At 37.6% G+C, this 103,185-nt stretch overlaps 6 protein-coding genes and 1 pseudogene across 9 annotated transcripts; 6 read left to right on the top strand and 1 right to left on the bottom strand.

Moving 5' to 3' along the window:
• The first annotated feature begins 19,488 nt into the window (after positions 1–19,488).
• On the top strand, positions 19,489–32,142 carry LOC126787577 (disease resistance protein Roq1-like). The gene is made up of 6 exons (XM_050513431.1): positions 19,489–20,052; positions 20,226–21,324; positions 21,457–21,741; positions 29,593–30,912; positions 31,733–31,783; positions 31,894–32,142. Exons 1-6 carry the CDS (start codon positions 19,559–19,561, stop codon positions 32,140–32,142), a joined length of 3,498 nt encoding a protein of 1,165 aa, XP_050369388.1. The 5' UTR covers positions 19,489–19,558.
• A 473-nt stretch (positions 32,143–32,615) lies between these two features.
• On the top strand, positions 32,616–33,377 carry LOC126787576 (disease resistance protein RPV1-like). Its single transcript, XM_050513430.1, has 2 exons — positions 32,616–33,054; positions 33,307–33,377. The coding sequence occupies exons 1-2, from the start codon at positions 32,616–32,618 to the stop codon at positions 33,375–33,377; spliced, it is 510 nt and encodes a 169-aa protein (XP_050369387.1).
• A 44-nt stretch (positions 33,378–33,421) lies between these two features.
• LOC126787575 (disease resistance protein Roq1-like) lies at positions 33,422–34,203 on the top strand (annotated as a pseudogene).
• A 5,619-nt stretch (positions 34,204–39,822) lies between these two features.
• Positions 39,823–85,418, top strand: LOC126789332 (disease resistance protein Roq1-like). 4 transcript variants are annotated; one of them, XM_050515471.1, is made up of 6 exons: positions 39,823–40,316; positions 40,517–41,612; positions 41,759–42,043; positions 42,152–42,247; positions 42,342–42,880; positions 84,130–85,418. In XM_050515471.1, exons 1-6 carry the CDS (start codon positions 39,823–39,825, stop codon positions 84,941–84,943), a joined length of 3,324 nt encoding a protein of 1,107 aa, XP_050371428.1. In that variant the 3' UTR covers positions 84,944–85,418. The 4 variants fall into 4 exon arrangements, with proteins under 4 accessions (XP_050371428.1, XP_050371427.1, XP_050371430.1 ...); XM_050515470.1 differs by having other exon boundaries at positions 42,342–42,930; positions 84,180–85,418; XM_050515473.1 differs by lacking the exon at positions 42,342–42,880 and having other exon boundaries at positions 83,600–85,418.
• Positions 42,939–44,994, top strand: LOC126789345 (uncharacterized). The gene is made up of 3 exons (XM_050515486.1): positions 42,939–43,676; positions 44,528–44,608; positions 44,688–44,994. The coding sequence occupies exon 1, from the start codon at positions 42,957–42,959 to the stop codon at positions 43,620–43,622; it is 666 nt and encodes a 221-aa protein (XP_050371443.1). The 5' UTR covers positions 42,939–42,956; the 3' UTR covers positions 43,623–43,676; positions 44,528–44,608; positions 44,688–44,994.
• A 5,322-nt stretch (positions 85,419–90,740) lies between the features above and the next one.
• LOC126789346 (uncharacterized) lies at positions 90,741–92,089 on the top strand. Its single transcript, XM_050515487.1, has 2 exons — positions 90,741–91,619; positions 92,010–92,089. Exon 1 carries the CDS (start codon positions 90,856–90,858, stop codon positions 91,516–91,518), a length of 663 nt encoding a protein of 220 aa, XP_050371444.1. The 5' UTR covers positions 90,741–90,855; the 3' UTR covers positions 91,519–91,619; positions 92,010–92,089.
• A 4,604-nt stretch (positions 92,090–96,693) lies between these two features.
• LOC126789340 (lignin-forming anionic peroxidase-like) lies at positions 96,694–98,350 on the bottom strand. The gene is made up of 4 exons (XM_050515482.1): positions 98,141–98,350; positions 97,712–97,900; positions 97,277–97,439; positions 96,694–97,149 (listed from the first exon to the last, which is right to left on the bottom strand). Exons 1-4 carry the CDS (start codon positions 98,348–98,350, stop codon positions 96,737–96,739), a joined length of 975 nt encoding a protein of 324 aa, XP_050371439.1. The 3' UTR covers positions 96,694–96,736.
• Between the last annotated feature and the right edge of the window lie 4,835 nt (positions 98,351–103,185).

Here is a 103,185-nt window from a genome sequence, read left to right as displayed (position 1 = left end):
ACTCATGCACAATTTTCCGTCACCGAAATGACTATTTTTAATGAATTAATAACAGTACGTAATTTAATGAACTATATATATATATGTACTTATTACCATTATACTGTATATATGTAGTCCACTAAATTATATACATGTTGTAATTCATCTGATAAACACACTTGCAAAAATGTTGAATCACCACGAGGGTAGATTCGTAATTCAGTGAGATTTTACTCACCTTAATGACTCGAGCGTAATTCCACAATTCCCGATGATAATTCCTTTCCTCGATTTAACGGTCACCTTGAAAAGATAAGAAAAGAATTTAGAATCGTTTCGTAAACCTTTAAATGCCGAAACAGTAATAATCGGTTACTGTTCAGCAATATTCGGTTTTACGAAATTACTGTTCAGTGTTACTGTTCACTGGTACTATTCACGGTTACTGTGCAAATATACGATTAATACGTATTTCTGTACGTATAAATATTATATACGTATTTCTGTGCGTATAAATATTAATACGTATTTCTGTACGTATAAATACTATATATGTATTTCTGTACGTATAAATATTAATACGTATTTCTGTACGTATAAATATTAATACGTATTTCTGTACGTATAAATATTAATACGTATTTCTGTACGTATAAATATTAATACGTATTTTTGTACGTATACGTACTATTTAAATGTAAATACAAATTCAGTAAATAAAATTTACTAAATTACCCTTTTACAAAATTACTTTTTACATTTACTGAAAGTAATTTATAATTACATTTACCGAAGGTAAAATTTAATTACATTTACCGTAGTAAATAAAATTTACATTTACATTTAAGTAAATTACCAAAATACCCCTATCGGAAAACATTTTCACACCGCCGCACGTGGCGGCGCGTGGGGTACACGCGCCACCTCCGGCCGGCAGCGCGTGGGGCCCACGCGCCGAGCCCAAAACCGGCGCGTGTGACGTCACCACCGTGCCCAAACTCTCCTCCTTTCTCCCCTCTTCCTCCCTCCGATCCTAGGCAGCCCCTACGCCACCCTACACCTCCACACGCGCCGCTTAATGCGGCGGTGGTCCACCCTCACCTCCCACCCCCGATTCATCCCCACAATTCATCAAATCGATCCCCAAATTTCAACAATCAATTATCACAACCAATTAAACGTAAATCCTCACCTAATCAATCTCTCGGAAGCATCGAAGCTAGTCGGATCGATCGTGCTCGGCTCGGGGCGAGGGGCGGTGTGGCGAGCTTGGGGTGTTGGTGAGATGGACCTCGCGATGTCGTAGGGAGGAGCGGTGTAGCGTACGACTGTCGGAGTAAGGCGATCGTCGGCGATGGAGTTTTCGAAGGGGGAGGCTCGGTGCGGCGAACGGCGACGAGAGAGAGGACGCGATCTTCTCGGGGTCTGGCAAGGAGGACCGTGCGAAGCTTTCCCTAGGGGCGGTGAGTGACACGGCCACGGATTCGGCGAGATCGCCGGCGTGGGAGGGAGATCGGGAAGAGAGCGAGAGAGAAGAGAGAGAGAGAGAGATGGAGGCGCGGGATAAGAGAGAGAAGAGGGTTTCCGAAAATGGAAACCCTACTTCTGTTCAGTTTCCTTATATACCCTTTTTTTAATCGGACACTAACTTGTATCGTTAATAACTTTCATATACATCGTCTGATTATAACGCGTCACATGCTCACGAACTCGTATCGACGAGCTCTACAACTTCCGTGAAGGAAGTTTTCACAACCGATCGACGGAATAAAAGTCGATATATACGTTGCGGAAACGTAACGTTTTTCAATTTAAACGTTCCGAGAACGTATCCGTCGCTCGTTTTATAACATCGCAACCAATCACATTCATTCATATTAAAAATCCAAATTTTATAGAATTCAAATCAAACTTAAAATTGTTTGAAATTTAGGGTTATTACAATCTACCCCCCTTAAAGGAATTTCGTCCCGAAATTCAAGCTCACTCAACAAACAACTGTGGATACCTGGTCCTCATGTCTGACTCTAGCTCCCAAGATGCATCACCCTCATCATGGTGACTCCACAGCACCTTGACTAGCTCAACTTCTCTCCTCCGAAGCTTCTTTGTGGATCTATCCAGGATACGAACCGGCTCGACCACGAATGTGGCATTTTGTTTCACTTCAATGGTGCTATGATCGATCACATGTGACTCATCTGGTACATACTTCCTCAACATGGAAATGTGGAAGACGTTGTGAACGCCCGACATGCTAGTAGGCAAGGCTAGTCGATAAGCTAGTTCGCCCACCTTCTCAAGTATCTCAAAGGCCCAACATACCTCGGCCAACTTTTCTTTCTTGTCAAATCTCACTATACCCAACTTTGGTCCAACATATAGGTGATCGACATGGACCACCTTAAGTGCCTCATAGGGTACCATGCCGATGCTGGAATGGTAACTGTCGTTGTAGGCGAACTCAATCAATCTCAAATGATTTCACAGCTACCTTACAATCCAGCATACGAGCTCTCAACCTATCTGCTGTTACCTCAAACTTCCTCCATTAGACAATTTGTCACATGTCCTAACAATAATAGTTGCAAGTGAGCTACTCAAAATATAATCATCCTCTCGAAACATAATGATGTTTTCAGCATGGAGGCGTTGACGCCCTATTTTGTCTAGTTCACCCCTCTCTTGCGATTTGACAGACTATCCTCACGTCAAGAGGTAGCTCCTACCACTGAGCATGGTCAAAACTCTCAACATCTAACATGAGTCAAATCAATGGTTAACACATGCCTCCTACTTACATTACACATAGTGATTTTCAAATAAACATGCTTTATCACGACAATAACTTCATGACTTCACCACAATGCATCGCTAGAATAACGAATATACCAATCCTTCCAATCAACAAAATAATCTCATTTCAAGATCATCTTATTATAACCATAAAAGTTGTCGTGCATGATACCCACCCAAGTACCCTATTTGTATCGGTATCACTATAAGGAAATCTTAACTCATCGAGTTCACAACCATCACAGAACACCATCTTGGACTATGAATTACTCTCAAACAGTTCACCAGAGAATCGACTAATATACGCAAAAGGCTGTAGAAAATTCTACCACCACCACAAGAGAGATGCATCACGCATCCTACCCCTCTCATCAAAACTTACCGTCGAAAATTAATTTCAGCTTCTTGCTTCCCTGAGTGGTGTGCCACAATTTACAAGTTAGACCAAGGTGGTATTTATCCCACAACGGTGAAACATGCAAATTAAGCGAATTTACAGCGCAAAATCCTACAAGACCGCGACCGAGATATACTTTACCCTCTGGTTCATACATGCCTCAAATTCATGACATACGGTCCCACACAAACGCCCCAGTGGCATCATCTAACATATTGATTTCCCCCACCGTCGTAGTACTAATAAGTTCTGCAATTAATTCAACAACAGAAGCTGGTTATTGGGTCTATTGTCTCCTCAAAATCAACCCAAAAATGGTTGCTACACCACCACTCTAAACAGTTGTTTCTTTACTTTCATTAAGAACTCTCATGGCCGACACATTCGGCCAACATAACTTCTCTGCGAACAGCAATATAATTGATTACTCTTTATCGTAGAATTATCCCTTGTTGAACACTTCAGTCAACTTCACCTTATCCGACAATAAAAATCTGATGCATAGAGGGAAGAAGAGCATCTAAGTCTTCCCATACTAACACCACTTGCACTTGAAAAGAAAATTTGATTTTCAACCATTTCTTTATCGGTTGGAAGGTGCTTGTCACGAAAATTCGTCAAAACACCATTAAGCTAAGGTCATCTCATACCTTATCTTCAATAGAGTTACTTCACCGCCATTGCGTCTCATTTGGACCTGTAGCATTGTGAAGTTCAAATCCCCAACACCAAAATAATTAAATCCTGAAAGATCAGCGTTCTCAATTAAATGCTCATCTAGCAAAATAATTAATTCGTGACGTCAAAATGAAATTTCTCTAACACATTAGATTTCTTGCTCAGCCAAGAACAATGTGTAACTTCAATTGTCAATGTCCGAAACAAAACGAGTTGAAACGCAACAACGACGTATGTGAATCTTAGTTTAATAATTGTATCACCACCTTAAGGACGTATCACACACATCATCAATCCTAGGTAAATGATACATAGTCTTGATGGTCACCTTAATCATTCCCCTATAATTCACACTCAACCGCATGAGACTTCTTTTTATTCACGAATAACACCGGCACCACTCAAGCTGAGACACTAGGTTTGATGCACCCTAGGTCTAATATGTCATCTATCTGCTCTTTCAATTCTTTAAACTCGTTCTTTCCCAATCCCATAAGGCGCCTTTGATACAGATGTTATACCAAGCACATCATCAATAAAGAAATCACCAACTCTCGAAGAAGGTAACTCAGCATCTCCTGAAACACCTCACTATACTCGAATAGTAGAACAATGTCTGTGATAGTCACTTCTAGATCCACAAACTCCACATTTTCCAAGACTCTAGCTATCATGGCATTATCCGACTCGAGGCACAGATACGAAACTCTGGTTTCCTGGGTCTATGAAAGAACTCATCATGTCAACACAATCAATCACTGCGTACTGCGGCCTCAACCAATCAATTCCTCAGACATCATAGTGTGGTCCGGAATCACTATCAAATAAGCTGAGAACTCTCTACTTCCAATCACAATAGGACAAGCCGTTCATTGTCCCCAATTTCGAGGAACACTCCAAAAGCGAAGTGACACATAAAGAGTTTCCCATCGGCGTAGGAATCAATCCTAACCCCTCCACTGCCAACTATCAATAAGTGAATGTGGCTATCATCCTCTTCTCTAACTCAGAGTACTCAATCATCACCAAGTAAGTCCCAATACTCCGATCCAATGGTCCGCTACCATATGATCCAAGCGTCATGAAATGACAGCCCTAGCAGCTCACTCATGTCCGTGATCAACCTCAACACACGACTATCGTTTCTAATGATAGCAACAAGATCAACTTGTCTTTCCAGTGGAGCAGCCTCCTTATAAAGGTTCTATACATTGCGGACTCGGCCTGCAGCCCTAACTCGGCCTCGACCTCTCGTCCGTCCTCGGCCCTGTCCACGGCCATTTTCCAAATTCATCACCATTCAACAATCAACACTCAGTCATACATGTGAAGTCTCGAATTCGACAAAATAGATCCAACCAATATCAATCATGAAATTTCAGAAGAAGGTGAATCATCGGAGTATCGTCACAATACTCTCTACAGGACCAAACCATAAGGTATGGCTCCTAACACTCTCGCGTACCCGACAACATATCTATACCGAGGAGCATGTGATGGGAGCCCGCCTGCAGTCGGATCATCGCTCCTGGATGGTATTGATAATCGCCAAATACGCACTTAGGCTCTGATACCAACTGTAACGACCCCAAAATTTCGAGCTTAAAAACTCAAAATTCTAAAGTCGTTAAACACAGAATAATCTCAATAAAATCGAAATCATTTAAGTGCACAGCGGATCATCACTGAGTTATCAATACAACTCAGAAAAACCAATTATTACAACCCAAATTTATAATTTACATTACGTAAGTTGGAATGTAATAATCATCACAATCTCTCACAAAATAGTCACACAAAATCTTCACACAAGCTGGAGGTAAATCACTTCAAGTCCTCTGAGCGGTCCGTCAATTCCTGCTAATCTACACCTGCGGAGTCATCCACTACACCATCGAATTGGTGCACCGGGATTGTAAACACAAACCCGGTAAGCTTTACAGCTCGTATGAGTAAAATAAAAACATATAACTCGCATATCAAAATATACGAAAAATCACAAAACAACAAATATAAATGCCCTCATGAGCCAATGGTCAGCCCATCTGGTTGACCCAAAGAAATATGAAATGAAACGCTCATGAGGAAATTAAGTAACCATTCTGGTTACCCAATGCATTTATAATACGGGTACCAAGAACGCTGGTACACATCTGTTACCCCTCTCGTAATACACCGTTGATATTGGATAGCCACCCGCTACCCAACATCCAAAATACACCGAGTACCCATGAGCAGATAACCACCCGTTACCTCACATGCAGTACTAAGGCAGACAGACTAGAGCTCTAACTGTATCGTAACTTTCGCCCGGCCAAAGGCTAGGTTCCGACTTGCCAAACACGTACAATAATCTCACATCATATTGTACCAAAAATCAGGTCCGAAGACAATTCACATTTTAACAAACTCAATGTTAAAAATCACGTACAATAATCACACATCATATTGTACCACACATCTCGTCCGAAGACAAATCACCATTTTTAACATTCTCCGTAATAAAATCATATACAATAATCACTCATCATATTGTACGTTTTAAAACTTTCACGATATCACCACAATAAAAATCATAACAGTATATTATATAGCAAACTATATATATTCGTATTTATTACCATTCATACAATATATACATAGTTCACTATATCCTATACATGTCATATTTCATAAACACCTGAAGAATTACGTACGATATTCTCACATCATATTGTACCATTTAAATCACATACTCATGCACAATTTTCCGTCACCGAAATGACTATTTTTAATGAATTAATAACAGTACGTAATTTAATGAACTATATATATATATATATGTACTTATTACCATTATACTGTATATATGTAGTCCACTAAATTATATACATGTTGTAATTCATCTGATAAACACACTTGCAAAAATGTTGAATCACCACGAGGGTAGATTCGTAATTCAGTGAGATTTTACTCACCTTAATGACTCGAGCGTAATTCCACAATTCCCGATGATAATTCCTTTCCTCGATTTAACGGTCACCTTGAAAAGATAAGAAAAGAATTTAGAATCGTTTCGTAAACCTTTAAATGCCGAAACAGTAATAATCGGTTACTGTTCAGCAATATTCGGTTTTACGAAATTACTGTTCAGTGTTACTGTTCACTGGTACTATTCACGGTTACTGTGCAAATATACGATTAATACGTATTTCTGTACGTATAAATATTATATACGTATTTCTGTGCGTATAAATATTAATACGTATTTCTGTACGTATAAATACTATATATGTATTTCTGTACGTATAAATATTAATACGTATTTCTGTACGTATAAATATTAATACGTATTTCTGTACGTATAAATATTAATACGTATTTTTGTACGTATACGTACTATTTAAATGTAAATACAAATTCAGTAAATAAAATTTACTAAATTACCCTTTTACAAAATTACTTTTTACATTTACTGAAAGTAATTTATAATTACATTTACCGAAGGTAAAATTTAATTACATTTACCGTAGTAAATAAAATTTACATTTACATTTAAGTAAATTACCAAAATACCCCTATCGGAAAACATTTTCACACCGCCGCACGTGGCGGCGCGTGGGGTACACGCGCCACCTCCGGCCGGCAGCGCGTGGGGCCCACGCGCCGAGCCCAAAACCGGCGCGTGTGACGTCACCACCGTGCCCAAACTCTCCTCCTTTCTCCCCTCTTCCTCCCTCCGATCCTAGGCAGCCCCTACGCCACCCTACACCTCCACACGCGCCGCTTAATGCGGCGGTGGTCCACCCTCACCTCCCACCCCCGATTCATCCCCACAATTCATCAAATCGATCCCCAAATTTCAACAATCAATTATCACAACCAATTGAACGTAAATCCTCACCTAATCAATCTCTCGGAAGCATCGAAGCTAGTCGGATCGATCGTGCTCGGCTCGGGGCGAGGGGCGGTGTGGCGAGCTTGGGGTGTTGGTGAGATGGACCTCGCGATGTCGTAGGGAGGAGCGGTGTAGCGTACGACTGTCGGAGTAAGGCGATCGTCGGCGATGGAGTTTTCGAAAGGGGAGGCTCGGTGCGGCGAACGGCGACGAGAGAGAGGACGCGATCTTCTCGGGGTCTGGCAAGGAGGACCGTGCGAAGCTTTCCCTAGGGGCGGTGAGTGACACGGCCACGGATTCGGCGAGATCGCCGGCGTGGGAGGGAGATCGGGAAGAGAGCGAGAGAGAAGAGAGAGAGAGAGAGATGGAGGCGCGGGATAAGAGAGAGAAGAGGGTTTCCGAAAATGGAAACCCTACTTCTGTTCAGTTTCCTTATATACCCCTTTTTAAATCGGACACTAACTTGTATCGTTAATAACTTTCATATACATCGTCCGATTATAACGCGTCACATGCTCACGAACTCGTATCGACGAGCTCTACAACTTCCGTGAAGGAAGTTTTCGCAACCGATCGACGGAATAAAAGTCGATATATACGTTGCGGAAACGTAACGTTTTTCAATTTAAACGTTCCGAGAACGTATCCGTCACTCGTTTTATAACATCGCAACCAATCACATTCATTCATATTAAAAATCCAAATTTTATAGAATTCAAATCAAACTTAAAATTGTTGGAAATTTAGGGTTATTACATGGTCTAATTTCAAAATACGAGGGTGAAAACAAAAGCGTCCGGGCGATTAATTGCTCGTAAACATTCAATTTAAAAGGTTTAAGCGTTAATTTTTTATTCGTTGGGAATCTCGGAAAACTTTTTTTGTGAAAGCCGTAAACCTTGTTGATACGAGTTTGTAGACATCCAGCACGCGTGATTTGGAGATTGTATAATTAACATAAGATTCAGGCTCCGAAAATTTTAAATATAAATACAGAAAATTCATTTAGGGTTTCATTTTCATGCGCTAATAGAGCGTTTTAAGACGTTACACAATTAACCCTCTAAAATGTCATGGTTAATATAGAATAAGCAGGGATCGTTCAGTCCGGGGAATTGAATGAAACTCTAAACTTTTAGTGTTAACAAATAATGGGGGGTTTGAGATTGATTATTAACTGCTACAATAAAACCTAAATTACTATTTACATGATCGACTTCTCTTTACCAAACTAAACCAAATTCACCAATGCACCACATAATTACAAGTTTGGTTCTATCATGCATTTTAATTCATCGGATTACATACTTTTAGACACCAATACAATTAGAGCCTTAGGGGAACATCTAATCATGCAAGATTTATATTGACATTTAGATTGACTTAGGGCCTCACTTAAATTGCATGCAATCAAGTTTAACAACACTTAGGGTAGAAATCAAACAAGATTACATTTAAGCATCAAATCTTTGTTGGAGACCTACTTCACTGTGGCATCATTCACCACGGGGTACATGTAAATTTCCAGAATTTTCTACTTTAATTTACACAAACCGAACCTACTTAGGGCATGATTCGATTTGTGTCAATATGGATGATGAAGATAACACTCAAATACAATCTTAGGTATACATTCAAGCACTAAATTCATATGCACATATCTGAAAATTATCTAAGAGTAAGTAAAAGAAGAGTAGAACACAACAATAGAAATATAAACTTCAATAATAATAGTCTCAAAAAACATATCAAATACAATTTGAAAATTCTGAAACAAATACAAAATTAGTACTTCCACATAAACAACAATTTACAATCTTCATAGACAAAGAATTCTAGATTAACACAAATAAACGAAATCATAGAGATGAGTTGCGAGAATCAGAATCACACGTTGTAGGAACCTTAGAGGTACGGGTGCAATAGGTGAAACTCGGTGGAGATGATGATGGTTTTAGGGTGGACAGCTTGGCTGATTTGTGAGGGAAGTTTATAGTGGTGTTTTGGTAGAGTTTTGGCTCTTGAATGCTAAGGAGACGTGATGATTGTTTCTTTGTGAATGATGTGCTATTTATATAAGAGTTTTGGCTCTTTGAATAGTATAGCTTGAACTTTTTCTCCTCAATTTCTTTCACTTATTTTTGTCATTGGTGGGTGTAATCTCATTTGATCAATTCATTCTTCCCCTTTTTAGATGTCTTCTTCTTTCTCTCTTGCATTTTCTCTTTTTATTTACTTAATCCCTCCTTTTTCTCTTCCTTTTTCTTTCTCTCTTTTTATTTCACAAATTTTTGTCATTGGTGGGTGCAGTTTCCTTTGATAAATTCATTCTTTTTTCCTTTATAGGTGTCTCCTTCTTTCTTTATTTTTTCTTCATTCTAGCTACATAATCGCATCTTTAAAATCTGAAAATAATAAAAGACAAGAATAAATACAAGTAAGTTACGGAGTAAGAAAGTACGATTATGAAAGTTACATAATAAGCGTTTCGGTTCAAGTAAGACTTTCCTAACTAGTACGTTTCCTAGTCCAAAAAGGACTTCTAAAGCAAATAGGATTCTCAGCTTATCACAAATGTTATAGAAAATGCCGATTAATGAAGACTCCTAATTTAATTAGGTTTCCTAGTAATATGACTCTCGACAATTTATGTGTTTTCAACCTATTTTAGCACCAAAATGCAACCAATACCACCATAGACTTCTAACTCGACTAAATGAGTCAATACTATAATAATAAGAGTAAGCAAATTACAACTGGAGGTAAAAACATGCGCAACACTCTCCCTCTCTTCTCTTACCGTCTCGCGAGCCTCATTCAGAATCAAAGAAACCTGACTGACTCGACTCGACTTTTCTGGCGAACTCCGACGGCCCCAGGCGCCGGCACGGTCGAAAATTGTTCACCTCCTCCTTGCACCTCGTTCTATGGTGGTGGTTTGCACCATTTCGTAGCGGTATGTGCGCATCGAAGCTTGCAAGTGACGGCTGCGACCCGGTTTCATTTTTCTGGTGATTTAAGGCATCGGCAGCAGCCATGTTCTTTCCTCCTCCTCCTTGTGGTGTTCCCGATGGTAATGGACTGACTCGTTGTGAACCGGAAACCACATTTCAAAGGGCAAGGGCTGACGGAAGAGGCCCAACTCTTTGTTGTTCTGTTTCGATGGCAGCAGCAACCTAGATAGCTTAACCTCCTTCATCTGGCCCTCCACAGAAGAGGCTTCGACCTCACTTCGAGCTCATGAGCTTAATTTGAAGCAGTGAGGTAAGGACAGTGATGCCGACGATTGTTTTTTGTATTTTGATGATATGGAACTCGAATGTTTTGGTTAGTTTATGTAGCTTGAGTTCTTCCTATTTTAACCCTTCTAATTCTCTTGGTTAATTCGAGGTTGGAACTTTGGTTTTGGATTCGGCGAGATCTGAGCTTGTAGCAGCTCCTAGAATGCGGTTTTGGGTTGTGTTGGCTTGATTGGTAGGTAAAGGTCTGCCTATGTTGTCTTATTTTCATGTTAGGAATTGTGAATTCATATTGGATATGATGAAATTGTTGATTATTGGAGGGTTTTGGGCAATGTGTTAGACTTGTACACAGTCGACCGTATCGATGGTTGTTAGTTGCTTCGTTGACTCATACTCATATGTACAAGTATCTTACTACCTATTTTGTGGATTGGGTTAACTGTTGAGCATGTTAGTCTCTCGTAGTAGACTTTAGTTTTATTGACTTGTCGTTGCCGTATTGATTTAGAGATCTTAAGAGGTCTAGGGCCTCAAATTGACTTAATTGCTAGATTTTAATTACAAGGGCTTTAGTTTTGTGATTCATATACTAAGTTAATACTCCATTCTTTAGTAGGGGCTTGGTTACGTGTGTGACGTGCAATGACACGTGTTGTGAGAAGACATAACAACATGTTAAGGTGAGTAAACATCACTTGTTACAAATTTAATTTGAGTTATTAATATAGTTCATGTATCATTAACTTATAAACATTGTTCTAAATATATGTTTTGGTTTTAAATTACATGAACTTAATCGTCTCTGGTTCATGGGTAGTAAAATGATATTCTTAATAAAATGATTTTAAAGGTTTTGGTGATTATGTACTATTTTAATGTTGAGAATAACATTGAATTATGCATGTTGTCATAGATATATCATGGTCTATTTGTATATGTATATTTAATGGTTATACAATATACTTATACACGTTGCTATAATATATTATATATTTTTATTGTTGTGTAATGTGTTAATGTTGGCGGACGAGATCAGAATGGAAGAAAATGTACCTTCCGAAAATTTAGGTTATTGAGTGTGGTTGTTTATTAATGTTGGTGGAAGAGACCGGAAAAGAATAAAATGTACCTTCCGGTAAATTGGTTTATTGACATGGTTTTGTTTATATTGGCGATGAGCATATGGAAGTTGTTACGACTTACGAGAACTAGTTGTATTTGCATGTTGGAAGTGAGTTGTTATTAAATTAATTTTTATCTTGTTAGTAATGATATATATATATATATATATATATATAGTTGAGAAAGATATGGGGTTGTAAAAGTCAAGTAACAATATATGCGTTGGTTTGGTAATCAACGTTTAAGTGTCGGTTTAGATCTCTCCTATGTGGTGAAGGATATCTATGATGTGAGTTGTGTATGTTCTCTCCTAAGTGGCGAAACAGACATTTGATCCATCCTTAGTGGTGAATGGGATCTTTAGGCATTAAGTGACTCACACCTTGGTTGGGTGAGTGGGTACGAATAAAGCTCTAGTCCTATTGCCTAAGTGTTGTGTTGGCAGTGACATTGATCATTACACCCGAGTGTGTGTTTAGGAAGTAGGGTAAAGAGATACCTCCTACTTGCCTATGAGTCGTCAAATGTTATTGAAAACTTGTGTTCGTGTTTCGGGAGGATACCTCCTACTTGTGTTTGTTGGAATTGTTACAGATCACTTTGTGGGAAGTTAGTTGTGTTTTGTTATCTTAATTAAATGAAATTTTATAAGATTTTATGCGGCTATTTATTAGTTTACTCATACAAGCTTTATAGCTTGCTGAGTTTGTTGTTACAACCCGGTGCACCAATCCATGATGTAGGGTTTTGGTTGCAGGTGAGGATCTTCGAGTTGCAGTGAAGGAGATGAGAGAAGTCTTATTGGAGTATAATCTTTGAGTAAATTTTAAAACTATCTTGTAGTGAATGTGAGCGTTAGCATTTTACTTGTTTAAGTTGTGTAATAATGTAATGTAATCATTAAATTTGATTCCGAGTGTTAACGTCCTCAAATTCTTAAATTTTGTATTACAAAAATTTAGGACGTGACAGTGCACACGGACACGATTGAATCTCCTCAACTTGGAATAACTAATCAGGGGAATGAAGACTACAATATGCTATCTGAAGTTCTGAACATTATAGATCCACCTGGTTTTTGTATGGATTTACGGTCATCCTTCAATTTTTGTACGCTGGAGTTGGCCTATGGTCTGTGGAGAACCTAGGAAGTTTTTAGATGTTGCAATTGCAGGCATTGCTAGTGTTAACGATACGTCCTATAAAGGATTAAACATTGTAATTGCTCGCCACTTTAGGTACCAATTGGTTCAAAAGCTCATTACATACGTCATTAGCCCCACGAGCAACTCCACCATTTTTCTGGAAATTGTTCTTTTCTGGGTTTCACCCCCGATAGAAAATTTGAAGAGAGAGAAACTAGATCTAAGTTTCATCTCTCCTCCTCCACCTAGCTCACATTCTCACACCTCTCCCAGCCTTGACGTCACAACATCCAAAATCAAGGCATGTTCGCTGCTGGGTCTTTTAATTTGCAGAGTTTGAGGAGAGAGAAAGTAGATATGAGCTTCTCTCTCCTCCTTCACCACTGTTTGACAAGCATCACTGTGCTACACCTCCACCACCAAGAAACTGACGAGTCAACCACGACCTCTGCGTTGTCCTCCAACGCTGGAAAGCAGCCTAGGACGCCGGTACAGCCGTGCCCGAATTTTCTTTGGACACCCACCCCGAATTTCCTCTCTGTTTATATGGCAGATTCTGGTTTATAATCGCGTTTGAGATTTATAATTGCAAATATAGATGACTTTCACCTTATCTCAACGGTGCACCACTGGCTTAATCAACATTCAACACTTAATCAATGTTCCATAACATCCAAATTACAACAAACAAGCTACTGACTTCGTCAATTCGCAAAAATCAGATATCAAGGATAGAGAAACTGGATCTGGTTCCTATCTCAATTCTCCAATCCGGTGGTCCAATGCACAGCAAGGCTTGCAGCAGGTGGGGATGGAGGAAGAGATTATCCCCGTCTACATTGTCATCAAATTCCTTGCTGCTCTCCCAGTCGACATATATCTACTTCTGTATACTATTGTTATTGTTATGCGAATTGCATATTACATGCATTACTGTATTTACGTATTGCACATAACTAAAATTTAGATTAAACACTTAATTATGACACACTATATAGTTTACCTCTAAAATTTGTATCTTGATTTTCAGATTTAATTGATACATTCTCATTTATCGACAATTTTGTCAATTCCGTTAGCAACCTCATTACGTCGGGAAACTAGAAATGGAGGTCAGCTTGCGTGAAATTGTATCTAAATAAGAAAGGGGATGCGTATGCGTATGGCGAAATTTGAGGCTTTGTTGAAATAGGATATGGCCAGCAGCAGGGCAATTCCTTGCCAATCAAAATAGCCTGGTGGAGCTCTTCTTCAATGATAAGAGTCATCAGACTCATAAATAGTGTGAATATGTAGCATTAATTCACGACTCATGAGAAGTTAAACTTATCTTCAACATTACTCGCCTACCTACAACAGGTGTACGTAGCATATCCTGGAAATTGAAAGTTTAGCTTCAAACACTCAGCAGGAGCCATTCACTGCAATCATTACATTGATGCACTATCATTGTATCGTCGAGGGATACATATGTGTTTGAACCTGTCAAGCTGAAGTGCACACATAAACAATCTAATCTCATCATCTGGGAATCACTAATCAAGGGAATGAAGACTACAATAGTACAATCTTCTATCTCAACATGATCATGGATTCACTGGTTTCTGAATGGATCGTCATTTTTCAATTTTTGAATGCTCGATCGGAGTGCACCTAGCAGAACAATGACCACATCTTTTTATCGAAAGCATATCTTTTACTAAATTCATTATTATTATTTTTTGAGAAAAAAATAGCAAAAACATAAAGTTATAATTGCCCTATATGGGCTTAATTCTTGGATCAGGCTAGAGCCTACAAAGTGAACCTAGGCCCAAACCAAAGTAGTTTATCCCCATTTAAACACATCCTTATGCATCTGACATAAACAACTGGGTTCATCTAACACGGCAGCGAAGACTGAGAGGTCCATGACTTCCGGTCTGAAACATGGTACGTTCTGGAATAGGCCCGACCTCCGAGAGCCCAAATCTTTTTTGTGGACGGCGTCAATGTGTTAGTTAGCAACAGTAACTGTGGTGAAACCTTATCACTTACTTTTTTGAACTGTTAAAAGAAGCACGCGCTGCGCACGTTATTTTCCCGCACGTGGAATCGTCGAAGGAAACCCTAACCCGCACTTTCTATCCCCATTTCAATAGAGCCACTTCTAGACAAACTTCATCCGTGTCTAACCCACATCTAGATCGCAAAGCGATGTGGAAAATAAACGCGTTTTAGATATTTCGTTTCCAGATACAAAAGGAAAGAGAGCGCGCCGTGAAAGCTCTTATGAAAGGTAGGGTAGAGGGGGAAGTGGCTGGTAAGTCGGAATTTGCAATTCCCAATTTCTAACAATAACCAAATTTATAACGGGTTGGAGTTTGGATAAGAAAGATGAATTGAGTTTGGGATCTGGGGTTCTCTGTTTGCTGTTTGGTTTCCAGAATCAGTCCAACGAGCTTAGCGGCAGAGCCGCTGTTGGCAGAGGAGAAGGATGTTTGTACACTGTCATGAGAAGATCGAAACATAAATCATTTAAATCTATTACATACAAGAAATATGAAGAGAGCAATCAAATGTCCTTGTGTCTCGAGGTGGAAGAAAACATAAATCTATTTTTGATTTTTGAAAATTTGAGGGATACCCAGGTTCTTTTGTGTCCAGAGGTTGAAGAAAAACCAGGAAAAGTATCGGTGCAGTTAAAATTATGTCATTTGAAAATGTCTATTATTTTAGATGAGATGGACAACCAACCAGGCATAGTAGTTGAAATGGCTTAGGTGGTACTTCTGTTGAATTGTAATCCGGGTTCGAGCCAGCCTCTCCCCACCTTTTTTTCTTCAACTTAGTAAATACATATATGCTTTTATTTCCGCTTGATAATCCAATAAAAAGAAATGAAAAAACTTCTTTTATCAAATTAATTATAGTTGATAGTAATTTGGTTCCCCTTAGTTTTATTTTAAAATTAAATATTTTTTTTGGACATGAGTTCTTTTTCTTTAAATATGAATAAATATAATATCTTAGAAATTACATAGGAAGTTAAAAGAAACGTTACAAAATAAATAGGAATAAAACAAATAAGAACTATCAATTTTCCTGGAAAAAAATTAAATAATTAAAAAAATTGTGTTTATCTTTACTCTAACAACTAGAATTGCATAACAGCCTTTGTCGTCAAAACGCACATGAAAATACGACTTAATCTTTACACCTGTTGAAATAGATTTAAATAAATAAAGGACAAATGAGTGATAAAAATAAATTTGTATTCCCATTAAATCTTTCTTTAACTTCCTCAACTCCTACTTTTTTTTTCTCCGCACCTACCCACGTTTTCTCCAGTAAATATTAAAAAAAAACAATTAATTGCACACACTGTGTGTGCTTTGTTGGTAGTAATTATTATAAATATATCTATTAATTAGAACAACAACAAATATTTAAAGATTTCGTGATAGGAGCTAACGCCTATGCAATTCGAACCCATGGTCCTATTTATGAAGGACACAGTCAATGCAGTTTTGTGTTTGATAAACACCTATTTTTTGTGTTGACGGGACGGTCAAACTTTCTATAGGGTGCTTGAATGTATTTACATAACACATCTGATGGTGTGAGTGATGTCTAGACGTTGCCTCCATATATTTGTTTCATAATGAGGCACCTTTATATCTAAGTTAATATAATTGTTATGATACTTTAGTGGATAATTTGGTGATTAATTAACAATCCCATTTCATTGTATGCACAATCAAACAACTAGATGTGACCGGTACATATTTCAAGGCACTGTGTAAAAATTTCATTCAATTTGGATCTCATTTGATGATTCGAACATCCAGTCAACCCAAAAATGTGTGTATTCCCATCACAAAACCGCATTGATCGGGCCCCTCGTAAATAGATCTATGGGTTCTTACCGCAGAAAGTGACTCTCGATAATTATGTGGTTTGAGAGATGTAAAAGAGTTAAGGCCTTCACATCCCATGTGTATGTCCACCATTAGTGCATAGTAGTGGTGTTTAATATTATTACAACGTGTCATGGTCAAACGCGGTCCAAATTATACTGAATTTTAATAGAGTGCCTAAAAATATGAACTTATTACATTTAACATTCTGATTGTGCACACTTTGAACTTGGGTTGTTGATCATTGAATTATCCACTAAAGTATTGTAATATTTTTGTTAGGTTAGATATAAAGGTGTCACATTATGAACCATCTATATGGAGGCAATAACTAGACATCAATTGGACCGTCGGATGTGATCGATACATATTTTAAAACACTATGTAAAAATTTAGTCCAATTTAGACCTCATTTGAACATCTGCAAGTCGTAAAAACCTAAAACGCCACTGATATGCGTTAATGATGGACCTATACTTGGGATGTGAAGGGCTAAACTTATTTACATCTCTTCGCCTACATAATTATCGAGAGCCACTGTGTGAAGTCAGAACCCGCAGTCATAATTAAGAGGGGCCCAATCAATGCGGTTTTGTGATGGATAAATGCTTATTTTTGGGTTGACCGAATGTTCGGATGGTCAGATAAAATTCAAATTGAACGATATTTTTACAGGGTGCTAAAAACTATGTACCGATCAAATCTGATGGTTTGATTGTGCATATATTGAACTTTGGGTTGTTTATCATAATTGTCCACTAAGTATAATTACATTGATATTATGTTAATTATAAAGATGCCACATTATGAATCAAATATATGGAAGGATGTATCCGACACTTAAGGGTTAGACATCAACTTCAAAATATCGAGTTAGTAGTTTGACACTTCAATATTGAATTACGCGTCGCCATGAGTGAGGAAGCATTCTTGGAATAGTTTTTCGATGACTAGTTTTAATGTTTACAAATTTACTACGTTTTAAAAAATGTTTTTTTAGATTGTACTAAAATTGTTTTTACAACTTAATTCCTCATCCATTGGATCTTTTTTTCTTAGAAAATCTTGGTTGTTGATTATTATTTTAAAAGCACAAGCCCCTTGGCCCATTTCTATTTTCTCTCCTGTCACAACGACACCACACCTCTTTTTCTTACAGAGACCACTGAACATAAACATTGAGCTTCTACGGGTTTACATGCCATCAAGCTTCACCGCCACCTCCTGCCGCCGTCAAGCACAATCAGAGCACATCTCTCCTATCATCATCTTTCTCGTCTCCTCCTCAACCTCTCCATGATAGAAAACCATACATGCATCCTCATTCTCCAACAAATTGAAATTGAAGCAGTGGACCATCGAAAGGCATAGATTTTCAAACAAAATCTCCGAATTAAGGAGTTCTTTAGCTAATTTGGGCCCGGATTCTTCCAACTCTTTCGGGTCATCACACCTGACTTATTTTTCATGATGGGCATCTTTGGTCCGTTTCCCTCCCTCGTCTCCAAAACATAATCGCTATCTTCATTACTTATGCTTCCCTCGTATCCGGTACAATGAGCTTCTTTCCTCAACCACATTTCCACAATCATTGTCCTCATTGTTGGAGAACAGTGGACTGAAGTATCCCTCTTCGTTAAACGAAGACTTCCATCACCAGCCTCTTCCATCACCTCGTACAAAACTATAACCATTTCCAAAAACACAAATTAACATTTAATAACTCTAAAATCAATAACTACGAAATCCAAACAACTGCAAAATTATCTATTTAGGATTAATTTGCAGAACTACAGTCAAATTTCGGAAGCAGACTGGAAATTTAGATCATACTAACGTGTCTCGTCCATGGGGGATAGACGGAAACCAATCAATTTTTCACGCACTAATTAAACCAGATAATGCTGGGGAAATCAAGACAATTCGATCCCATAAATGAAGGAGAAATGTAAGAAAGGATCGGAGCATTTTGAGTAGATTCAATCACAGTAGAATGAGTAGATGGCGTTTTGCGGCTGCCTTAAAAAAACCTCATAACCTATGCATAAATAACAAAGTTAGCATGTGTGGACAGTTGACAAAGTCAAAGTCAAATATATTCATTGTGGTCAAAATCAAAGTCAAACTAACCCTAGAATTACCCCCTTTCATTTACTCAGATCACGTGCCTGCCACCCGCCCTTATTAACATCTGTAAGTTAACGACGTAGGTCCCACCATGATTTCTTTCTCCACTGACTGTTTGCCACGTATACAAAATTGGTTTGGGCTCTCGGAATTAGGGCGCATAACAGAATGTTCCCTGAAACATTAGCTGGAACCCATTATCTATTACTATATAGAATAGACGGGTCTTTCAGATCATATGAATCAGACTCCCCATCATTTCGATATCCAGCTGATTTGCACTGATCAAACACATGGATTCAATCGCCTCTTCCTCTTCAACTACGACTCATCAGTCATGGACTTATGATGTCTTTCTGAGTTTCCGAGGTGATGATACCCGCAACAACTTCGTAGGCCATTTGCACAGCAATCTCGTCCGGAAGGGATTCAAAACCTTCTTGGACGATGATGGGCTCAGAAGAGGATTGGATATATCATCCGAGCTGTACGAAGCAATTGAAGACTCCAAAGTTTCAATCGTTGTATTCTCTCATAACTATGCTTTCTCCAAGTGGTGCTTGGATGAACTGGTTGCCATTCTCCGGTGTAAAGAATCAAAGCAGCAAACGGTGTACCCTATATTTTATAAGGTGGATCCATCCGATGTACGACACCAGACTGGTAGTTTCGGTAAGGCACTGGCTCGTCATGAATGCAAATTCAAGGATCGGTTGGATAAAGTTGTGAGATGGAGGGAAGCTCTTACAAAAGCTGCAAATCTTTCTGGGCTGCATTTCTCGGACGGGTACATACTCTTAACTCTGTTATATATACTTTGCATACTAGTTGTAGTTGTGTTCGTCTTTTATGCAATTGTTACTTGTTAGAACCAGTCTGATATATCTTAAACTTAAGGGTATCAAAATTTATAAGATGCTAAAATATGTGATTGATCAGGAAATTTTTTTTTAATGGCAGTAATGAATCTAAATTCATTGATGCAATCCTGGAAGAAGTGTCAGGACAACTATTAAATCGCACATGTTTAAATGTGGCAAAGTATCCGGTTGGGATAGAATCTCGTGCAGAAGATGTGCTTAAACTTCAAGGTATTGGGGGAAATGGTGTTCAAATGGTAGGAATATGGGGAGTTGGAGGAATAGGCAAAACTACACTTGCTAAAGCAGTTTATAATTCAGTTGCTTATCAATTCGAAGGTAGTTTCTTTTTGGCGAATGTAAGAGAAGAGTCAATGAAATCTGGAGGCTTTGTCCATCTACAAAAGCTTATCTTTACTGAGGTTCTAGGTTGGAAACCTACTTATTCTAGTGTTGATCGAGGAATCGCATTGATGAAACTATTCATGAGCAATAGAAGAGTTCTGTTAATTCTTGATGATGTGAATCATTTGAGCCAATTAGACCATTTAGTGGGAAATCCTACTTGGTTTGGTTCAGGCAGTAGAATAATCATAACAACGAGAGATAAACATTGCTTAACTGGTTTTGATGCCAATGAAATATACAAGGTGGAGGAGTTAAGTCATCATGAAGCATTAGAGCTATTCAACTTTAATGCCTTCCAAGATCATAGACACGGGGAAGATTATGTTGAACTTGTCAAGAATGTCCTACATTATGCTCAAGGACTTCCATTAGCTTTAGAAGTTTTGGCTGTAAACTTACGTGGTAGGGATGCAAATCAATGGAAATATGCATTGGACAGTTATAGGAGTCTTCCCAAGCAAGAGATTGGAGAAGTTCTGAAAATAAGTTATCACGCACTAGAACATTCGATGAAAGAAGTTTTTCTTCACATTGCTTGTTTCTTCAAAGGCAAAAGCAAGCACTATGTAACAGATGTACTAAAAGCCTGCAATCTCAACCCTGACTATGCCATTGATTTACTTGAGGAAAAGGCCCTCATTGTTGTTACTGAAGAAGATAGAATTCAAATGCATGACCTGCTAGAAGAAATGGGTCGAGAAATAGTTTTCCAAGAGTCACCAAAGGAGCCTGGTCAACGTAGCAGATTGTGGCGGTTTGAAGACGTGTATGACTTGTTTGTGAAAAACACAGTAAGTGATATATATATATATCAAATATTTTGTTGTATAGTATGTTTAAAAACAATTCATTGTGTGCCATCCTACGTTAATCTGAAAAACATAATCAACTTATTGTGTTAACATATTTTTTTTATGTATTAGGGATCAGATAAAGTCCAAGGCATCGTGGTTACTAACTGGAATGACAGCGGAGAAAAGATACGCTTGAGTAGTGAAAGCTTCTCAACATTGAAAAATCTTCAAGTCTTCATAATATGTGGTAATATATTCACCGGAGATCATGTGAATTATCTGTCCAATGACTTGAGGGTCCTTGATTGGTTCTATTGTCCATTATTGTCTTTTCCATATGATTTTAATCCGAAGAAGCTAGTATTACTCAATTTGCCATCCAGCCAAACGTCACCTGTAGGAGAGTTAGCAAAGGTATTTTGAAATAATAATTTGTTATATTATAAAGAGCCTAGTTTCATTTCTAAATGATTAAATTATGCTTATCCTTCCTTCTATTTTATTTTGTTTCAAACATTATATTTTAACAGAAAGAGCCCTGGAGCAGCACGTCACCTGTGTTTTTCTATTTATGAATATAAAAAGATAAAAAAAAATAAACAAAACAGTTATTTTGTGTATTTTGCTACGAAACAATAGTTATTGAGAGTGATAATGGGCGAGAAATGTGTGATGTTGGATAATTACAATTAAACCTTCATTATAATCTTTTCTGGTCTCGACTCGGAACCGATGTATATTACTTGGAACCTCGCTAAATGTATAAGATAATAATTTTTTTAAACATCTATTAGGTCCCGTTGAATATTAAAAGCAATAATTAATCAAATAAATAGTAGAAAATATCAAAAAGTGCTTTGAAATTGAAAACTTGAAAATAAATAGTAAATAAAGTGTATAATACCAATTAAGGAAATCTAAACCAAACTAAACTTGATCCTCACATGTAATATAAAAAAAAAGATATGGTATATTTTTTCTCATTTTCTAGCAAGTTACCATTTTTGAAGTATCTTAATTACATATATTCATCGCATCGTACCAGAATTGGAAATTAAATAAATCTAATACGTAGCTAAACTAGACTAGGTTATGTGATTCAACTACAAATGACAACAAAACTCTCTATAACGCAATATATATTCATGTATCACTACTATAATTATCTCTCTAAAGTTATAGTTTTCTATGGTCCTGACATTATTTATTTATAGAGGTTTTTCGTAGGTTTTTAATTTATTAGAAAAATGTATTTTATAGAGTTTAGATTTAATATAATACCGATTTCCAATATATTTTAATCTTCTAGGGCTATTTCTTTCAAAAGTTTAGATTTTGGCTAACAACCCCTCTTTACTTAATAATAGTATATATATATATATATATATATATATATATATATATATATATATATATATAAATAGGGTGATGTTATTAACACACCCTCTTTTACTAATAACACATCATTCCTCACCTGATTTTTTTAAAAGATGATGTCATGATATACCATTTCATGTGAAAGAGGTGTGTTAATAACAAAAATTGGTGTTAATAACATCACCTTATAAATATATATTTGTTCCGGGAGAATTACTATTCTACCCTTGTGTGTGTCTTAACCTAATAGATTTCTTGTTAGGAGATAGATTAGCATCTCCGTAATAGATTAGGACTCTGAATCCTACGAGATTGTGGTTTTGTAATGCCTATATATATGCCCCCATATCATTCAATAATACACAATTATTTCATCCTGAAACACGTTATCAGCACGTTGCTCTAAAACCCTGAACTTTTAGAGCCCTAGAAATTTTTTCTCTTCTCCACCGCCGGCCACCGTCGTCTCTGGCCTCCGCCATCTTCCCGTCGGCGCAGCCCCTGCTCGCCGTCGCTGCAGCCCCCCTGCTGCTACCTCTGCAGCCCCGCTGCCTCTGCACGCAGCCCCGCTGCCCCTGCAACACCTCTGCATGCTGCTCTGCGACCCCCTGCAGCCCCGCACACTGCCCTGCACTGCAGCCCCCGCATCGCAGCCCCTGCACGCATGCACGCAGCCAGCCCCGCACGCAGATTCTGTCATGCAGCCCCTGCGACCCCCCCTGCTGCCCTGCAGCCCCGCAGGGTCTCTTCCGCATTCGCTCCGCAAAAATATCTTTTTGCCCCGCATCAGAGGATTCAAAATTGCTCCTCCCGCATATATACGCAAGGAACGCGAACTGCACAAGCAAACTCTTTGCTCAAGATAAGCTACTCCCGTCTTCTCTACCCTTTTGGGCCTATGGCCTGACGAGCCCGATAGCTTTTTGGGCCTTTAAACTATTTCTCTTTTTTTCCTTTTTCTTTTCCTATTGCTTATTAAATCGTTTATTTGCACGTTTTCGTTTTCTAACTATGTTTCACGTGCTTCCATAGGAAAAGTGATTACTCGTCGTACTATGGTGATGACATTCATGCCGAGATGGACGATACTTTTGTCATCTACATATGATTTTGATCGTATCCTCCCAAGATTTTTATGTCATCAGACGAAGATCGAAAAGGAATTCAACAAGCAACTTCATGCATGACGATCGATTTGCAGAGCAATTTACTTATATGCGGTCTATTTGGCAGACCAACAAGTATGTTTTTTCTTAAAGTTGCTGCTTTTGAAGATATATATATATAAATTATCGAGCGCTATTAGCCTTTTTTTTCATGTCTTCTTTTCCGGCCTTTCTTATAACGCCGATGAGACCAAAGAGGGATATGATTCCCCTCTTGGTCGACGTTTTTCGTGTGACGATCCTGGGGGAGTCACGTTATTATTTAAAAAGGAAGATATCGATTTCGTGTGGTCGCCTGAGTGCACCGCTGTTTTGGGTGCGATCATGAGAATCGCCGATATGCATCGATTATTTTGTGACCATATACATCACAACCCTTCTAATTCCGGTTACATACTTGAATAGTTTCGATTATTCGAAACCTATACAACCCTCGTTTCTTATGGATGCGTCGCCATCGCGACTGTTATTTGAATGTTTGAGTTTTCTTAAACTCATGTCTATAAACGATAATCCCAAGGTCTACGTACTCATTTATTTGAGTTGATTCATTACTCTGATGCAGCACTCTTTGCTGAAAAAAGATCCCAAAAATAAAGAATTCTATGGAACACACTTAAAGTGATTTAATGAACGTCTATGACTTTGTATTATCAGAGTTGACCTTGATGCATACTCCATATCCAAGAAACGCATGCCATTTTTGGCACCTGTATCTATTTCTTGAGGGAATTTTGGAGATGGAAAAGTAACATTCTTCCATTCTCAAGTAAGCAAACATTTTTGAGCCTCAGGCTAAGGCTCCGCCCGATCCGATATGCAAGATTTTGTTGCTACGGACTTTTGATTAGTCAATCTATTTTGACTATGTTTTCTGCTTACTATTTTTCAAGTATGACGTTGGCATTGCCATGTTTCTTGTTCGACTTTAGCTTAAGTCGTTTATTGGAATTGGAAGTTTGGTTGTGTTGTATTAAATATTGGCATATTCTATAAAATTTCTCGTCTTTCTTAGACTCGTGAGAATTTTATTTGCCTTGGCTTAGCATGCATGGTCAACGTTTGCAACTCACGTGGTTTTTAAATTGGCCGCTTTTGGGTTACATGGGACCCCAATAGCACTACATTGTGATTTTAGACTTTGAAATTTGGAAAACGGACATCGGAACGTCAAAATTGACGTCGTTTTTCCCGGTTACTGTTCCGGCGTTTCCGGAACGTTTTTTGACGTTTTACCGGCCATTCCGTCCATATTCCGGCGTTTCCGGCACCGGCATCCGGTTTCGGACGGCTTTCCCTGTCGGACCTGAAGTTATGGCCTCCATCCCGGCCAGGTCTGGCCACTGCCGGCCGGATTTCCGGCAATCGGTGCCGCCGGCTTCCGACGAGTTTTTCTGACGTTTTTTTTTCGTCGTTTCTCGTCATTTTTCCGGCATATCTCAGTAGTTCTTGCTGCCATGTTTTCCTAGTCCAAAATTCACCTGGTTTTGAGTTAATTTGACATGGTTTTCCGGTTAATTTTCCGGTTTTCTCCAAGTCGTTTCATAGCTCAAATGATTTTATTATTATTGGTGACCACCCGCACCAATTGGATGGTTTTTACCACCCAAATTGTTTGGTATTCAACTGCTCCAATACCATGTTTTTCAAACTCTTGAGTTGAAAAATGTAGTTCTATTGCCATGTGATACATTCAATGGGATTGCCATTTGTTTCAATCCCCTCTCTTACAATATCCTACGGCGTATTGTGTAGAGAAGTTCACCGCGTCGTTGACTCTCTTAATCTTCATTTTGAGAATGTCCCGCCGTGAAATCGAGTGTCTTGCTAATTGCGTAACCACCCACACTGTCCTACGGCGCAGGTAGTTGTTTTACGGATGTCGTGCGGAGATTGTGTTCTATATCTTCGTGCCTTGCTAAGTTTTAAAGGCCATACATGCCAATGATGGATTTTCATCTTGATATTTGTGTTAAGAATTGAGAGGAATAAATCTGTCAGATTTCATTGACAGTATCTTTTTCAAGCTTCGACAGTAGCTTTGTTAGCCTGCAGACATCGTTTTGCTTGCCTGCAGCAGTAGCTTTATGTAACTCAAGATTCTTTGAATCATGGGTTCGGTTTTACTGTCTTCTCGGTTTTGACATGAACGTTTTTTGGTCGTTTTGAACAAGATATGATGATTCGAGTTCTTTGAAATTCACATTATCATCTATTTTTCATGTTCACGAAGCGATTGGAGGACCACCTCACCCATGCTCCACACGGTGAGGCCGAGCCTGCCTATTTCGGCGGCTCCATGGCATTAAGGCCGTCGGTGGCGGTATCCCTTCCTTCACAGGAGCTTGTGATGCCTCCCGTGTTTTCTAATGCCTCCATAGTAATCTCTGATGCTCATCGCACATTTTACAAAGCTTGTTTTTTTGCTAGATTTCAAGGAAGTCCTTATTTGCTAATGCTCCAACCGAGAACATTCTATTCTTACGAAGTATTTAAGGTGACATTAGTGGACCCTATCCAACCGAATGCGGACATTTTTCGGTATTTTTATGGTATAGGTTAAGAGCATCGACGCGTTGGTCACACGTCGCTTTGCTTTCCACAAGAAACGTTGCATTCGCTAAAGTTTTTAGCTATGATCATCATCCTAAGGGCTCACCACCCTTTCTATCCTCTCAAATCTATTTGATTGGATACTGTTAGAGAGTTCACCTCCACAATTTTTGATGATTTCGTTTTGCATGTCTACTGGGATCGTCGTTGAACATATTATTCCTCATGTTCATTAACTATACGATCTAGCAGAGCTCGGACTTGGTTATGGGTACTAACCTGCCGATTTTTGCATGGGGATATGTAATGATGTTGCATGTAGCGACACTTATTCGTTTCAGACCCACAACTTGCCAAGCGTTTAGTGCGTACCAGATGGTCACTGGATACGGTCCCAACGTTCCTTTCACTAACGCATATTTGGTTAAAGTTGTTTATGTGCCTCTATTGTAGTTATCTCAATGGGTCTACTTGAAACGATTAAGTATTCTGGTTGGTTATGATTTATGAATCACCAACACTTGTCCGCTATTTCCAATCTACAACCGTTGATCTCTATCCTGCGATATTAGCAGACGGTCACTTTGATGAGACATACTTCCCGTCGTTAGGGGGAGATATGGAATGCTCTCATTCTGGTTTTAACGCCAGGAATTGACGTGGTGTGGCACTATGTCTCATTAAGATCCCGCACTACTCAAAGTGAGTAAATGTGCAACGCATTATCGACCTCCAGAAAGTCAAAAATTCGATGCTCAATGACTTTACCGATATTGCGAAAGTGACGAGATCGCACATAAATGCTGTGCTGTGCCGGTAAGGTTGGGACTCTCAGAATATGGGAGAATTTCATATGACCTGGTCCTAGCACCGTTGGCATCATCCCTGACAGTGGGAAGGAAGCCGGCGATGGCACCATCGTACGCTGTGGTGTTGTCGGCGCCCGTGGTATTGTACCACAAAACAAGGGCGGCAAACGCAAAGATGGACTAGTAAGGGTCATAGCTTCGGTCTTGGCTCCTGCCTAGATGAGGGGGAGACCATTATTCTCTGGAATCAAAACCAGAAAGAAGCGAAGTGCGTATGCACAAGTATTTTTCCCATCATCAAGAGATATTCTCTAAACATGTGTATCAACTAAGTTTCTGTGGGACACTACAGACTCCTTTTTGTTGATGTTAGAGAAGAATATAAATCCCATAAATTGATTGTATACAGCGCGCGCGCGTGTTTAATGGATTGATCTCCCATGATTGATGATGTATTCGCTTATGCTCTTATTCCGTTGTAAAGCATCAACGATGAGCAACTTGACCGAAGTGGAAAGAATCAATACAGGTTGAACTAGACTTGTTATGTTGGTCGTTGTTCGTAAGTGTAATGAGAAAGATGAATTCATGCGACATATCCAGGACTTATGGCGCATAGATTGTCTCATTATCCTAGTATTGACTACGATGAGTTATATTCTCTCGTTATGGACATAGTTTCTTTCCGCTACTTGATCAGTAGTAGTGTCCATGAAAACTGATTTGCAGCATATGATAGTGGTCATAGAATATCTGTAAAGGGATCTTGACGCAGATATGAGACTGCCCGAGGGACTTTAAATGCCTCTAGACCACGGAGAGATTATGTAATCAGATTGCGACGTTCGAGAGAACGTAGTACAATCGGTTGCAAGAACTCATACCCATATGTGTTCATATGAAGCTAATTCTTGATTCTCTATTCCGTCTATGTATAGATGATGAAGAGATTCAATGAGCTATACATTCATACATGTTAGTGTTGTTGGGACACTATTGCTTTCATTATGACGTGATTAACTATGCGCCTATACATTGTCATTGGACTTGCATTGCTTCTTTGACATGGGTTTAGTTCTACACTTAGTGAACCAACACAAATCCTATCCACACCAACACCGCCAGCAGCTCCAGCAATATCAACGTACGCCTTGGTGTAGCAGTCGACACTGGTAGCGTAGAGGATGCGTACGGTTCCCTCTTGGACAATAATCAGTCTTTCATTGGTCTATTCCCCCATTCTTTTTGCAAAAGACACATTAAATGTGACAAATCAGAATCTGTCCAGTTTCGTAGGTCGACTTCAATGAGACCTACAAGACAGCTCGCTCGATGAAATATGGTGAAATTGGTACCGTTAGAAAGGCCTATGTGTCTACTTTCCAGTGACATCAACCTTTCGTTCATAGCTATCATATTGAGTGAGTTATGACCGTTTTAGCAAAGTAGGACAGTTCTGTCCGGAAATTTGCAAGTCAGTCAACTTCGACAGAGCATTGTGAACTGCTCCGATCGGATGAGGTTGTGAACCTTATGTCACTGGAAAGCCACGGGTGTCTACTTTTCATAACATTTTACGGTTCGCTGATACCTATTTTGAAGAAGAAGTTATGACCGTTTAAGTTAGTGAAGGTCATTCTATTCGAGAATCTGATTTTCATTGCAAACTCTTGTTTTGAGTTGTTATGCAATCTTGTTTCCTAAGATCTAAGTTTGGCTAAGTATAGCATGAATGATCTAAGGATGTGTGGCTAGATTAATGGTTAATTATTAGCCCAAGACTACGTTTGAGAAGCATGTAATGAACGTTGTATACGTTGTTCTTTGTACTCCATGATTATGGCACTAATCAGGGGGAGTTGTTTCGTAGACTTCAGGGGGAGTCTACCTCACAAGATGCTATCAAATGTAGACGGTGCGTTGTACTCTTTTTCCCTTCGATCAAGCTTTTGTTTTTACCCAAGAGGTTTTTATTTTGCTTGACAAGGTTTTTACCGAGGCAACGATGTGTGCACCATGCAACCTAGGCATGCGACACAAGGGGGAGTGTTCCGGGAGAATTACTATTCTACCATTGTGTGTGTCTTAGCCTAATAGGTTTATTGTTAGGAGATAGATTAGCATCTCCGTAATAGATTAGGACTCCGAATCTTACGGGATTGTGGTTTTGTAATGCCTATATATAGGCCCCCATATCATTCAATAATACACAATTATTTCATCTTGAAACAATATCGTTATTTATAATGTTGATTTTTTTTTGAGAGAATTTATAGTCTTGATTGAGTTGATTCTTCCAAAGTAGTATCATGGCATGGTTTGTCTCACCTTTTTTTTTTTTCTCTTTTCTCCCCGCACAGATTATGCAGAATCTGAAATCTATCAATTTGTCATATTGTTATGGTCTAATAAAACTGCCCGACTTCTCTAGATTCCCAAAATTAGTGGATTTGAATCTAAGTGGCTGTAAAAATTTGGTGGAAGTTGATCCTTCGATTGGATTTTCAAAGAATCTCGTCACTTTGAACCTTGGGTTCTGTGAGAAACTTCTCAAGTTTGAGATTATTGAAGAAATGAAATCCTTAAAATGTCTGGATTTACGGGGGACTGCCATACAAGAAATTTCTTCATCAATTCGATATCTTGTTGGTCTTGAACAATTAACTTTGCGAGAATGCGCAAAACTTACAAGTGTCGATTGCAGCATTTTTGAGTTGCAGCATCTATGGCATCTTGATCTGTTCTGGTGCGACAGTCTAGTCACATTTCCAACCAGGTCAGGATCTTCTTCAACCGATTCCAGTTTACGGGAGAAGCACTATGATCCTCTATTCGTCTCTCTGGACAGCTGCACGAATCTCCAAGAAATTTTGGAATTTCCACGAGAAATAGATTATTTGAATGCAAGGTGCTGTCGTGCATTGAAACAAGTTTCAGCACTGTCGAAGATTTTGGAAGGTAAAAAGTCAAAAATGATTCGTCGCTTGAACTTGTATGACTGCAAAGTACTGTGTTACAATCTGGCTCAGATGAAGAAAAATCATTTACGGGATGATTCAGCGGAGACTGCTCTGTTGTCTATCTTTCTCTCATGTCACCAATCTGAGTTCGAGGTCTTCTATCCCGCCAAACATGGAGTTCCAGAGTGGTTTTCCTGCCGTAATGATGTCAATAGAGGAGGATGTCTAGCGTGGTCAGCATACAAGTTCAAATTTGAACTTTCCCGTCATTTCAACTGTGAGAACAAAGGGTTGGCTTTTTTTGCTAAAACTTACAAGAAGACGTTCTCTAAGGGACCATATATCAAATACTGCACCATCTCCATTACTGGGATATCCATAATGGATCCATCCAAGAAGACAGAAGACAGTCGGCGGAGATTGTCCTCTGGTCATGTGTGGTTGTACTATATTCCATTCCATACAATAATAAGACGACTCAGAGAAAATGGTTTGCCGTTACCTACCATGTGTCTGGTGGAGTTTGAATTTGAAAATGATTGGGGTGGTGCAGCGACGGGATGGTGCGGTGTTCACGTAGTAATGCCTGCGGACGAGGATGGCATAACTATCCATCAAGTTAATAATGCAGACTGCACCTCTGAAGGTGATGATGGACTGATGGCGTTATCTTGTTTTACTCCTCAGCATGCAGGAGCATCTTCCCCATCCGCCAAATTGGTACGCAACTTGCTCAAGTTACTTTGAGATGTATATCAGCATATAGTTTAGACTTTAGATACGTGCTGTCTACTTGAACAATAATCCTTAAGCTTGGAGTTCTTATAGCTTTCCATCTTGTTGTCACCCCTCATGTTGAGTTCAATGAATGTTCCTACCATGCATTTATCATTGTAGCTTATTATTTTGTTTTCCATTTTTCCTTTGGAAGAAGGAAGAAATGCTCATGCTGAGATGGTCTTGTATAAACTTACAAAGAGAGTTGAGAGAACTTAAGATTAAGATAGAGATTGCTTAGATGTTGCCGCTGCTTCTCGAGATTTGTTTTAGTTTGGGTTATTTGAAGAGGATTGGTATTAATTGTCAATTAGGACCTTTGTTCAAGTATTCTCCGATCATGCTAATGTAGTAGTCTTCATGTTCTATGCAACATGTATACATGAACGTGCAGAATAAGTAAAAATCAATTTTGAAGATGTCAATTTAGTCAGCTATTAGTTTAATATTCAGTCTCTATATTCTTCTTGTATCCTGTATCACTCATGCTTTGGATGTAAACAGGTGTCTACTCATTCTGGCTCATGAGTTCTTATGTTTTTTGACATTAAAAAGTTTTGCATCCTGTGGTGTGTTCATTTCTTACTAGCCACTACTTTTCTAACTTCCAACGTAAACACTTTTATGTTTTAAACAGGGTGTCTACTCATTCTGTATTACAGAACCCCTATTCTGGATGCATATGACAAGTTGTTGAATTAGTATACTATCTATCTTTTTCACTTTCCTAAGTAACACTTATTTTCTTTTTTGCTTTTACTAGATACAATCCGATGCTCTGTTGGTCGTCTTAAAGAGACTTGGAAAACTTGAGGTTGAGGGCTAAAGATAGTTCTGAAAACAGGTAATATATTGTTTCTTCTGAAGGTCTGTATTCATTTGGTTAATTGAAATTGACAATGGACCCGTCTTTTGTATTCTCAGGTGGAATACGTATCTGTTGGCATGATTGAAGATAGCAGCATTGCAGCATTCACTAATAAGGGCAATGAAGATTCCAATCGTTTCCAATATCATTGGATTGACTTGACTGGTTTCTGGGTGGGTGGTCATCCTTCAATTATGAATGCCAAATCTGGCCTCTGGAAGACCTTTGAGGTTTTGATATACTGCAATTGCAGCACTGCTACATTTCTGGTTTTCCACTTCACTAAAAATCTCGGTAATGTCTGATACATAAGCTCTGCTCATTGTATTACTCCCCTAGAAATGTCTTGGAGAGTATATTTTCTGTTTCTGATCCCATTAGTGGTCATCAAAACCTCAAGGTTGTATTTGAATATAAATTCTATGCAACCAATGCTACTACATTCGATATAACAATTTGTATTCGAGTCCTAGTCCTACACCTGACTTAGACTGAGAGTTCATCAAAGGTTGAAGCTGGAGCTGGGAGGACCCTGATTGAACAATTACATTGATAAAACACCAATCCTATAATATTGTCATAGCTTAAACCCCAATTTGCAAATTGCAGAAGTTGCATTTCCCGAAAATAAATAAAAAACCGACTTCAATCTTCTCGAAGGTGTTTAGTTCAATGGCTTCAATCTTCTGTCATGTTGCAACACCAATCATATTAACAGGGAGATAGAGTTTTGATTTGAACCCTCAGTTTGGAGCTTCGATCATTCTATAGATCAATAATGGCCTCCCAATTCGGAGCCGCTTCTTCTTCTCCTTCTATTCAGTCATGGACATATCATGTCTTTCTGAGTTTTCGAGGAGAGGATACCCGTAATACTTTCACAGGCCATCTGCACGGCCTTAGAAGAGGAGAAGATATATCAAGTGCTCTTCTGAAAGCAATTGAAGAGTCCAAAATCTCTGTCATTGTGATCTCTGAAAATTACGCTTCCTCAAAATGGTGTCTTGAAGAACTGGTCAAGATCATGCAGTGTAAAGAATCGAAGCAACAGATTGTGTGCCCTATCTTTTACAAGGTAGATCCATCAGATGTACGGAAGAAAACTGGTAGTTTTGATCAGGCACTTGCTCAGCATGATGATTTGGAGAAGGTGGAACAATGGAAGAGAGCTCTTACGAAAGCGGGAAATCTTTCTGGGTGGCCTTTCTCACAAGAGAGTAAGTCTTCTACTTTACTTAATTTTATAGTAAGCTGTGATATTATTCTTTCTCAAGTTTTGATTTTGCATAGAATGTAGTGGCTCTCTCTAGAGAGTCTTCTGATTTATGTTTGTTTTTCATGTTTACAATATTCTTCATGGTTTTCATTGGTAGTACAATGTTGTATGTGGTTCTTTCTATATTAGCTTCAGAACATTTTCATCTGAAAGGATTCCGTTTAATATTTTTCTATTATTTCTAAATTGTCAGGGATGAATCTGAATTCGTTGGTAAAATTGTTGAAGAGATTTCACAACAAGTATCAAACCTTACATATTTGAATAGAGACAAATACTTAGTTGGAATAGAGTCTCGTTTACGACATATGGAAAAGCTTTTATCTGTCATAGAAAGTGGCGTAAGAATGGTAGGGGTATGGGGCATTGGTGGATTATGTAAAACAACAATTGCAAGGGCTGTTTATAACTTAATTTCCCACAAATTTGAAGGCAGTTGTTTTTTGGAAAATGTTAGAGAAAGATCATTGAAGTACAGAGGCTTAGAAAAGCTACAAAAGTTTCTTCTCTATAAGACTCTAGGGTTGAGAGAATTAAAAGTAAATAGTGTTGATGAAGGAAGCACTATGATAAAACAAAAAGGCTATGCCATAAGAGAGTTCTCTTAATTCTTGATGATGTGAATGATTTGGACCAGTTGAAATATTTGGCTGGAAAGTCCACTTGGTTTGGTTCGGGTAGTAGAATAATCATAACAACACGAGATCAAGATTTGTTACGACAACATGGTGTTAATCAAATATACCAAGTGGAGAAATTAAGTCATTTTGAAGCCTTGGAGCTTTTTAATTTTAATGCATCCAAACAAAAAGAACATATGAGTGATTACGGTGAACTTAGAGATAGTGTAGTACTGTATGCTGATGGGTTACCTCTAGTTTTGGAAGTTTTGGGGTCATATCTACGTGGTAGAAGTATTGATTCGTGGAACAATGCATTGGAGTATTACAGAAGAAATCCTAAGCTTCAACAGTTTCTAAGATTAAGTTATGATGCTCTTGAACCTTTCATGAAGGAAGTTTTTCTTCACATTGCATGTTTCTTCAAAGGTGAAAATAAACACTGTTATGGACATATTAAAAGGATGTGAACTACCTAAACACAGTATTGAAGTACTAACAGAAAAGGCCCTCATAAGTATTACTGAAGCAAATGGTATATGGATGCATGACGTGCTAGAAGACATGGGCAAATAAATTGTTTGTCAAGAGTCGTCAGAGCCAGGAGAACGTAGCAGATTATGGCTATACAATGATGTTTACCGCATTTTTGTGCACAACACTGTAAGTTGGTTTCGACCGATAGAGGAAAAAAGATAAAAACGAAAGGAATGGCATAGGAGGGGGATCTCTATATCTCTCTCTCTCTCCATAAAATTTATCATCGAGCACTACCGTCATGGACAACGTCGTTATATGTGGGAACCGATCTTCATGCCCAAAAGCTTTATGATTTTCTCCTCTATAAAACCTCTTCCCGATTTCAGTGCTTGGAGTGTTTGAAATTATTTTTCTTGATTTATTTTAGGTCGGGGTGTCACAATAAAAATTATTCCATAGAAAATTTTATTAGCATGCATTAAGTCCATGTTTAATAGCATCCACGAGGCGTTAGAGAACTAGAGCAACCTAGATGCTTAAGGCCCACTCGGGAGTGAAGCAAATTATTACGGAACTGTGAACAGTGAAGCAACGGAACCATAAGTTTGTAATTGACAAACATGGTATGTTTATTAATTTGTTACTATACCTTATTTTCTTAACTAACAAAAAAGAAAGTTTTAATGTTTTCATGAGTAATAAAAAATTTGTAGAAGTCGATCAATATGAATTATGTGAATTTCATGAATCAATAAAAATATGTAGAAATCTGTAGTTGAAGTCAGTGATTTTAATAATTCTATGAAAGTCTGTGAACTTTTTAAAGAGTTTGTGGACTTTCTACAAAGTCTATCAATTAAAATAAGTTCACACAAATCCAAATACAATACACCGTACATAATCGGTAAGTTTGAATTTGAACTTAATTCTCCATACGAAGAACTTCTTCTCCGTACAAAGACGGCATGGAGGGAAGCTTGGGGGTCGACGTAGTAATATATAGACTCTAAAGGGCCATGAAACTAAACATTGAGATTCAATTTGGGCTAAGATGTGGAGGGCATGTGGTACATTCACACCTCCATAAACATCGTAACCCTTAAAGTTGAAATTTACATGTGTTTGAACTTTTTGTTTTGCGTATTTTGTCAAGGAATTTGAATTGATACGGGTGTTGGAATGCTATCCACACGGACTTGTATCAGGTTAATTGTATACGCAGATAAGACTTGGTACAGTCGATACTAATAGCTTGATGTTGAATTTTGATGATTGAGCCTACTCTGCAGTTATCAATCTAGCTTTTGGACTTCTTACTAGGTAAATTCCTTATGCTAATATTGGCCTTAACAAGCGTTGAAGTAAGGAAACTAGATGGTCCAGAACTTCAGATATTGATGAATAGTCTCTATCCAGAGTGAAGTTCTAATTTTGGCACACTTTTCGGTCAAATTTTTTCACTATAAGTGATTCAATATTTAGGTACGCTATTCAAGATCATCTCTATAAAATTTCATTCAATTTGACAATGGTTTGAGCTTTTAAAATTGGGATTTACACGAACGGTTCACGTTCAACAGTTTTAATTCATTCATTGATTTAATCTAATTTCAATACCTTAACGATATCCGAATTAGATGAAATTTTGTATAGATGATCTTGAATATCATACCTAAATATTGAATCGCTTATGGTGAAAAAATTTGACCGAAAAAAGTGCCAAAATTGGAACTTCACTCTGTAATTTCAGAGTGAAGCTTCACTCTGGATAGGGACTGTATTGATGAATACTGACTACAGTTAAAGGTAACTGCTCTTACTGAACTCTGTATTAGGTTATGTACGTTGAGTGCTTTCACTGATTTGTATTCTCAGTGCATTTGTGTTGTCTCACTTCTGTATCTCAGGTCTTTGGATAAAGGTGGCCAAACGGTTTTAAAGAGGGCTTTGGGTTCTTGGTAGTTTGCTGCAATATGCACTTTCATATATTGAATGAGCCAGTTTTCAGATATGTACTTGAGTTCCTCTTTCTCTTTAAAGCCAAAGAGATTTTCCGGTCCTCTCAGCTCTTATATATCCTAGAAATTAAAAGTCACTTGGTTAGCAAATAGCAACTTGACATAAACTATTTGAGATGGTTGAGTGCTTGAGCTGCTATTTGTCTTAATTATGGAAGGTTTCTTACGGAGGCACAGATTCTTAAGGCCCTGAAAATTCGACTTTGTGAAAACAAAGAAATTGTGGACTGATATGATATTTGATATTCTCATAAAGAGGCTGGGATCTGGTGTTGACACTAATATATATGGGGTATATCTTTTATTGATCCTTGCTTTAAAATGGCCATATATTATATAAAAGTATAAACTCTGTAAGGTGTAATAATTAGCAAGCTTGTCATGCAAGAAATCTAACAAACTATGGATGGTAGCTTTCAGAGGTTCTATTCAACTGCTGCAAAGAAACACTGAGATAGTTTGATCAATTACCACCAATCTAGATGTATGTATAACAAGTGGTTTAGTAACTTTAGTTACAGTATCTTTACGAGCTTTCATTGTAACTTTGTTTCTTTGTACTAGGTATTGAACCTGATGCTTTTATTCGGCTAAAGAAGGGCTGATAATTTGATGAAGCCTGATGGTTATGATATATATGGCTCAAGACAGGGCGGTAACTGTTTCTTCTAGAGTTCTGCACTTGGTTAGTGAATTGGCTTTGAAAGTTGACCTATTTTGCATTCTCAGGTGGAATTTGTATTTCTGAGCAGTATTGAAGGTTGGGACATGCATCTACTTGAACTTGTGAAGCTGCTGCCTTTGAACAACATCTTATGATTGATGTAAAATACGATGTGAAGTTCTTACGGACACAATGAAATCTCTTTCGCCAATCAGGGGAATGGAGTATCCAATCTTTCATCTGAACATCACAAAATGACTGGTTTCTGGATGGATCAATGGTTCATGATGAGGCTTAAAAGGAACGGAAAAACCAACTGCAGGAACTGCTGTCTGGCTTCCCTGATACGGAAGAGGTGCTCTTTCCCTGATACTGATATAGTTTAGAGAAATCCAACATATTCCATGTTAATACTTCTGTCAGTTCTGTGGTCATATCACAATCAAATTTAGAGCGTGCTCATGTGACCTCATGGCTGTAAACTGGCTAAAATGAAAATAAAATGACAATTTGTGAACAGAAGCCTAAAATGATGTTGTCGATATTGTGACTCCTAGCTATCATAGCTTATTCTACAGTATACACGCATAGCAGTGATGATCATCATAACCATATCATGCATGACGCTCAAGTGCTCAACTACCTAACTTTACTAACATAAGCTTTAGCTTCTCGATAGCTAGCAAAGCAGGCCCAATTGAATCTTTTTCATTAATCCTACTGCACTTCATTCAAATCTCACCGTCCGGCGTCAGTTCATGTCGACAGACTGGTAAGGGGATATGAATCATCAATCATTCCACAAAGCTCGATTTTTTTTTTGCCTGGAAAATGGGGGTCCGGTTCAAAACTTGAAACTGAAGTTGGTACCAGTCTCATTGGAAAAAGCCCACTAAGAACTTGCGGGGTTCACGTAGTAATGCCACGCAGTTGGTGTAGTTAGTCGGTATATGCCTAATCCAGGCAAAGAGCATTGGAATGCTGTGAAGTGGTCTCAAAGGTACTTCCAAAATGAGTTTATGTTTTGGAAGTGGAGATCATGAACTGATTGGCTACACAAATGCAGATATAGTCGGAGATGTTGACTCGAGAAAGTCTACATCTGGATACCTGATTACATTTTTAGGTGGAACTGTCTCATGGAAATCAAAGCTACAAAATTGTGTTGCTTTGTCAACTACAAAAGCCGAGTTCATAGCAGCTACAGAAATCTGTAAAGAATTTTTGTGGATGAAGAAATTTCTACATGAATTGAGTCATAAGCAACAAAAGTTTGTTTTGCATTGTGATAGTCAAAGTGCAATTCATCTAAGTAAGAACTCGAGTTTTCACTCGAAGTCAAAGCACATTGATGTGAAGTATCACTGGATACGTGATGTGCTCGAAGCCAAGCAACTACAGCTCGAGAAGATTCACACAGATAATAACAATTCAGATATGATGACCAAGTCATTACTAACTGAGAAGTTTGAGTTTTGCAGAAACACGTCAGGAATGACGCATCCCTCCAACTAAGTCGGGAGGGGGAGATTGATGGGTCAGTCTCTCCTTAATTGGAGGTAGAGATTCATATGGTGGTTTGCTACATGAGAAAAGCATGTATTGTTGTAGCCTTGGTGACCCATTCAATTTATACAAGGCTAGGGTTGCTATTCATATAGCAAGGGGGTGTAGTTTAGTTTGAAAGAGAAGAAATAAACCTATAAACATCGGTGGGAGGTGACACCAATTTTTGAAGATGGAGGAGATATGAATTAATAAGCATGCAAGCATTGAACCATGAAATGAGGAAGACACTTGACTTTGCTTCCAATTGCATTTACGTGCATGAGTTGCATGACATGGTGCATGAATCCATTTGCCTATATAAAGGCATGAGAGATTGCAGCAAATATATCCCAAGGCAGAGATACAAACGTAGAGAGTTTTGTGTAGTAGTGTGATCCTCACTTAGAGAGATTGAGAGAAAGAGTCTCTCTATTAGTGAGAAGAAAATTGTGAGAGAGAGAGAGAGAGAGAGATGTTACCACTTTAGCTAGTCTAGAATGAGTTGTTTCTTATAATCTCATTATTTAGTATACTGGAAAAAAGTACTACTGCTACTCCGAGGACGTAAGCACATTTGAGAGAGGTGTTACCACTTTAATTAGTCTAGAGTGAGTTATTTGTTATAATCTCATTATTTAGTATATGGAATAAAGTACTACTGCTGCTTCGAGGATCTAAGCACATTTACCGAATCTCGTTAAATGTTGTGTCTTATTCTTTGTTGCTATTTCCTCTAATCACACTAGTAGTGGAAAAAGTCAAATCCTGGGATAATCATTGACCTTATATTAGGCAGCCCTACTTTCCCAACATGTTGCTGGGTTGTGGTTTAATTTTAGTAAATTTTTAGTTCACGGCATGTACATACGCAAAAAATTACATACAGATAAGATAGTGCGGTGGAAAACCTTGTCCTTACTAACCACAAGGACTGAGGTTTGAATCCTCATTTGGGCCTGGGTGGCCAGCCGGCGGTGGCCATTATCAGGCAAGTGTGTCTGGTATGTGGTGTTCGCTATCATGCCCCGTGACGATGCAGCGATTAGTCCGGCTCTTCTGGGATACCGTGCATGAGTGTGTGTTACCTAATCTAACTAAGGCTAACCCGCCAATCAAAAAAGATTGCATGTATATGCAAGTATCTAGGGCCTTCAATTGTAGACTTCTGAAGTCTTAATTCGCTGCTGTTCTGTAGGAACCATCCCCACAGCTCTCAGTCTCTCATCCCCGAAATAAAATAAGTTCAGTCGGCGGGGTCGTCTGAAACATTAGCTGGAACCCATTTTATCTATTACTATATACAATAGACCGGTCTTTCAGATCATATGCATCATGTTCCCATCATTTCGATATCCAGCTGATTTGCACTAATCAAACATATGGATTCAATCGCCTCTTCCTCTTCAACTACGATTCATCAGTCATGGACTTATGATGTCTTTCTGAGTTTCCGAGGTGATGATACCCGCAACAACTTTGTAGGCCATTTACACAGCAATCTCGTCCGAAAGGGATTCAAAACCTTCTTGGACGATGCTGGGCTCAGAAGAGGAGCGGATATATCATCCGAGCTGTACAAAGCAATTGAAGAGTCCAAAGTTTCAATCGTCGTTTTCTCTGAAAACTATGCTTTTTCCAAGTGGTGCTTGAATGAACTAAGTGCCATTCTCCGGTGTAAAGAGTCAAAGCAGCAAACGGTGTACCCTGTGTTTTATAAGGTGGATCCATCTGATGTACGGCACCAGACTGGTAGTTTCGGTAAGGCACTGGCTCTTCATGAATGCAAATTCAAGGATCGGTTGGATAAAGTTGTGAGATGGAGGGAAGCTCTTACAAAAGCTGCAAATCTTTCTGGGCTGCATTTCTCGGACGGGTACATACTCTTACTTGCATACTAGTTGTAGTTGTTTTCTTCTTTTATGCAATTGTTAGTTTACCGGTCTGATATTATATCTTGAAAGTAAGAAAATTTATAAGATGCTAAAATCTGTTAAAATCATCCAAGCCAAGCTCTCTTTTCCTTTTCAACTGTACATGTTAGTATGTGATTGAGTTTTATTTTCTTAATGGCAGTAATGAATCCAAGTTCATTGATGCAATCCTGGAAGAAGTGTCAGGAAAACTAGTAAACCGTACATATTTAAATGTGGCAAAGTACCCGGTTGGAATTGGATCTCGTGTAGAAGATGTGCTTAAACTTTTAGGTATTGGGGGAAATGGTGTTCAAATGGTAGGAATATGGGGAGTTGGAGGAATAGGCAAAACTACACTTGCTAAAGCAGTTTATAATTCAGTTGCTTATCAATTCGAAGGTAGTTTCTTTTTGGCGAATGTAAGAGAAGAGTCAATGAAATCTGGAGGCTTTGTCCATCTACAAAAGCTTATCTTTACTGAGGTTCTAGGTTGGAAACCTACTTATTCTAGTGTTGATCGAGGAATCGCATTGATGAAACTATTCATGAGCAATAGAAGAGTTCTGTTAATTCTTGATGATGTGAATCATTTGAGCCAATTAGACCATTTAGTGGGAAATCCTACTTGGTTTGGTTCAGGCAGTAGAATAATCATAACAACGAGAGATAAACATTGCTTAACTGGTTTTGATGCCAATGAAATATACAAGGTGGAGGAGTTAAGTCATCATGAAGCATTAGAGCTATTCAACTTTAATGCCTTCCAAGATCATAGACACGGGGAAGATTATGTTGAACTTGTCAAGAATGTCCTACATTATGCTCAAGGACTTCCATTAGCTTTAGAAGTTTTGGCTGCAAACTTACGTGGTAGGGATGCAAATCAATGGAAATATGCATTGGACAGTTATAGGAGTCTTCCCAAGCAAGAGATTGGAGAAGTTCTGAAAATAAGTTATCACGCACTAGAACATTCGATGAAAGAAGTTTTTCTTCACATTGCTTGTTTCTTCAAAGGCAAAAGCAAGCACTATGTAACAGATGTACTAAAAGCCTGCAATCTCAACCCTGACTATGCCATTGATTTACTTGAGGAAAAGGCCCTCATTGTTACTGAAGAAGATAGAATTCAAATGCATGACCTGCTAGAAGAAATGGGTCGAGAAATAGTTTTCCAAGAGTCACCAAAGGAGCCTGGTCAACGTAGCAGATTGTGGCGGTTTGAAGACGTGTATGACGTGTTTGTGAAAAACACAGTAAGTGATATATATATATATATATATATATATATCAAATATTTTGTTGTATAGTATGTTTAAAAAAAATTCATTGTGTGTCATCCTACGTTAATCTGAAAAACATTATCAACTTATTGTGTTAACATATTTTATTTATTTATTAGGGATCAGATAAAGTCCAAGGCATTGTGGTTACTAACTGGAATGACAGTGGAGAAAAGATATGCTTGAGTAGTGAAAGCTTCTCAACTTTGAAAAATCTTCAAGTCTTCATAATTCGTGGCAATATATTCACCGGAGATCATGTGAATTATCTTTCCAATGAACTGAGGGTCTTTGATTGGATTTACTGTCCATTATTGTCTTTTCCATCTAATTTTAATCCGAAGAAGCTAGTATTACTCAATATGCCTTCCAGCCAAATCTCACCTCTTGGAGAGGTAACAGAGGTATTTTGAAATGATAATGTGTTATATTCTAAAGAGCTTACTTTTCATTTTCTAAATGATACTTTTTTTAAACTCACCCTTATTTGTTTCAAAATTTTAATTCAACAGATAGTGCCTTGGAGTAGCAGATCACTTGTTTCTAAGATTCTATTTCAACTGAAAATGCCTTGGAGCGGTGAGTCACCAATGCGAAAGGGAGTAAAGGTAATTCAAATTATTTTAAGTGCGTAGTTGATTCTTCAAAACTTGCACATGGTTCGTCTAACTTTTTTTTTCTTTTTTTTTTCTTTCAACACAGAATCTGCAAAGTCTGAAATCTATCAATTTGTCACATTGTTATGGTCTGACAAAACTGCCCGACTTCTCTAGATTCCCAAATTTAGTGGATTTGAATCTAAGTGGCTGTAAAAAATTGGTCGAAGTTGATCCTTCCATTGGATATTTAAAGAATATCGTGAGTTTGAAGCTTGGGTTCTGTGAGAAACTTCAGAAGTTCGAGGTTGTGGAAGAAATGAAATCCTTAAAATGTCTGGATTTACGGGGGACTGCCATCAGAGAAATTTCTTCATCAATTCGATATCTCGTTAGTCTTGAAATGTTGACTTTGCGCCAATGCGCAAAACTCACAAACGTGTCAAGCAGCATTTTTGAGCTGCGGCATCTGCGGCATCTTGATCTGTACTGGTGCGACAGTCTAGTTACATTTCCAACCCAATCAGGATCCTCAACTAGTTTACAGGGCAAGTACTATGTTCCTCTATCTGTCTCTCTGGACAGTTGCACGTCTCTCGAAGAAATTTCGGACTTTCCACGAGAAATAGATTATGTGAATTTAAGGTGCTGTCGTGCATTGAAAAAAATTCCAGATCTGTCCAAGTTTTTGGAAGGTAAAGAGTCAAAGAGGATTTGTCGTATGAACTTGTATGACTGCAACGTACTGTGTAACAATCTGGCTCAGACGAAGAAAAATCATTCACAGGATGATTCAGTGGAAACGGCTCTACTGTCTGTCTTTCTCTCATGTCATCAGCAATCTGAAATTGAGGTTTTATATCCCGCCAAAAGTGGAGTTCCAGACTGGTTCTCCTGGCGTGCTGAAAGTAGGGTTCCAGAGCCGTTTTCCTCAGATGACGATGTCAGTGAGGAAGAAGTACTGCCAGTATACAAGTTAAACTTTAAATTCTGTGAAAATATTAACTGGGAGAACAAAGGATTGGCTTTCTGTGCTCATAGTTCTGATACATTTAAGGGACCATATATCAAATTCTGTGCTATTGACATTAATGGGGTATGCATTGCAAAACGATCGGGGAAGCCAGAAGAGCATCCGTGGAGGTTGTCAAAAGGTCATCTGTGGTTGTACTATATTCCATTCCATACAATTATAAGACGGCTCGGTGAGAGTGGTTTGCCGCCACCTTCCACCTGTCTGGTCAAGTTTGAGTTCAAAGTTATTGGGTACGGGAGAGGAACTTTCGGGGTTCACGTAGTAATGCCAGAAGACGAGGATGGCGTAATTATCCATCAAGTTGATAATGCAGACTGCTCCTCTGAAGGTGATGATGGAATGATGGCGTAATCTTGTTTTACTGATCCTCAGCATGCAGGAGCATCTTTCCCATTCACCAAATCGGTACGCAACTTGCTTATATTACTTGAGATGTTTATCAGCATATAGTTTAGGCTTTAGATACGTGCTGTCTACTTGAACAATAATCCTTAAACTTGGAGTTTTTATAGCTTTCCATCTTGTTTTCGCCCCTCATGTTTCCTACCATGCATTCATCATTATTTATCATTGTAGCTTTTTTTTTGTTTTCCATTTTTCCTTTGGAAGAAGGAAGAAACTCTCATGCTGAGATGGTCTTACATACAAAGAGAGTTGAGAGAACTTAAGATTGAGATAGACATTGCTTTGATGTTGCCACTGCTAATTGAGATTTGTTTTAGTTTTGGTTTTTTGAAGAGGATTGGTATTGTCAGTAGGACCTTTGTTCAAGTATTCTTTGATCATGCTAATGTAGTAGTCTACATTTTCTCTGCAACATGTATAGTTGAAGGTGCAGAATAAGTTAAAATCAATTTCAAGTGCTTTTAACGAGAACTTCGATTTGTGGAGCTTTGTTGAAATAGCTACATCCATATGTCAATTCAGTCAGCTATCAGTAGAATATTTTCAGTCTCTATATACTTCTTGTATCCTGTATTACTCATGCATGCAATGTAAACAGGGGATGTCTACTCATTCTGGCTCATGAGTTCTTATGTTATTTGACATTAAAATGTTTTGCACCCTGTGGTGTGTTCATTTCTTACTGGTTGTCTAACTTCCAACAAAGAAACACTTTTATGTTGTAAATAGAGTACTCATTCTGTATTACAGAACCCCTATTCTGGATGCATATGACAAGTTGTTGAATTAGTATACTATCTATCTTTTTCTCTTTCCTAAGTAACACTTATTTTCTTTTTTGTGTTTACTAGATACAATCCGATGCTCTGTTGGTCGTCTTAAAGAGACTTGGAAAACTTGAGGTTGAGGGCTAAAGATAGTTCTGAAAACAGGTAATATATTGTTTCTTCTGAAGGTCTGTATTCATTTGGTTAATTGAAATTGACAATGGACGGTCTGTTGTATTCTCAGGCGGATGCGTATCTGCAAGCATGATTGAAGGTTGGAAAACATGTGTTTGAACTTGTGAAGCTGAAGTGCACACATCAACAATCGAATCTCAGCATCGCAGCATTCACTAATATGGGCAATGAAGACCAATTTTTTGAACATCATTCGATTGACTTGACTGGTTTCTGGGTGGGTGGTCATCCTTCAATTATGAATGCCAAATCTGGCCTCTGGAAGACCTTTGGGGTTTTGATATATTGCAATTGCAGCACTGTTACATTTCTGGTTTTCCACTTCACTAAAAATCTTGGTAATGTCTGCTACATAAGGTCTGCTCATTGTATTACTCCCCAAAAAAATTCTGTTTCTAATCTCATGTAGTGGTCATCAAACCTCAAGGTTGTATTTGAATATAACTTCTATGCAACCCATGCTACTACATTCGATAGAACAATTTGTATTCGAGTCCTAGTCCACACCCGACTTGGAATTGAGTTCATCAAAGGTTGAAGCTGGAGCTGGCAGGACCGAGATTAAACAATTACATTGTTAAATACGAATCCTTTAATATTGCCGTAGATTAAACCCCAATTTGCAAATTGCAGAAGTTGCATTTCCCAAAAATAAATAAAAAAACAGACTTTAATCTTCTGTAAGGTGTTTAGTTAGGGCTGGCGGTTCAATGGCTTCAATCTTCTGTCATGTCACAACTTGCATCGAAAGCAAGTTGTGTGGTGCCCAATTTTGAAATTAATAGGGTGTTAGAGTTTTGATTCGATCCCTCACTTTGGAGCCTCCATTATTCTATTAATCAAGAATGGCATCCCAATTTGGAGCCTCTTCTTCTTCCTCTTCTGCTCCCACTCAGTCATGGACATATCATGTTTTTCTGAGTTTTCGAGGTAAGGACACCCGCAACACTTTCACGGGCCATTTGCACAGTAATTTGTTACAGAAGGGAATTCGTACTTTCATAGATTATGGCCTTACAAGAGGAGAATTCTTCTCAAGTGCTTTTCTGAAAGCAATTGAAGAGTCCAAGATTTCTGTCATTGTGTTCTCTAAAAATTATGCTTCCTCAAAATGGTGTCTTGAAGAACTGGTCAAGATCATGCAGTGTAATGAATCGAAGCAACAGATTGTGCACCCTATTTTTTACAAGGTAGATCCATCAGATGTACGGAAGCAAACTGGTAGTTTTGGTGAGGCACTTGCTCGCCATGATGATTTGGAGAAGGTGGCAAAATGGAAGAGAGCTCTTACGAAAGCGGGAAATCTTTCTGGGTGGTCTTTCTCACAAGGAGAATAAGTCTTCTTCTAAACTTTCATAGTAGGCCTTCAGGCCATGTTTGGTTCATGGAATGGAAAGAAAAGGAAACCAAGTCTTGGGATTTTCCATACGCATAGGAATTTGCAACTCCCAATGATTATTCATTCGTGTTTGCCTGTTTGGTAAGGCCTTGAAAATTTGATTTGGCTAATTTGAACAGTAGTAATTTGGTATAAAAAAATTATATTTATTTATTGCAAGAATTTGGTGGGAAACTCTTTCCATTGGGTGGGTGGAAACACTTTTCCTCACATTTTTCTTATTTTTTGGAACTATTTTCCCTTCCAACTACTTTCTATTTGTTTTCAAACAATGGAAAATAATCACTTTCCTTTCACAAGGTTAAGAATCCTTGAAACAAACGTGGCATTTTTTTCGCATGCATGATACTGATCGATGATAGTTGCTCTCTCTATTATACAGACTACCTTCTATACTTGAGATTGTTATTCATGTTTAAAGGAAAATGATTATTATGTGGACGTAGAATCTATGGTTATTCTTTGTTTTTATTATTTTTGGGACATATATCTGCCACTGTTGCATTTAATTTTTTGTTTTCTTTTAAATTGACAGGGATGAATCTGATTTCATAAAATTGTTGAAGAGGTTTCAGAACAACAAGTATCAAATCTTACAAATTTAAATGCAGAAAAACACTTGGTTGGAATAGTCTCGTTTATAAAATATGGAAAAGCTTTTATGTGTTGGAGAAAGTGACGTGTGGTTGGTAGGGGTATGGGGCATTGGTGGATTAGATAAAACAACAATTGCAAAGGCTGTGCATAGTTCAATTTCCCATAAATTTGAAGGTAGTTGTATTCTGGAAAATGTTAGAGAAAGGTCATTGAAAAATGGAAGGCAAGCAGAACTACAAGAGTTGCTTCTTTCAAAGACTCTAGGGTTGAAAGAATTAAAGATAACTAGTCTTGATGAAGGAAGCGATATGATAAAAGAATTAAAGATAACTAGTCATAAGAGAGTTTTGTTAATTCTCGATGATGTGAATGATCTGGATCAGCTAAAAAGTTTAGTTGGAGAGTCTAATTGGTTTGGTCCTGGTAGTAGAATTATTATAACAACACGGGATCGAGATTTGCTACGATGACATGATGTTAGTCGTATATACCAAGTGGAGAAATTAAGTCATCTAGAAGCGTTGGAGCTCTTCAACATTAATGCATTCAAAGAAAAAGAACATATGAGTGAGTACGCTGAACACATATATAGGGTAATACCTACATAGTATGGAAACTTGCCTTGACGACCGATTCTCACTTCGGAAGCGGAAGCGCGGGGAAGCGTGATTCCAGAAAAGGAGAGTTTGGGAGCGCGGCGGAAGCGTTGGCTTCCAAACTGGAAGCGCGGTGAAAGCGTTATCTTCCTAATTGGAAGCGCGGCGGAAGCGTTGGTTTCCAAATTGGAAGCGCGATTCATTCTCTTCCTCTATTTCATCAATCAATGTCTTGAGTCTCTTCTTGTCGTCTCATCTTCTTTCAATTTCTTCAAACGGTTAAAGATGAATAACATCAATTGATCTAATGTGTCAGAGAAAAGAGAAAGAGCTGGGGAGAGATATGAAGAAAATCTTGACGAGACAAAGAAGACGAACCTTTTTTTATTCAATTTTCATCTAGTGACGTCTCTTTGACTTGCACATGACGAATACATTCACACTATATTGGACCTTCTTTTGTTTGAATTTTGAAAGGAAGCTTTAATATTGCTATAACTAAGGATAATCATGGTTTAGAAAAGAAGTTATTAATAGTTATCAAGTTATTTTAAAACTGGATAAAATAATTAAAAATAAAAGATAAAAATAGTATATAATATATATTTATTATTCTAACGCTTCTAAAACGCACACGCTTCCTTAATTTTTGAAAAACAATCGCTTCCGCGTTTTCAAACGCTTCGCTTCCACGTACCCGCACCTGATTCCATGTATCCTAGTGTAATACGCTATGCTGAAGGACTACCTCTAGTTTTGGAGGTTTTGGGGTCATGTCTACATGGTAAAAGTATAGATACATGGAAAGATGCATTGGAGTACTACAAAAAAATATCCTAAACTTCAACAGTTTCTCAAATTAAGTTATGATGCACTTGAACCGTTGGTGAAGGAAGTTTTTCTTCACATCGCATGTTTCTTCAGTGGAGTTAATAAGGACATTTTGATGAAGATATTAGAAGGATGTGATCTACCTAAGCACGGGATTGAAGTCCTCGTAGAAAAGGCCCTCATATGTATTACAGAAGCAAATGAAATTTGGATACATGACCTGCTACAAGAAATGGGCAGAGAAATAGTTTGTCAAGAGTCGTCAGAGCCAGGAGAACGTAGTAGATTATGGCGGTATGAAGATTTTACCACGTTTTTGTGAACAACACTGTAAGTGATAAGTGGTTTATTCAAGACCAACACATTATGACAATTATTCTATATTTAGAAAGTTATGATTATTGCACTCACAATTTGTTTTTTTTTTGTTTTTAGTATTGAAAAAGTCACCTAGTTTGGCACCCACTTTTGAGCTTCCAAATAGATTGTGTTTAATTTCTAGGAGAAATTTACAACTTACTCTTTGTAAATGGGAGGTTGTGTGAGTTCCACCCACGATTGTATCATTTGGGTTTTTTTATTTGATTTAAAAAAAAAATTCCCTGACAGCCATGCCTACCTCCAGTTTTTTTTCCCTATAGTTTTGTTCATTTCTCAACCCAATATCATCCCGGTCTTTGGTGGATGCATAAGAAGTCAAATAATACAAAACCGAAGATGCTTCAATATTAAACACTTGCATCATTTTTTAAAACGTCATTATATTAAGGAAATATTAGCCTTAATTTAGGGAGATAACATGATATTTCATGATTAATTTTCGAGAATAGAGAAATATAAGAACTTTAATGAGAAGGTGAATGGATGATGTAATGAGTAGGAGTGTGTACAGTATTAAGCAGGTAGAAGTGTGTACTTTCTTTCTAACCAATTAAAAGTGTCTATATGTGATAAAGAAGATTATTTTATCTTCTTTTGCATAGCAGGGTACCGGCAAAGTTAAAGGGATCATTGTTGAGAAGAAGCTCTCACATTTTCAACGAATACTGATGAACAGAGAAAGCTTCTTAAACTTAGCCGGTCTTCAAATTCTTTTAATTGGTGATCATATATTTGAGATTATCTCCCTAATGGATTGATTTTCCTTGGTTGGGTGCATTGTCTACTACGGTATTTTCCATCAAGTTTTTATCCCAAGAAACTTGTTGGACTGGAGAGTGGAGATAGCATTCATCCCGCTAATGTCCTTATCCCCATTGAGGATACTTAAGGTATATTACTATACTATTATCAAAATGAGTTTTTATCTCTTACTTCAAGTCTAGATCCTCCAATTGATGGATACAAATTTTATACTATATAATATTCTACAGTAAATTCATTCATGTAATTTTTGAGTTTATTCATAGTTTAATATTTAAATTCAATTGACTGTTTCTTTTTTTCTTATTGGTTTCAGAAGGTAGATGTAACGCGTGAAATGCCTTGGATTTGCACGTCACCATTGGGAGAGGGATCACAGGTAATCTAACTAAACTACCCAACAAAGAAATTTTCTTTTTCTAATTTGAGCTAAGTGGAGTAAGCTAATATTGATTACCCAACAAATAATCTTAAACATCATACGTATATTCTTCTTCTTCTTGTTCCTACAGATTATATAGAAGTTGAGAATTCTCTATTTGAAACGTTGCAATGCTGTCACAACGTTTTGCGACTCTAGATTTCCGAACTTAGAAGAGTTGGTAATAAACGACAGTAGCAGATTCACGAAGATTAAAATTGCGGGAAAGATGAAATCCTTAAAAAAGCTGGATCTAAGCACTACTGTAATCAAAGAATTGCCTTCATCAGCAATCCGACCTCTCATAAATCTGGTAGAGTTAAATTTATCAGGTTGCAAGAAACTTGAACATGTGGCGAGCAACATTTTTGAGTTGTAACACCTAGAGGTTATTGATCTGTCTGAGTGTGGTAAGCTGGTAACATTTCCAACAAAGACAGAGCCTTCAACTGAATTTACCAGATTACAGGACAAGCAGTTTGCTCCGTTATCCGTCAATATTGAGGCAGTGCTTTGATCTTGAAGAAATTGGAGAATTTCGACGAGAAATATATGGCCTAGATGTGTACAGATGCCTAACATTGAAAAGAATTGGAAAGCTGTCAAACATTTTGGAAGGTAAAGACTCAAGAATGATTCCTCGGATGGACTTGATTCTTTGCCGCCCTCTGTACCACAATCTGGTAAGTGAGATGGAAAAGATGAAAAAGGACTTACCTGGGGTGACGGCTCCGTTTTCTCTGTTTTTCTCTTGGCGGCAATCTGAGTATCAGGTCTTCTTAAGGGGTCCAAAGATTCCGGAGTGGTTCACCTGCTGGAAGGAAGGGGTGAATTGTATTATTTCCACCTGCTACATGCATTTAAATTTCGAAGAACTTCCTGGAAATTCCAAATGGGAGGACAAAGGATTGGCTTTCTGTGCAAGTGTTAGTGAGGGTAATCTTATGGGTACCCTCAGAGTCTACATTGATGGCGTACCCATCACTGAAGCATTCCACGAATCGGGATACGGGGAGTTTTTGTGGTTGTACTATATGCCATTTGCTAGTATTATAAAGCTGCTGAGTGAGTGGGTTACCGCCGCCTTCCATCAGTAAAGTTAAGCTTGAATCTCGGCGAGGATGCTTAAAAAGCATGGGGGTACATGTAGTAATGCCGGAAAATGAAGACCCATTTGTAAATGGGGTTCTCCCTCAGGGGACTGACATAAGTCGGTATATTTACCGTGAACCAGTAAGTTGTTAATATATGTATGCCATCGTTCTTATGATTTTCTCAGGAAAAGCACATATGTACTTGCATTTTACACACTTCTGCGTATTCTGATTTAGGATTTATGTCACTGTGATGCTAGAATTATTACTACCTTGCTGTTTCCCATAATTGCATTCATTCTGTAGAACTTTGACTGTTTGTTTTGCTGACGTTCATTAAATTGACTTGGTTGGGAATGGCAACCATTCTATCCACTTTTTCTATACACAATCTCTTTTGATGAAAATTAGTTGTCTAACAATCTCATCATTATTTTCTGCAGTTCTATGACAGTGAGGACGAGGCTAGTGATTCCTCCACAGAGGAACGACTACTTGGAAAAATATCACTACACTAATCTGATACAATGGATGATGAAGATGATCTAAATCTGATGCAAGGTACCTGTTTTACTTGCCATTGATATTTTGCAACAGTTGGAGTTCTATTATCTAATAATCCTGGCCATATTACAATTTTGATGTAGGATTGCATAAAAGTTGAGAAAGCAGATCAAATCTGTCCTATGCTCCAACAGAGGAACAGATTTGGGGCTGACATAACATGATCCAAGTATTCTGTTAAAACTCACCATATGGTGAGAATCTAATAATGAATTTTCTCTTTGCGTATTTTATTATTTATTTGTTGTTGTATGAACTAATATATAGCCATTATAGGATGTTACTCATTTTATGTTTTAGTTGGTTTTAACCATTAGAGATCAAGTTGTGTTGCTATTATCTGATTATGGCTGTGTTATTGAATTGTTATCTTTACGTAAGGTAGTACAGATAAAGGGGAAAATAAAGCATGGTGAAAACAAAGGAGATCTGTGTATCCTGAATTCCTGATGCTTTATATGGAAGAAGGTGATCTGAGAATTTGGTGAAGCTTCATGGTCAGTGATTGGCACTGAAAGTGGACATCTTTTTTGTATTCTCAGAAGGAATTTGTATCTCTGAGCATGATTGAAGCTTGGTCAACTTGTGTTCGAAATTGTGAAGTTGCTTTGAACAATATTTCATAATTGATGTAAATTTCAAAGCAAGTTCATACAAACGTACATAACCATAACCAGGGGAATGAAGAGTTAAATCTTTTATCTTTACGTCACGGAATGACTGGTGGTATATCTGGCTTTGCTGACCTGAAAAGGACCTTTTTTTAGGCTTTGAGAAAATACCAATTGCAGTCACTGGCTCACTCACTGCTGTATATTTGGCTCCACTGATACAGAAGATGTACTTTGATAGATTCACCATACAATCTTATTTAGTGCGTGTTCATGTATCCTCATCACCTCATGGTTGTAAACTAAATGTATAGCCAATGCTAGTAAATTTTAAATGACAAACTTTAACTAGAATGATCGAAATGAAGCTTCTTATTAGTACTCAATACTCGGCCAGCAAAAGCAGCGGATGATCGAAATGAATTTTTGAATCACCCTCAAAGAATGTCCTAGAGCTACTCTCAAATTGTGAAGAATTTTAGTTGAAATTAATTTAGATGTTGAAGATGTTAGCTTATATCTTCTTCTTCCTTTTCTTCTTCTTCTTACTTTCACACAAAGATTATCTTTTGATTACCACTACAAAGTACAAATATAAAACACCAATTTGCAGAGCACAGGTGAAATTATAAACGTGGTCATGTAATGTTTCTCAAGAACGAATCTTTAGAATATTTTACTCCTTACGAGTACTTTCAAAACCCTCGAAAACCACCACTTAGTGCTAACCAAAAACTTCACATTAATTAATCGCGTGATCCCCAAGGCCTAATTATATATATAACAGTGGGGTGAGTTCTGGCATTCAGTTTGTGAGCCTCATTCTGTAGCTTTAGTCATCCTTACACCCATGGCCGCTCAATTTGGAGCTTCTTCCTCTTTCTCTTCCTCCTCTGCTCCCACTCAGTCATGGACGTATCATGTCTTTCTGAGTTTTAGAGGAGAGGATACCCGCAACACCATCACAGGCCATCTGCACAGCCATTTGGTTCAGAAGGGAATCAAAACCTTCATAGATAATGGCCTTCAAAGAGGAGAAGATATATCATGCTCTCTTTTTAAAGCAATTGAAGAGTCCAAAATCTCTGTCATCGTGTTCTCTGAAAATTATGCTTCCTCAAAGTGGTGTCTAGAAGAACTCGTGAAGATCATGCACTGCAATGAATCGAAGCAACAGATCGTATACCCTGTGTTTTACAAGGTAGATCCATCAGATGTACGGAAGCAAAAGGGTAGTTTTGGTGAGGCACTTGCTCGCCATGATGATTTGGAGAAGGTGGCAAGATGGAAGAGAGCTCTTACAAAAGCAGGAAATCTTTCTGGCTGGCATTTCTCACACGGAGGGTAAGTTTTCTGCATTACTTCTGTTGGCACCCCTACTAGCACAGAGCTAGTATGACATGCCACCGAGCATAAGCATCACTCTCTAGGCAGATCTACAAGTCACTATGTGGCTCAACCATGATATTCATAGCGTACCTCGTCATACAAGCTTTCCAATAATAGTCAGAACTCATCAAGACACCACCGGGAAGTCACCTTTTCGACCTCATTAAGATGACTCCATAGTAAGGCTAGAGGGGCACTTGTCCCACATTGAAGAATATGTAAATGAGAGGGGTTCCCTCACTTATAAAAGGAACCCATCATCCCACTTAGAGGGGGATCACTACTTGTATAACCCAAGGCTATTTGCTTATACTAGTGGATTCAAGTGGACGTAGCCTACCCCAAGAGAGGGAGGTGAACCACTATACTTCTTGTGTCAAACTAACACTCATTAATAGCTAACCGTGTGATCAGCCACCCATCTGGTAATCACTACGTTAACAACTTCCATAGTAATTAGACTGTGATATTAATTTTTCTCGATCTTTTAGTTTGCTCATACTGTATAACCTCTCTTTACTATATATAGAGCCTTTTTTCTAGTTTAGATTGTAATTCATGTTTTGTGGACATAGAATCTATGGTTCTTTTTTGTTTTTGTTTTTTTTTTATCGTTTGATTTTTGGGGGATATATTTGCTATATTTGCATTTATATTTTATATTCTTTTACATTGGCAGGCATGAATCTGAATTCATCCGTAAAGTTGTTGATGAGATTTCACAACAAGTATCAAATCTTATATGTTTATATAGAGACAAATACTTAGTTGGAATTGAGTCTCGTTTAGAAAATATGGAGAAGCTTTTATGTGTGGGAGATAGTGATGTGCGGATGGTAGGGGTATGGGGTATTGGTGGATTAGGAAAAACAACAATTGCAAAGGCTGTTTATAACTTGATTGCCCATAAATTTGAAGGCAGTTGTTTTTTGGAAAATGTTAGAGAAAAATCATTGAAACATGGAGGCTTAGAAAAACTACAAAAGTCTCTTCTTTTTAAGACTCTTGGGTTGAAAGAATTGCAAATAGACAGTCTTGATGAAGGAAGTATGATAAAAGAAAGGTTGAATCATAAGAGAGTTCTGTTAATTCTTGATGATGTGAATGATTTGGCCCAGTTAAAAAGCTTAGTCGGAAAGCCTAATTGGTTTGGTTCTGGCAGTAGAATAATCATAACAACACGAGATCAAGATTTACTACGACAACATGATGTTGATGGAATATACCAAGTGGAGAAATTAAGTCATCTTGAAGCTTTGGAGCTCTTCAACCATAATGTATTAAGAAAAAATGAACATATGAGTGATTACACTGAAGACATAGATAGTGTGATAAGCTATTCGGAGGGGCTACCTCTAGTTTTGGAAGTTTTGGGATCGTATCTACATGGTAGAAGTACAGATATGTGGAAAGATGCTTTTGAGTGTTACAAAAGAGATCCTAAACGCCAACAATTTCTCAAATTAAGTTATGATGCACTTGAACCTCTGATAAAGGAAGTATTTCTTCATATCGCATGTTTCTTTAAAGGTGTAAATAAGAATCATGTGATGAACATATTAGAAGGTTGTGACCTTCCTAAACACAGCATTGAAGTACTCGTAGAAAAGGCCCTCATAAGCATTACAGAAGCAAATGATATTTGGATGCATGACGTGCTAGAAGAGATGGGCAAAGAAATAGTTTGTCAAGAGTCATTGGACCCGGGAGAACGTAGCAGACTGTGGCTCTACGAAGACGTGTATCAAGTTTTTGCAGACAATACTGTAAGTCAAATATGTAGATAATTAAAAAAAAGGTGGCTATTCAAGAGAATAACATTAACACATTGTTGAATTTTCCCACATAATGTTTTACATTTGAATTTTTTTAATAGAGGATTGCTTTGTAACATTATTGTACTTTTCCCATACCAGGGAACAGACAAAGTTAAAGGGATCATGGTTAAGGACCGCATACTGGATCAACAAATACCCTTGAATAGGAAAAGCTTCTTAAAGTTGAATAATCTTCAAATTCTTATCATTTCGGATATAGTTTCTGGATATCATGTGGATTATCTTCCCAAAGATTTGATTCTCTTTGATTGGAAATTTTGCCCAGTAAAATATTTTCCAGCAAACTATTATCCCAGAAAACTAGTTGCACTCAAGATGGATTGCAGTAAGCAGATGTCATCAAAACGGAGATTACTTAAGGTATAATATTGCCACTTGTCTGTTTTAAAGTAAACATAAGACCCTCTCCATATACAAACAAAAAATTTATACTATAACTTAATTTACTGACTAATTCACATGTTCTTAATTTTGGAGCCTTGGGAGGTGTGTTGTAAATTTGCATCCAAAAGTTTTTGTATTGAGAGCTTGATACCGTACATTTATTCACGATTTTACCAGTTATATATATTGTTTTCTTAATTCAAGTTATACTATGTTTTTTTTTCTTTGAAAGGGAGGTGTTCTAAGTAAAGTGCCCTGGATCTCAACGTCACCATTGGGGAAGAGTTCACAGGTAATTCGGTCCTTTTTTCTTTTCTGTTTTAATAAAGAGTTCAACCCTAAAAAAAATTTAAAAAAAATCTTAAACACAGACCTTTAACTACTCCATACACGTATTATCCAAAGTGCAACACTGTAGGGTTGCTCTAAATTTAGGAGCACCCATAAAACGCTCTCTTAGGGTTTTGGAGAGCTGCACAGTAGCTCAGCCAAGAAGGCTTCCAGAGTGAGATCTATGTCCTGTCTGGAACGCCGCCTCCCGGTTTCGTCGTCAGACGGGCTAAAGTGGACTCAGTGTCTAGAGGAGAAGAGCAAAGTTGAAACAAGGGTTGTGAGGGGTCGGCGACACTAGTTTGATCACGAGGAGGGGCGGACTGCGGGGCCAGTGTGCCGGGGAGTGAAGCGCGGACGGCTGGATTGGTCTAAGGTGGTGTTCAGTGGTGTAGCTAGAAAATTTGTTACGGAGGGTGAATACTTAACTTGCTATTCTGATACATGATATCTGACATAGTTCAACAAAAAAATACTTGGTTTAAAATTATATAATTCATATATATTCACCCAAAATTACAATATATAATAAGATGATCGATATGTAAGTGAACTTACAAATTATGACAATAAAATCAAATTTGAAAAGAAAAACCATGGGGTATAGATACAAAATATGTAAAAAGATAATATACATTCAAATGAGGTTATGAACTTATGATATTTGATATAAGGGTTTTTTTCACCAACGGTGTCTAGACTCTTGACTCTTGAGGGACTTTCAAAATGATACCCGAACTCTTCAAGTCATTAACGTGATACCTAGACTTTATTTTTCTATCAATGCAGTACCGACGTTACTTTTCTCCGTGAAATTGAAGCATGTGCGATCCACATGAGCACCAAATGATGCTTAAATGACTGATTCACCCAAATCATACTACAACTTTTCCCCCCAAAATACAACTTTTCCCTCTAAAACACGTCTTTGAAGGGATTTCTTCCCTCCAATTTTATTTAACCTGTACTTAATCCTCAAAATTGAACAATTAAGTTTTCCAGAATTTTCTTCCCTCTCCACGACCTACAACTGCCCCATATATCAAGTGGGTTAACCATGTTGAACCATTTACAGACGACTTTGGTTTGGAAGAGAGTTTGGGGATCAGTTTGGTTGTATGAAATTTGCTCAACCTTTGTTTGCTTGATTGGGTTAGAGTGGAAAGATATTAAAATTCTTTTTTATCCTCAAATTTGGCGCTCATGTGCATCTCACATGCTTTGACTTCACGGAGTTGTAACGAAAAAATAATGCGAGTATTGTGTTGATAGCAAAAATAAAGTCTGGGTATCACGTTGATGACTTTAAGAGTTCAGGTATAATTTTAAAAGCTCTTCAAAAGTCTAGACACCGTTGGTGAAAAAAAAAACCCTTGATATAAAGTTAGCATTTTCTTTGATGTGTCAATAACTTTTCCCTTATGTTAGAAGGGTCAAAAACTCAAAATAGTGAATGGTCTCTCCCATTTCATCTAAACAAGTGTAATTACAATACATATAGTAGATATTCTTGAATATGAGCAGGGGCACGTGACCCTTTTGGGCACTATGTAGCTACGCCACTGGTGGTGTTGCAAGATCAATGTCACATGGAGTGATGGAGGTGACAGCTTGATGGCAGCTCCAATTGGATCATTTGTGGGATCAGATCTCTTAGATCTCGCTTGGGTTGAGCGGTTTGTGTCTGTTATCTGGTGGCTTCAAAGCTGATGTATTGAAATTCTGAGACGGTTTCGATCTCTGGGCGGCAAGGTGGTAGCTAGGGGAGGCAATGTAGGTGCGCGTCAGAAGTTGAGGGTGTCGGCAAGGTGATGGCGACCTGCCACATGCAGCATTGGACTTTTGCTTGGGCCCATGGTCTCATTTATATTTATTTTCTTTGCCAAATGGCCGTACACTAGAGTTAAAATGAAATTGAGTGTCATCTGGTTTCTCCGGCGGTAATATAGTAGGAAAGTTGTTTTATTAAATATTAGGATGTAGATGTGTAACACAGTTATATACACCTAATGTACAACATAGTTTGGAAAGTTGCTTTCAAAAATCATGGAAGAAAGTACCATCCGCTACCTTTTTTTTATCAAGTACAATAATATATTACAACGAGTGTGTCGAAACTCAAAATCTTTTTTAAACGTATAAGAAATTACTCATCCACTACCTTTTTCACTTCGCTTAATGTTATTAAACAATATAATGACTATAATCCTGCTACGTAATTTTATTAAATATCCAAAGTAATAACCCAAGTTATATAGGCATCACCAAATTCTGGTGGTATTTTTGGACTGCTGGCTTTATGACAGTAGAGATGTAAATTTATCCTTTTTTTTTCCTACAGATTATGCCCAGTTTGAAGTCACTCCATTTGGAAAAGGGTTGCGATGCCGTAACTAAGTTTCTCGACTTGTCTAGTTTCCCAAACTTAGAGGAGCTGCACATAGAATTCAATGGAAGTTTTAAGTTTGAAGTCGTTGAAGAGATGATATCCTTGAAAAGGGTGTTTCTGAATCATACTGCAATCAGAGAATTGCCTTTGTCAACAATCAGGCATCTCATTAATCTAGAACAGTTGGCTTTATATTGTTGCAACAAACTTGAACATGTGCCGTGCAACATTTTTGAGTTGCAACATCTGAAGCTTCTCGATCTCTTCCATTGTAACCGGCTGATTACAATTGCAACAAAGCCAGAGTTTTCAACGGAATCTACCTGTTTGCAGGAAAGGCACTATGCTCCGTTATCCATCAGATTGGATAGCTGCTATAATCTTGTAGAAATTGGAGAACTTCGGCGAGAAATATATCGCCTAGATGTGTCCTATTGCTCGAGTTTGAAAAGAATATCAAAATTGTCAAACATTTTGGAAGGTAAGGACTCAGGAATGATTCCTCAGATGAACTTGAATGGTTGCGAAGCCCTGTCCTTGAAGCCGTTGGCTCTCTGTTTCTCATGTCGGCAATCTGAGTATCAGGTCATCTTACCCGAATTTAATATACCAAGGTGGTTCACCTGCTACATGGATGTAGACATAAAGGACGATCTTCAAGTGTGCAACTTCAGACTTGAATTTCCTGGAAATTTCAAATGGGAGAACAAAGGATTGGCTTTCTGTGCAAATTTCAGACTACTCAGAATCTACATCAATGATGTATTCATCATTGACGCATCGGGAAGACAAGAAGACGTTAGGTTTCGATCTGAAGACTTTGTCTGGCTGTACTATATGCCATTTGATGCTATAATAACACGGCTGAGTCAGAGTGGCTGACCCCCACCTTCCATATATCTGATTAAGTTTGAAGTTGAACTATTCTGTTCGCACTTTTCGGACTTTCAAGAGTTCTTTGGATGGTTGGGGCTCCACGTAGTAACGCCGGAGAATGAAGGCCAGGGGACTGGCTCCTACTCTGTAGACGATGCTGAATCCTGCTCTAAGGAGGATGCTGAGTCCTGCTCTGGGAACGATGCTTGACCCGTTCAAGTGGGTATGAACTCTTGGGGCGCCTTCATCCAGTAAGTTAATTCTAGTGACTTTAGAATGTATGTGGTCTTTTCAAACCTGGGAGTGGTGAATATTTTGAATATATATGTGATCTTTTTTATGATATGTGCTTGCATTTTATACTCTTTTGTCTACTCTGATTCATGATGTATGTCACTGGATGCTAAGATTATTACTACAACTTTAGGCATTCAGTTTGGATAAATTCTACAGTTTCATTTCTCGGTATTAATTTATTTGGACAAAAAAAACTCTCGGTTTCCCCACCAATGACATGGTTGTTGATAGGGGAATTGCAAGTTTTTCAGCCACTTCATTCAGTTCTCCATCCTCCTACCACAATGTCTAGAATAAAATAGTTGTTCTTCCTTGAGTGTCAATTTAAAATCTTCCTTATGCTGTACTGTTCTGGTGAAATTCAGAATAATGCAAACAATACCTCCACCAAATAGAGAGTTCTCCCGTGGACGAATTTTGCCATACACAAATCACTGGAAAACCATTGCAATCGCAACATGAAAAGAATCAAATGTTGATGCTAAGGTTAATGTTTTCTTGGTACCAGTTTTCATTAGCAAGTAGCAACGGGTGAGTTTCTACTATCTAGTTAGAGATATATTACCATCTTCACAGAAATCGAAAGCTGAAAAAGCAGATTAAATGTGCGATATGCTCCAATAGAAGAAGGGAAACAGTGCTGACATATCATCAATGTATTATCAAACTTCCCATCTACATTTCCTAATCTAGTTCCTTGGAATTTTCGTATGAAGTGGTTCAATTGTTTGCATCGAATCTCTCAAATGCATTTTAGATTGAGCCATATTTTTCGTGAGGGCAATCAAGCTGCTAATGCTCTTACTAATTTCGGTGCTTCTTCAGATAGTTTTATTTGATGGGATTCAGTTTCAGATTTTTTAGTGAGTCATTGTAATAGAGATCGATAAAAATTTCTTAATTTTCGTTTTCGTTAGTTGTTTCTTAATTGATTGAAGGATAATTGTGTTTGTTATTCTTTATTTCTTTTTATATCTTTTTTCGTTTTAATAAATTTTCGTAAAAAGATGTTGGTTCTCTCTACGCTTAAAAAAAATGTATCCAAACTTCTAAACTTTGATTATTTTATCATATGTTGTTGTATGAGGCCATAGAATACTGAGGTTACTATTTACTAGCTGTTTGCTAGCTGTTTTAGTAGGTGCTATCCATTAAAGATAAAATTGAGTTAATATCATCCGACTATGATCGTTGGTATCTTCATGCAAGATGGTACACAAATGTCTTTACTGTTTGGATTGTTAACGTTCCCTATATTGAGTTGGTTGTGTTTTAACTTTTAAGCCAATTGCAACCATTTAAAAATCACTTTTTCCTACACTCTTTTGATGAAAATTAGTTTTTTAACAATCTCATCATTATTTTCTGCAGCCCTATGACAGTCAGGACGAGTCAAGTGATTCCTCCACAGAGGAACTACATTTTTCACCACACTAGTCTGATGCAATGGGTGATGAAGATAATCTAAATCTGATGCACGGTGCCCGTTTTACTTGGCAATAATATTTTGCAACATTTAGTTCTAGTACCTAATAATCCTGGCTATATTACAATCTTCATGTAGGATTGCATGAAAGGTGAGAAAGCAGATCAAATGTGTCATATATACGCTCCAACGGAGGAATAAATTAGGTGCTTACATAGCATGATCAAAGTATTTGATAAAACTCCATATGGTGAGAATCTAATGAATTTTTTTGTTTTAGTTGGTGATGACCATTAGAGATGAAGTTGTGCTGCCATTATCTGATTACGGTTGTGTTGTTGATTTGTTTTCTTTACATAAGGTGGTACAGATAGAGGAAAATAAAACATGGTGAAAACAAAGAAGGAGACTATGTAGCACGGACATGTTCCTCAGCTACCGTATTGCGTGTCCGACAGGACACGTCCGAATACGCCCGGACACGAGTATCAGAAATAGACATGGCCCGGACAAACGAGTATCTGCATCGGACACGCCCCAACTCGGTCCGGACACACGAGTATCTGCATCGGACACGCGAACACGCACAAACTCATGATAAAAGTGAAAGTGTTTATGGTGAGATTCGAACATTGGTCATCCAAGACACCCAAAAACTCCTCAACTATTCTAACAGATTCAGTTTTTGTTATATTTATGCACACTTTAATATATATAAGGAGAAAAACTCGTGATAAAAATAAGAATGTTTGTGGTGAGATTCGAACCTTAGTTATCCAAGGTACTTATCAAGTCCTTAGTCATTCCAACAAGTTATGTTTCATCATTTTAATGCACATTTTGACACACACACACACATATATATATATATATGAATACTTCAAATTTATAAATTAATTTTTTTTTAATAAATATATATATTAAAAATAATATTTAAATAACGTGTCCATCACGTGTCTTTGTCCAAAACAATTTTGATATATCGTGTCTACGTATCGAATCGTGTCCAAATATTTGTATAGTCCTTAGACTTTATAACCTTGATCTATTTAGTCCTTCACTTCTAGTTTGGATCTAAAAGGTCCTTTAACTCTTAAATTCTCATCATAGTAAAATCTGTTAACTTCTCAATTAAATCCTTGTTTAAAGTCCTATTATACCCTTATGAAAAATATTAATTATTTAATTATTATTTTTTAATTAGAACCACTAGTAATTTTCCTAATCCCAACTATTATATTCTCACATCCCTATTAAGAACTAGCTTTCAACATACCAAACAAAATTTCGCTTAACAACCTCTTGTCTATGGCTACTTGAATCTTAGCGGAATTACTGCTGATTTAACTAGAAAAGTGCTTCAAAACAGCAAGGAAGAAGAAACTATTATGTTCTAAAAAAAACCCCACCTACTCAGGATCCACTCCTAGGAGGCAGGCCTCCACTTGGAGACTGAGAAGTTTATAAACTAGTTCAAGATCTTAGGAGGCAAACCTCCATCTGGGGATTGAGAAGTTCATAAAATTTATAAAAATAGAAAAATATTTTTGTGACGAAGGTTTTGGGCATACACAAGGATTTATTTATACAAACATATTTACAGATACAAAACCCAAAGCCTCACTCTTAGGTAAACAACCTTTGGTTGTTTAGTTACACATGACTAAATGGTAAATATACACTTGTAAAAAGCGCACACCACACCAGATGATTACAATAGTAGGATACTTCACACTCACACTCAAACTATTTTATACATTCACTATGCTAGAATATTACTGACTTCTTTTGAAGGATAGAGAGAATTTCTATATCAGGTTCTTCTTGTTATTTTTCGAATGTCTTCCTTCAGAAGGTTGAGCTTCTTATATAGATGACTATGGATTTCAAGCTCGGACTTAAGACTGGTATATACAAGGTGGCAGATAGAGAAGATTCTCTCTTAGCTGAATAATTCGAACTTTACTTTAGGAAAAACAAAGTTGTATGTTTTGTAGCGTCGACAACCAAAAATTTCTTAATCAGCACATTAAAGTGTTTTGGCTTGATATGTCGGCAACCACTTAGTCTTCCATGTTGTTGATAACGTTTTGATGCGCTTCATTATCAAAATCATAGGAAGCATCTGAGCCATAACTTTCTATCTCAACTGATTCAAGATCTGAATCAAAAATAGGAGTTTTTAATTCCTTCTCTATCTCTCTTCTTCTAGCCAAGTGGTGGTGGCTAGTGTGCAATCAACTTCTCTTCTCCTTAGAGCTGTAAAGAAGTCGCATTTTTCAGATGGAGGATGATTGTAACAAGTAACCAGTATCTTCTCTCCACTTGCTAATAGGCTTGAATTCCAGTCATTTGGAACTATTTTCTTTATGTTGGCAATTGCCATTGCCTTCATCCATGGAATACTCTGATTTGGCTTGTCGTTATTCTTTGTAGAAAATGACTTGGCATGACCTTGCATTATTCTAACGTAATGCTACGGAGAAATGTAATTAATTTCTCCCTTGTTCACCGTCCATTCTGGGGGTGAGGACACAAATTTTAGCCTCATAAGGCATTCATCTGGTCTGATGTTCTTGACAGCCTCATAAATTATTTCAGGGACTCTTTAAATCTTCATTAGATTTTGTCCATAAGTTATGACCAAAACCGTTTTCCAAAAGCCATAGGTTATGCTTCTAGGGATGTTCTGCTTGAACATCTACTAGATATGTCCTATAATATGGGTCAGCTACTACTGACAAGGTTTCCTGAAAGATCCCTCTCTTTCTGGAATCTCCTAAGATACCGTGAAAATTGTACTATTCATCCTCTCTTAGGGCTAAGATAGAAATTATGGCGCTTTTTGGATTTTCAAGGTATACTACCTTGGAAGCTTGGGGTTCTTTAAAAGCAATATGCTTATCTTTGGTATAGGATCCATACATTTCCTCTGTTAGTACTTCAAGGGCTTGGAGTATATGACATTCATTATTATCATGAAAAACATATAAAATATTATCCATGATCATATTCTGCTTGAAGGATAACACCTTCTCAGTTTTGAACACCGGCTTATGAATACCTTCAAGTGCTGTTTAGAAATCCTCTCAGTTTTAAACAGAGCTCTTCTGCATTTTGGCAAAGCAGCAGTCATAAACGAACTTGATATGAATTTACCTTCTGTCGTTTGAGATTGATCAGTTATGGCTGCATTATTAGGATGCAGCAGAAACTCATTTAAGAGCTTCTTTTCTTCTTCATAAGTTTTTGACTGAGAATCTTGCTTCGTAGTGGACTTATTTTCTGAATACTTGTCACATTCTTTTGTTGGTCTGAACTTCTGTTTTCCTGCTGGTTTGCTTGATTATGTAGTTCCATAGAAACTATGTACTGGTATCCAGGGCTATCATACAGAGGTCCGACTCTCCACTCTTATACTTGTCCAATAAATATTTCTCTTTAGGTTATGGCTTCTCTTCAGGTTCTGGTTTCATGCTTAAGGGATTACGACCTTCTTTTCTTTCGAATATCGACATTTCTCTAATAAGGGTGTCTAGCAAGTAGTTCTTATCTCTTGTAACCATTTCGACATCATAATCATATTGAGTTAAAAACATCTGCCATTTAAGGATTCTTCCCCTATCAACTGCATCATTCAATTTATAATTTTTAAAGTTTTTGACTCTCTTATTATATGTTCTGACCATAAATTTATTTCCTAAGAATGCCTCGGCACCCTTAATAACTTTTATTAGAGCAAGGACTTCCTTATCTCCAGTAGAATAGTTTAATTCAGCACGACTAAACTTTTCCGACATGAATTTACAAATCTTTTCGAGATTTGTATCTAGGGCAATGGCTAGAACAACTCCTGCCCAATAATAATCATTTGCATCAGTCTGCAAGATGATACTATCTTCTTCTTCTGGTAATTAAAGAGGTGGAAGATTCTTTGTTAACTCTATAATCTTTTTGACAGTGTTGCTATCATCTGTCATAAAAGACCACTTCTTCTTAGAACTTGTTTTGGGAGAGAGAAGAGCAGTAAGACCACTGACTTCAGGGATAAAATCTCTCGCAAAATTAACAATTCCTAAGAATCTCTGTAAAGCCTTCTCATTCGGGATGTTGTTTGAGAACTGGCTAATCTCTTGACAACATGATATTGGAGATGAATCTCTCCATCTTTAACATGTATGCCAAAAAAATCGATTTTACCTTTGACAAGATGAATCTTCTTTTGTCCAAGGATGATTCCTTTTTGGACTATGATCTTGCATGTCTGCTTCAGATGCTTTAGATGTTCATTCATAGTTTTAGAAAAAACTATAATGTCTTCTATATAGACTATGCAGAAATCTGCATAAGACTTGAATATATTATCCATCTTTCTTTGAAAAATGACATAGCTTGCTTTAATCTAAATGGCATGACTAGCCATTCATAGTGTCCCTCAGGAGTTTCGAAAGCAGTCAATGCAATGGAATCATAATGCATCTTGACCTGCCATAATCCTGGCTTTGCATTGAACTTAGAGAAGACTTTTGCTCTTTTAAGTCTGTTGATGAGAACTCTCACATGAGCTATTTGATAACCGTCTCTGACAATCTTCTTATTTACATCTCTATAATCTATCATCATTCTCGCTTTTTCTCTTACTAGTTCTGCATGATTTCTCACAAGGAAAGTTGGAGCATGACGAGGGTTATTGGATGGCCTGATTAACTTCTTTTCAAGAAGCTCTTGAATCTGGCTTTCCATTTCTTTTCTATCATGCTCCATGTAGTGAGGAATTGCTTTTACATGACAAATAGCATTTGCATCATGCATTTCAAGCTCGCAATATACTGGATCTCTTTTCCAGTACAGTTGAGGATCTTCACTGATAACAAGTTTCAGGAGATTCTCAATCTCTAATAAGGTAGGAACTTTATTTTGTTTAACCTTATTAGCATATGCCTTTAGGTTGTGTTCCAGTATGTATTCTTCTTTTCCATTGGAGCTTGAGCTGTTCTTATCAGAATTGTCTTTCGATTCCGAGTCTTCTGAACTCATTTAAGCTATTATTATTTCTTGATGTTCTCTTAGCTGATCCTTTAGCTGTAAAACCGGTTGCATTTCCGGCTTGTATTCTGGCTTATGATCACCACTCTTCGCTTGCGATCTCTGATATTGTTTTGTGAACCATTTTCCAGTAATTCTTACTTACTACATGTGTAAGTCTGGATTCCAAGTAGAATTTGTTGTTTTTTCTCAAACCTAAGCATGTTAGAGATTTGAATGATGGCTTACAGAAGGAGAAAATCATTCTAGATCAGCTTCTTGTCCTTCGCATTGCCAGAATCGCCTAACCATAAAAGTTCCTTCTCCTATGGAAAATTTTAACATTCTTGGCGAAGATGTTATATCATTGTTTCCCATTCTCACTCTAGAAATTGGTTTGTCAGAATTTTCCCAGTATTCTTCCGAAATAGCATACTTTTTTGCTAGGCAGTATCATGATCCACTGTCTACAAATGCGTGTAGATGATACTTCTTGTACTTGCGAAACTTCAGCCCTACGGTTATGTAGTTGTTGTATCCACTCATCTGTATTTGCTTTACTGATTGGGGTGAATCATCATTAACTTGGTTTATAAAAGGATTGATTATCCTTTCATCACCTTCTTGGTTGGAAGAATCTCCAACTTCTGTGATATTAATGAACTTACAAACTCCATTTTCTTGATATCATTCTCAAGATTCTATTTGAGAGTTTGCTCTCTTTCTTACTCATAGAACACTTCATATTCTTGTTATACTAGGGTACGAGCATCTTTTTCCTTCGTATTTCTTCTCAATTATGCAATGAAGCACTCCCTATGATGTGTTTCTCCAATTTTTTTTTTCACAATTCATACGTATATTGCTATCATCGGCACACTTGCAGTAGTCGCATGTGAAAGCTCCAGGATTTGGACGGAAAATGCTGATAATATCAGTTGTTTCCTTTTCTTTTCAATTTTAGATTTATAGTAAGAATATAGGGCGATATCCTATATCTTGTTCTTCAAAACTTTCTGAAGAGCTGCTATCTGTTTTACTTTATGATCCAATAGAATATATGAAATCATTCTCTTCCTCATAATAGGCAACTTCACACCCTTTCAGGTTTGCATATTCTATGGCCTCCTCGTATTATGCTATTAGTGCCTTAGAAGTTCTTTTAAATACAGCGGAAGCATAAGAGGAAGCATCAGTCTTTTAAGTGCACCTGAGCTTAGAAAGGAGAAAAGGGGCTTTAAAGTTGGCCGATTTATTTAATGAAAAGAAAAGCAGAGGCCCACCATCTGCTAGCATTGTGGTTTGGAATCTATTAATTTTCAATGGCCCACCCTTTGTTTGAACCTTGTCAATGATCGAACTTAAAGATATGAACTGAGTGCTATTTGATGAAAGATCTTATTATTAAACTATGTCAAGCATTATTGAACAACTAGCTGTAAGCCTTTCGAGCCAGAAACACTCCTTCGGCTTCGCAACCTTGTTTTTGCTACGGAACCCCTAAGTGAGCCTCTTGAATAGATAGGATAGGATAGAATTAGTGTGCTTGAAAGAAAAGAGTGAAATGAAAGAAATTCGCACATACATACTTTTAAAAAAAGATAAATCCAACAGACATATAAAAACTGGTGCTATTGCGGCTACACCTCCCGCTTTGTCAGGTATACTACGAAGAATGGCATGGATCGGTAGGAAATACCATTCCGGCACAATATGAGGCGGGGTGGACATCAGATTAGCAGGTATATAATTGTCGGGATGCCCCGTGCTGGTAAGGTCGGGACCGTAGTCGTCTGTCTCCGCTTTGCCAGCCGATAAGATTTCTGAGCTTGCGTTAGTAGCGGCCAGCGAGAGCGGATTATGGGTTTGAAGATTTCATTAGTAATGAAAAAAGGGTTTGACACCCTTCTCGGCTTTGTTACCCAGACACTCTTCCTGAGCAATCTCTTCCTATTTTGAAGTGTCCAGATCTGGCATCTTTGCCTCTTATTGTTCAGGGTCCTCTCTCCTCAGCCCCTTCGTCGAGCTTTACTCGGATCAATCTTCGGAACCTCCCACTTTTCGGGTACGTAACATAAGGGGCCAGAGGTACGGTAGTTTACTTTTTTGCCTGCTTTCGTTCATATGGCTTTTGGGCTGGCTCATAAGGGGAGTCAGAAGCAGTTGGACGAGAACAAGAAGTGGTCGTCGTCTGACCTTGAATGTTCTTTTTACTTTAACCTCATATTTTCTCTAAGGGGAGAATGTTGATGCTCTTTACTAGGATTAGAACAAGCGAGGAACGAGTGATCACAAGCTCCACTCTGCTTGTGCTTTCTAACTGGCTTGCTTGCCTTTGGAAGCTTATCAGTCTTATTGTGTAATAATAACTCTACTGGGGTTTTTTTTTAGTTATAGTTCCCTCCTAAAGGTTTGGTCGAGTCCTATAATAGCACCTAAGCCATATACTTTGGTTTAGGATCGTTACCGGCTGTATCGGTGGCTGGGGCCGACACTCCGTGTTCTATCTAGGTTCCGCTCTTACGTACGCTCCACCTCAAATAGAGGAAGGGGAACCCACTCGTGGCGACCTTCCGGCTGCCCAACGACCTATAACGCTTGAAGAAGGTTGTGAAACAAAGGTAATTCGAACTCACTCCCAAACGGTAGAGGAAATTACATAAAGAATAGAAGAAAGGATTCTGGCTTATCATTAACAAGCTTGAAAACGTAATGCGGTGTTTCTCTTAGGCCGGTAAAAATGAAAGTTCCTGGCAAGTTTTCATACCATAGTAAGAAAGCTTCAAAATCTTCAAAGATTGATGAACAACTCTGTCATTCATGCTGATCTAGCTTCATATTCTCGCCACTCCGGGGCATAAGATAAGAGCAATCCAGAGGACTCCCAATTCCAAAGCACATAAAAGCTCTCTATCTGCTCTACAAGCTGTTATACGGAGAAGGAAGCAAGTGAAGGATGAAGAGTCTAACCACATAGGAGCTTAGAGATTCTTGGGAGCTGTTGAGTATCCTTCTTAGAACACTCATTAGCAAAATGGCCTTGTGCCTTGCAGAGCCAACATCTGTATGTCTTCTTGGCATCTCTAGGGGCACTATCATGCTTTGGCCTTGTCTTCCTAAAAAATCTTTTTTTAGGAGAAGATTTTTCAGGCCTTTCTTTATTCTCTTCAGAAGATTTAGGTTTGGAAGATTTCTTCCTGAACTTATACTTCTTGGGAGCAAATCTTTTCTTGCTAGAAAAGTCGCCAGAGAACTTGCTCTTGCTTTTATGCTTCCTTCTGTTTCCACAGATATGGCAACCCCATTGTGTTGGGATGTCCATAATCTTGGGACACATATTCTTAACTCCTCGAAGTTGTTTCTTGGCCATTCTTGACTTTTGATTCTCCATGCATTGTTTTTTTTTTCAGGAGATTCTTGACTCTTTTTGCTATTCCACCTACCGTGAATTGGGGCAAGGGGTTTTCTTCGAGAGATTGAGCTACCGCATTGTTCCAGGGTTCTTGTAGTTTTCTGTAGTATATTATGATAAGATCATCATTTTCTATGTCTTCGATCGTGCAGTAGTAATTATGGTACTCATTTGTATACTCCTCGAATAATCTCATATTACAAATACTTAATTTCTGAATTTTTTTTTGGCTCTTTCTCTTGCCTGCTCACTATGCCCTGTTATGTCTCCACAAAATTGAGCATAAATTGACATGGCAAAATCCACAAGACTGTTGGTTTGAGCAAGTCGAATTGCCCAATTTTGCCACATCGAGCTTTGCTTGTTAGAATTATACCATTTCTGTACAATTCCTGTCAAGGTTGCTTCATAGTATCTATGAGCATCCTCATGATAATTTTTGGGCGGTACAAGAGCTTGAGTTCATTTTAAACTATCAACCCAGCTGTCAATAGCTTTTCTTTTGTCTCATACTCTGTTGAGGTCCAGGTATACACCTCTTTCAGAGATAGCTTGTCCCCATCTTAGTTTTGTAGGAATGAACTTTTGTGAGCTTCGTTCTCCCAATCTTCCTGTAGGGGCTTGTCCTTTTGGAAGCTTGATCTTAATTTCTCGAATAATCTTTGTTGAATTATTCGTGATATTCTGAATTATGGGTGTCGGGTCAATATTTTCAATTTCTGGATATATGGATGATTCTACATGTGGTTGTTCAGCCGATTCGACTTTTGTTTCTTGATAAGGAAATATATTCATCATCTTCTTCTTATGCTGGATTTGAGAAATCCTTCTCATGATTTCTTGTAATCCTTCTACAGAGTCACAAGTCTCTGCTCGTGCATAAAGCTATTTCCGTTGTTCTTTTCTAAGCATTCGTATTGGTCTTTTAGAATCTTCTTTCTCGAACGATTCTTTGTGGAAGGTTGTAGCTTCTGCTCCAAATATAGTAGCTTCATCAAATCCGGCAAATGAATGCCTGTGGTGGAATTGAAGGTTAACTTTTCCTCCTATGTCTTCATAAATGGAAGCATTTGTGCTATGAACTTGTCTCTTAGGAGGAGCGAGACTCCATTCCCTTGGGAATGTGACTTCATGCCATTTTGTGACATGTTTCTGTTGAGAATTATTTTTGGGAATTAGTGAGTATAGATGTGGCAAGCCCAGGGTTGTTTAAAAATTTGGTGCTCGGTGCTACATCTAAACTCATCAACTTGTAATAGATTCTGTAATCTATCGCAAGTTCCATGATTCCTTTCTTCATCTCTATCTCGTATGTCTTAAGCCTCAATCTTAGACAGTGAGTTACGTCTCTCAAAGTGGTAAAATTTGGGAAGACATTGAAATATGCAACCTGGTTGCACAATGAAGCTTCAACTGTTCCCAATAGACTTTTTATGAAGTCCGTTATTCTATCATCTTGTAACACATATGACTGCACAGTCTATACATTCTCTTGCTAAGAGTTGCAAACTTAAAACAGTGCCGATATGCATGTAGGAGTACCTTCACTGAAGGGCTTCCTTTACTTCTTTTGGAGTGATCAACTTGATGTCTGTCTCTCCACCCGTGGGTGGAACTATTAGTTATAAAATCTTGAATCTATGTGAATTCAAGGCAAAATAACCTCTTTTGTATATCTCACTTTATAATTCACAATCTTGAACTGTTAGTTGCAGTCCTCTGAATCTACTTCTAGATTCATCTTGAATATGTGATTTAATCTCACTATATTCAAATTCTTGAGTATTAATGAGTTATATTGAAACAACACTCTTCATTCTTCTTATTGAGTATTCTACTCAACATGTTCATGGCTCCAGTGATAGATATTTTTTTAGAAGGATCATCATCATCATCATCATCATCATCATAGTATCATACAGGAAACTCTGAAGCTCAAATGCAACCAGATTTAGCTTCTTATTAGTACGCGGATGATCAAAATGAAAATTCATTAACCGTCATAAATGAATGAAGTTATCATTAAACAGGGAACAAGCCCATAGATACAGAGCCCAGCAACGGTCCAAGCACATTCTTAAAATGGTTCAAAGATCAATCGGAGGGCCAAGGCAATCCATCAGTCCAAGCTTCGGAGCTTCATGCAGCCATAGAGGCTTCTCCGGGAATCCATTCCCAAATGAGGTGATCGGAGATGAAATTTATCTTCATCTTGATTCCTCCCGCTGACAAGTGATTGCATGTTGCATTGGTATTCTCAGATCAGAATTTCAGATTCGATTGCACCTGGACACGCTTTAGGTTCAGCTCCACTGATTGAGGTACCAAATTATTCACTTCTTTTCTTCCCTACTGTACTGCGAATTTATTGTGAACAGAGGAGGAGAACGTAGTTACATATTGGGATGATTGTGCCCTGAGATACTTTGTTCTTGACTTGTTGATTCCGACTTTGTTTATTGATACTGCATTTTCAGAAGAGTTAATTTCGTCATCGGTACCCAAATTATTGTGACAATGTCAATGTAGTATATCAACTCTGAGTTGTACCAATGTAGTACCCAAATTTGTAATTCACTATCAACGAAGGGTCTGAGCCCAATTTCCGTTACGGCTTCGTTATCTCGGTCACGTATCCCGCACATGACTACAAAAAAAACTTTCAACATCGGTACTCAAACTCTTGTGGCAAGATCAATGTAGTACCTCAACTTTGTGTTGTACCAATGTAATACCCAAACTCGTTTTTCTCTATCAACGAGGGGTCTGCAGCCAATTTCTATCACAACTCCATCTTCTGGGTCACATGTCATAACTTATTGTCTTTTCTCCTTTTCTTCTCATTCTCCTTCACTCTCACTCATTCCATACTGTATTTATGAGCTCATATTTTGAGGCAAAGCAACACTACGTGTTGTGTTTCTTCCAAACTCTTCAATCACGATGACGACTTCTCCCAGCTCGGCAGCTTCGCCTTGATCCACAACATTGTCTCCCTCACATCCTCCACCTACGACATTCTCTCCCTCCACCTATGACATTCGAGGCATGTAGAGTGGTGCAGTCGGCGATCGAGAATCTCAGAGTGAATGTCTGCGATCGTGACGTGTCGATGGATCGGGGGTTCCAAGGAGAGGTGGAGGAGCTCGAAGATAGTGTTGGTGGTGAAGGAGAAGGTAGTGGGGATGAGAGGAGGTGGAGCTCCTCGATGCCACACTGTGGTGGTAAGGTGTCCGGAGCATAATGAGAATGAGTTTGTGTTTTGCCCAATTTGTAAATTGTTTCTCAATACTAGATATTTACTGTAAGAGTTTCTTATTTATGGTCTTAGAACCCACATAGAGTTATTTAGGTAAATACCCTTTTTATTTTGATCCATAAGACGAAACCGTGACGTAAATTGGCCTCAGACCCCTCATTGATAGCGAAAAAAGAGTTTGGGTACTACATTGATACAACTCAGAGTTTGGGTACTACATTGACTTTGCCACAAGAGTTTAGGTACCGCTGTTGAATGTTTTGTGTGGTCACGTGCAGGATACGTGACCGAGATAACGGAGCCGTAATAGAAATTAGGTTCAGACCCTTCGTTGATAGCGAATTACAAGTTTGGGTACTACATTGTACAACTCAGAGTTGAGGTAATACATTAAACTTGCCATAATAGTTTGGGTACTGATTGTGAATTTTTTTCTTTTCAGAGTGTCCAGTGTTACTCTCAATCTGTGAAGATTTATAGTTGATATTAATATAGATGTTGCAGATGTTAGCTTGTTTCTTCTTCTTCTTACTTTCACTGTTTACTAGATTAAAACACCAATTTGCAGAACACAGGTTGAACTGTTGAAGTAGAAAACCTGGTCATGTTGTTTATCGAGAACGAATCTTTAGAATTTTGTACTCCTCTAGGCTCTTCTTTAGTGCTAACCATGTGCCCTTGAAAGTAGAAGAAAATACTTCTTTTCTAATTTTCTGTTTTTCGTACTATGCTTTCACATTAACCCTACAAAATTCAATTTTACAGACACGAGAAACAGAGACCATAAAGAAGACTATCGACTGCCAACTTTGAATACCAGAACAATTTTAATCTTTAAGAGAAGACTGGATGTCTGGACCTCTGGTATGGTATTATATTTTGAAGTCTAAACCAGAACTCGACGAAACTAAAAAAACGTGATCATGTTTATCGAGGACAAATCAACCACCACTACTGAAATAAATTAAGTTGTAACCATGTGCCTTTCGATAGTTGAAGGGAAAATCCTCACATTAATTATAAACAGGGGGAGAATTCTGGTGATTGATGACTCAGTTTGTGAGTCTCATTCTACAGCTTTGGTTATCCTACAATCATGGCCTCTTCCTCTTTCTCTTCCTCTTCTGGTCCTATTAAGCCATGGACATATCATGTCTTTCTGAGTTTTAGAGGAGAGGATACCCGCAACACCATCACAGGCCATCTGCACAGAAATTTGGTTCAGAAGGGAATCAAAACCTTCATAGATGATGGCCTTCAAAGAGGAGAAGATATATCCTGCTCTCTTTTTAAAGCAATTGAAGAGTCCAAAGTCTCTGTCATCGTGTTCTCTGAAAATTATGCTGCCTCAAAGTGGTGTTTAGAAGAGCTGGTCAAGATCATGCACTGCAATGAATCGAAGCAACAGATCGTATACCCTTTATTTTACAAGGTAGATCCATCACATGTTCGGAAGCAAACGGGAAGTTTTGGTGAGGCACTTGCTCGCCATGATGATTTGGAGAAGGTGGCGAGATGGAAGGCAGCCCTTACAAAAGCAGGAAATCTTTCTGGCTGGCATATCTCACCGGGAGGGTAAGTCTTCTGCTACACTTTCATACAAATAAGACTGATATTATTCATTTTCAAGCTATTATTTTGCATGCATAATTGTTGCTCTCTCTTCTATACAGATTACCTTCTATACTTTAGATTGATATTCATGTTTACAATAATATTCATGTTTTGTGGACGTAGAATCTATGGTTGTTCTTTGTTTCTATAATTTTTGGGACATATATCTGCCACTGTCGCACTTAATTTTTTGTTTTCTTGTAAATTGACAGGCATGAATCTGATTTCATTCGTAAAATTGTTGAAGAGATTTCAGAACAAGTATCTAATCCTACATGCTTAAATACAGAAAAACACTTGGTTGGAATACAGTCTCGTTTAAAAAACATGGAAAAGCTTTTATGTGTTGGAAAAAGTGACGTGCGGATGGTAGGGGTATGGGGCATTGGTGGATTAGATAAAACAACAATTGCAAAGGCTGTGTATAGTTCAATTGCCCATATGTTCTGGAAAATGTTAGAGAAAGATCACTGAAAAATGGAGGGCAAGCAGAACTACAAGAGTTGCTTCTTTCTAAGACTCTAGGGTTGAAAGAATTAAAGATAAATAGTCCTGATGAAGGAAGCAACATGATAAAAGAAAGATTGAGTCATAGGAGAGTTCTGTTAATTCTTGATGATGTAAATGATCTGGATCAGCTAAAAAGGTTACTTGGAGAGTCTAATTGGTTTGGTCCTGGTAGTAGAATTATAATAACAACACGGGATCAAGATTTGCTAATAAGACATGATGTTAGTCGTATATACAAAGTGGAGAAACTATTTCATCTTGAAGCGTCCGAGCTCTTCAACATTAATGCATTCAAACAAAACGAACATACGAGTGATTGCACTGAACACATATAGTGTGATACGCTCAATGGTCTAAATATCGCTTATCGGTATCGTATCGGTCGAGAGGTAAAATGATATATCAGAGATATATCGGGGATATATCGGTTTTATCGGGGATATATCGGTATTATCGAATTTTCTTATTTTCAATAAACTTTATAAAATTATACTTCAATTGTACCAAATAAACTATAAAAACGGTACTAAGTAAACTAAATAAAATAAATATTTGATTTTGTGACAATTAAGTACACGAACGACATTTATTTATACAAAATAGGTATTTAAAAATGATTATTTAGACTTGAAATTCATCATATATATTTAAAAAATATATAAAGTAAAAATATATTTGAAAAAATGAAAAATATATATATAAATTTTTCAAAAAAAAGAGGAAATAAATATTTAAAAATTAAATAAAAATTGAAAAAAAAAATCAAAGTTTGACTGATATTTGACCGTTGACCATCATTTCTGCGTTGACCGATAAAGTTTGACCAATATGCCCTTATCGTATCGGATTCGAAATATCGGCCGATATATCCGATATTTCGAACACTGAATACGCTATGCTGAAGGGCTGCCTCTAGTTTTAGAAGTTTTGGGGTCATGTCTACATGGTAGAAGTATAGATACATGGAAAGATACATTGGAGTGTTTCAAACAAGATCCTAAGTGTCACCAGTTTCTAAAATTAAGTTTTGATGCGCTCGAGCCTTTGGTGAAGGAAGTTTTCCTTCACATTGCTTGTTTCTTCAAAGGTTCAAATAAGAACCATGTGATGAACATATTAGAAGGATGTGACCTACGTCCTAAACACAGCATTCAGATACTAATAGAAAAGGCCCTCATTAGCATCACTGAAGGAAACAATATTTGGATGCATGATGTGCTTGAAGAAATGGGAAAGGAGATTGTTTGTCAAGAGTCATTAGAGCCAGGAGAACGTAGCAGAATATGGATGTACAAAGATGTTTACCACGTTTTTGCGCACAACACTGTAAGTGAAATATATCGTCATATAAATACACTGTACAATTTGTTTCTTGTAAACATATATGATCAAGGCATACGTTTTTTCAATTTAGTTGAAAATTTCATCCATTTTAACACATCATTTTCGGCCATGAAGCCTAAGCCCTTATGGAAACTATGATTGAAAGCTGTGTTGTAATTACAGGATTAGAGATTTTTAATAAAGAGATTTTGACTTTAAAGTCCATATAATAAGAATTTTATAGAGAAGTAGTTGGAAACTTTTTCAAACTATGAAATAGTGGAGTACAAATCTTGTCGTAAAATACATGCAACTACCAAAACAGCTCTCAAATAACATATAATTTCAGAGATATATAAAAAAGAAGTTGGAAAGAAGTTTATATGTTTTACATTTAAATTTCAGTAAAAGGAGAAACTGATATATTAATCTTTTTCTTAATTACATTCCATTACAGGGTACAAACAAAGTTAAAGGGATCATGGTAAAGGGGACCAACAATTATGACCAACAAATACCCTTGAATAGTGAAAGCTTCTTCAAGCTAAATAGTCTTCAAATTCTTCAAATTTCTAGTGATATATTCGATGGAGATTGCGTGAGTTATCTCCCCAATGAGTTGAGGCTCTTTGATTGGGTGGACTGTCCGCTACTATATTTTCCATCAAATTTTTATCCCAACAAACTTGTGCTAATGAAGGTGAGTTGGAGCTTAATGCATTCAGATTTGACACAAGTTAAGGTATATTATTAAACCATTCATCAATATAAATGATATTTTGTTTCTTTTGTCAAGTTTAGAACCTTGTTTGGTGAAATACTATGAATTCGTTTTACTTCCTAATTTTATCATTTAAGGCTTCAAATTCAACTTACCATCCTTTTTTTTCGTTGAAAAGGCAAGCCTTCATCATCGAATGCCATGGATTTGCATGTCACCATTGAGAAAGGGATTACAGGTAATTTAGAATAACTTGATGAATATTAGCTTTTTTTTCAAAATAAATTTCAGCTTCGATTATTTAGTACCTAATTATTCAATTTCCTAATAAATGATTTCCAAATTTCATGACTTAATTTTTCATTTCCATTTGAAATTAGAAAGAATTTAATATATAAGAATACATGTTAATAATTTTAGGTTTAGCATGATGACGTAGCATGTGCCACTTTTGTGTTTCTAGCATTTTCCTTTTAACTTTTTTTTGTTCAGAAGAACATTTTCCTTTTAACTTTGTAGTAGCAAATTTCAATTTCATCGGACTTACTTACAAGTGTTTCAAAAACTTGAATACTTGATCACCCAACACGTACTTATTTCTATTCCTTAATTCTTGCTAAAGGATGCAGAGCTTAAAGAGACAACACTAGTCACTTTATTTAGCTATATATAACTTTATAATTTATGCTTATTGTTCCTACAGATTATGTGCAATTTGAAGTCACTCTCTTTGACATTCTGCGATGTTGTAACTAAGTTTTGCGAATTACCTACATGCCCAAACTTAGAGAAGTTGGAAATAAGGTGCACTCACAAATTTAAGAAGTTCGAGCCTGTCCAAGAGATGAAATTTTTAAAGAAGATGAATCTAGAAGCTACTGCAATCAAAGAATTTCCTTCTTCGGCAATCAGACATCTCATTAATTTGGAAAAGTTAAAGTTACGTGGTAGCTCAAAACTTGAAGATGTGGCGTCCAACATTTTTGAGTTGCAACATCTACAGCTTCTTGATCTTCACGATTGTGACAAGCTGGTGACATTTCCAACGACGTCAGAGGTCTCCACTGAGTCTAACAGTTTGCAATACAAGCACTGTGCTCAATTAGTTGTCAACCTGATGCGGTGCGAGAATCTTGAAGAAATTGGAGAATTTTCGCGAGAAATATATGGCCTAGATGCGAGCCACTGTGTTAAATTAAAAAGAATTTGGAAATTGTCAAACATTTTGGAAGGCAAAGACTCAAGAATGATTCCTTGGATGAACTTGATTCGTTGCTTTGCCCTGTCCAGCGATCTTTGGACTGAGGTGACAAAGATGAAAAGGAATTTACCGGATGGTTCTGTGTTAACGGCTCTGTTTTCTCTATTTCTTTCAAGTCGGCGATCTGAGTATCAGGTCCACTTACCTGGGCGTGATGTTCTTCCAGGACTTCAAGTGTGCAACTTTAGAATTGATTTTCCTGGAAATTTCAATTGGGAGGACTAAGGATTGGCTTTCTGTGCTTCAAATTTTGATGAGAGAGCATACCTTCATGCACTCAGAATCTACATTAATGGTGTTTCCATAATTGAAGCATCCGAATATGACTATGATTTTTACGAATACCATGGATTTGTGCAGTTGTACTACATGCCATTCGATGATATCATAAAGCGGTTGAGTGACAGTGGCTTACCGCCACCTTCCATCTGTCGAGTTAAGTTTGAATTCAAACTTTATTCTTTGGATGAAGACGGCATGCTGGGAAGCTTGGGGGTCCACGTCGTAATGCCGGGATGGGAAGGCCCATCTGTTAATGGGGTTCTCTATCAGGGAACTGATTACTACTCTGAGGACGATGCTGAAGCCTGAAGATGACCAACTATTTGATTGTGACTAGGATGTTGGGTTCTTCCTGACACTGGTATGTTGTCAGTGCCATGAGTTTTTGGGGTGCCTTCAACCAGTATGTTTTTATCATTTTCTTTAGAATGTACGTGATCTTCAAAAAACCTGGGAGTATATTGGGAATATATATGGGATCTTTTTTATGATTTTCTTCAAGGACACCACATATGCGCTTGCAATTTACACTCTTCTACTCCATTTCGTGATATATATCACAGCTGGATGCATGCTAAAATTATTACTACATCGCTTTTCACATTCAATTTGTATAAATTTTACGGTTTGTACACTACACTTGAGTTCCTCTCAAACGATTTGGTCTGTTTATAAAAAGAAATGCAAATTTGAAACCATTTCATTCATTTGTGCATTCTCCTACCACAATCTGTAGAAGAAACAAAGTTGTATTTCTTTGATATTTCAAATTTATGATCTTCAGTATTTTGTGCAGTTCTGGTGAAATTCAGAGTAATGCACGCGATACCTCCACGAAATAGAGTACTATCTGTGGATGGAACTTTTGCCAATCACATATCACTGGAAAACCTCCTGCGATCGTAGCATGAAAAGATTCAAATTCTGATGCTATGGTAAGTGCTTTCTTGGTACTAGTGATCATTAGCAACAATTGAGTTTCTAGTCTTTCTTCTATCTTATTATGGTTACATTACTATCTTCACGTAGAATGAGATGCAAAAACCGAAAGCTTAGACAACAGAGAAAATGTGTAATATGCTCCAACAGAAGAAATTAAATGGTGTTAACTCAAGTGCTTTTCACGAGGACTTCATTTCTTGTTGGTTAATTTGTTGCACTGATTATATCCGCATGTCAACTCAGTCAATTCTGAGTACAATATTCAATTTCCATCTTCTTGTATCCTCCATTACTCTTGCTTCAATGTAAACATGGTGTCGATCTACTCATTCTGGCTCCTGAATTCTGATGTAGTTGGGCATTAACAAGTTTTACGCCCATTGTGAAAAAATGACACGGCCATGATATTGGTATTCCTCTTTGCTCTTAATGGTAAGGAGGTTGTCCAGTTCCTCTTTGCTTTTCATGCAAAGAATAATTTCATCATATACTACCAGAATATAGATGGATGTATAACAAGTGGTCTTGTGACAGTCTTTCTGTGCTTTTCATTGTAACTTATTTCTTTTTACCAGGTGCTAAACCTGATGCTCTGTCTGGCTGATTGCTGCGGGAGAGCTGAGGATTTGATGAAAGTTGATGGTCAAGATATATATGGTGGTTGAAGATAGGTAATGGTTTCTTTTAGAGCTCTGAACCTGGTTATTGAGTTGGCATTGAAAGTGGACCTCTTTTGTATTGTCTGCAGGAATTTGCATCTCTGAACATCATTGAAGGCTGGACAACTTGTGTTCGAACTTTTGAACAATGTTCAGACAGACGCAATCAGATCTGTTTCATTGATTAGTGGAATGAAGAGTTCAGTCTAACTAACTGTGAACTCCAAGTGCTTTGTTTTCTCTAGGACCTTTGTGTTTTCAAGAAAGACCAACAGAAAACGCTGCTGTATCTCATGCTTCACTGATAGGGTAGATGTGTTCCTTGGATGAATTCACAGTTAACCATTCGCCAGTTGTCATCATCCAACTTTAGTGAGTGTTCAGGTAACCTCATTGATGTATACTGTATGAATAACCAATGCTAGTAAATTGAAATGACACAATTTGTTAACAGTTAACACAAGTCGAAAAATGATGTTATCGATAATTGTGGTTCCTATCACAGCTACGCTCATAGCTGTGATCATCCTCAATGAAGCTCAACTAGATTTACCTTTTCACTAGTACTCATCTAGCAAAGCAGCAGATGATCCAATAAAAATTCTTCATTATGTAAAAATTGTTTCTACCATGCATTATCATAGTTTCATCGAGGGATGCATGTGTTTGAACCTGTCAAGCTGAAGTGCAAACAGAAACAATCAAATCTCATCATCTTGGAATCACTAATCAAGGGAATGAAGACTACAATCTTCTATCTCAAATTCTCAACATGATCATGGATTGACTGGTTTCTGAATGGATCGTCATCCTTCAATTTTTTAATGCACCTAGAGCAAACAAAGCACTTGGAGTTCACCTACCAGGGATCAAAAGCAGTAGGATATATAAATCCACTGAAATAAAATGGCAAAAACATAATGGGCCTATATAGGCATTTCTTGGACCAGGCTAGAGCCCAAAAAGTGAACCAAGGCCCAAACAATCAATAGTCTTACATCTCTAAAAGAGAAGTATCCAATCGACAGCACACGCGTGTACATTTAAACATATCTTTTGTGCATCTGACATAAACAACCCCAAGTCCATGTAACACGGCAGCGAAGACTCAGAAGTCTAAAGTCTGAAGGTCGCTGCTTTTCTCTCGTTAGTCGATAAATAATTCAATGACTTCCACTCTGAAACATTAGCTGGAACCCATTAACTATCACTATATAGAATCAAACTCCCATCATTTCGATACCCAGCTGATTTGCACTGATCAAACACATGGATTCAATCGCCTCTTCCTCTTCAACTACGACTCATCAGTCATGGACTTATGATGTCTTTCTGAGTTTCCGAGGTGATGATACACGCAACAACTTCGTAGGCCATTTACACAGCAATCTCGTCCGAAAGGGATTCAAAACGTTCTTGGACGATGATGGGCTCAGAAGAGGATTGGATATATCAACCGAGCTGTACAAAGCAATTGAAGAGTCCAAAGTTTCAATCGTTGTCTTCTCTGAAAACTATGCTTTCTCCAAGTGGTGCTTGGATGAACTCGTTGCCATTCTCCATCGTAAAGAGTCAAAGCAGCAAACGGTGTACCCTATATTTTATAGGGTAGATCCAACCGATGTAAGGCACCAGACTGGTCGTTTCGGTAAGGCACTGGCTCTTCATGAGTGCAAATTCAAGGATCAGTTGGAGAAAGTTGTGAGATGGAGGGAAGCTCTTACAAACGCTGCAAATCTTTCTGGGCTGCATTTCTCGGACGGGTACATACTCTTACTTGCATACTAGTTGTAGTAGTGTTCTTCTTTTATGCAATTGTTAGTTTGCCAGTCTGATATTATATCTTAAAAGTAAGAAAATTTATAAGATGCTAAAATCTGTTAAAATCATCAAGCTAAGCACTCTATTTCTTCTTAACTATACATGTTAGTATGTGATTGATTTGTATTTTTTTAATGGCAGTAATGAATCTAAATTCATTGATGCAATCCTGGAAGAAGTGTCAGGAAAACTATTGAACCGTACATATTTAAATGTGGCAAAGTACCCGGTTGGAATAGAATCTCGTGTAGAAGATGTGCTTAAACTTTTAAGTATTGGGGGAAATGGTGTTCGTATGGTAGGTGTATGGGGAGCTGGAGGAATAGGCAAAACTACACTTGCTAAAGCAGTTTATAATTCAGTTGCTTATCAATTCGAAGGTAGTTGCTTTTTGGCGAATGTAAGAGAAGAGTCGATGAAATCCAGAGGCTTTGTCCATCTACAAAAGGTTATCTTTACTGAGATTCTAGGGTGGAATACTTATCATTCTAGTGTTGATCGAGGAATTGAATTGATAAAACACTACATGAGCCGTAAAAGGCTTCTGTTAATTCTTGATGATGTTAATCATTTGAGCCAATTAAACAATTTAGTTGGGAATCCTACTTGGTTTGGTTCAGGCAGTAGAATAATCATAACAACGAGAGATAAACATTGCTTAACTGGTTTTGATGTCAATGAAATATACAAGGTGGAGAAGTTAAGCCATCATGAAGCATTAGAACTATTCAACTTTAATGCCTTCCAAGATCATAGACACAGGGAAGATTATGTTGAACTTGTCAAGAATGTCCTACATTATGCTCAAGGACTTCCATTAGCTTTAGAAGTTTTGGCTGCAAACTTACGTGGCAGGGATGCAAATCAATGGAAATATGCATTGGACAGTTATAGGAGCCTTCCCAAGCAAGAGATTCGAGAAGTTCTGAAAATAAGTTATCATGCACTAGAACATTCGATGAAACAAGTTTTTCTTCACATTGCTTGTTTTTTCAAAGGCAAAAGCAAGGACTATGTAACAGATATACTAAAAGCCTGCGACCTCAACCCTGAGTATGCCATTGATTTACTTGAGGAAAAGGCCCTCATTGTTGTTACTGAAGAAGATACAATTCAAATGCATGACCTGCTAGAAGAAATGGGTCGAGAGATAGTTTTCCAAGAGTCACCGACGGAGCCTGGTCAACGTAGCAGATTGTGGCGTTTTGAAGATGTGTATGACATGTTTGTGAAAAACACAGTAAGTGATATATTTATCAGATATTTTGTTATGTAATAAGTAATAACAATTCATCGTGTGTCATCCAACATTAATCGGAAAAACATTATCAGCTTATTATGTTAACAATTTTGTTTTATGTATTAGGGATCAGATAAAGTCCAAGGCATTGTGGTTACTAACTGGAATGACAGTGGAGAAAAGATATGCTTGAGTAGTGAAACCTTCTCAACATTGAAAAATCTCCAAATCTTCATAATTTGTGGCAATATATTCACCGGAGATCATGTGAATTATCTTTCCAACGAACTGAGGGTTCTTGATTGGATTTACTGTCCATTATTGTCTTTGCCCTCTAATTTTACTCCCAAGAAGCTAGTATTACTCAATATGCCTTCCAGCCAAATGTCACCTCTAGGGGAGGTAACAGAGGTATTTTGAAATAATAATGTGTTATATTGTAAAGAGCTTACTTTTTTTTTTTAAATGATAATATATATATATTTTTAACTCACCCTTATTTTGTTTCAAAATTCTAATTCAACAGAAAGTGCCTTGGAGCAGCAGATCACTTGTTTCAAAGATTCTATTTCAACTGATGCCTTGGAGCGCTAAGTCACCAATGCGAAAGGGAGTAAAGGTAATTTAAATTATTTTTTTAACCGCGCAATTGAATCTTCAAAACTTGTATTATGGTTCGTTTAACTTTTTTTTTTCTTTCAACACAGAATATGCAAAGTCTGAAATCTATCGATTTGTCACATTGTTATGGTCTGACAAAACTGCCCGACTTCTCTAGATTCCCAAATTTAGTGGATTTGAATCTAAGTGGCTGTAAAAGGTTGGTTGAAGTTGATCCTTCCATTGGATTTTTAAAGAATATCGTGAGTTTGAACCTTGGGCGCTGCAAGAAACTTAAGAAGTTCGACATTCCGGCTGAAATGAAATCCTTAAAATGTCTGGATTTACGGGGGACTGCCATCAGAGAAATTTCGTCATCAATTCGATATCTCATTAGTCTTGAAATGTTGACTTTGCGCCAATGCGCAAAACTCACAAACGTGTCGAGCAGCATTTTTGAGCTGCGGCATCTTGATCTGTACTGGTGCGACAGTCTAGTTACATTTCCAACCAATTCAGGATCCTTAACTAGTTTACCAGGCAAGCACTATGATCCCCTTTCCATCTCTCTGGACAGTTGCACGTCTCTCGAGGAAATTTTGGACTTTCCACGAGAAATAGATTATGTGAATTTAAGGTGCTGTCGTGCATTGAAAAAATTTCCAGATCTATCCAAGTTTTTGGAAGGTAAAGAGTCAAAGAGGATTCGGCGTATGAACTTGTATGACTGCAAAGTACTGTGTAACAATCTGGCTCAGACGAAGAAAAATCATTCACAGGATGATTCAGTGGAAACGGCTCTACTGTCTGTCTTTCTCTCATGTCATCAGCAATCTGAATTCGAGGTATTATATCCCGCCAAAAGTGGAGTTCCAGACTGGTTCTCCTGGCGTGCGAAAAGTGGAGGGTTTCCCTGGGATGATGATTTCAATGTGGAAGAAGTACGGCCAGTATACAAGTTACACTTTAAATTTTCTGAAAATGTTAATTGGTATAACAAAGGATTGGCTTTCTGTGCTCATAGTTATCTTGCATTTAAGGGACCATATATAAAATTCTGTGCTATCTACATTAATGGGGTATGCATTGCGAAACCATTGGAGAAGGCAGAAGAGCATCCTTGGAGGTTGTCACATGGTCATCTGTGGTTGTACTATATTCCATTCCATACAATTATAAGACGGCTCGGTGAGAGTGGTTTGCCGCCGCCTTCCACCTGTCTGCTCAAGTTTGAGTTCAAAGTTGTGGGGGAGGGGAGAGGAACTTGTGGGGTTCACGTAGTAATGCCAACGGACGAGGATGGCGTAATTATCCATCAAGTTGATAATGCAGACTGCACCTCTGAAGGTGATGATGCATACTGCACCTCTGAAGGTGATGATGCAGACTGCACCTCTGAAGGTGATGATGCAGACTGCACCTCTGAAGGTGATGATGGACTGATGGTGTAATCTTGTTTTACTGATCCTCAGCATGCAGGAGCATCTTCCCCATCCACCAAATCGGTATGCAACCTTAAGATTGAGATAGACATTGCTTTGATGTTGCCGCTGCTTATCGAGATTTGTTTTAGTTTGGGTTATTTGAAGAGGATTGGTATTGTCAATAGGACCTTTGTTCAAGTATTCTTTGATCATGCTAATGTAGTAGTCTACATATTCTCTGCAACATGTATACATGAAGGTGCAGAATAAGTAAAAATGAATATCAATTGCTTGTAACAATAACTTCAGTTCTTGGAGCTTTGTTGAAATAGCTACATCCATATGTCTATTCAGTCAGTTATTAGTTAAATTTCAGTCTCTATATACTTCTTGTGTCCTGTATTACTCATGCTTTCAATGTAAACAGGGTGTCTAGTCATTCTGGCTCATGAGTTCTTATGTTGTTTGACATTAAAAAGTTTGCATCTTGTGGTGTGTTCATTTCTTACCAGTTTTCTAACTTCCAACAAAAACACTTTCATGTTTTAAACAGGGTGTCTGCTCATTCAGTATTACAGAACCCCTATTCTGGATGCATATGACAAGTTGTTGAATTAGTATACTTACTATACCGTCTACCTTTTTCTCTTTTCTATGTTAACACTTATTATTTTCCTTTTTGTTTTTACTAGATACAATCCGATGCTCTGTTGGTCGTCTTAAAAAGACTTTGAAAACTTGAGGTTGATGGCTAGAGAGTTTTCTGAAAACCGGTAATATATAGTTTGTACTGAAGGTGTATTGGTTAATTGAAATTGACAATGGACCCGTCTGTTGTATTCTCAGACGGAATACGTATCTGCAAGCATGATCGAAGGTTGGAGAACATATCTATGAACTTGTGAATGAAGTGCACACAGCAAGCATCGCAGCATTCACTAATAAAGTAATAAGGCATTGAAGACTCAACTATTTTCGAACATCATTGGATTGGCTCGACTGGTTTCTGGGTGGGTGGTCATCCTTCAATTATATATTGCAATTGAGGACAAATTTGGCCTCTGGAAGACCTTTGAGGTTTTGATATATTGCAATTGCAGCACTGCTACATTTCTGGTTTTCCACTTCACTGAAAATCGTGGTAATGTCTGCTACATAAGCTCTGCTCATTGTATTACTCCCCCAAAAATGTCTTGGAGAGTATATTTTCTGTTTCTGATCCCATTAGTGGTCATCAAAACCTCAAGGTTGTATTTAAATATAACTTCTATGCAACCAATGCTACTACATTCGATATAACAATTTGTATTCAGTCCTAGTCATGGGCGTAGCTTCATGGGGATCAGAAGGGTCAAATGCCCCTCCTAGACAGACTAACGAGTGGACATATAATTGGCTACTGGATACTTAGATTTGGCTTGTAGAGTAGGTTCATATCTTTTAGCTGACTGACCACGAGTAGACCTATTTGGTAACACATATTGACCACTATTAGACTCACTACTACTGATATCAGTAGACAGACTAACCTCTTGAGTATGATCTTCCGTACCAAGGAGATGTGAGTCAGGGGTAGGAGTGATGACACGAGGGGCCGGTTCTGGTACCTAGATGTTTGGAAGCTCGCAATCCGAATGTTCTTTGAGAGTTGATGAGTTAATAATTTCAACTGGATTCGTCAAAGTTTCACTCTCTTGAATGATTTCTTCTAATTCCTCCCACTCTCCATGATACAACTATTCGAAATATGAATGCTCCCCCGGAAGAGTTGTATCAGAAGAGGTAAAATAGCTCATATCCTCAAAGAAAGTATCATACATAGTGATATAGTACTTTCTAATAGGATGATGATAACACTTGTACCCTTTTTGATATCCTCCATATCCAACAAATACACACTTGAGTGCTCGAGCATCCAACTTAGATCTTTGACTTTTAGGTACATGAACAAAAACAACACAACCAAAGACACGTGCAGGAAGATTGTGAAATGAAGATAAGGAAACATGGGATGCAAGTACCTCAAAGGGAATTTTTCCTAATAGGATACTAGACATAAGACGATTGATGAGGTGTGAAGAGGCTAAGATAGCATCGCCCCAAAGATACTTAGGTATATGAGCACTAAAAAGAAGAGAGCGAGCCATATCAAACAAATGACGATTTTTCCTCTCTGACATTCCGTTTTGTTCAAGTGTTTGTGGACATGTAGTTTGATGAATTATCCCATGAGATTTAAAAAAAAACTCTTGGAAAACATAATAAACATATTCTCCCCCATTGTCTGAACGAATAACTTTAATTGTACTATTATACTGTGTTTGAACGAGAGTACGGAAAGCAACAAAAGCTGAAAAAAAACTTCATCTTTAGTTTTAAGAACGACAACCCATGACAATCTCGTATAATCATCAATAAACAACACAAAATATCTCATACCCGACACAGTAGGTTCTCTAGAGGGTCCCCAAATATCATAGTGAATAAGCTCAAAATGAATGACATTTTTATTGAAAATACTAGGAGAGTAAGTAGTACGGTGGCTTTTGGCCAAAACACATGTTTCACAACGTAAAACGGACTCATCCACACCAATAAACAAAGTAGGCATGGATTTCTTTATAAGACTAAAAGATAGATGCCCTAAACGACGATGTCATAATCAAACTTCACTTAGCTTATCAAATGTCAATGTCATGGCAGTACGGGACTGTGCTCCTGGTTTCTCTCATGCGTATGTTTGATCCAGATGGAACAACTTGCCCCTCAGATAGCCCCGACTAATTAACTCCCTAGTGAGAAGATCCTGAAAGATCACATACATGGGATAAAAGGTCACATAACATTTAGTCAGTTTTCAACTATGGAACATATATCAAATGATGAGACAAGTCCGACACATATAACACATTAAGAAGCTCTATTGTGGGAGTGATACGGATTGACCCTTTTCCTAAAACTGGAAATGCCTCACCATTGGCATTAGTAACATAGGATATTGATGGAAGAGATAATTTAGCAAAATAAGATTTATCATAAGTTATATGATTTGAAAGCACCAGAATTAATAATCCATGTATCAGAACCAACAAAATTAGAAATATTTAAAGTCATACCAATCTTACCACGACCAGCTATAGAGGCTGTATGAGTAGCTTCACCTACTGTATGATGATCCTGACCGGTTACACCATAGAAATCTGGTTCTTGGACCAACTGAACATCTGCTTTCGTCTTAGGACGATAACCATGCTTCTTCGGTTTGAGATGCGGATGCAGCTTCCAACAAGTCTCTCAAAAATGGCCTGAATCACCATAGTAAGAGCAATGAGGACGGGGACAATTCCCAAAGCCAGGTGGTGGTCCTTGCTGATGAATTGGAACTGAATTTGATTGCTAAAGAAATGGTGTTGGAGATCTCGCTTGAACAGTAAGACTAGAAACTTCAACTTGTGCTTGGTTGAGACTTTCATGTTAAGACTCATCCTTACGGGTATATGTGAGAGTTGTAGTCAGGCTAGGGAGTTCTGTCATTCTGAGCAACTCTCTTTTAGCACTGTTATGTTTTGCATCAAGACCTCTTAGGAAATGGTGAACTCGCTCAAGCTCCTTTTCTTTCTGGTACCAAACAATATCCTCATGATTCTTGATCTTGCAAGGACGCTTCACATTAATCTCAGCCCAAATATTTTTCAATTTGGTGAAATATTGCGCCACTGGCTGCCTATTTTGTTGCATTACTGAAGCTGTGCACATTAACTCATGAACCTTTATGAAATCAGAATCATTAGTGCATAGGTTTTCCAGATTACCCGTGCAGTAACACATTGCTCCACAAGGTCTACTATCTACTCATTCATGGCTTTATACAAGACTGACATTACAAGACCATCGTCATCTTCCCACTTAGTATAGGCATCAACATCATGTTCACTAGGGGACTTAATTATCCCAGTTACATGCCCCATCTTGTGCATTCCTTGCAGATGAGCTGTCCAGATTCTCTTCCATTTACGGAAATTAGTTCCATTGAGTTTGACTTCCCCAAAGGAACTACTTTTAGAATTTTTGATAGATACTTCAAACTTCTGGAACTCATGGCTTTATAGTTTTCAATTCCATCGCCCATCGTAAAATAATAAGTAAATGAGTAGTTATGCAACGGAAATAAAACTAAAAATAAGAATCAGCCTCAATTGTATTTATACTGTCGGACGTCGGATTTATATCAGAGCGACATCAAGTTAAGGATGAGTGACCGACGCGGGTCGGGTTGTTGAAGATGACACCAGATTTGTAAAAGGAGTGACGCCGGATTGAAGAAGCTGAGCTTGAGATGCCGGTGGAGGAGGGACTAGGTACGGGAGATGTGCAAAAGATGCCTGAATGGAAATGCCGAACTGGAGATGCGCTACAGACTTGAGAGAAAGAGAGGACTGTCGTTCTAGTAATAGAATACGACGTTGATGGATTCCAACAAGTGACGATGATGAATTCTAATGACTGGATTTCTCAAACTCCAGGAAATTAGAAAAGAGAGACAAGAGACAAAGTCCTCTCGAATCTTTGCTCTGATACCAAGTTAAACTAGATGAAATCAAGAGAGATTAAAACCAAAAATGGTGTATATACTTGATATTCAACTATCTATTATCTGTTTTACGTCAAGCAATACGTGGAGTAACTCCGGATATAGCAGTAAAAGCAAGACGTGTAGGCGGATCGACTCATCAAGTTCCCATTGAAATAGGATCCACACAAGAAAAAGCACTTGACATTCCTTGGTTATTAGGGGCATCTCGAAAACGTCCAGGTCGAAATATGGTTTTCAAATTAAGTTCCAAATTAGTGGATGCTGCCAACGGGAGTGGCGATGCCATACGCAAAAAGGAAGAGACTCATAGAATGGCAGAGGCAAATAGAGCTTTTGCACATTTTCATTAATCCATGAACATGATCCATATAGACACATAGACCCATGGATCCATACATCTCGATCGGAAAAGAATCAATAGAAAAGAAAGAATTGGAATTGATCGATATATTTCTCGAAACAAACGAAAACGAAACGAAAGACGAAACATAAATCGTGGATCAACTAAGCCCTCTTGGGGACTTGTTTAAGAATTAAAAAGAGGAATCTCATGTAAATACCATGGAATAAGATTTGATCCTATTCATGGGGATTCCGTAAAAATTCCATTCCAAAAAGAGAAAGTTCGAAACAATTGGGATTTTTTGGAGATTGGATGCAGTTACTAATTCATGATCTGGCATGTACAGAATGAAAACTTCATTCTCGATTCTACGAGAATTTTTATGAAAGCCTTTCATTTGCTTTTCTTCGATGAAGTTTTATTTTCCCAGAATGTATCCTAATTTTTGGCCTAATCTTCTTCTGATGATCGATTCAACCTCTGATCAAAAAGATATACCTTGGTTATATTTCATCTCTTCAACAAGTTTAGTAATGAGTATAACGGCCCTATTGTTCCGATGGAGAGAAGAACCTACAATTAGCTTTTCGGGAAACTTCCAAACGAATAATTTCAACGAAATCTTTCAATTTCTTATTTTACTATGTTCTTATGGTGATGCTCTTATATAGAGATGATAGTACAACTATTCTACTAATATACAATTGAGAATTTATTGATGCATGAAACACATTGATAGTTTTGTCAATGATAAATATTTATAGGCTTGTATGTCAAGAATTGTGTGCTATTGTATTTGTATGTCAAAATTGTGTGTCATTGTTTGTGTGACTTCTTTGTTGGTGTGCTATGTTGTTTCACATTAGCATGCTCATCTTTAACAAGAATCTTGTACAAATTGGAGAATTTCCGCGAGAAATATATGGCCTAGATGCGAACCACTGTGTTAAATTAAAAAGAATTTCGAAATTGTCAAACATTTTGGGAGGTAAAGACTCAAGAATGATTCATCGGATGAACTTGACCCATTGCTTTACTCTGTCCAGCAATCTTCAGAATGAGGTGGCAAAGATGAAAAAGAATTTACCGGATGATTCTGTGTTAACGGCTCTGTTTTCTCTCCTTTTCTCATGTTGGCAATCTGAGTATCAGGTCAACTTACCCGCGCGTGATGATATTCCAGAGTGGTTCACCTGCCGCATGCATGTAACAAAGAAAGGACTTCAAGAGTGCAACTTTAGAATTGATTTTCCTGGAAATTTCAAATGGGAGGACAAGGGATTGGCCTTCTGTGCTTCTACTGATGTCCACAGAGCATTTCGTCATCCACTCAGAATCTACATTAATGGTGTCACCATGATTGAAGCATCCGATGTACCATGGAACCACAAGCCACGGTACTACATGCCATGTTATGATATCAAAATTGTGCAGTTGTACTATATGCCGTTCCATGATATCATAAAGCGGCTAGGTGAGAGTGACTTACAGCCGCCTTCCATCTGTCTCGTTAAGTTTGAATTTAAACTTGATTCTATGGATGAAGACGGCATGCTGGGAAGCTTGGGGGTCCACGTTGTAATGCCGGGATGGGAAGGCCCATCTGTGAATGGGGTTCTCTCTCAGGGAACTGACTCCTACTCTGAGGACAATGCTGAAGCCTGAAGATGACCAACTACTTGATTGTGAGTAGGATGTTGGGTTCTTCCTGACACTGGTATGAGGGTTATCAGTGCTATTAGTTTTTCGGCTGCCTTATTCAACCAGTAAGTTTTTATCATTCACTTTAGAATGTACGTTTTTTTTTTAAAACCTATCTGGGATTTATATTGGGAATATATATGCGATCTTTCTTATCTTTTTCTTCAAGGACACCATATATATGCGCTTGCAATTTACACTCTTCTACTCTGTTTTATGATATTTTTCACTGGATGCATGCTAAGATTATTACTACATCGCTTTTCACATTCAGTTTGTATAAATTTTGCGGCTTGTACACTTGAGTTCCTCTCAAACGATTTGGTTGTTTATAGAAGAAATGCAAGTTTGAAACCATTTCGTTCATTTCTGCATTCTCCTACCACAATCTCTAGAAGAAAATTAATTGTTTTTCTTTAATATGTCAAATTTATAATCTTCAGTATTTTGTGCAGTTCTGGTTGAAATTCAGAATAACGTACATGATACCTCCACCTAATAGAGTAATATCCGTGGATGAACTTTTGCCAATCACATATCACTGGAAAACCTCCTGCGATCGAAAGTTCGAAACATGAAAATATTCAAATTCTGATGCTAAGGTACATGCTTTCTTGGTATGCTTTCTTGGTACTAGTGATCAATAGCAACAGTTGAGGTTCTAGTCTTTCTGCTATCTTATTATGGCTACACTATTACCTTCATGTAGAATGAGATACAAAAACCGAAAGCTTAAAAAACAGAGAAAATGTGTAATATGCTCCAACAGAAGAAAGAAAATGGTGCTGAGTGCTGACATATCATCAAAGTATTCTATTAAAATTTCCATCCGGTGAGAACTTACCACGTGTATCTGAACTTTTTCTCTTTGCTTATTTCATTGAATGTTGTTGATGAGGCCTTAGAATCCTAGGGTTACTATTTGCTAGCTGTTATAGTAGGTTTTAACCATTAAAGATAAAATTGGACTCATATTTTCTGGATATGGCTGTTGCCTGAAAAGAGTGACGGATTAAAAGTCAACTATTGGGTCAAATAAACTTAATTGAATAACACACTTTTAGTTCTCGAAACTAATTTCTACTTCGAACGACAAAATAAAAGGCGTAAAATGTGAATTAAATCAAATTACCATTCCTTTAATTTCTGATAAATTAAAAGAAATGGTATTGAAAATTTGGGTTATTACACATTAATCCTACTGCACTTCATTCAAATCTCACCGTCCGGCGTCAGTTCGACAGACTTGTATGGGGGATATGAATCATCAATCATTCCACAAAGCTCGATCTCAAAGTTAAGAATATGCTGGTTTTATTTTTCGCCTTGAAAGTGGATCTGGTTCAAAACTTAAAAACTGAAGTTATCATTGGAAACAGCCCACTAGTTGTAGACGCCATAAAACATAACGTACCTGGGAAGGCCAGGCAACATATTTAGAAAATTGGGCTTAAATTGTTCCAAAAAGAAGAGCTCGACCAGCTTCAACTCAATTTTTCGAACTGTAAGATAAAATATATCCCTAACTTTTATCTGAGAAAAAAAACTTGTTACTTTCACAAAAAGGAATATGAAATTGCAATTTTTTAGTCTTTTAGTATAAATTCACAAGCCAAATGAAATGGCATACAAGCCAATAATTTACATACGAATATTGAAACAATAAGTGGAGTCTTCGTTGAGGCGTAACTTACCTAGGTAAGTAGTTTATCTGACAATATTATTGTAACGACCACAAAATTTCGAGCTTAAAAACTCAAAATTCTAAAGTCGTTAAACACAAAATAATCTCAATAAAATCGAAATCATTAAAGTGTCACAGCGGATCAATTCTGAGTTCTCAATACAACTCAGACGAACCAATTATTACAACCCAAATTTATAATCCATACATAAAATGGAAATGTAATAATCCTCACAAATCACTCACAAATCTCACAAATAAAATCACACCAGTTCTCACACACAAATCCACGCTAAAACCTCACCACAAGTAGGATACGAACGACTTCGAGCCTCCGGATTCGTCGCTCAATCTCCACTAATCAGCACCTGCAGAGTTATCCCCTACACCATCAGATTAGTGCACCGAGATTGTAAACACAAACCCGGTAAGCTTTACAGCTCGTATGAGTAAAATGAAAATAAAACTCGCATATTTATGCATATGCGAAAATCCACAAATCAAACAAATATAAATGCACTCATGAGTCAATGGACGGCCCATCTGGTTGTCCCAAAGAAATATGAAAAGAAGTTCTCATGAGAAATTAAGTAACCCTTCTGGTTACCCAAATGCATTTATAATACGGGTACCAAGAACGCTGGTACACATCTGTTACCCCTCTCGTAATACACCGCCGAAATTTGGTAGCCACCCGCTACCCAACATCCAAAACAATCTGAGTACCCATGAGCAGATAACCACCCGTTACCTCACATGCAGTACTAAGGCAGACAGACTAGAGCTCTAACTGTATCGTAACTTTCGCCCGGCCAAAGGCTAGGTTTCGACTTGCCAAACACGTATAATAATCTCACATCATATTGTACCAAAAATCAGGTCCGAAGACAATTCACATTTTAACAATCTCAATGTTAAAAATCACGTACAATAATCTCACTTCATATTGTACAATTCAAATCACATGCTCAATATAATCACAATAAAATCATAACAGTATATTATATAGCAAACTATATATATTCGTACTTATTTACCATTTATACAACACATATATAGTCCACTATATCTTATACATGTCATATTTCACCACACATGCTCAATACACAATCTTCCGTCATCGAAATAACCATTTCTAATGAATTAATAACAGTATATAATATAATGAACTATATATATATGTACTTATCACCATTATACAGTATATATGTAATCCACTAAATTGTATACATGTTGTAATTCATTATTAAATACTCTTGCAAAATCTTGAATCACTGCGAGGGTAGATTCGTAAATACGTGAGATTTTACTCACCTTATTGACTTGAGCGTAATTCCACAATTCCCGAAGATAGTTCCTTTCCTTGATTTAACGATCACCTTGAAAAGATAAGAAAAGAATTTAGAATCGTTTCGTAAACCTTTAAATGCCGAAACAGTAATAATCGGTTACTGTTCAGCAATTTTCGGTTTTACGAAGTTACTGTTCGGTGTTACTGTTCACTGTTACTATTCACGGTTACTGTTCAAATATACAATAAATACGTATTTTTGTACGTATAAATACTATATACGTATTTCTGTACGTATAAATACTATATACGTATTTCTGTGCATATAAATACCATATACGTATTTCTGTACGTATACGTACTGTTTAAATGTAAATACAATCTCAGTAAATAAAATTTACTAAATTACTTTTTATATTTACTGAAAGTAATTTATATTTACATTTATCGTAGGTAAAATTTAATTACATTTACCGTACGTAAATAAAATTTACATTTACATTTACCGTACTTAAGTAAATTACCAAAATACCCTTCTCAGAATCACTGTTCACGCGCCGCCGCACGTGGCGGCGCGTGGGGTGCACGTGGCGGCGCGTGGGGTACACGCGCCACCCGCCGGCAGGCCGCGCGTGACGCTCACGCGCCACTCACTGTGGCAGCGCGTGAGGCACACGCGCCGAGCCCAGGGACGGCGCGTAGCACGCCACCGTCGCCCCATTTCTCTCCCTTTTTCCCCCCTCTTCTCCGCCACGGCCTCCCGCCACCTCCTACTCTTTCCACGCGCCGCCTAAGGCGGCGGTAATCTCCCTCTCCCAACCACCTCCGATTCGTCTCCAATCAAACGAAATTCAACAACAAACACACACAATCCATCAATTACTTCCTACCATACCTCGATTTGAAGTCACAAACCCCTATCTTGCATCGAGGAACTCGGATTTGTTGGCGATGTTCAATCTCTCGGGGTGAAAACGTATCGACGCGATTTGGCTCCAAATCTGATGGCAAGTGGTGCAAAGGGCGAGAATCGACGTCTAGATACCCTCCTCCGAGCCCTTGCGTCGCCGGAGGTCGAGCGGCTACGAGTTGCAGTGGCTTGGTGGCGTCGCGTAGGCCTCACGGTGGCACGAAAGGTGACGTCGTGCTCGGGGTTTGGAGAGGAGAGCCGTGCGGTGCTCCTGGCCTAGGCGGTGTCGACCACGTCTCCTTGTGAAGGGAGATCGATGGTGAGGCCGAGAGGAAGAGGGAGAGAGTTCGGGGAAGAAGAGAGAGAAAGGAGAGAAAGAAAAGAGGGAGGCGGAGAGAAGTGAGAGGAGAGGGTTTCCAATTTTGGAACCCTAACTGATAAATGTCCCTTTTATACCCCCTTTCCATATCGGAAACTAACTTCAATCGTTAATAACTTTTACGTACAACGTCCGATTAGAACGCGTCACATATCCACGAACTCGTATTAACGAGCTCTACAACTTTCGTGAAGAAAGTTTTCGCAACCGAGCGACGGAATAAAAGTCGATAAATTCGTTCGGAAACGTAACGTTTTCTTATTAAACATTCTCGGAACGTTTCCGTTTCCGTTTCGTAAAGTTTGCAAACAATCAATTTCATTTTAATTGAATTTCATAACTTTATAGAATTCAATTCAATTCAAATATTGTTTTAAAAATCTAGGGTTATTACAATTATGATCATGGGTTCACACTTCACTAAGATATGTTAAAGATGTGAGTTGATAAGTATGATATGTTGACTCTAAATATTTTTAGACTTCTATAATTAAACCTTTAGTACGTAGAGATTTATTCTATGCTCCGGAACCGTTGTTAGCTAGGTAGTGATCCGAACTAATATGTAGTGTTTTTTGACACATCGTCCACTCTGTTAATCGTCTGCCAAATCACTCACATGTTGTACTCAATAGAACTTCTTATTCTTCTTTTTTTTTTGGAAACCCAATTTTTTTTAACTACAATATGTTGCTTAGGGCAGAATCAACATTGATTATGTGAAGCACTAGCTAGAAGGAGTTAACGGCACAAAAACAATACAACGCTAATTTAATATGTTGCACGCGTATAATATTATGGTACGTAAAGTTATATAGCAGTTACAGAGAAAATTATAAGTTCTTCAGTTGCGGAACATTACCTTTACCCTTATGTTCTGGACTTATGATCCTTATTCAAGACACTACGATCACTTAGTTAATTAACTCTTTTACAATCTGTCCTAATCTCTCCATCACTACCGGTCAAAGGTTTTATATTTCCCATATTGATCATGGACTTAGCAAAGCTGTCAAAGAAATCGCTTTGGCTATTAGCAAATCGGTCCACAATGGAAACTGTGTCGGCACCACTGGTTGAAAACAGTTCCTGATCGGTCTGAAGAAGCCCCTGCTTGTTCTGAAGGTTTGTGAAGTAGTTGTTGTCGAAGCCATTGGGTGTAGAAGGATCAAGGTTGGCCAATGTACCTCCCGCACCGCCGTCTGGACATGTTTGGCGTAGGGTTTCCAAGTAAGTTGTGTCCAAGCTCGGGTCAGGGTTCCCGGTACCGCTGAAATTGTACAGGCGGTGCACGAAAGTCGAACACCTTGCCCGGCCAAATGTATGAGCACCTGCAAAAGAAATCAACCATAAGCAAATGACGTATTTAGTCGTGCAATTTCTTACTACATCATGTAAAACTCTAGTAATAATTAACTGTGTGATTAAACATCAAAGGTTAGATTCTAACAATCTAACCTGATAAAGCCACGAGATCTGTTGAATCAAGTCCTGCATCCGTGAATTTTTTGGCAATTTCTTCGAGGGTTTCAAAAGGAGTTGGAATGGCGGAAGTACCACCTCGGTTGGCTGTCCTACTGTCTCTTCTTCCGAATTGAACTTCCCAAGTCGGTCCTCCATTCTGCAACATTAATGAACAGGTTCATTTTTTGACCCAGTTAGTACTTTAAGGGGGACAAGACAGATCACATATATGACCAAGATAGTATATATATTTCTTTTCTTTTATATCTTTTGTGTCTATTTTTTGTTTTGGCGAGGCGGGAGTCGACCATATCGTTGATCCGTTCACTATTTGACCTTCTAGCAAGGTAGCTATAGCTAACTTGGTCATACTGTTGGAACTGGAAATTAAAAGAATAATTAAATTGAAAGAATAGAGAGCTAAGTTACCTCAGAAACGAGTATCTGAGAAGCAAGAGCCACGATATCAGCACAGGAGACAACACCAGGGCAAACATTCTCTAGCGCAGTTTTGATGTCATCAATTACAGGATATCCACCTGTGGATAGATTTGGAGCCCCATTTTTTTCACTGTCTATGCCGTCTGCATCATCGAGCAAAAGTGATGCATCACACCCCTGCATATGCATCCTGTTAATAAGAATCAAACACAGAAGTAATAATTTGTGATCGACTTGTAACTGAACTTTTGACACATTAAGGTAAAAATTCACTTCATAAATAGTTAATTGACAATCTAGGAAACAAATAAATGTGTGTGTAAACTGTAAAGTGCATGAGTGTATCATATAATGATATGCAGAAACCTTTGAAGTCATGACTTATACATGAGAGATTAATTATAAGGTATGCATTACATTGACAAAGCAGTCGTGGAAGTGAACCCGGATGAGCTTGGCGCCAATACGAATATCATTCTGTTGAGCTTCCTCCACCACATTACGAACCACACTCGATATATTAGGGCATGTTGTGTCGTAAAAAGTGGAGCTGAGCTGAGCATTGGAGTTGCCCAACACAGCGGTAAAGAGAACAATGGCTGCTGCAAGATATGAGAACGAAGGCATGATGGTTATAGTACTGGGGAAAGTGAAACTCGATTTGAGGAGAAGCTATTTGCTAATTAAGAATCTTTTTAACGTTGGAGATGAGATTGGTGTTGATTAATGGAGACTATTAATACATCTCAACCCTTTTTATAGAGAGCTGATGTGCCTAAATCGAGTTATTCGAGTACGTAGTCGGTGAATAATGGATACCATATCTGTAGTCGTCCCTAGCTAACATTTTTGTCTGTTCAATCATTCCGGCAACTTTGAATATTATACGTATCTGGAATCAGACCTTTTCTACATAAGCTTAACTTGCTAGTAAAAGAATTTTCAAAGCTCCGAGTAAGTGTGGGGGCGCGAATAGTTCTATTACTTCTATGTATGTTGTTACGTACTTTTCAATGGAAATAATTGGAGTTTGCTGCCGCCAATTATGTATTGTCAACTGATTATTAATTGAAGGATACTACTTATTGCCTACTTAACATTCACGTACAGTGGTGCTAGCTACATATTATTTAGTACGTACAAACACGTACTGTAAATTTCACAGCTGATATCAGTGATATGTATAATTTCTTTTAATCAAGATCCTTTAGGCAAGTAACTGATTGGTGTCCAAAACATTTACTGTGCGTTGGGATAACCTCAAATTCCCAACAATTTAAATGAAAGTTGGTATTTCAGGATTCATTATCTTAAAGTAAGATGTTTTGATTAAAATGATGTGAAAATTGTAGTTCATGTGGAAAATAAATAAGAAAAATTAAGATGGAGTTACCCCACTTGAATTTCATAAAACAAAAGGTTTTTTTTTTCTGAATTCCTTCTAAATCATCTTAATTTTTATTATTTTAAAAGTTCTTCATTATGTAATCCAAACAATTAAATTCTTCAAATGATATAATTGAAATATATTGAACTCTAATTCCCATAATTTTATAATTTCTATGGAAACCTAAATTCCAGTATCCAAACACACTTAGTTAATTTGGATCATGATAGGTTGTTCACCCCCTATAAGGCTCAAACCAAAAATGATATATATATATATATATAGACGATTAAGTACTCTCATTAAATTTCCTCGCTACATACATACATTTAAGCTTACTTCGCAATTTTCGTTGCTTGCAATTGTTATACTTAAGCATATATACCTGTACATTGGTGCATGCTTGGTTATATATTGTTTGGTACTCGATCATTGAAATTTTCTGATTTTTGATGACGACGTAACGTCGGTCATCGAAGTAATCGAACTATTCAGTATCCAAATAGCCCTTCAAACTAACGGCTATTTTGTCAAACGTGGGATGTGCTCGCTGAGCTCAGATGTAAATCAAAAGGTAAAAACAAAATGAACACATGTGTTCAAATGATCATATATATCCAACCACATTTTGCGATCTCTCTGAGTTAGTCATAGCCTACAAATTGATTAATGTCATTGCTTCGTAGAAGAATACGACTATACTAGACTATAAAGATTAAAGTATCAAACTATCCAAAATGATATGTACGTATTCATCCATGATCCATTTTGTTAAATAAGGTTCGACCCCGTCCAGCTATATATAGCCTCCCAAAGCTGACTACCATTACACTTCTTGAAACTCAATTAGTTCATTAATGAAATGTGTTTGCCAGTACTGGTTGTATTATTACTTGATTTGTCATAAATAACGTTGAAATTTGGGGTTGCTTATAGTTGTTATAGATAGGTTTGTGATTTAGTGCATCAGGGTTCTGTCTCAAAACCGCTCCTTAATTAATCAGTTACTTGACTACTTCTCATTCTTGTTTATTTTTGTCGACAAAGTTTAGTCATTGTTAACGTAGTATAGTATAGATCATAGCTATACTACCTCTCTTTGTTAATTAACGTCGATATTAGCTCACAACTCCGATCCTTAACTTGGTTCACCAGTTAAAAGTACTTGCCATGATGCAACCTTCACTACCAATTCGTTTACAACTCCTCCGAAGCTTCATATCATGGGGTTTCTAGGCTTCTGGTTGAAAATTGATGTATGCATGGAGCAATTACGTATAGAATAAAGTCAATAAATAGCTCGCATGAATTGAAACTTTAGAGAAATATACGGAACACGTACTGTTCTTGTTTTGTAGTAACTTTTTTTCGACGTACAGAAGTACCAGAACTTTTTTGTAGTAGTTGATCAATATCATTCTTAGCGTTAGATTATCAATTATTAAGTTCTTCGTTCAAGTTAAAAATTTGACTAATCAACTCAAACTATCAAATTTTGTGCATTTGATGAGCTGAAATGAAACTGATTTATATGAATATATATGGTATATATTGGAGCTTGAGGAGAACTCTCCTACTCTCCTAGCCTGCACCAATTCTTTTATAATGAACGAAAGAAAAATAGATATCTCAATTATAGAAAGCATGTCCAATCTCATTAATATTAGCCGTGAGTTCTTTAAGATGAAACTTATTTGTCTAAGTTGGTAATGGGTTTCTATTTCAAATTTTCAATCATATAATGGACTATCTATATATAAATAATATGGATATATATATATATAGTCACTATCTAGAGTGAAGCTTCACTCTGAAATTTCAGAATGAATTTCCAATTTTAGCACACTTTTCGGTCAAATTTTTTCACCATAAGCAATTCAATATTTAGGTATGCTATTCAAGATCATCTCTACAAAATTTCATCTAATTTGGACATCGTTAAGGTATTGAAATTAGATTAAATCAATGAATGAATTAAAACTGTTCAACGTGAACCGTTCGTGTAAATATCAATTTTGAAAGCTCAAACCACTGTCAAATTGGATGAAACTTTGTAGAGATGATCTTGAATAACATACCTAAATATTGAATTGCTTATGGTGAAAACATTTGATCGAAAAGTGTGCTAAAATTGGAACTTCACTCTGAATAGAGACTGATATATATATATATATATATATATATATATATATATATATATATATATATATATGTTGAATTATGAGGCGTAAGTAAGTCGATCACTCGGTTTCAAGTCTTCAACACATGCATATATACAAACTCAGACTTTCTTACATTGTAACGGTCCCAAAATTTCGAGCTTAAAAACTCAAAATTCTAAAAGTCGTTAAACACAAAATAATCTCAATGAAACCGAAATCATTTAAGTGCACAGCGGATCATCACTGAGTTCTCAATACAACTCAGAAAACCAATTATTACAACCCAAATTTATAATTTAACATTACATAAGATGGAATGTAATAATCCTCACAATCTCTCACAAAACTCACAAATAAAACCACATCAATTCTCACACACAAATCCTTGCTAGAAAACCTCACCACAAGCAGGATACGAACGACTTCGAGCCTCCGGAGTCGTCACTCAATCTCCACTAATCAGCACCTGCGGAATTATCCCCTACACCATCGAATTGGTGCACCGGGATTGTAAACACAAACCCGGTAAGCTTATAGCTCGTATGAGTAAAATCAAAATATAATTCGCATATCAAAATATACGAAAAATCACAAATCAACAAATATAAATGCCCTCATGAGTCAATGGACAGCCCATCTGGTTGTCCCAAAGGAATATGAAATGAAACACTCATGAGAAAATTAAGTAACCCTTCTGGTTACCCAAATGCATTTATAATACGGGTACCAAGAACGCTGGTACACGTCTGTTACCCCTCTCGTAATACACCGCCGATATTGGATAGCCACCCGCTACCCAACATCCAAACAATCTGAGTACCCATGAGCAGATAACCACCCGTTACCTCACATGCAGTACTAAGACAGACAGACTAGAGCTCTAACTGTATCGTAACTTTCGCCCGGCCAAAGGTTAGGTTTCGACTTGCCAAACACGTACAATAATCTCATATCATATTGTACCAAATCACGTCCGAAGACAAATCAACATTTTAACAATCTCAATGTTAAAATCACGTACAATAATCTCACATCATATTGTACAAATCAAAATCACATGCTCGATATATTTTGTCATCAAAATGACATCATCACAATAAAATCATAACAGTATATTATATAGCAAACTATATATATATGTATTTATTTACCATTTATACGATATATATATATATATATAATCCATTATATCTTATACATGTCATAATTTATAAACATGTCTGAAGACAAAACATTAAACAAACTCCATATTAAGCTCACATGGTTGTCATCGAATTAACCAAATCCAGATGAATTCATAACAATATATAATATAGAAAATTATATATATATGTACTTATTTCCATTTATACAATATATATAGAATCCACTATATTGTATACATGTCGTATTTCAATATTAAAAACTCTTGCAAATATCTTAGAATCACTGCAAGGGTAGATTCGTAATTATGTGAGATTTTACTCACCTTATCGAGTCGAGCGTAATCCCACAATTTCCGAAGATAATTCCTTTCCTCGCTTTATAGATCACCTTGAAAAGATAAGAAAAGGATTTAGAAACGTTTCGTAAACCTTTAAATGCCGAAACAGTAATAATCGGTTACTGTTCAGCAATTTTCGGTTTTACGAATTCACTGTTTACAGTTACTATTCACGATTACTATTCACTGTCACTATTCATAGTACTGTTCGTGTATTACTATACAATACACAAAATAATACGTATTTCTGTATGTATACATATTGTTTGCGTATTTCTGTACGTATACATATTATTTAAATGTAAATACAATCTCAGTAAATAAAATTTACTAATTACCTTTTACAAATTACTTTTTACAATTACTAAAAGTAATTTATATTTACATTTACCGTACGTAAAATTTAATTTACATTTATCGTACGTAAATA

The sequence above is a fragment of the Argentina anserina genome, chromosome 3, assembly GCF_933775445.1.
Source record: "Argentina anserina chromosome 3, drPotAnse1.1, whole genome shotgun sequence".
Classification (NCBI taxonomy): Eukaryota; Viridiplantae; Streptophyta; class Magnoliopsida; order Rosales; family Rosaceae; genus Argentina; species Argentina anserina.
The sequence above is the reverse complement of the archived record's forward strand: the minus strand, read 5'-3'. Positions and strand labels throughout refer to the sequence as shown.

What these genes read in the sequence shown, in the direction of transcription:
- LOC126787577 (XM_050513431.1), top strand. Translation starts at nt 19,559, where the DNA reads ATGGATTCAATCGCCTCTTCCTCTTCAACTACGACTCATCAGTCATGG. An exon ending in GGGCTGCATTTCTCGGACGG is followed by an intron (nt 20,053 to 20,225) that starts GTACATACTCTT and finishes TTTTAATGGCAG; the next exon opens with TAATGAATCTAAATTCATTG. An exon ending in AGAGACTTGGAAAACTTGAG is followed by an intron (nt 31,784 to 31,893) that starts GTTGAGGGCTAA and finishes TTGTATTCTCAG; the next exon opens with GTGGAATACGTATCTGTTGG.
- LOC126787576 (XM_050513430.1), top strand. Translation starts at nt 32,616, where the DNA reads ATGGCCTCCCAATTCGGAGCCGCTTCTTCTTCTCCTTCTATTCAGTCA. An exon ending in GTGGCCTTTCTCACAAGAGA is followed by an intron (nt 33,055 to 33,306) that starts GTAAGTCTTCTA and finishes CTAAATTGTCAG; the next exon opens with GGATGAATCTGAATTCGTTG.
- LOC126789332 (XM_050515471.1), top strand. Translation starts at nt 39,823, where the DNA reads ATGGATTCAATCGCCTCTTCCTCTTCAACTACGATTCATCAGTCATGG. An exon ending in ACGTGTTTGTGAAAAACACA is followed by an intron (nt 41,613 to 41,758) that starts GTAAGTGATATA and finishes TTTATTTATTAG; the next exon opens with GGATCAGATAAAGTCCAAGG. An exon ending in ATAGATTATGTGAATTTAAG is followed by an intron (nt 42,881 to 84,129) that starts GTGCTGTCGTGC and finishes TGTGAATTTAAG; the next exon opens with GTGCTGTCGTGCATTGAAAA.
- LOC126789345 (XM_050515486.1), top strand. Translation starts at nt 42,957, where the DNA reads ATGAACTTGTATGACTGCAACGTACTGTGTAACAATCTGGCTCAGACG.
- LOC126789346 (XM_050515487.1), top strand. Translation starts at nt 90,856, where the DNA reads ATGATTCATCGGATGAACTTGACCCATTGCTTTACTCTGTCCAGCAAT.
- LOC126789340 (XM_050515482.1), bottom strand. Translation starts at nt 98,350, where the DNA reads ATGCCTTCGTTCTCATATCTTGCAGCAGCCATTGTTCTCTTTACCGCT. An exon ending in TCCACGACTGCTTTGTCAAT is followed by an intron (nt 97,901 to 98,140) that starts GTAATGCATACC and finishes ATGCATATGCAG; the next exon opens with GGGTGTGATGCATCACTTTT. An exon ending in CTCAGATACTCGTTTCTGAG is followed by an intron (nt 97,440 to 97,711) that starts GTAACTTAGCTC and finishes TTAATGTTGCAG; the next exon opens with AATGGAGGACCGACTTGGGA.